At 46.4% G+C, this 144,179-nt stretch overlaps 1 protein-coding gene across 1 annotated transcript; it reads left to right on the forward strand.

Moving 5' to 3' along the window:
* Positions 1 to 89,333: 89,333 nt before the first annotated feature.
* LOC123132713 (transcription factor MYBC1) lies at positions 89,334 to 91,610 on the forward strand. Its single transcript, XM_044552535.1, has one exon. It carries the CDS (start codon positions 89,747 to 89,749, stop codon positions 90,671 to 90,673), a length of 927 nt encoding a protein of 308 aa, XP_044408470.1. The 5' UTR covers positions 89,334 to 89,746; the 3' UTR covers positions 90,674 to 91,610.
* The last annotated feature ends 52,569 nt before the right edge of the window (positions 91,611 to 144,179 follow it).

The raw sequence follows: 144,179 nt of genomic DNA on the forward strand, positions 1-144,179 counted from the left end.
GTAGATCTCACCATGGCCAAACAAGTATATGAGTGCAACTGGGTTCCTTCTCGTGTCACAGAAGCCCAGTTGGATGATTTAGTCTCGATCGGCGCTTTAGACAGCAAAGAGACTATCCATTGGAGGGTTCCTAGTAATGAATGTCCTCCCACACCTCAAGAGGGAGAGGTTGTGATCTTTGCGGATCACTTAGCCCGGGGCTTCAAACCGCCCGGCTCCAAATTTTACCGGGATGTACTAGCCAATTTTCAACTTCGCCCACAAGATATTGGCCCCAATTCTGTTACCAACCTATGTCACTTCCAAGTGCTCTGTGAGGTGTACCTTCAAGAGAAACCCACAGTAGAATTGTTCAGAGACTGCTTTCACTTAAACCGCCGCACAGAATTTACTGACGGTCCCAATATTGAATTGGGCGGTATGGCAATTCAGAAAAGGAAAGAAATCACTTATCCCCATGCCAAACTACACAGTCACCCCAAGGAATGGAATGCAACATGGTTTTACTGCAAAGATACTTCCCCTGGTGATGAAAATCCTTTGCCTGGCTTTCGTCCGGAACGGCTCAGCAATACACACCCCTTCCCACAAAGGTTAAGTGCCAAGAAGAGGAGTAAATATGCTCCGCAATTATCCAAACTCCGAGCCTTCATGGCCAACGGTTTAACAGGAGTTGATCTCGCACGCTGTTGGATATCATGGAGCATATTGCCTCTCAGCCGGCGCTCCGGTTTGATGTGCAAATATACTGGCAGCGTTAATGACCCATTCCGACACACCAACATCCAGCTCTCCGATGATGAAGTCACAGAGGCTGTGAAGAAAATGCTGAACGAACCGGAGCATCTCTGCGCTCAAACCGGCCTGCCCCCTTTCTGTGCTACCAACAAACCGCCAGCTGTAAGATTTTGATTGTACTTTTTACTGAACCTGTTATTGCTATCTCTGTCTGACATCAACTGCTGCTTACCCAGGGTGATAATCCGTTTTGGAGCAAGAAGCTTCCACAAGACAAACCGGAGAAAGCAGATCGGCCAATCCGGCCAAAGACCAAGGTCGTCAAGAAGCCTGCCAAAAAGAGGAAAACCACTGCTTCATCTGCTCCGGCTGTTGATGACAATGTGGGTAACTCGGACCCTGAGGTAGAACTTGATTCACTAGGCCTACTTTTTACACGCCTTATTGATGATGATACTTGTCAGGACGACGCTGAAGCCAGTAATGCTGATGTCGCTGAGGTAATTATTCTTTCTTCTGATTCGGATCCTTTGCCTTTGCCAAAATTTCGCCAGGCAAACCGGAAAGTTAAATTTTCTCATCCCCTTGCTTATTTGGATCCCAAATTTCTTATGAAGACTCAGCAACATGAAGCTCGCCGCACAACCCGGCACAGCGGCCAGGTAGTTACCTCCGCCGGTTTACCGAACAATTCGGTTCGAAAACGCCGCTCCGAGGTCTCCGACCTTTTTATTAATTTATGTCCTAAAGCGGGTTTCATCCGTCAACCTCTTAATCCGTCCGACTCCGATTATCGGGTTACTTCCCATTATTCCTCTGGTGAATCGTCGGCCACTCAGCTGCCACCACTTAAAACGGTTCTTGGGTAAGCTAGACTGAACATATGCTTCTGATATACCATGTTACAACTTATGCTGTTCCTTGACTTTTTGTTTCTCTTTCAGGCTAAACCTAAACCGAGCAAGAAAGCCCGCCTGGATAAAGCGGCCGAGGAAGATGCTGCCCTTGAACAGGACAAAACACCAGATATTGAAGTGTTCGTTCCTGAAGATATTCCCAATGATCCTCCTTTGCAAGATGATGCTATTAATGATAAGAGGCCTATCAATACCTCAGTCCCTGTTGACCAGCCTGCCAGCTCCGTCCGGATCGATGGATCCCGCAGTCCTTCAAAGCCTGCTGATAAACCGACCGCGCCAATGCAAACCGGCGAGTCCAAGGATGATGACGTTGTAATTACCGGCGTAGGTCGCTTTGAACCAGGGAATCCCGTCGCTTTGGCCAAGCATAGTGTGAAAGAAGATTCTCCTGGCATGAACAAAGGAAAATGGGATGTTGATCTGGAAACATATGCTGCTCTGAGTGCCCAAGATGTTCATTCTGGTTATTTGAACCGGCTATATACTAGTCGTGATTGTGAAGCTGGCCTGGTAAAGATAATGAGAGACAAATTTGAGGTAACTTCCTTGCGCTTCTTCTTTCTTTAATTACTGCTATTGTAGTAATCCTCTTAGCCCCCAAGGGCCGGTTTGTAATCTTCTTCAAACCGGGACTTGAATATAGTCCTCAATACTTTGAACTCCATCAATGTAGCCCCCAAGGGCCGGTTCAACTTAGTATAGTTAAACCGGGACTCCAATAAAGATTAACATCATAACATAACTGAGCAAATAGCCATTAGCCCCCAAGTGCCAAGTTGAATACCTGTATTGAGCTTGGGACTTTTGCGATTTAATAGAGGAAAATTGAAGGTGCATTAGCCCCCAAGTATCAAGCATATAACTTGTTATGTGGTTGGTACTTCAAATTCTTGTACCGTTTGTTGAAAGCCAAGCACTGTCTTCATACAGGCTGAAGGGAGGATCAAAGAAGACCGGATTACTGATCTGCAGGAAATTTTGAAAACCCAGCAAGCTGAAACCGATAAGGCAAGGGAAGAATTAACCAGCGCTTTGAGTATGACAGAACAGTTGAAGGAGGGCTTCGAGAAGGAGCGGACTGATTGGGCCACTGAGAAGGCCGATTTAATAAAAAGAGCTGAAAACGCTGAAGCTGCTCTTAAACCGGTGGTAGATGAGCTAACCACCGTAAAGCGGCAAGTACATTCCATGACTGTTGCTATCTTTGGTAAGTTCCTTTTGGTTTCTTGGAAAACTCTGGCCTTCTTATGATAGATCTGGTTTGTGATCTTTCCTGTATTGTTACAGGTACACGCATTGGTCACTTAGGGTCAGATGTTCGGAAGAAATTGAAGGTTGCCTACACTTTAATTGAACAGTTGTATACCGGAGCGCAACAGATCATCACCACTGCATCGCATAACAATCCGGCACCTTCCTTAATCCAAGACGCTCTTAATAGGTTGTCAATGCTTCTTGCTCGGATTGAAGAACTAAAGAAATCTGCTGCTCGAACCGGAGCCATTAATGCCTTGATCCGGGCAAAAGCATGGGTGCCGGATTTCGATCCTGTTGAAGTAGCTCAAGGCTATTCCAGCTTGAAGGAAGATGGCTCAGAGTTCAATGAAGATGATTTGAGGGCGATAAACCATGCAGTATGCCCTCTGGCTTGTCAATTGGTTGAAGAGGCAGACTTGTCGCATTATCAAGCCCAGTACAATGATCAGAACAAACGAGTGCCTGCACCAACTCCTGAAGCGGAGAATCTGATTCCTCCAACCCGTAAGCATACTTACGCTCCTGATATTGAACCGTCTTCTCTGATCCATGAAGAAGCTGTCTTTCAAGCTTTAATGGGAATCGACTGGACCACTGTTGATTTCCAGCCAATGGATACAGATGAGGAAGCTGAAGCAGCGCGGGACGACCCACAACCGTCAGACCGGATTGATGAACAGACATGAACCGGAAGCCGGTTTAAGTGGGTGCTTTATCATGATCCACCGGAACAACAATGATTTTATTTGGGCACCGCGTTGCCTTGTAATAGGATAGTCAATACTTCTGCCTTAAATATGCCTTCGTGCATAAGTACTGATGCTTTTGCTTGAAATCCTTAATTATATTTCCTGCAATCAGAAAATCTTGAACTGCGGTGGCGGTTATACCGCCAACCGGTTTATAACCTTGATATATATATATCAATGTATTTAAAACATATAATCAAATATGTGATACAAAATACCTGCCATCGCTGGGCATGAAATTGGCTTAGCCAGGCTTGAAACGGAGTATTTATAAACCGTTACCATCAAAGGGGAGAAAACAACTCCCATGTAAATCGTGCTGGATCATTATGAGCCCCCCTGCTACTTCATGGTGTTAACAGGAAAGTTAAACCGGGCATATTTCTCCGGAATACAAATGAACCGATTTCCGTCAGCTGAACCGGTAAAAAAGTGTTGTTGGTTCAAAGGAAACACAACAAAAATTGAAGAATAGTCATAAAAGAAATATGGCAGCAAAGGCAATGATAAAAACCATTTGCAAAAACATGCTTTACTGAGCTGATCAGATGGTGTTACCATGGTCGGACAGGACCAAGCCCCCAATAGGAGTGACAATGGCTCAAGTCAGCCAGGTCCCCAAATGAAACCGTGGCAATTATGCCGATCAAAAGGCGTGGCAATGGTTCGGGTTCGACCAAGCCCCCAAGTGATTTTGTGGCCTTAGGCCGATCAAGAGGCGTGACTGGTTCAGACTTGACCATGTCCCCAAGTGATCTGGTGGCTTCCGCCTATCAAAAGGTGTCGCGTTGGTTCAGACACGACCAAGGCCCCAAGTGATATCACAAAGCTATTTGAAAAGCAAATTTCAAGGGGTAAACCGGAGGCCGTTTTAAAACAGAACCACTCCATGTAACCACACATGATATGAAAGGACAGAGACCCCGCTTTAGCTGAGGCTCCGGTTTTATTATATCAATGATAATATATACACTGCCATAATATGTACATAGGTAGAGCCGATGGCTCAAGTGTAGTAAGGCCGAAGATGAGCTATATTCCACGGCCTGTTGGTCTCCTCCTCTGATGTGCGTGAGTCTTTATGCTCTCGAATATCAATCAGATAGTACGACCCGTTGTGCAGATTCTTGCTGACCACGAAAGGCCCCTCCCAAGGTGGGGATAACTTGTGCATATCCGTCTGATCTTGGATGAGCCGAAGCACCAAATCTCCTTCTTGAAAAGTTCTGGTTCTGACCCGTCGACTATGATAGCGATGAAGATCTTGTTGATAAATCGCCGAGCAGGCAGCCGCTATGTCACGCTCCTCATCTAATAGGTCCAAAGCGTCTTGCCGTGCTGTCTCATTGTCCGCTTCAACATAAGCCGCCACACGAGGCGAATCGTGCCGGATATCACTAGGGAGAACCGCCTCTGCTCCGTAGACCATAAAAAACGGTGTGTATCCTGTAGATCGGTTGGGCATAGTGCTGATACTCCATAACACAGATGGTAGCTCTTTAACCCAACATCCTGGTGTTCTTTGCAATGGAACCATAAGCCGGGGTTTGATGCCTCGCAAGATCTCTTGATTAGCTCGTTCTGCCTGGGCATTGGACTGGGGGTGAGCCACTGATGATACATCAAGCCTGATGTGCTCACGTTCACAGAATTCCTTCATAGCACCCTTGGATAAATTGGTACCATTGTCAGTAATGATACTGTGTGGAAAGCCAAACCGGAAAATTACCTTTTTAATGAACTGCACCGTTGTAGCTGCATCACACTTGCTGACAGGCTCCGCTTCAACCCACTTGGTAAACTTGTCCACTGCCACCAAAAGGTGGGTTTTCTTATCCTTGGATCTTTTAAAAGGTCCGACCATATCCAGCCCCCATGTTGCAAACGGCCAAGTAATTGGAATCATCCTTAATTCTTGAGCCGGCACATGAGCACGCCTTGAAAATTTCTGATAGCCATCACACCGTTTAACCAAGTCCTCCGCATCAGCATGAGCTGTTAACCAATAGAACCCGTGACGAAACGCCTTAGCCACCAGAGACTTTGAACCGGCGTGGTGACCACAATCCCCTTCATGGATTTCGCACAAAATTTCACAACCTTCCTCAGGAGAAACGCAACGTTGAAACGCCCCTGATACACTGCAATGATGCAATTCGCCATTGATAATTGTCATAGATTTGGACCGCCGGACTATCTGCCTGGCTAAAGTCTCATCCTCTGGCAACTCTCCCCGGTTCATGTACGCAAGATAAGGAACTGTCCAATCCGGTATAACATGCAGGGCTGCCACCAATTGAGCCTCCGGATCAGGAATAGCCAAATCCGCTTCACCTAGGAGCTTGACTGACAGATTGTGCAACACATCAAGAAAGACATTAGGCGGTACCGGTTTACGCTGAGAGCCCAACCGGCTTAAAGCGTCTGCCGCTTCATTTTTTCGACGATCCACGTGATCCACCTGATAACCCTTGAAGTGACCTGCAACAATATCCACCTCACGACGATATGCAGCCATGAGCGGATCTTTAGAATCCCAAGTGTCAGACACCTGTTGAGCTACGAGGTCCGAGTCACCGAAGCACTTCACCCGACTTAGATTCATCTCTTTAGCCATCCGGAGACCATGGAGCAAGGCTTCATACTCAGCTGCATTATTAGTACAAGGGAACATTAAGCGGAGAACATAACAAAACTTATCACCTCGTGGGGAAGTTAACACGACTCCAGCCCCCGAGCCTTCCAATTGCCTGGATCCGTCAAAATGGATAGTCCAATATGTGTGATCTGGCTTCTCCTCTGGTGCTTGCAACTCAGTCCAATCATTGATGAAATCAACAAGTGCCTGAGACTTCACCGCCATCCGGGGTACATATTTCAATCCGTGCGGCCCGAGTTCTATAGCCCACTTGGCAATCCGGCCGGTCGCCTCCCGGTTCTGTATGATATCGCCCAAGGGAGCTGAACTGACCACTGTGATAGGGTGCCCATGGAAATACTGCTTCAACTTCTGGCTTGCCATGAAAACTCCATATACCAGCTTATGCCAATGCGGATACCTTTGCTTGGATTCAATAAGCACCTCGCTGATATAGTAAACTGGCCGCTGAACCGGATACTCCTTGCCTGCCTCCTTGCGTTCTACCACAATAGCCACGCTAACTGCACGAGCATTGGCCGCTACATATAACAACAATGGCTCCTTGTCGACCGGAGCTGCAAGAACGGGCGGATTGGCTAATTGCCGCTTCAAGTCCTCCAACGCTTCATCAGCAGTTGGACTCCAGATGAATTGATCTGTCTTTCTCAACATCTGGTATAAAGGGATGGCCTTCTCTCCGAGGCGGCTGATAAACCGGCTCAGTGCGGCGATTCGACCCGCCAACCGCTGAACATCGTTGATACACTTCGGTTTATCCAGGGAGGTGGTGGCCTAATCTTCTCCGGATTAGCCTCAATTCCTTTGTTGGACACAAGAAAGCCTAGTAACTTGCCTGCCGGAACACCAAAGACACATTTTGCAGGGTTAAGCATCATCTTGTAAACCCGCAAGTTGTCAAAGGTTTCCTTTAAATCATCAACCAGCGTCTCCTTCTGCCTTGACTTGACTACAATATCATCCACATAGGCGTGCACATTGCGGCCGATCTATTTATGCAGGCAATTCTGTACACACCATTGATAAGTGGCTTGGGCGCTCTTGAGCCCAAAAGGCATAGATACATAGCAGAAGGCTCCAAAGGGAGTAATAAACGCCGTCTTCTCCTGGTCCTTAACCGCCATTTTGATCTGATGATACCCAGAATACGCATCCAAAAAACTCAAACGCTCACAACCCGCCGTGGCATCAATAATCTGGTCAATGCGGGGGAGGGCAAAAGGATCCGCTGGACAAGCCTTGTTAAGATCCGTATAATCCACACACATACGCCAAGTGCCATTTTTCTTGAGAACCAGCACCGGATTAGCAAGCCACTCTGGATGGAACACTTCAACGATAAAGTCAGCTGCTAAGAGCCTGGCCACCTCCTCCCCAATAGCTTTGCGCCTCTCTTCGTTGAACCGGCGGAGAAATTTCTTTACCGATTTATACTTGGGATCAACATTAAGAGTGTGCTCAGCGAGTTCCCTTGGTACACCTGGCATGTCAGAAGGCTTCCATGCAAAAATGTCCCGGTTCTCACGGATGAACTCGATGAGCGCGCTTTCCTATTTAGGGTCCAAGTTGGCACTAACAGTGAACTGCTTGGACGAATCGTCGGGTACGAAGTCAATAAGCTTGGTCTCAGCCGCTGATTTGAACTTCAGATCTGAATCATGCTCCGTAGTTGGCTTCTTCAAAGGGGTCATGTCCACCGGATCAACATTGTCCCTATAATATTTTAACTCCTCCGTGGCACAAACCGACTCTGCATAGGCCGCATCACCTTCCTCACATTCCAAAGCAACCTTGCGGCTCCCATGAACCGTTATTGTCCCTTTGTGACCCGGCATCTTGAGCTGCAAATAGATATAACAAGGCCGTGCCATGAACTTGGCATAAGCCGGCCGCCCAAACAAGGCGTGATACGGGCTCCGGATCTTCACCACCTCAAAGGTTAGTGTCTCGGATCGGGAATCATGCTCATCCCCAAAAGCCACCTCCAGGGCTATCTTACCAACAGGATATGCTGATTTGCCAGGCACCACACCATGGAACACCGTATTAGACGGTCTGAGATCCTTGTCTGTTAGCCCCATGCGGCGGAATGTCTCATAGTAAAGGATGTTAATACTGCTCCCTCCATCCATGAGTACCTTGGTGAATTTATAACCTCCCACCTGAGGGTCTACCACTAATGCCAACTGGCCCGGATTGTCAACCCGGGGGGGGTGATCCTCCCTGCTCCACACGATAGGCTGCTCTGACCAGCGTAAATAATGCAGTACAGCCGGTTCAACAGAGTTTACTGCTCGCTTATGACGTTTCTGGTCGCGCTTATCCGAGCTAGTTGTGAAAACGTGATACTGCCCATTGTTCAACTGTTTTGGCTGGCTCTGATAACCCGATCGCTGCTGCTGCTGCTGTTGGTTGTAACCCCCTTGACCGTTCTGATTATCCTGGTCATTATTACCGCCCTGATTGAAACCTGAACCGGAAGCTTCATCGTGACCCGGCCCATGGAAACCGGATCCTGAGCCACCACCTGATCCACGGTCATACCGGAAGGCATTAGAGTTTTTAAATTCCTGCATAATGAAACAATTCTTCCAAAGGTGGTTAGCCGGCGCCACCTTCGTCCCGTGTTTTGGGCAAGGCTGATTCAGCAAATAGTTTAAGCGATCCGGGTTAGGATTTGGAGCCCCATTACGATTCGCCGCTTTACCTCTGCGCCGCTGACCCTTGTCCTGCGCATTAGTGTTAGCCACAAAGTCCAGGCTGCCATCCGCCTTACGTTTGCCTCCGTTTCCATGGCCCGCCGGTTTGTATTGATGCCCCTTAGAGTTGCTATTCTTCTTTCCCTTCCCTGCTTCGTCATCGTCGGTATCAGGATCCTTGGTACTATCAGAATCAGCATACTTCACTAAAGCGGCCATGAGAGTTCCCATGTCATTACAGAACCGCTTCATACGCCCTAGCTTTTGCTTTAGAGGCTTAAACCGGCAATTACCCTCCAGGGTTAAGATCGCAGAGTCAGCATTGATCCTGTCAGATGAGTGCAAGACTTCAGAAACACGGCGTACCCAATGGGTTGTTGACTCTCCATCCTCCTGAACACAAGCCGCCAAGTCTACAATGGATTTAGGCTGCTTACACGTATCTTTGAAATTCTGGATAAACCGGGTCCGCAACTGGGTCATGAACTGATAGAATTAGGCGACAGGCCCTTCAACCAAGTATGGGCTATGCCTTCAAGCATCATGGTGAAGTACTTTGCACACGCAGTCTCATCCACATCTAGCATCTCCATTGCCATCTCGTAACTCTCTACCCACGCTTCTGGAGATAAATCAGCGGTGTAGTTCGGCACCTTGCGTGGGCCCTTGAAGTCCTTGGGCAGGCGTACATTGCGTAAAGTGGGGACTAAACAGGGTACTCCCAAGCTAGATGTGACCCCTGGTCCGGCAGAGGTGGTAGGACGAACCGGTGCAAGCTGATCCGCCGCATTCTGTGCTGCTAACTCAGCCTCCCTTCGTGCCCGGGCCCGGTCCACGACATCCTGAGCATTGCCACCGGCCGGGTTATTGCCATGGGCCGCTTCACAGCCTCGCGCATTGCTTGATATGGCCGGTTCATCCAGGCACCTACTATAGCTCCGGCTTGGACGAGGTGTGGAGTGAATCCGATCGCGGCTGTATGAATATGCCTCCTGTTGTATCAAAGCGGTCCGGAGAAGTTCCTTAACCCGGCGCATCTCTATTGCTTGCGGAGAGTCTCCTTCGACCGGGATAGCTTCTAATCGCACAGCAGCTGCGACAAGATTGTCCATAGGATTAGAATAATAACCCGGAGGTGTCTGGACCGGCGGAGGAATCACAATGTTCTGCCGAGGAGGTTCCATCAGGCGGGGTTGGACCGTCGCTCCTGGCCTTGGTGCCTCGACCCGGTTTACCTCCAGGTGCCCCGGCGGATTACTGGTCCCCGCTCCCGGAGTGTGAAATAGATTTCGAGGGTCGAACCCTAACGGTAGGCGTGATCTGTGCTTCCGCTTCAAGACTTCCTGTGATGCGTTCTGGTCGAGCATAAGTTTATAGGCCTGGGCATCCAAAGCAGCCCGCTCTGTGGCCATCCTGTCCTTTTATGCTGCCAAGTCGGCTTTGGCTTGTGTGATCTGCTCTCTCACTTTTGCAATTTCTGCATCATGGGCCTCCTGATCCGCCGGATTGGCCTCTGCCATGAGTACGTCTAGTGCATCAAACAGGTCAGACAGAACTTGAACCGGTGGGCGCACAAGGCCTCCTGCCCCTGCTGCCGCTGCCGCTGCTGATCCGGAGAGCATCGCTGCTGCGGTCGAAGAGTGATTCGCCGCTTGTGTACCGGCCATGAATATTCCAACCCGGTTGATCTGCTCAGGGGGGTCCGGAATGCTGTCACCATCGGAACAGCCCCTAATCTGGTCGTCTTGCAATTGGTACAATGATTCGGTCTCTCCGGTTGAGGATTCATCGCCGGAATAGACGACGGGCTCGCTACCGTATTCTGATTCGTTCCCATGCTCTCCTCCGTGGATGACTCCCACAAAGGCACGCCTCATGGCCGGTTTAACCTGGGTAGATCTCGCACGCTGAGCCGTCTCGACGAGGTCGGTGCGGATGTTCGGCTTAGGCCCAGGCTCACCGATCTTGCCGATAAAAACGTGTATGCCACCAAAGGGGACCCGGTACCCGTACTCGATCGAGCCGGCTTAGGGACCCCATCCTGCATCATCGATGTAGAGCTTGCCGCGACGACTCTTGGTCATCCAGCCCACAGCATAGCCTTCGAGTCCTTTGAGCTTGCCCTCCAGGATCATCAAACCGTCGTGCGATAGCCCCACGGTGGGCGCCAACTGTCGTGGATTTGTCACGGCAGATGTCCTCATGAAAGGACTTAGTCGTGGAGCCATCGCTACGGGTTAACTTGAAGGGGTTAAAGCGGACACAAAGACACAAGGGTTTATACTAGTTCGGCCCCTTCGATGAAGGTAAAAGCCTACGTCTAGTTTTGATGGAATTGATGTGGTTTCGATGGCTAGGGAGCAAACAAGCTTCGCCTAGGCTCGAGTTGTTGTTGTCTGTCCTTGAACCGCCGCCGGGTCGTCCCCTTATATACACGGGTGACGCCCGTCGGTCCATAGAGTCCCACACCGGTTCATACTCGTATCCCGGTTGGTCTCTCTCTATTCCTAGCTTACAATACAAGTTTACATACCAAGCCGGTTTACGGCTACAGGTTCTAAACCGACTACAGGCCTTGGGCCTTCATCTTCTTAATCACCTTTACACTACTAATGAAGTTAACTCGGCCCAGGTAGGCCGGTTCACGCCCAGTGGTAATATCCCCAACACAACAGATCCGCGTGTGATGATTGATCGTGAGATGCTTCTAAGTCTTCATCATAAGGTTGACAGAAATCACAAGTGGGTCAAGCGTCAGTATGGTGCGATTCTTCACAACATGATAGTCACTCAAAATACCGTGAAGAAGAATCACTATTATCTACATCAAGTCTTCAATCGTACCCGAGCTATTCTTTCACATGTCTACACCGATGATGAACTCAAGAAGATGGACTTCCAATAGGACTTTGACTGGTCTTAGCCACCTTCGAAGAAATTCAAGAAGGTCAAAGTTCCCCCACTGGTCGTCAGCTCATATTCTTCATCGTGCGAGATGGATGAAGCTGAAGATTTGGATGACACTTCAGCAGGTCCTACTACAACGGACGACCCCAACAACGCTGGCGCTCCTCCATCGACATCATGAAGAAATTCTTCAGGGGCGTTAGTCCTCACTTTTCATCCCTTTTGGTTATTTGATGACAAAGGGGGAGAAATTTTAGTTAGTCTTCAAGCGGGTCTTTATATATGGGCATTTTTTTGCTAAGTTACAACTCTTTTTTTTCTCAGGTGTTTGATTTGCAGAGTTGTAAACTTAAGTCCGATGGTGACCTGATACTTTTGCTCTATTTTTCTGCATGCTATTTCCTCATACATGTTAATGCACACATGCTGAATCACATCAGTCGCCATATTTCATGATGCATTTAAAATTCTTCATTCTATATGTCAAATGCGTGTATGAATTACAATATATAGGGGGGGGTGATGACCCACAAGTATAGGGGATCTATCGTAGTCCTTTCGATAAGTAAGAGTGTCGAACCCAACGAGGAGCAGAAGGAAATGATAAGCGGTTTTCAGCAAGGTATTCTCTGCAAGTACTGAAATAAGTGGTAACAGATAGTTTTGTGATAAGATAAATTGTAATGAGCAACAAGTAACAAAAGTAAATAAAGTGCAGCAAGGTGGCCCAATCCTTTTTGTAGCAAAGGACAAGCCTGGACAAACTCTTATAATAGGAAAAGCGCTCCCGAGGACACATGGGAATATCGTCAAGCTAGTTTTCATCACACTCATATGATTCGCGTTCAGTACTTTGATAATTTGATATGTGGGTGGACCGGTGCTTGGGTACTGCCCTTACTTGGACGAGCATCCCACTTATGATTAACCTTTATTGCAAGCATCTGCAACTACAACAAAAGTATTAAGGTAAACCTAACCATAGCATGAAACATGTGGATCCAAATCAGCCCCTTACGAAGCAACGCATGAACTAGGGTTTAAGCTTCTGTCACTCTAGCAACCCATCATCTACTTATTACTTACCAATGCCTTCCTCTAGGCCCAAATAATGGTGAAGTGTTATGTAGTCGACGTTCACATAACACCACTAGAGGTTAGACAACATACATCTTATCAAAATATCAAACGAATACCAAATTCACATGACTACTAATAGCAAGACTTCTCCCTTGTCCTCAGGAACAAACGTAACTACTCACAAAGCATATTCATGTTCATAATCAGAGGGTTATTAAAGTGCATATAGGATTTGAACATATGATCTTCCACCAAATAAACCAACTAGCATCAACTACAAAGAGTAATCAACACTACTAGCAAACTACTAGCGCCAATCCCGGACTTGGAGACAAGAATTGGATACAAGAGATGAACTAGGGTTTGGAGATGAGATGGTGCTGGTGAAGATGTTGATGGAGATTGCCCTCTCCCGATGAGAGGAGTGTTGGTGATGACAATGGTGATGATTTCCCCCTCCCGGAGGGAAATGTCCCCGGTAGAAAAGCTCCGCCAAAGCCCTAGATTGGTTCCGCTAAGGTTCCGCCTCGTGGCGGCGGAGTCTCGTCCCGAAAGGTTCTCTCTGATTTTTTTCTCATCGAAAGACTTCATAAAGGAGAAGATGGGCGTCGGAGAGCCACCAAGGGGCCCACGAGGTAGGGGGCGCGCCCGGGGGGAGGCACCCCCTACCCTCGTGAGCAGGGTGTGGGCCCCCTGGCCTTCATCTTTGGCGGCGATTTTTCTTTATTTATTTCAAGGTATTCCATGGAGTTTCAGGACTTTTGGAGTTGCGTAGAATAGTCCCTCATTATTTGCTCCTTTTCCAGCCCAGAATTCCAGCTGCCGGCATTCTCCCTCTTCATGTAAACCTTGTAAAATAAGAGAGAATAGCCATAAGTATCGTGACACAACGTGAAATAACAGCCCATAATGCAATAAATATGATCATAAAAGCATGATGCAAAATGGACGTATCAACTCCCCCAAGCTTAGACCTCGCTTGTCCTCAAGAGAAAAGCCGATAACAATAAATATGTCCTCATGTTTAGAGGTAGAGGCATCGATAAAAATAAAATACGAACATGAAGGCATCATGATTATTTCATAACAGCAACATAAATAGATTTTGTCATATGATTACTCATGTTCAAGTAGTGATCTATTCACAAAGCCAAAGCATGAATCATAAACATTATTGGGCACTAACAATTATAATCTCAGTCATTGAAGCAATTGCAATTTATCATAACATCGGAAAGAGTCTATGTCAGAGCTTAAAAGCAAGTCCACATACTCAACTATCATTTAGTCCTTCATAATTGCTAGCACTCACACGATACTTGTGGTTACAGAGTTTTAGTCGGATAGAGAGAAAGATAGGGGCTTATAGTTTTGCCCCACAACCTTTTACCTCAAGGGTAATGTCAACAATAACGATTCATGTTCCCCCCACATCCAATTAGATATGTATATCATACTCTTTCCAACATGCTGAGCTTGCCAAAGGATAAAATGAAAAAGGAATGGTGAGGATCACCGTGACTCTTGTAAGGTAGAGGATAATAATAAAAGATAGTCCCTTCGCAGAGGGAAGCAGAGGTTGTCATGCGCGTTTAGGGTTGATGCACAAAATCTTAATGCAAAAGAACGTCACTTTATATTGCCCCTTGTATGTGAACCTTTATTATGCAGTTCGTCGCTTTTATTGCGTCCACAACAAGTTCGTACAAAGCTTATTTCTCTACATTAATAAGTCATGCATATTTAGAGAGCAATTTTCATTGCTTGCACCGATGACAACTTACTTGAAGGATCTTACTCAATCCATAGGTAGATATGGTGGACTCTCATGGCAAAACTGGTTTAAGGGTGTTTGGAAGCACAAGTAGTATTTCTACTTGGTGCTAAGAATTTGGCTAGCATGAGGGGGAAAGGCAAGCTCAACACGGTAGAGGATCCATGACAACATACTTTATCTCGAATGTAAGAAAGCATAACTCATTATGTTGTATTCCTTCTCCAACCTCAACTCTTTAGCATGTCATATTTCAATGAGTGCTCCCAACCATAAAAGATGTCAATGATAATATATCTATATGTGAAACCTCTCTTTCCTTATTACTTCCTATTAATTGCAACGATGACCAAAGCTATATTTGCCAACTCCCAACAACTTTAAATCATCATACTCTTTCTATGTGAAGTCACTACTTTCAATAAGATCAATATGAACTCTTGATTCTTTTTATTCTTTTCTTCTACTTTCCCAAGATCATGGAAAATACTCAAGCACTTGACTCAACACTAATCTTTATTATAAAGCTCACGGACTCGATTACAAGGAAAGATCGTAAAGCAAAGCTCAAAACTAGATCATGCCACGACTTTATTCTACTAAATCAAGATACTACTAATAGGATCGAACTAAGAAAAACTGTAAAGATAGGAGTTGTGATGGTGATACGATACCAGGACACCTCCCCCAAGCTTGGCAGTTGCCAAGGGGAGTGCCCATACCCATGTGATTATTTCTCCTTCTTGGTTGTAGGTGTAATATTCTTGGCGATAATTCCCTTCAGAATACGGTTCTCCTCCTCGAGCTTATTGACTTGCTGCTCGAGGTCCATTATTTCCTTGTGAAGCTTTCTTGTAATGGCTAAAGCTCCTTGCACCCACGGATGTTGCATAGCTGCGGGAGAACAAGAGACACTCCTCCTCATATTTTCATAGGAAAGAAATTTAACATTGGATGGGATAACCCAGTTTGGAATAGCTGAGCTCTGTAGTTCCCCATTGTAAATCCAGCTCGGAGGCGAGAGGCGACTTCTTGATCTTCCATGGCATCGTTGGTTCCGGTCCCGGGTTAGATACCCGGCTTTCTCCGACTGACTCTCAAGAAGACATCTTGCTTTGATCTGCAGCAGCAACAGCTTGAAATGAAAACAGAAGATATTTGCATGATACGGTGGTCAAAACCTTCAGGAGTATATACAATGAATTTTTACCGACCAAAATACGTATCGTGCAAGGAAACGGGTCCGGAGGACACACGAGGTGCTCACGAGGTAGGGGGCGCGCCCTCCACCCTCGTGGAGGCCTCGTGTCCTCCCCGGACTGCTATTTATTTTTCTATTTTTCTAAATATTCCAAAACAGAGAAATATTGCCTTAAAAATTGTTTTGCAGTCGGTTTACTTACCGTACCACTTACCTATTCCTTTTCAGAGTCTGGAACGTTTTGGAAAGTGTCCTTTATGTACTCCTCCGGGGTCACTGTTTCAATAATATTAGTTTCAACATTTATAGGATTACCTAAGATATAGTGTTTGATCCTTTGACCGTTTACCACCTTCGGATTTGTGCCTGTGAAGTTGTTGATTTTTATGGCACCGGAACGATAGACCTCCTCGATAACGTAGGGACCTTCCCATTTAGAGAGAAGTTTTCCTGCAAAGAATCTTAAATGAGAGTTGTATAGCAATACATAATCACCTACATTAAACTCACACTTTTGTATCCTTTTTTCATGCCATCTTTTAACTTTTTCTTTAAACAACTTGGCATTTTCATATGCTTGGGCTCTCCATTCATCAAGTGAGCTAATATCAAATAACCTCTTCTCACCGGCAAGTTTGAAATCATAGTTGAGCTCTTTAATAGCCCAATATGCCTTATGTTCTAGTTCGAGAGGTAAACGACAAGCTTTTCGATAGACCATTTTGTACAGAGACATACCCATAGGATTTTTATATGTAGTTCTATAGGCCCATAATGCATCATCAAGTTTCTTGGACCAATTCTTTCTAGACCTATTAATAGTCTTTTGTAAAATTAATTTGAGCTCCCTATTGCTCAATTCTACTTGACCACTAGACTGAGGGTGATAAGGAGATGCAATCCTATGATTAACGTCGTATTTAGCAAGCATCTTACGGAAAGCACCATGAATAAAGTGTGAACCACCATCAGTCATTAAGTATCTAGGGACTCCAAACCTCGGAAAAATAACTTCCTTAAGCATTTTAATAGAAGTGTTGTGATCAGCACTACTAGTTGGAATAGCTTCTACCCACTTAGTAACATAATCAGCAACAACTAGAATATGAGTGTAACCATTAGAGGCAGGAAAAGGTCCCATATAACCAAAGCCCCAAACATCAAATGGCTCAATAACAAGTGAATAATTCATAGGCATTTCTTGACGTCTACTGATATTACCAATTCTTTGACACTCATCGCAAGACAAAACAAACTTACGGGCATCCTTGAAGAGAGTAGGCCAATAAAAACCGGATTGCAATACCTTATGTGCAGTTCTATCTCCAGCGTGATGTCCTCCATAAGCTTCGGAGTGACACTTGCGTAGGATCTGTTCCTGTTCATGCTCAGGTACACAACGTCTAATAATACCATCTACTCCTTCTTTATAAAGATGTGGGTCATCCCAAAAGTAATGTCGCAAGTCATAGAAAACTTTTTTCTTTTGTTGGTATGTGAAGCTAGGCGGTATAAATTTAGCAACAATATAATTAGCATAATCAGCATACCAAGGAGTGCTACGAGAAGTACTTATGACATTTAATTGCTCATCAGGAAAGCTATCATTAATAGGTAGTGGGTCAACAAGAACATTCTCTAGCCTAGACAAGTTATCTGCAACGGGGTTCTCAGCTCCCTTTCTATCAACAATATGCAAATCAAATTCTTGAAGCAGGAGAACCCATCTAATAAGTCTAGGTTTTGCATCCTTCTTTTCCATAAGATACTTAATAGCAGCATGATCAGCGTGAATACTAACTTTAATCAACAATATAAGGTCTAAACTTATCACAAGCAAACACCACTGCTAAAAATTCCTTTTCGGTAGTAGCATAATTTCTTTGAGCACTATCTAGAGTCTTACTAGCATAATGGATAACATTTAATTTCTTATCAACTCTCTGCCCTAGAACAGCACCTACAGCATAATCACTAGCATCACACATAATTCAAAGGGTAAATTCCAATCAGGTGGCTGAACAACAGGTGCAGAGACTAGTGCTTTCTTAAGTATTTCAAATGCTTCTACACAATCATCATCAAAGACAAACGGTACATCTTTTTGTAATAAATTAGTCAGAGGCCAAGAGATTTTTGAGAAGTCCTTAATGAACCTCCTATAAAATCCGGCGTGACCAACGAAACTTATTATACCTTTGATGTCCTTTGGACATGGCATCATTTCAATAGCATCGACCTTGGCTTTATCAACTTCAATACCTCTTTCAGAAACTTTGTGCCCCAAGACAATACCTTCATTAACCATAAAGTGGCACTTTTCCCAATTCAAGACAAGATTAGTTTCTTGACATCTCTACAAAACTCGATCCAGATTGCTTAAGCAGTCATCAAAAGAGGAACCATAGACGGAAAAGTCATCCATGAAAACCTCACAAATCTTTTCGCAAAAGTCAGAGAATATAGCCATCATGCATCTTTGAAAGGTAGCAGGTGCATTACATAAACCAAAATGCATACGTCTATAAGCGAAAGTACCAAAAGGGCATGTAAAAGTAGTCTTTGATAGATCTTTAGCTGGCACAAGTATTTGAGAGAAACCAGAATAACCATCTAGAAAGCAATAATGTGTATGTTTGCATAGTCTCTCTAGCATTTGATCAATAAAAGGTAAGAGGTAATGATCTTTCTTAGTAGCTTTATTTAACTTACAGAAATCAATTACCATCCTATAACCTGTGATAATTCTTTGAGGGATCAATTCATCTTTATCATTAGGGACAACAGTAATACCTCCCTTCTTAGGGACACAATGAACAGGACTTACCCACTGACTATCAGCAACGGGATAAATTATACCTGCCTCCAGAATCTTGAGTATTTCTTTTCTTACCACTTCTTTCATTTTAGGATTCAAACGTCGTTGAGGATCACAAACTGGTTTGGCATCAACTTCTAAATTTATTTTATGTTGACATAGAGTGGGACTAATGCCCTTAAGATCATCCAGAGTATATCCAATAGCAGCACGGTGCTTCTTCAGAGTTTTCAATAATCTTTCTTCTTCATGCTCTGAAAGTTTAGCGCTAATAATAACAGGATATATTTTCTTTTCATCAAGATAAGCATATTTGAGATTATCCGGTAACGGTTTAAGCTCAAACACAGGATCACCCTTGGGTGGAGGGGGATCCCCTAGGATTTCAACAGGTAAATTGTGTTGCAGAATAGGTTATTGTTTAAAGAATACTTCATCTATTTCCCTTCTTTCATTCATAAACATATCATTTTCATGATCTAGCAAATACTGTTCTAAAGGATCACTAGGAGGTACAGAAATAGAGGCAAGACCAATAATTTCATCCTTACTAGGCAATTCTTCCTCACGATGTTGTTTACTAAATTTAGAGAAATTAAACTCATGAACCATATCATCCAAGCCAATAGTTGTTGGAAATATGCCCTAGAGGCAATAATAAAAGTATTATTATATTTCAATGTTCATGATAAATGTCTTTTATTCATGCTATAACTGTATTATCCGGAAATCGTAATACACGTGTGAATACTTAGACCACAATATGTCCCTGGTGAGCCTCTAGTTGACTAGCTCGTTGTGATCAACAGATAGTCATGGTTTCCTGACTATGGACATTGGATGTCGTTGATAACGGGATCACATCATTAGGAGAATGATGTGATGGACAAGACCCAATCCTAAGCATAGCATAAAAGATCGTGTAGTTCGTTTTGCTAGAGCTTTGCCAATGTCAAGTATCTCTTCCTTCGACCATGAGATCGTGTAACTCCCGGATACCGTAAGAGTGCCTTGGGTGTATCAAACGTCACAACGTAACTGGGTGACTATAAAGGTGCATTACAGGTATCTCCGAAAGTATCTGTTGGGTTGACACGGATTGAGACTGGGATTTGTCACTCCGTATGACGGAGAGGTATCTCTGGGCCCACTCGGTAATGCATCATCATAATGAGCTCAATGTGACCAAGGTGTTGGACACGGTATCATGCATTACGGTACGAGTAAAGTGACTTGCCGGTAACGAGACTGAACAAGGTATTGGGATACCGATGATCGAGTCTCGGGCAAGTAACGTACCGATTGACAAAGGGAATTGCATACAGGGTTTGATCGAATCCTCGACATCGTGGTTCATCCGATGACAACATCGAGGAGCATGTGGGAGCCATCATGGGTATCCAGATCCCGCTGTTGGTTATTGACCTGAGAGCGTCTAGGTCATGTCTGCATGTCTCCCGAACCCGTAGGGTCTACACACTTAAGGTTCGGTGATGCTAGGGTTATTAGGAAGACTAGTATGTGACTACCGAATGTTGTTCGGAGTCCCGGATGGGATCCTGGACGTCACGAGGAGCTCCGGAAGGGTCCGGAGGTAAAGATTTATATATGGGAAGTTGTCAAACTGACACCGGGAAGTTTCGGGGTCATACCGGTATTGTACCGGGGCCAACGGAAGAGTTCCGGGGGTCCACCGGGAAGGGCCACCCCTCCCGGGGGGCCACATGGGCTGCGTGGGGCAGGGAGCCAGCCCCTCCCTTGGGCCCATGCGCCTAGGGTTGAGGGGGGAACCCTAGAGGGGGCGCCCCCTTGGCTTGGGGGGCAAGCCACCCTCTCCCCCTCTCCCCTTGGCCGCCGCACCCCCCCCTAGATGGGTTCTAGGGGGCCGGCCCCCTTCTCCCTTCCCCCTATAAATAGAGGGGTGAGGGGAGGGCAGCCGCACCACCCTCCAAGGCGCAGCCCTCCCCTCCCCAACACCTCTCCTCCTCTGTTGTGTGCTTGGCGAAGCCCTGTCGGAGTACTGCCTCTCCACCATCACCATGCCGTCGTGCTGCCGGTGGAGCTGTCTTCCTCAACCTCTCCATCCCCCTTGCTGGATCAAGAAGGAGGAGACGTCTTCCGTCCCGTACATGTGTTGAACGCGGAGGTGCTGTCCGTTCAGCACTTGGTCATCGGTGATTCGAATCACATCGAGTACGACTCCATCATCACCTTGCAAGCTTCCGCACGTGATCTACCAGTGGTATGTAGATGCTAACTCTCTCCCTTGACTCGTTTCTTAGATGAACTCATAGATGGATCTTGGTGAAACCGTAGGAAAAATTTTAATTTTCTGCAACGTTCCCCAATAGTGGCATCATGAGCTAGGTCTATGCGTAGTTCTCTTTGCACGAGTAGAACACAATTTTGTTGTGGGCGTGGATTTTGTCATCTTACTTGCCTCTACTAGTCTTTTCTTGCTCAACGGTATTGTGGGATGAAGCGGCCCGGACCAACCTTACACGTACGCTTACGTGAGACCGGTTCCACCGACTGACATGCACTAGTTGCATAAGGTGGCTGGCGGGTGTCTGTCTCTCCCACTTTAGTTGGAGCGGAATCGATGAACAGGGCCCTTATGAAGGGTAAATAGAAGTTGACAAAATCACGTTGTGGTGATTCGTAGGTAAGAAAACGTTCTTGCTAGAACCCAAATTGCAGCCACGTAAAAGATGCAACAACAATTAGAGGACGTCTAACTTGTTTTTGCAGCGATTGATCATGTGATGTGATATGGCCAGAAGTTGTGATGAATGATGAATTGTGATGTATGAGATCATGTTCTTTGTAATAGGATTCACGACTTGCATGTCGATGAGTATGACAACCGGCAGGAGCCATAGGAGTTGTCTTTATTTTTTGTATGACCTGCGTGTCATTGAATAACGCCATGTAAACTACTTTACTTTATTGCTAAACGTTAGTCATAGAAGTAGAAGTAGTCGTTGGCGTGACAACTTCATGAAGACACGATGATGGAGATCATGATGATGGAGATCATGGTGTCAAGCCGGTGACAAGATGATCATGGAGCCCCGAAGATGAAGATCAATGGAGCTATATGATATTGGCCATATCATGTCACAACTATATAATTGCATGTGATGTTTATTATGTTTATGCATCTTGTTTACTTAGGACGACGGTAGTAAATAAGATGATCCCTTATAAAATTTCAAGAAGTGTTCTCCCCTAACTGTGCACCATTGCTACAGTTCGTCGCTTCTAAGCACCACGTGATGATCGGGTGTGATGGATTCTTACGTTCACATACAACAGGTGTAAGACAGTTTTACACAGCGAAAACACTTAGGGTTAACTTGACGAGCCTAGCATGTGCAGACATGGCCTCGGAACACGGAGACCGAAAGGTCGAACACGAGTCGTATGGAAGATACGATCAACATGAGAATGTTCACCGACGATGACTAGTCCGTCTCACGTGATGATCGGACACGGCCTAGTCGACTCGGATCGTGTAACACTTAGATGACTAAAGGGATGTCTAATCTGAGTGGGAGTTCATAATTTGATTAGAACTTTATTATCATGAACTTAGTCTAAAACCTCTGCAAATATGTCTTGTAGATCAATGGCCAACGCTAATGTCAACATGAACTTCAACGCGTTCCTAGAGAAAACCAAGCTGAAAGATGATGGCAGCAACTATACGGACTGGGTCCGGAACCTGAGGATCATCCTCATAGCTGCCAGGAAACAATATGTCCTAGAAGGACCGCTAGGTGACGCTCCCGTCCCAGAGAACCAAGACATTATGAATGCTTGGCAGTCTCGTGCTGATGATTACTCCCTCATTCAGTGCGGCATGCTTTACAGCTTAGAACCGGGGCTCCAAAAGCGTTTTGAGCACCACGGAGCATATGAGATGTTCGAAGAGCTGAAACTAGTTTTTCAAGCTCATGCCCGGGTCGAGAGATATGATGTCTCCGACAAGTTCTACAGTTGTAAGATGGAGGAAAACAGTTCTGTCAGTGAGCACATTCTGAAGATGTCTGGGTTGCACAACCGTATGACCCAGCTGAACATTAACCTCCCAGATGAGGCGGTCATTGACAGAATCCTCCAGTCGCTCCCACCAAGCTACAAGAGCTTTGTGATGAACTACAACTTGCAGGGGATGGAAAAGACCATTCCTAAGTGTTCTCGATGCTGAAGTCAGCAGAGGCTGAAATCAAGAAAGAACATCAAGTGTTGATGGTCAATAAGACCACTAAGTTCAAGAAGGGCAAGGGTAAGAAGAACTTCAAGAAGGACGGCAAAGATGTTGCCGCGCCTGGTAAGCCAGTTACCGGGAAGAAGTCAAAGAATGGACCCAAGCCTGCGACTGAGTGCTTTTATTGCAAGGGGAAGGGTCACTAGAAGCGGAACTGCCCCAAATACTTAGCGATAAGAAGGCCGGCAACACCAAAGGTATATTTGATATACATGTGATTGATGTGTACCTTACCAGTACTCGTAGTAACTCCTGGGTATTTGATACCGGTGCCGTTGCTCATATTTGTAACTCACAGTAGGAGCTGTGGAATAAACGGAGACTGGCGAAGGACGAGGTGACGATGCGCGTCGGGAATGGTTCCAGAGTCGATGTGATCGCCGTCGGCACGCTGCCTCTACATTTACCTACGGGATTAGTTTTGAACCTTAATAATTGTTATTTAGTGCCAAGTTTGAGCATGAACATTGTATCTGGATCTCGTTTAATACGAGATGGCTACTCATTTAAGTCTGAGAATAATGGTTGTTCGATTTATATGAGAGATATGTTTTATGGTCATGCTCCGATGGTCAATGGTTTATTCTTAATGAATCTCGAGCGTAATATTACACATGTTCATAGTGTAGATGCCAAAAGATTTAAAGTTGATAACGATAGTCCCACATACTTGTGACACTGCCGCCTTGGTCACATTGGTGTCAAGCGCATGAAGAAGCTCCATGCCGATGGACTTTTAGAGTCTCTTGATTATGAATCGTTTGACACGTGCGAACCATGCCTCTTGGGCAAAATGACCAAGACTCCGTTCTCCGGAACAATGGAGCGAGCAACCAACTTGTTGGAAATCATACATACCGATGTGTGCGGTCCAATGAGCGTTGAGGCTCGCGGAGGATATCGTTATGTTCTCACTCTCACAGATGACTTGAGTAGATATGGGTATGTCTACTTAATGAAACACAAGTCTGAGACCTTTGAAAAGTTCAAGGAATTTCAGAATGAGGTAGAGAATCAACGTGACCGAAAGATAAAATTCTTACGATCAGATCGTGGAGGAGAATACTTAAGTCACGAATTTGGTACACACTTAAGGAAATGTGGAATCGTTTCACAGCTCACGCCGCCTGGAACACCTCAGCGAAACGGTGTGTCCGAACGTCGTAATCGCACCCTATTGGATATGGTGCGGTCTATGATGTCTCTTACCGATTTACCGCTATCATTTTGGGGATACGCTCTAGAGACAGCTACATTCACTTTAAATAGGGCACCGTCTAAATCCGTTGAGACGACACTGTATGAATTATGGTTTGGAAAGAAACCTAAGCTGTCGTTTCTAAAAGTTTGGGGATGCGATGCTTATGTCAAGAAACTTCAACCTGAAAAGCTCGAACCCAAGTCGGAAAAATGCGTATTCATAGGATACCCTAAGGAAACTGTCGGGTATACCTTCTACTTAAGATCCGAAGGCAAGATCTTTGTTGCCAAGAATGGATGCTTTCTGGAAAAAGAGTTTCTCTCGAAAGAAGTAAGTGGGAGGAAAGTAGAACTCGATGAAGTACTACCTCTTGAGTGGGAAAGTGGCGCAGCGCAGGAAACCGTTCCTGTGATGCCCACACCAACTGAAGAGGAAAACAATGATGATGATCAAGGTACTTCGGATAAAGTTACTACTGAACTTCGTAGGTCCACAAGGACACGTTCCGCACCAGAGTGGTACGGCAACCCTGTCCTGGAAATCATGTTGTTAGACAACAATGAACCTTCGAACTATGAAGAAGCGATGGCGGGCCCGGATTCCAACAAATGGCTTGAAGCCATGAAATCCGAGATAGAATCCATGTATGAAAACAAAGTATGGACTTTGACAGACTTGCCCGATGATCGGCGAGCGATAGAAAACAAATGGATTTTTAAGAAGAAGACGGACGCGGATGCTAATGTTACAATCTATAAGGCTCGACTTGTCGCTAAGGGTTATCGACAAGTTCAAGGGATTGACTACGACGAGACTTTCTCTCCCGTAGCGAAGCTGAAGTCCGTCCGAATCATGTTAGCAATTGCCGCATACTATGATTATGAGATATGGAAGATGGACGTCAAAACAGCATTCCTTAACGGGCATCTTAAGGAAGAACTGTATATGATGCAGCCGGAAGGTTTTGTCGATCCTCGGAACGCTAACAAAGTATGCAAGCTCCAGCGATCCATTTATGGACTGGTGCAAGCATCTCGGAGTTGGAACATTCGCTTTGATAACATGATCAAAGAGTTTGGGTTTATGCAGACTTATGGAGAAGCCTGCGTTTACAAGAAAGTGAGTGGGAGCTCTGTAGCATTTCTCATATTATATGTAGATGACATACTCTTGATGGGAAATAATATAGAATTTCTGGACAGCATTAAGGCCTACTTGAATAAGTGTTTTTCAATGAAGGACCTTGGAGAAGCTGCTTATAAGGCATCAAGATCTATAGAGATAGATCGAGACGCCTCATAGGTCTTTCACAAAGCACATACCTTGATAAGATTTTGAAGAGGTTCAAAATGGATCAGTCCAAGAAGGGGTTCTTGCCTATGTTACAAGGTGTGAGACTGAGCTCCGCTCAGTCACCGACCACGGCAAAAGATAAAGAAGAGATGAGTGGCATCCCCTATGCTTCAGCCATAGGATCTATTATGTATGCCATGCTGTGTACCAGACCCGATGTAAACCTTGCCGTAAGTTTGGTAGCAAGATACCAAAGTAATCCCGGCAAGGAACACTGGACAGCGGTCAAGAATATCCTGAAGTACCTGAAAAGGACGAAGGACATTTTTCTCGTTTATGGAGGAGACGAAGAGCTCGTCGTAAAGGGTTACGTCGACGCTAGCTTCGACTCAGATCTGGATGACTCTAAGTCACAAACCGGATACGTGTATATGTTGAATGGTGGAGCAGTAAGCTGGTGCAGCTGCAAGCAGAGCGTCGTGGCAGGATCTACGTGTGAAGCGGAGTACATGGCAGCCTCGGAGGCAGCGCATGAAGCGATTTGGGTGAAGGAGTTCATCACCGACCTAGGAGTCATACCCAATGCGTCGGGGCCGATCAAACTCTTCTATGACAACACTGGAGCTATTGCCCTCGCCAAGGAGCCCAGGTTTCACAAGAAGACCAGGCACATCAAGCGTCATTTCAACTCCATCCGTGAAAATGTTCAAGATGGAGACATAGAGATTTGCAAAGTGCACACGGATCTGAATGTCGCAGATCCGCTGACTAAACCTCTCTCGCGTGCAAAACATGATCAACACCAGAACTCTATGGGTGTTCGATTCATCACAATGTAACTAGATTGGTGACTCTAGTGCAAGTGGGAGACTGTTGGAAATATGCCCTAGAGGCAATAATAAAAGTATTATTATATTTCCATGTTCATGATAAATGTCTTTTATTCATGCTATAACTGTATTATCCGGAAATCGTAATACACATGTGAATACTTAGACCACAATATGTCCCTGGTGAGCCTCTAGTTGACTAGCTCGTTGTGATCAACAGATAGTCATGGTTTCCTGACTATGGACATTGGATGTCGTTGATAACGGGATCACATCATTAGGAGAATGATGTGATGGACAAGACCCAATCCTAAGCATAGCATAAAAGATCGTGTAGTTCGTTTTGCTAGAGCTTTGCCAATGTCAAGTATCTCTTCCTTCGACCATGAGATCGTGTAACTCCCGGATACCGTAAGAGTGCCTTGGGTGTATCAAACGTCACAACGTAACTAGGTGACTATAAAGGTGCATTACAGGTATCTCCGAAAGTATCTGTTGGGTTGACACGGATCGAGACTGGGATTTGTCACTCCGTATGACGGAGAGGTATCTCTGGGCCCACTCGGTAATGCATCATCATAATGAGCTCAATGTGACCAAGGTGTTGGACACGGGATCATGCATTACGGTACGAGTAAAGTGACTTGCCGGTAACGAGACTGAACAAGGTATTGGGATACCGACGATCGAGTCTCGGGCAAGTAACATACCGATTGACAAAGGGAATTGCATACAGGGTTTGATCGAATCCTCGACATCGTGGTTCATCCGATGACAACATCGAGGAGCATGTGGGAGCCATCATGGGTATCCAGATCCCGCTGTTGGTTATTGACCTGAGAGCGTCTAGGTCATGTCTGCATGTCTCCCGAACCCGTAGGGTCTACACACTTAAGGTTCGGTGACGCTAGGGTTATTAGGAAGACTAGTATGTGACTACCGAATGTTGTTCAGAGTCCCGGATGGGATCCTGGACGTCACGAGGAGCTCCGGAAGGGTCCGGAGGTAAAGATTTATATATGGGAAGTTGTCAAACTGACACCGGGAAGTTTCGGGGTCATACCGGTATTGTACCGGGGCCACCGGAAGAGTTCCGGGGGTCCACCGGGAGAGGCCACCCCTCCCGGGGGGCCACATGGGCTGCGTGGAGCAGGGAGCCAGCCCCTGGTGGGCTGGCCGCACCCCCTCCCTTGGGCCTATGCGCCTAGGGTTGAGGGGGGAACCCTAGAGGGGGCGCCCCCTTGGCTTGGGGGGCAAGCCACCCTCTCCCCCTCTCCCCTTGGCCGCCGCACCCCCCCTAGATGGGTTCTAGGGGGCCGGCCCCCTTCTCCCTTCCCCCTATAAATAGAGGGGTGAGGGGAGGGCAGCCGCACCACCCTCCAAGGCGCAGCCCTCCCCTCCCCAACACCTCTCCTCCTCCGTTGTGTGCTTGGCGAAGCCCTGTCGGAGTACTGCCTCTCCACCATCACCACGCCGTCGTGCTGCCGGTGGAGCTGTCTTCCTCAACCTCTCCTTCCCCCTTGCTGGATCAAGAAGGAGGAGACGTCTCCCGTCCCGTACGTGTGTTGAATGCGGAGGTGCTGTCCATTCAGCACTTGGTCATCGGTGATTCGAATCACGTCGAGTACGACTCCATCATCACCTTGCAAGCTTCCGCACGCGATCTACAAGTGGTATGTAGATGCTAACTCTCTCCCTTGACTCGTTGCTTAGATGAACTCATAGATGGATCTTGGTGAAACCGTAGGAAAAATTTTAATTTTCTGCAACGTTCCCCAACAATAGTAACAATATTCTTTTCGCAATCTATCATAGCATTAACAGTACGCAAGAAGGGTCTACCGAATATAATGGGACAAAAGCTATCTTGTGGAGAACCAAGAACAAGAAAATCAGCGGGATATTTGGTTTTCCCACACAAGACTTCAACATCTCTAACAATTCCCATTGGAGATATAGTATCTCTATTTGCAAGTTTAATTGTAACATCAATTTCTTCTAACTCTGCAGGTGCAATCTCATGCATAATTTATTTGTATAAGTCAATGGGTATAACACTAGCACTAGCACCCATATCACATAAGCCATTATAACAATGATCTCCTGTTTTAACAGAAATAACAGGCACGCCTACCACAGGTCTATGCTTATCTCTATCACAGGGTTTAGCAATTCTAGCAGTTTCACCAGTGAATTGAATAACATGCCCATCAATATTATCCGACAAGAGATCTTTAACAATAGCAATATTGGGTTCTACTTTGACTTGCTCAGGAGGTGTATAAGTCCTAATATTGCTTTTACGAACAACAGTTGAAGCTTTAGCATGATCCTTCATTCTAACAGGGAAAGGAGGCTTCTCAACATAAGAAGTAGGAACAATAGGATCATTATAAGTGACAATCTTTTCTTCAACTTTAATAGGTGCAACTACTTTTACTTCTATGGGAGGATGATATTTAAACCACTTCTCCTTGGGGAGATCAACATAAGTAGCAAAAGATTCACAGAAAGAAGCTACTATCTCAGAGTCAAGTCCATATTTAGTGCTAAACTTACGGAAAACATCGGTATCCATAAAAGATTTAACACAATCAAACTTGGGTGTCATACCTGACTCCTTACCTTCGTCGAGGTCCCAATCTTCAGAGTTGCGTTTAATTCTATCCAATAGATTCCATCCAAATTCAATAGACTTCATCATAAAAGAGTCAGCACAAGAAGTATCGAGCATGGTGCGATTGTTATCAGAAAGCCAAGCATAAAAATTCTGGAGAATTGTCAATTTTGAGAGCTCATGATTGGGGCATGAATATAACATTATTTAAGCCTCCCCCAAGCTTGAGCGATGCTTTCTCCTTCATGAGGCCAAAAATTATATATATAATTGCGATCACGATGAACAAGATGCATAGGGTAATACTTTTGATGAAATTCCAATTTTACTCTTTTATAGTTCCATGATCTTGTATCATCACATAGCCTATACCATGTCAACGCGTCTCCCCCCAAAGATAAAGGGAAAGCCTTCTTCTTAACAACATCATCGGGTATACCTGCAAGCTTAAATAGTCCACAAATATCATCCATAAAGTGTAGATGTTCGTCAGGATGCTTTGTTCCATCTCCTGCGAAAATGTTAGCTAGCAGTTTTTCCATCATACCCGAAGGAATCTGAAAAGCAGTTTCATTTTCAATAGATTCAGTAGGTTCAGTAGGTTCAGTAGGTTGAGGCGCAACTCTTGGCTCAACTGGACGGGGCGAAGATACCCCGAACAAGCCCCTCAGACAATTACTTTCCATAGTAACAAGTGACAGAAAATTTCAGCGCAATAAATAAATTTTTCCTTACCAAATTCCACCTACCAAAGCCGCTTCACTCCCCGGCAACGGCGCCAGAAAAGAGTCTTGATGACCCACAAGTATAGGGGATCTATCGTAGTCCTTTCGATAAGTAAGAGTGTCGAACCCAATGAGGAGCAGAAGGAAACGATAAGCAGTTTTCAGCAAGGTATTCTCTGCAAGTACTGAAATAAGTGGTAACAGATAGTTTTGTGATAAGATAAATTGTAACGAGCAACAAGTAACAAAAGTAAATAAAGTGCAGCAAGGTGGCCCAATCCTTTTTGTAGCAAAGGACAAGCCTGGACAAACTCTTATAATAGGAAAAGCGCTCCCGAGGACACATGGGAATATCGTCAAGCTAGTTTTCATCACGCTCATATGATTCGCGTTCGGTACTTCGATAATTTGATATGTGGGTGGACCGGTGCTTGGGTACTGCCCTTACTTGGACGAGCATCCCACTTATGATTAACCTCTATTGCAAGCATCCGCAACTACAACAAAAGTATTAAGGTAAACCTAACCATAGCATGAAACATGTGGATCCAAATCAGCCCCTTATGAAGCAACGCATAAACTAGGGTTTAAGCTTCTGTCACTCTAGCAACCCATCATCTACTTATTACTTCCCAATGCCTTCCTCTAGGCCCAAATAATGGTGAAGTGTTATGTAGTCGATGTTCACATAACACCACTAGAGGTTAGACAACATACATCTTATCAAAATATCGAACGAATACCAAATTCACATGACTACTAATAGCAAGACTTCTCCCTTGTCCTCAGGAACAAACGTAACTACTCACAAAGCATATTCATGTTCATAATCAGAGGGTTATTAATGTGCAAATAGGATCTGAACATATGATATTCCACCAAATAAACCAACTAGCATCAACTACAAAGAGTAATCAACACTACTAGCAAACTACTAGCACCAATCCCGGACTTGGAGACAAGAATTGGATACAAGAGATGAACTAGGGTTTGGAGATGAGATGGTGCTGGTGAAGATGTTGATGGAGATTGCCCTCTCCCGATGAGAGGAGCGTTGGTGATGACGATGGTGATGATTTCCCCCTCCCGGAGGGAAGTGTCCCCGGCAGAAAAGCTCCGCCAGAGCCCTAGATTGGTTCCGCCAAGGTTCCGCCTCGTGGCGGCGGAGTCTCGTCCCGAAAGGTTCTCTCTGATTTTTTTCTCATCGAAAGACTTCATATAGGAGAAGATGGGCGTCGGAGAGCCACCAGGGGGCCCACGAGGTAGGGGGCGCACCCAAGGGGGGTGCCCCCACCCTCGTGAGCAGGGTGTGGGCCCCCTAGCCTTCATCTTTGGCGATGATTTTTCTTTATTTATTTCAAGGTATTCCGTGGAGTTTCAGGACTTTTGGAGTTGCGCGGAATAGTCCTTCATTATTTGCTCCTTTTCCAGCCCAGAATTCCAGCTGCCGGCATTCTCCCTCTTCATGTAAACCTTGTAAAATAAGAGAGAATAGCCATAAGTATCTTGACATAACGTGAAATAACAGCCCATAATGCAATAAATATGATCATAAAAGCATGATGCAAAATGAACGTATCAGGGGGTCTCCATGATATTACTCTACAATGTGCATTGCTTTTTGAAAGCAAATTCCTCACATATGCACATCTTCAAGGGGAGTTCTTCTGTATCTTGCAATCAAATTCCTTAATATTGAGCACTTTCAATTGATATGTTTATCCCCGTTGAAAACTTAACCTATTTGTCATCAATCACCAAAAAGGGGGAGATTGTAAGTGCACCTAGTGCCCCTTAGTGATTTTGGTGTATTGAAGACTTATAGGTTAAGGGGTTGATATGTTTGTGAGTGTACACATGCTTTATAAGTCGATGAGGAGTTTGATATTTACGATGAAAGTCGACCCCTAAAAATGTATGTCTTCAGCTGAAGACTTTGGTTCTCCTAAAGATTTTGAAATTGAATAAATTGGTGTGACCTTGAAGACTTGGATACTCATGCGAGGATTATGAAGCGTAAAGACTTTTGTTTTCGTAGTTTCATTTTCTCTTTCTTGAGTCATAGGAAACATCGTGCTATTAAAGGGGGTTGAGGTAATTGACGACATCATAAACCTAGGGTAGGGTCATAGGCCTGACCTATACACCCCACCTAAGGTCACTACCCTAGAAGCAAGGACATTCAAAGCACAACATGGAGTATCAACTGAAGCCATAGAGTGCAATCCACTTGACCAATCACCTCACTTGGATACCCCCATGGCACACGAGCAACACGAAGTCATTCGGCCAACAAGAAATCACTCGGAGTATGGAAGACCAGGAGTCACTCGGGATGGCAACGGTCAGGTGTTCACTCTGTAGTCTTAAAGATCATTAAATGCACTTTATAGCTAGTATTATCAGTAACACCCTATATTAATGTACATTGAACCCCAGTAACGGAGGTGGGCTGGGGTCCTGGCGCACTCTATATAAGCCACCCCCCTCCTCTGGGACAAGGATTCGCACCCCCTGTAACACACACACACACACACCATATTCCAGTCAACTGCCTCAGGGCTCCGAGAAGGGCCTGAACTCGTAAACTCGTGTGTACAACCTCGCCATAGCTAGGGCCTCGCCTCCTCATATGTACCCCTATTCTTACTGTCAGACTTAGTACAATGACAGTAATACTAAGGAAATTGATTTCCAAGTGATGCTCATCTCAAAATCCTACCCCTACCCAATCCTTTCGAGTGAAACCATTGGAAATCTCATATCAGTTCGGTCAATTTCTTCAGTGACAAAGACGAAGTTCTTCTGGTCGCTGACGAATTTTTTCTGACTGAGGAGTTAGGAATTCGCCAGTGCGGATTACCTACACACTGAGGAACATGATAGCCCCGAGGAATTCGAACCTCAAATATCTGACCGTTGTTGTGCTATGCGCCAGCTGTCCCAAAAATATCTATCCACCTAACGGTCATATCATTGAAGGGCATTTATGTCTTATCACGTCGGACTGCTCCCTAGGCTATAAATAGCTGCCCCCTACAACCACTAGCTGGTTGGCTGCTCCGCGAGAAACTGACACTTGTCATTGAGAGCATCCCATCCTCCGAGGATTTTGAGTGAAAATCATCAAGTGAGGAAAACCCAAATCCCAAACCCAAACACCTACAAACCCCAAGTGATTGAGCATCACTGAAGAGATTGTTCCTATGTGGAACCAATGCTTGTTACCTTTGAGGACTGTGTATCCTCCAGAAGGTTAGGCGTCATGGTCTGAGCATCCAAGAGGAATTGTGGATCGCCGAGTGACCAAGTCTGTGAAGGTTTGGAAGTCACCTGTGAAGACTTACCACGAGTGTTGAGCAAGGTCTGTGTGACTTTAGCTCAAGGTGAATATGGTGAGGACTGTGTGTCCTCGAGTTTAAATACTCAGCCGCTCCAACCAGATGTACAACTGTCACAGCGGTTGGAATTGGTCTACCAAATCATTGTCTTCACCAAGCCTACCGGTTCTATTTCCTCAACCCTTCCATTTCCTCATTCATGTGTTGATGAACCTGATCATTACTGTTTGAAGACTTTGACTGAAGACTTTCTCTATTTCCTCAGTTCAATTTCTTCAGTCTCATTGTCTTCAGCCTGTTTATCCTGTTTTCACGCTATCTCTACTTTGTGCTTGTTTTCATTTCATCATGATGACTATGTTGTTGCTATGTTATGCTTGTACCTGAGTACTTATTCCGCTGCTAGTGTGTCGTTACTTAGGAATTTCTTCACCTAGAAATTCCTCAGTGACGAATTAGTAAAAATTGCCTATTCACCGCCCCTCTAGTCGATATAACGCACTTTCAGTAGGTTCGTCATGGTCAAGTAACATGACCTCCAGAACAGGATTACCGTACCACTCTGGTGCGGATCATGCTCTGTTTAACCTACAAGGTTCTGTAGCAACTTGATCCGAAGTTTCATGATCTTTATCATTAGCTTCCTCTCCAGTTGGTCTAGGCATCATGGGAACAGAATTCTCGGATGAGCTACTTTCCAAATTGAGAGTAGGTACAATTACCTCATCAAGTTCTACTTTCCTCCCACACACTTCTTTCGAGAGAAACTCCTTTTCTAGAAAGGTTCCCTTCTTAGCAACAAAAATCTTGCCTTCGGACTTGTGATAGAAGGTGTACCCAATTGTTTCCTTAGGGTATCCTATGAATACGCACTTCTCCGGTTTGGGTTCGAGCTTATCAGGCTGAAGCCTTTTGAATAAGCATCGCATCCCCAAACTTTAAGAAACGACAGCTTAGGTTTGTTGCCAAACCACGGTTCATACGGTGTCGTCTCAACGGACTTTGACGGTGCCATGTTTAATGTGAATGCAACTATCTCTAATCCATAACCCAAAAAACAATAGTGGTAAATCGGTAAGATACATCATAGATCGCACCATATCCAATAAAGTGTGGTTACGATGTTCGGACACACCATTACGATGTGGTGTTCCAGGTGGCGTGAGTTGTGAAACTATTCCACATTGTTCTAATGAAGGCCAAACTCGTAACTCAAATATTCTCCTCCACGATCAGATCATAAAAACTTTATTTTCTTGTTATGATGATTCTCCACTTCACTCTAAAATTCTTTGAACTTTTCAGATGTTTTAGACTTGTGTTTCATTAAGTAGATATACCCATATCTGCTCAAATCATATGTGAAGGTCAGAAAATAATGATACCTGCCACGAGCCTCAACACTCATCGGACCGCATACATCGGTATGTATTATTTCCAATAAGTCATTAGCTCGTTCCATTGTTCCAAAGAACGGAGTTTTAGTCATCTTGCCCATAAGGCATGGTTCGCAAGTATCAAATGACTCATAATCAAGTGATTCCAAAAGCCTATCTTTATGGAGTTTCTTCATGCGCTTTACACCAATATGACCCAAACGGCAGTGCCACAAATAAGTTGCACTAGCATTATCAACTTTGCATCTTTTGGCATCAATATTATGAATATGTGTATCATCACGATCAAGATTCAACAGAAATAGACCACTCTTCAAGGGTGCATGACCATAAAAGATATTTCTCATATAAATAGAACAACCATTATTCTATGATTTAAATGAATAACTGAGGGAGTCCTGGACTAGGGGGTGTCCGGATAGCCGAACTATCCTCATCGGCCAGACTCCAAGACTATGAAGATACAAGATTGAAGACTTCGTCCCGTGTCCGGATGGGACTTTCCTTGGCCTGGAAGGCAAGCTTGGCGATACGGATATGTAGATCTCCTACCATTGTAACTGACTCTGTGTAACCCTAGCCCTCTCCGGTGTCTATATAAACCGGATGGCTTTAGTCCGTAGGACGGACAACAATCATACCATAGGCTAGCTTCTAGGGTTTAGCCTCCTTGATCTCGTGGTAGATCTACTCTTGTAATACCCACATCATCAATATCAATCAAGCAGGACGTAGGGTTTTACCTCCATCAAGAGGGCCCGAACCTGGGTAAAACATCGTGTCCCTTGTCTCCTGTTACCATCCTCCTAGACGCACAGTTCGGGACCCCCTACCCGAGATCCGCCGGTTTTGACACCGACATTGGTGCTTTCATTGAGAGTTCCTCTGTGTTGTCACCGATAGGCTCGATGGCTTCTTCGATCATCAACAACGACGCAGTCCAGGGTGAGACCTTCCTCCCCGGACAGATCTTCGTATTCGGCGGCTTTGCACTGCGGGCCAATTCGCTTGGCCATCTGGAGCAGATCGAAAGCTACGCCCCTGGCCGTCAGGTCAAATTTGGAAGTTTGAACTTCACAGCTGACATCCGTGGGGACTTGATCTTTGATGGATTCGAGCCACAGCCGAGCGCGCCGCACTGTCACGACGGGCATGACTTAGCTCTGCAGCCAGACAGTAACCTGGAGGCCGCACACGAGTCTGCTCCGATCTTCAATTCGGAGCCGGCTGCGCAGATCGAGGACGGGTGGCTAGACACCGCCTCGGGGGCTGCAACCTCTACGGCGGTAGAGCCGAACACTGACCTTGTCCCTCATGAAGCTCATGACTCCGAGGTGCCGGACTCCTCGCCGAACTCCGAACCTCCCGCGCCCCCTCCAATCGAATCCGATTGGGCGCCGGTCATGGAGTTCACCGCTGCGGACATCTTTCAACACTCACCTTTCGGCGACATCTTGAGTTTGCTAAAGTATCTCTCGTTATCAGGAGAGCCCTGGCCGGACTGCGGCCAGGACGGTTGGGATGCGAACGACGAAGAAATTCAAAGCCCACCCATCACCCACTTAGTAGCCACTGTCGACGATCTAACCGACATGCCAGACTTCGACTCCGAAGACATCGACGGTATGGACGACGATGCCGGAGACGACCAAGAACCAGCACCTACTGGGCACTGGAAAGCCACCTCATCATATGACATATACATGGTGGATATCCCAAAGAATGGGAATGGCGAAGGAACAACGGAGGATGACCCCTCCAAGAAACAGCCCAAGTGCCGGCGTCAGCGACGCCGCTCTAAATCCCGCCACAGCAAGAATGGAGATTCCGGCACCGGAGATAATAACACCCCAGAAAGTGCCGAAGACAACAACCTCCAGCAAGATTCAGCGCAGGAGGACGGACACGCCAACCCTCATGAGAAAGCAGCAGACGAAGAAGTAGAGGATTACATGCCTCCCTTCGAAGACGAGGCAAGCCTCGACGATGACGAATTCATCGTGCCTGAGGATCCCATCGAACAAGAGCGTTTTAAACGCAGGCTTATGGCCACGGCAAACAGCCTCAAGAAAAAGCAGCAGCAGCTTAGAGCTGATCAAGATCTACTAGCCAACAGATGGACTGAAGTCCTTGCGGCCGAAGAGCATGAGCTCGACCGCCCCTCCAAAAGCTACCATAAACGCAAGCTGCTCCCCCGATTAGAGGAGGAGGCATATGAACCTGCATCACCAGCAGACAATACGGCTGACCGACCACCCCGTGGCCGCGATAGAGAGGCCTCTAGGCCCTCCACCAGAACCGTACCCCGGCATCGCTCGAAAAGCACAAGGCCACAGGGGAATGCTCCGGACTTGCGAGATATATTGGAGGATAAGGCAAGATAATCAAGATCGATCTATGGATCGCATAGGCGCCCCATGATACGCGACGACACCCGTCGCGCCGGACACAGTAAGTCCGGCCGGGCCGAACAAAATATACAAAGCTATTTTGAACTCCATCGTGATATCGCCCAATACAGAGGCGCCGCACACCCACTATGCTTCACAGATGAAGTAATGCATCATCAAATCCCCGAAGGGTTTAAACCCGTGAACATTGAATCTTATGATGGCACAACAGGCCCCGCGGTTTGGATCGAGGACTATCTCCTTCATATCCACATGGCCCGCGGTGATGATCTCCACGCCATCAAATATCTCCCACTCAAGCTTAAAGGACCAACCCGGCATTGGCTTAACAGCTTGCCAGCAGAGTCAATTGGGAGCTGGGAAGACCTGGAAGCCGCATTCCTCGATAACTTCCAAGGCACGTATGTGCGACCACCAGACGCTGACGACCTAAGCCATATAATTCAGCAGCCAGACGAATCGGCCAGACAATTCTGGACACGGTTCCTAACCAAGAAAAATCAAATCGTCGATTGTCCGGATGCGGAGGCCCTCGCGGCTTTCAAACATAACATCCGCGACGAGTGGCTTGCCCGGCACCTAGGACAGGAAAAGCCGAAATCCATGGCAGCCCTCACATCACTCATGACCCGCTTCTGCGCGGGTGAGGACAGCTGGCTAGCACGCAGCAACAACCTCAGTAAAAATTCTGGCAGTCCGGATATCAAGGACCGCAATGGCAGGCCGCGTCGCAACAAAAACAAACGCCGCATTAACGGCGACAATAGTGAGGATACGACAGTCAATGCCGGATTCAAAGGCTCTAAGCCCGGTCAACAGAAAAAGCCATTCAAAAGAACTACTTCGGGTCCATCCAATTTGGACCGAATACTCGACCGCTCGTGCCAGATACACGGCACCCCCGAAAAGCCAGCTAACCACACCAACAGGGACTATTGGGTATTCAAGCTGGCAGGCAAGTTAATTGCCGAAAACAACGACAAGGGGCTGCATAGTGACGACGAGGAAGAGACCCGACCGCCAAACAATAGAGGACAGAAGGGTTTCCCCCCACAAGTGCGGATGGTGAACATGATATACGCAACCCACATACCCAAAAGGGAGCGGAAGCGTGCACTTAGGGATGTATACGCAATGGAGCCAGTTGCCTCGAAGTTCAATCCATGGTCCTCCTGCCCAATCACTTTTGACTGAAGGGACCACCCCACCAGCATCCGCCATGGCGGATTCTCCGCATTGGTTTTAGACCCAATCGTTGATGGATTTCACCTCACCAGAGTCCTGATGGACGGCGGCAGCAGCCTGAACCTGCTTTATCAGGACAGTGTGCAAAATGGGCATAGACCCCTCAAGGATTAAACCTACAAAGACGACCTTTAAAGGTGTCATACCAGGTGTAGAGGCCAATTGTACAGGCTCAGTTACACTGGAAGTGGTATTCGGATCCCCGGATAACTTCCGAAGTGAAGAGTTAATCTTCGACATAGTTTCGTTCCGCAGCGGCTATCACGCTCTGCTCGGATGCACTGTGTTTGCAAATTTCAACGCAGTACCACACTACGCATACCTTAAGCTCAAGATGCCAGGCCCTCGAGGAGTCATCACGGTCAACGGAAACACTAAACGCTCTCTCCGAACGGAGGAAGACATAGCGGCTCTCGCGACAGAAGTACAGTGCAACCTCTTAAGGGAATTCTCGAGTCCGGCTGTTAAGCGACCGGACACGGCTAAACACGCCCGGAGTAACCTACAACAAGACCACCTGGCACGTTCCGAGCACGCGTAGCAATGCGGCCCCAACCCCAGCCCCTACAAAATTTCAAGACGGGTCCTTCGCTTACATCATTACGCTCCGAAGATACCATGGGCATAGGGGGAGGGGCACGACCACGATAGGCCCAGAATGCGGCTTAACCACACCAGGGGCTCTCAAGTGTGTTGTTCTTTTTTATTTTCTTTTTTTTACCCACAGGACCCCGTTCATCAGGGGCCCTGTCCGGTAGTAGACCTGCCGAACTCACGGTGCAACAGCCAGGGAAGGAGAAAGGCTATGACGAATATCCAGGTGGTCACCATTATGAGCATTAAATCTGTTTTATACATCATTCCGCAGCCTACCCCTGGAGGGGGACATGTTTAATAGTCCCATCCCTTGCTTATCGCACCATTTGTATCGTTCTGCATTCACAGCAGTATTTCTTGAATAAACAATGCACCTTTTTGCTTACAATTGCATTCCTTTCTTATACATATGTTCATTTATGACATGTTGCATCCGTACACTTTGGTACGGCTAAATACACCAGGGGTTTATGTTTCCCGCATCATGGTGCGATAAGTCTGAACACTTTCACAAGTGCGGCACCCCGAACTTATAGCATTATATGCATCGGCTCCGAATCATGTCTTGGGTCAATAGTTGGGTTTGCCCGGCTCCCATGTTTTGGTACCTTATGTTCTGTTGTATCGGCTAAGGTAGCACTGGGAGAACCACTACGATTGCACCCCAGTTGAGCTAGGCGAGTGCCTCAGTGGACAAAGCTAAAACTGACTGTCATGACGAGGCGAGAGCCGGTCGCTGTTCGAGAGGTTTTTTCGAGTCCCTAAAGACTTATGCCGCTCAGAGCGAGGAACCGGCTTTGTCCGGCCCAGGCGTGGATAGCGCCCCAAATTCGGCCTTCTGAACACTAGGGGCTTCGCCGAAATTTAAAATTATAGAATTCTATGGCTAAGTGAGAGTGTTCAAGCATTATAAGTCCGGTTGCCTTGTTCGTTGTGTTGAGAGCCTCCCTAGATGGACCCAAAAATGGGAACAAGAGTGCTCAAATTTATCCCGAACACCCCAGCACTCGTGGCATGGGGGCCGAAGCCGACGACTTGCCATCTCTCAGATTTGATAAACGGCCACACAGAAGGTAATATTTTAAATTAATAAGCGTTGCTTAGCGCATATGAACAAAGTTTTCAGCGCACAGGATAACAAAATGCGAGTCTACTCAAATATTACATCTTTGGAGCACTCACCCGCAATAGTGCGGGCACCCTTCAGAACAGTCTTATAATACATCTCGGGAGTACGATACTCCTTGCGCAGTGGTGGCGCGTCCGTCACAAGCTTATCAGCATCCATATTGCCCCAGTGCACCTTTGCGCGGGCAAGGGCCCGACGGGCACCTTCAATACAGGTGGAGTGCTTGATGACTTCAACCCATGGACACGCATCCACCAGCCGCCGCACCAGGCCAAAGTAGCTCCCAGGCACGGTCCCCTTAGGCCACAGCCGATCTATGAGGCCCCTCATGGCCTGTTCGGCCACCTTGTGGAGCTCGACCAGCTGCTTCAGCTGGTCGCTAAGGGGCACCGGATGTCCGGCCTCAGCATACTAAGACCAGAAGACCTTCTCCATCGAGCTCCCCTCCTCGGCCCGGTAGAAAGCGGCAGCATCGGACACGCTGCAAGGAAGATCTGCGAACGCTCATGGAGAGCTCCGAATTCGGGTAAGTGATAGGTAATTCACACTCACATGCTTACTTTGCATGAAAAATGCCTTACCCGCTGCTATTTTCTTCAACGCCTCGATTTCTTGGAGGGCCTTGTAGGCTTCAGCCTTAGCGGCTTTGGCACTCTCAAGAGCTGATGCAAGCTCAGACTCTCGAGTCTTCGAGTCCGCTCCAGGTTCTCATGTTTTTCCACGAGATCCTGGAGCTCTTGTTGTACCTCCGCCACCCGCGCCTCCTGCTTCTCTCGCTCGGTGCGCTCCGTGGCCGCATTATGTTCGGCCGTGGATACCGCCTCCTTCAGGGTCCCCACCTCGGTCGTGGCACCTGCAATACCCATGTTATCCTTGTCTATTTTCTTGCAACCAAATCCTTTTCTGTAAGGTACAATCTTAAATACGGTGTTATTCACCTTCCTTGTCCTCGAGCTGCTTCTTGGCACGGCCGAGCTCGTTCTCGGACCGCTCGAGGCTTTGCTTCAACGTATTGACCTCCGCAGTCAGTGCGGCAGAGGTCAGCAGCACAGCCTGCAACCCCATATTGACATATTTCATAACTCCTGCATATATCTTTTTAGATCCTTAGTCCGGCTTTTCTTTCCGAATACCGAACCGAGCATCAAGGGCTACTGTCTATGCGGTACTATTATAAATATATCAAAATTCTTACCTCAAAGCCTGTTAGAAGGCTGCTGCAGGCTTCGGTCAGCCCGCTCTTGGCAAGCTGAACCTTCTGAATCACCGCACTCATGAAGGTGCGGTGTTCCTCTTCGATGGAGGCGCCGTTGAGCGCCTCCAGCAAGCTATCCGGCGCCTCTGGTTGGACGGAGGCCGCTGGCGTCGCGGTCTTGCCCTTCTTACGAAGGGGCCGCTCGTCGGACTCCGGAGCCACTTCAGGTTCCAGTGCGGAGTCCGGCGCAAAGTCTGGGAGGTTGCCCTGCGGCACCTCCGGGGCCTCCCCCTCCTGGCGGGTCCCTTCCCGGGATCCCACCTCGGCATCGTCCGCATCACGGGGGTGGAGGCGGTCGGAAGGGAATCCATATCCGACGCACCCAAGGACCCGCTCGACGAAGCGGGAAAATCATCCTTGGGCGGACTGCAGGGTTGTGTGCGGCATTAGAAAGACACTATGTGGAGAAAAGAAAAACCATGAAGTTATTCGGGAGTCCGGATACTTAAGATCTCGCCAGGGGCTTGGCCCTTGGAGGCCAATCCTCGTCGTCATCACTGGCGTTGGCGGAGCAGTTCGGGGGAAGAGTCTATAACGCCCGGATAATTAGGCTACAGTTAAACTCTCTTGATGATGCCATGTCATCTATGTTACTGTTGCTAATCAAGTGGTAATTCAAAAACCTTGCAAATTCAAAAATGAATTAGCGACAAACACCCAAAATTTTCAAAAGTCAAAACAAAAATGTTCGGGGGTTGCCAAATATTGCATCGAAAATTATGGTGAAGTAAACACATTTTTATAAAATGCCTAAATACTTTTAAATGAATTTAAACAGAAAATAAATAATAAAGAAAATACAAAAGGGAAAACAAACAGAAGACAAAAAAAGAAGAAACCCCCCCTTCCCCCCTGGGCCAAAAGGCCCAGCTAGCCACCGCCCCTGCCACCTGGCCCACCCGGCCGAACCGGCCCGCCTCCCCCTGCCGCCTCCTTTCCCTGTTCCCCCGACCCGGGTCGGAACAGGGGTGCGTCCCCGCCGCACCCTCTCGCCGGCGACGACGGGGGATAAGATCGCCAGCACCCCCCCCCCCCCCCGCCTCCTCGATCCCGCCTCCCACTCGCCCCCACGCTCGCCCTCGGCCCCCGCGCCTCTCCCTCTCCCCCTAGATCCATCTCCCCCTTGTTCCCCACCGCAACCGAGCGCCGCCATGGCCTCGCCGTCGTGAACCGCGCAGCCACAGTCGCCGCCTCGCCGCGCCTGCGTGTCCGTCGACGCCTCCATCATCTTCCTCGTCCACCGGAGGCCTCAGCTGGAGCGGGGGAGCCCCGAATCGCCGGATCCCCTTCGTCCACATCTCCGGCTGCCGCGTTCTTCACCAACTCCGGCGACACCCCTCTGCTGCTACTAAGCCACCAAGGGCCACCGTGCGTGCCGCTACGGTGAGCTGCCTCCCCCCCTCTGCCTCTAGCTCCCCTAGATCATGCTCTAACTAGCCCATCGCCGTGCCGAGACTCTGGTCGCCGCGGTGTACCTCGCCGCCGTGGCCACCGCCACCGTCACGCTCGCCCGAGCCCACCGCTGTACCCCTGGGGTTCCTAGGAGCCCAATGCGCCAGCGCACGCTCTCTCCCGTGCCTCCTAACGCCGTCCCCGTTGGGCGCCCGAACGCGCTGCCGCCTGCGCTCATCGCCGGAGTGCCTCCGGTGACCAAATGGTCACGGGCCAGCGCCCGTTGTGTTCGCCGCCTCGCGTATAACTCGCCTGGCCTCCCCTTTCTTTCGCAAACACGGTGCCACGCCGTTTCCTCCCGCGCCCGACTCCGGCCGTCCGCCAATGAGCTCGCCGCGCTCGATTCCGGTCATCCCTGCCGCCATGATCACCACCACTCGACGCGGCGCAGCCGTAGCTCTCGAACACGCCCGAAAACTCGATGAAGGGTGCCCTGTAGGTGGTTTCCGGCCACCTCCCGAGCCGCGCCGCCATAGTTTGCCTCGCCGGCGACGTTCCGGCGCCATACGCCGACGTGGCTAGGCAGGCCCCCACCCCTGGGTCACTGCCAGTGGGCCATGGGGGCCCCGTTGACTGGACTGACCTAGTCAACGTGCTGACGGGGCAGCCAAGTGGCACTGACATGCGGGGCCCATGCCATAAACAAATAAAATAAATAGATAATTGGCTAATTAATTAAATTAATTAATTAAAACCTAATCTCTCACTGACTACCGGGCCCCACCCACTAATTAGCCTATTTAGTTAGTTTTAAAAACTTTGTTAGTACCCTGTCAATGACATGTGGGTCCCACTGGACCCATCCGTCTGGTTTGACTGGTCAACCGACCAGTTGACATGCTGACATCACTCTGATGTCATGCTGACGTCATCATTTACTATTCTGGATAATGCTGGATTTAAATAATTAATTAAATTCCTGAAAATGAGTTAAATCTTTAGAAAACCATATCTTTTAGTCCATAACTCGGATGAAAATACTTTCTACATGAAAGTTGCTCAGAACGACGAGACGAACCCGGATACGCAGCCTGTTCGTCCACCACACACCTCTAACATACCAAACATGCAACTTTCCCCCTTCGGTTCATCTGTCCGAAAACGCGAAACACCGGGAATACTTTCCCGGATGTTTCCCCCCTTCGTCGGTATCACCTACTACCGCGATTGGGCACACCTAGCATCGTTACTTGTCATGTCATGCATCGATATGCATTTGTTTGCATTGTATTCATTGTTTCTTCCCCCTCTTCTCTCCGGTAGACTACGAGACCGACGCTGCTGCTGCCCAGTTCGACTACGGAGTTGACAACCCCTCCTTCTTGCCAGAGCAACCAGGCAAGCCCCCCCCCCCTTGATCACCAGATATCGCCTATTCTACTCTATACTGCTTGCATTAGAGTAGTGTAGCATGTTACTGCTTTCCGTTAATCCTATTCTGATGCATAGCCTGTCATTGCTGCTACAGTCATTGATACCTTACCCGCAATCCTAAATGCTTAGTATAGGATGCTAGTTTATCACCTTTGGCCCTACATTCTTGTCAGTCTGCCTTGCTATACTATAGGGCCGTGATCACTCGGGAGGTGATCACGGGTATATATTATACATACTTACATACTATACAGATGGTGACTAAAGTCGGGTCAGCTCGAAGAGTACCCGCGAGTGATTCACGGATTGGGGGCTGAAAGGACCTTTGTCCCGACGGCCCTCTGTGTGGATCTTTGTGGCGGAGCGACAGGGCAGGTTGAGACCACCTAGGAGACAGGTGGGCCTGGCCCTGTTCGGCGTTCGCGGATATTTAACACGCTTAACGAGATCTTGGTATTTGATCTGAGTTGGCTACGAGCCTATACGCACTAACCATCTACGCGGGAGTAGTTATGGGTATCCCGACGTCGTGGTATCAGCCGAAGCACTTCGTGACGTCAGCGACTGAGCGGCGGGCGCCGGGTTGGACTGCGTTAACGCAACTTCCTTTGTAATGGAGGTTGCTAGGTCTGCTCACCGGCCGCGTACGCAACGTGCAGGTGTGCTAAGGGCGATGGGCCCAGACCCCTGTGCGCTTAGGTTTAGACCGGCGTGCTGACCTCTCTGTTGTGCCTAGGTGGGGCTGCGACGTGTTGATCTTCCGAGGCCGGGCATGACCCAGGAAAGTGTGTCCGGCCAAATGGGATCAAGCGTGTTGGGTAAGTTGGTGCACCCCTGCAGGGAAGTTAATCTATTCGAATAGCCGTGATCTTCGGTAACAGGACGACTTGGAGTTGTACCTTGACCTTATGACAACTAGAACCGGATACTTAATAAAACACACCCTTCCAAGTGCCAGATACAACCGGTGGTCGCTCTCCTCAGGGATATGAGGAGGGGATCGCCGGGTAGGATTATGCTATGCGATGCTACTGGAGATGCTACTTGGAGATGCTACTTGGAGGACTTCAATCTACTCTCTTCTACATGCTGCGAGACGGAGGCTGCCAGAAGCGTAGTCTTCGATAGGACTAGCTATCCCCCTTTTATTCTGGCATTCTGCAGTTCAGTCCACCGATATGGCCTCCTTACACATATACCCATGCATATGTAGTGTAGTTCCTTGCTTGCGAGTACTTTGGATGAGTACTCACGGTTGCTTTCTCCCCCCTTTTCCCCCTTTCCTTTCTTTCTGGTTGTCGCAACCAGATGCTGGAGTCCAGGAGCCAGACGCCACCGTCGACGACGATCCTACTACACCGGAGGTGCCTACTACTACGTGCAGCCCGCTGACGACGACCAGGAGTAGTTAGGAGGATCCCAGGCAGGAGGCCTGCGCCTCTTTCGATCTGTATCCCAGTTTGTGCTAGCCTTCTTAAGGCAAACTTGTTTAACTTATGTCTGTACTCAGATATTGTTGCTTCCGCTGACTCGTCTATAATCGAGCACTTGTATTCGAGCCCTCGAGGCCCCTGGCTTGTATTATGATGCTTGTATGACTTATTTATGTTTTAGAGTTGTGTTGTGATATCTTCCCGTGAGTCCCTGATCTTGATCGTACACATTTGCGTGCATGATTAGTGTACGATTGAATCGGGGGCGTCACAAGTTGGTATCAGAGCCGACTGCCTGTAGGAATCCCCCTTCCACACTCCTTGGCCGAAGTCGAGTCTAGACATTGCAAGAACTTTTACTAACATGGCTGTGTGCCTTATGGGCCCACGTCGCCATTGGGTGGTATTAGGATCTTTTACTTCTCGACCTTTACTCTGGGGCTCTGAACTCTCTCCTACTCGGGTTAAACAAATTTACTAACTCTGACATTAGGATCCCGTTACCACGTTCACCCCAAAGTTGGATAAGCCATAGTTATTCTGAAGGATAGCATTTCAAATAGTGCCCATATTGTCATTTGACTCCATTGAAACATCTTTGTTTTCAGATGGAACCCACGAGGCAGGTCGTGCGCCACACTGCGGCCATTGGTGCCCCAGGATCACCTGCTGTGCTAGCTGAGATGATGACCTATCTGGGTTATCGCTGGCACCCTGAGTACACCGTCTACGAGGAGTACCAGGACTTTAACCAGGAGCAGTACCGTGCCATCGTCCACCTCTACTCTCGGGAGTATGAGTCCACTACCGTGCTGCACACCGCTCATGGTGTTGGAGTGACCATCGAGATGGCAGTCCACGATGCTGCTCATGCTGCTCTGACACGTCTTCGTGGAGAGTATCAGGCGTTGGACACTTCCCCTTTCAGACACATTCCTATCGCATCTGACGTTGGCGCGGAGGGATACTACACTGCCGCCTACTCCACCGTCACCCGAGAGCCCTTCCACCATCAGCGCCTGGTTCTGCATGCTGATGGGCTGGACCGAGCTAACAGAGCTCTTCGCCACGAGTTGTACACCACTCGTCAGCACCTTTACAGGGCTCTGACGCTGCTGCACCCCTTTGTTCGGTCTGGACAGCTGCCGCGTTCTGCGATCTACCCAGCCAGGACCGTGATGCCCCATGGTGTCGGATGGCCAGAGGTGGGAGGTTACTCTCCCGCACTTGGTCCTCTTCTGCCACCTGAGCGTCGGGTTCTACACCAGAGTATCCGCGGCCCCCAGGCCACTGACGTGGAGGACTATCCGTTGCCTCACTACCAGCTGTCAGGCTACAGCTACCTTCACAGTACCTCCTGGGACTGATGTAGTCTTGCTCATTAGTATTAGATGCATTCGCGAGCCTGCGTGCCGCCTATGATGACTTAGTCTATGTACTGAACTCTGTGCACTGAACTCTGTGTACTGAACTCTATGTCCGACCCCTTTTGTAAGTTATGCCGACTAGCTATGTGGTATCTGTCGTGCTCTTTTCATTATGCATGTTTCATCATGAATGATTCTTGTCTATGCAAATTTCTCAATACTGAACTACCCCTGTTATATATTAGCAGGATGGTTAGACCAGCTGGTCGTGGTCGTGGCGGCAACGCCCCACCACCGCCTGAGTACATGGCTGGTATGGTCCAACAACTCGAGATGAATCGCCAGTTCATGGAGAATGTGATGGCTCAGTTCCCTCGTCCCAATATGAACGAGCAACCAGCCCAAGTGACTCTGCAGGATTTCATGCGCCTCAACCCAACCGTGTACCGCAGCTCAACTCAGCCGCTGGATGCTGATGACTGGCTCCGTGACATCACCTATGAGATGGAGTCTGCTGAAGTAGCCCCTGCCCGCTATGTCACCTTTGCTTCCTTCTTTCTGAAGGGACCCGCAGCTCAATGGTGGGACAGCCACAGGCGTACTCTGCCAGTTGGGACAATCATCACCTGGCCAGACTTTCAAGCTGCCTTCCGTGCCCGCTTCATTCCTCAGGGGATCATGGACAGGAAGAAGCGTGAGTTCCGCAACCTCACCCAGGGCAACAAAACTGTGGAAGCTTATCAGCGGGAATTTCTGGACTTATCCCGCTATGCCGAAGAAGACATTGCAACTGATGCACGTAGACAGGAGAAGTTCCGTGACGGCCTTCAAGCTGACATCAAGCTCGCACTTCTGGTGCATGATTTTGCCGATTTCGCCACCTTGGTGAATAAGGCCATCAATGTCGAGACTGGTCTGCAGGAACACCAAAGCTCTCAAAGGCGCAACCGTGACACGGGCTCATCTTCGGGCCCGCCCTCGCAGAAGCGTAAGATATGGATCCCGAACAGCATGTACCGTCCAAATGCACCTGCCCCAAGGCAGTCTTATGCTGCACCTCGTCTGCCTACTGCTCCAACTAGGCAGCCAAGGCTTCCAGCTCCACCACCCGGAGCACCTGTTCCCACTCCCAATAATGGTCTGTGCTACAAGTGTGGTCAACCAGGTCACCTTGCCAGGAACTGCTATCAGAATCAGAAACAGAATCAACTGGCCCTTCCAGCAGCTGGCCGTGGAAACAACCTGCCCCACAACAACCATGCCAAGTCTTATGGTCGTGTTCATGCCAACCACGTTGATTTGAACGAAGCCCAAGACCAGCCTGCTACTGTGATGGGTACACTCCTCGTAAATTCAGTACCAGCATCCGTTTTATTTGATACAGGTGCATCGCATTCATTCATGTCAGAAGATTTTGCATACAAGCACGATGTTAGATGTGGGCAGATGAACACTTCAGTAGTGGTAAAAACCCCCGCGGGACAATGTCAGACCTCCATGGTTGGCATCGACGTCCCTGTGGAAATCGAAGGGTTGGAATTTCGCGCCTCGCCCATTATCCTGAAGTCGTCTAACATTGACCTCATTCTGGGAATGGATTGGTTAAAGGAGCATACTGCTTCTATCGTTTGCGCCACTAAGACCGTCCATCTGCTACACCCTTCTGATGAAATAATTAGCTACGATGCTCATCTGGTTCAGAATGTCGAGGCCAGGCTTTATGCCTTAAACGCATTGAACGCTGCACCACTCAAGGGCATTGAAAACATTCCCGTCGTGCGTGAATTCCTAGACGTCTTTCCTGAAGAACTCCCAGGGATTCCCCCTGCTAGAGCTGTCGAATTCGTCATCGACTTGAAACCAGGCACCACTCCTATAGCCAAGCGACCCTACAAGATGCCGCCGCATGAACTCCTTGAGCTTAAGGAGGAAATCGATAAGTCTCTTCGCAGTGGTTTCATTCGCCCAAGTTGCTCTCCTTGGGGAGCACCTTCTCTCTTTGTCAAGAAGAAAGATGGGACAAACCGATTAGTCCAAGACTACCGTCCTATAAACCAAGCTACCATTCAGAATAAGTATCCTCTTCCTCGGATCAATGATCTGTATGATCAACTGGCTGGTTCATCAGTGTTCTCTAAACTCGACTTGAGGTTGGGTTACCACCAGATCCGTGTTCGTGAGGAGGATATCCCCAAGACCGCCTTTGTGACTCGATATGGTTCATACGAGTACACCGTCATGTCTTTCGGCTTAACCAATGCTCCAGCCACCTTCTCTCGCCTGATGAACTATATATTCATGGATTACCTCGACAAGTTCGTCGTGGTTTATCTGGATGATATCCTGATATTTTCCAAGAATGAAGAAGAACATGCTGAACATCTTCGTCTTGTGCTGGAAAAGCTACGAGAGCATCAGCTATATGCCAAGTTCTCCAAGTGTGAATTCTGGCTTCCCGAAGTAACCTATCTCGGGCATGTCATCTCTAAGGATGGTATTGCCGTCAACCCTGAACGAGTTCAGGCTATTCTCGATTGGACTCCTCCGAAGAATGTCAAGCAAGTCAGAAGTTTTCTCGGTCTCGCCAGCTATTGCCGTCGATTCGTCGAGAACTTCTCCAAGATTGCCAGGCCTCTGACTAACCTGTTGCATAAGGGCGTCAAGTTCCAATGGACAGATAAATGTCAGGAAAGTTTCCAGGCACTCAAAGACAAGTTGACTTCTGCCCCAGTACTAGCTCCTCCTGATACTAAGAAGGACTTCGTCATTTACTGCGACGCTTCCCGTCAAGGATTAGGCTGTGTCCTAATGCAAGAGCGCAAAGTGGTTGCTTATGCCTCTCGGCAATTGCGCCCTCACGAAGAGAACTACCCAGTTCACGACCTCGAACTTGCTGCTGTCATTCATGCGCTAAAACAGTGGCGACATTACCTACTCGGTAATCGTTGCGAGATCTTCACTGACCACCAAAGTCTGAAGTATCTGTTTACTCAGCTAGACCTGAACCTCCGTCAGTAGAGATGGATGGAGACTATTGCAGACTTTGATTTGGGTATTTCCTATACCCCAGGAAAGGCTAGTGTAATGGCTGATGCTTTAAGCCGCAAGTCTTACTGCAACCACCTCCAGATTCACAAAGTTCAGCCCTCACTTGTTGAAGAATTCAGAAAGCTGAACCTCCATATTGTTCCTCCGGGTGCACTCGCTCCCCCTCCTGAGGAGTCTCGCAAGATGAATCTCCATGTTGTTTCCAAGGGTTCCCTCTATACCCTGGCTGTCGAACCTAATCTCGTGAGCTCCATCAAGACATTACAGGGATATGACTCTGAAGTCCACAAGATTAAGCGCGACCTCAAAGAAGGAAAACCATCATTCTTCACTATTGCTGATGATGGCGCCTTGTACTTCAAAGGCCGCCTAGTGGTGCCGTGTAAGAAGGAAAACCTAAATATGACTCAGGAGGTTATGAAAGAAGCTCATGATACGCCTCTATGTATCCATCCTGGTAGTACAAAGATGTACCAAGACATCCGCCAGAGATTCTGGTGGTCTAACATGAAGCAAGACATTGCTCGTTATGTTGCTGAATGTGACATTTGCCGTCGTATCAAAGCAGAACATCAAAGGCATGCTGGAACTCTGCAACCTATATCTATTCCTGAATGGAAATGGGACCATGTCGAGATGGACTTCGTTACTGGATTTCCCAAATCGCAAAAAGGTAATGATGCTATTCTTGTCGTCATTGACCGACTTTCTAAGGTTGCACATTTTCTGGCGGTCAAAGAAACGATCACTGCTAGTCAGCTTGCAACTCTCTACATGTCCAGAATTGTTTCGCTTCACGGTATTCCACTGGTTATCAGTTCAGACCGTGGCAGTTTATTCACTTCAAGATTCTGGGCAAGTTTCCAAGAAGCTATGGGAACTCATCTGTCATTCAGTACTGCGTTTCATCCGCAGTCGCAAGGGCAAGTTGAACGTGTAAACCAAATTCTCGAAGACATGCTTCGAGCTTGTGTTATTTCCTTCGGCAAGAAATGGGAGGAATCTCTCCCGTATGCTGAGTTCTCTTATAATAATAGCTATCAAGCTAGTCTGAAGATGGCCCCCTTCGAAGTGTTATATGGACGAAAGTGCCGAACCCCTCTGAACTGGTCAGAAACTGGGGAACGTCCACTCTTCGGTCCGGATATTATCCAACATGCCGAAGAACAAGTCCGCATTATTCGCGAGCATCTCAAGACTGCTCAGTCACGTCAGAAGAGTCAGTATGACCGTCATCATAAAGACATGGTCTATCAACCTGGCGAAAAGGCCTATCTTTGAGTTAACCAATGAAGAGTGCTCACCGCTTCGGGATCAAGGGCAAGCTAGCTCCTCGCTATATTGGCCCATTCACTATTCTGGAAAGGCGTGGAAAAGTGGCATATCAACTGGAGCTTCCGTCGAACCTTTCTCAGGTTCACGATGTGTTCCACGTGTCGCAGCTCCGTCGCTGCTTCAAGGACCCAATCCGAGCAGTGGATCATGAAGTGCTCGAATTGCAACAGGACCTCTCCTATAAAGAGCATCCGGTCCGCATTCTCGACCAAGCTGAACGCCGCACACGCCAGAAGGCGATCAAGTTCCTCAAAGTTCAGTGGTCGCACCATTCTGAAGATGAAGCCACTTGGGAACAAGAGGATCGCCTGCGTGATGAATACCCCGCACTGTTTCCTTCTACCTCCTAAATCTCGGGACGAGATTTCTTGTAGTGGAGGAGATTTGTAACGCCCGGATAATTAGGCTACAGTAAAACTCTCTTGATGATGCCATGTCATCTATGTTACTGTTGCTAATCAAGTGGTAATTCAAAAACCTGCTTCAAAATTCAAATTCAAATTAATGTCAATAATAAAGTTTTCAAAAATTGAAACAAAAATGTTGGACAATGCCAAATATGGCATAGGCAATTTATGCTGTAGATGACAGAAATTTATAAATTGCTTAAATGCCCCAAATTAAATAAAACAGAACAAAAAAAGGAAAGAAAGGGAAAAAGAAGAAACCCCCCTTCCCCCTGGGCCGAGAGGCCCAGCTAGCCACCGCCCCTGCCACCTGGCCCACCCGGCCGAACCGGCCCGCCTCCCCCTGCGCCTCCTTCCCAGTTCCCCCGACCCGGGTCGGAACAGGGGTGCATCCCCGCACACCCTCTCGCGGCGACGACGGGGGATAAGATCGCCAGCACCCCCCCCCCCCGCCTCCTCGATCCCGCCTCCCACTCGCCCCCCACGCTCGCCCTCGGCCCCCCGCGCCTCTCCCTCTCCCCCTCTAGATCCATCTCCCCCCTCATTCCCCACGCAACCGAGCGCCGCCATGGCCTCGCCGCCGTGAATCGCGCAGCCACAGTCCCGCCTCGCCGCGCCTGCGTGTCCGTCGACGCCTCCATCGTCTTCCTCGTCCACCGGAGGCCTCAGCTGGAGCGGGGAGCCCCGAATCGCCGGATCCCCTTCGTCCACATCTCCGGCTGCCGCGTTCTTCACCAACTCCGGCGACACCCCTCTGCTGCTACTAAGCCACCAAGGGCCACCGTGCGTGCCGCTAGGTGAGCTGCCTCCCCCCTCTGCCCTCTAGCTCCCCTAGCTCATGCTCTAACTAGCCCGTCGCCGTGCCGAGACTCTGGTCGCCGCGGTGTACCTCGCCGCCGTGGCCACCGCCGCCGTCACGCTCGCCGAGCCCACGCTGTCTCCTGGGTTCCTAGGAGCCCAACGCGCCAGCGCACGCTCTCTCCCGTGCCTCCTAACCCTCCCCGTTGGGCGCCCGAACGCGCGCCGCCTGCGCTCGTCGCCGGGTGCCTCCGGTGACCAAATGGTCACGGGCCAGCGCCCGTTGTGTTCGCCGCCTCGCGTATAACTCGCCTGGCCTCCCCTTTCTTTCGCAAACACGGTGCCACGCCGTTTCCTCCCGCGCCCGACTCGGCCGTCCGCCGAGCTCGCCGCGCTCGATTCCGGTCATCCCTGCGCCACGATCACCACCGCTGGACGCGGCGCAGCCGTAGCTCTCGAACGCGCCCGAAAACTCGATGAACGGTGCCCTGTAGGTGGTTTCCGCCACCTCCCGAGCCGCGCCGCCGCGTTTTGCCTCGCCGGCGTCGTTCCGGCGCCGTCCGCCGACGTGGCTAGGCGGCCCCCACCCCTGGGTCACTGCCAGTGGGCCATGGGGGCCCCGTTGACTGGATTGACCCAGTCAACGTGCTGACGGGGCAGCCCAGTGGCACTGACATGCGGGGCCCATGCCATAAACAAATAAAATAAATAGATAATTGGCTAATTAATTAAAACCTAATCTCTCACTGACTACCGGGCCCCACCCACTAATTAGCCTATTTAGTTAGTTTTAAAAACTCTGTTAGTACCCTGTCAATGACATGTGGGTCCCACTAGACCCATCCGTCTGGCTTGACTGGTCAACCGACCAGTTGACATGCTGACATCACTCTGATGTCATGCTGACGTCATCATTTACTATTCTGGATAATGCTGGATTTAAATAATTAATTAAATTCCTGAAAATGAGTTAAATCTTTAGAAAATCATATCTTTTAATCCGTAACTCGGATGAAAATACTTTCTACATGAAAGTTGCTCAGAACGACGAGACGAACCCGGATACGCAACCCGTTCGTCCACCACACACCTCTAACATACCAAACACGCAACTTTCCCCCTCCGGTTCATCTGTCCGAAAACGTGAAACACCGGGAATACTTTCCCGGATGTTTCCCCCCTTCGTCGGTATCACCTACTACCGCAATTGGGCACACCTAGCATCGTTACTTGTCATGTCATGCATCGATATGCATTTGTTTGCATTGTATTCATTGTTTCTTCCCCCTCTTCTCTCCGGTAGACTACGAGACCGACGCTGCTGCTGCCCAGTTCGACTACGGAGTTGACGACCCCTCCTTCTTGCTAGAGAAACCAGGCAAGCCCCCCCCCCTTGATCACCAGATATCGCCTATTCTACTCTATACTGCTTGCATTAGAGTAGTGTAGCATGTTACTGCTTTCCGTTAATCCTATTCTGATGCATAGCTTGTCATTGCTGCTACAGTCATTGATACCTTACCCGCAATCCTAAATGCTTAGTATAGGATGCTAGTTTATCACCTTTGGCCCTACATTCTTGTCAGTCTGCCTTGCTATACTACAGGGCCGTGATCACTCGGGAGGTGATCACGGGTATATATTATACATACTTACATACTATACAGATGGTGACTAAAGTCGGGTCAGCTCGAAGAGTACCCGCGAGTGATTCACGGATTGGGGGCTGAAAGGACCTTTGTCCCGACGGCCCTCTGTGTGGATCTTTGTGGCAGAGCAACAGGGCAGGTTGAGACCACCTAGGAGACAGGTGGGCCTGGCCCTGTTCGGCGTTCGCGGATATTTAACACGCTTAACGAGATCTTGGTATTTGATCTGAGTTGGCTACGAGCCTATACGCACTAACCATCTACGCGAGAGTAGTTATGGGTATCCCGACGTCGTGGTATCAGCCGAAGTACTTCGTGACGTCAGTGACTGAGCGGCGCGCGCCGGGTTGGACTGCGTTAACGCAACTTCCTTTGTAATGGAGGTTGCTAGGTCTGCTCACCGGCCGCGTATGCAACGTGCAGGTGTGCTAAGGGCGATGGGCCCAGACCCCTGTGCGCTTAGGTTTAGACAGGCGTAATGATCTCTCCGTTGAGCCTAGGTGGGGCTGCGACGTGTTGATCTTCCGCGGCCGGGCATGACCCAGGAAAGTGTGTCCGGCCAAATGGGATCAAGCGTGTTGGGTAAGTTGGTGCACCCCTGTAGGGAAGTTAATCTATTCGAATAGCCGTGATCTTCGGTAACAGGACGACTTGGAGTTGTACCTTGACCTTATGACAACTAGAACCGGATACTTAATAAAACACACCCTTCCAAGTGCCAGATACAACCGGTGGTCGCTCTCCCTCAGGGATATGAGGAGGGGATCGCCGGGTAGGATTATGCTATGCGATGCTACTGGAGATGCTACTTGGAGATGCTACTTGGAGATGCTACTTGGAGGACTTCAATCTACTCTCTTCTACGTGCTGTGAGACGGAGGCTGCCAGAAGCGTAGTCTTCGATAGGACTAGCTATCCCCCTTTTTATTCTGGCATTCTGCAGTTCAGTCCACCGATATGGCCTCCTTACACATATACCCATGCATATGTAGTGTAGTTCCTTGCTTGCGAGTACTTTGGATGAGTACTCACGGTTGCTTTCTCCCCCCCCCCCTTTTTCCCCCTTTTCTTTCTTTTTGGTTGTCGCAACCAGATGCTGGAGTCCAGGAGCCAGACGCCACCGTCGACGACGACCCCTACTACACCGGAGGTGCCTACTACTACGTGCAGCCCGCTGACGACGACAAGGAGTAGTTAGGAGGATCCTAGGCTGGAGGCCTGCGCCTCTTTCGATCTGTATCCCAGTTTGTGCTAGCCTTCTTAAGGCAAACTTGTTTAACTTATGTCTGTACTCAGATATTGTTGCTTCCGCTGACTCGTCTATGATCGAGCACTTGTATTCTAGCCCTCGAGGCCCCTGGCTTGTATTATGATGCTTGTATAACTTATTTTTTATTTGTAGAGTTGTGTTGTGATATCTTCCCGTGAATCCTTGATCTTGATCGTACACATTTGCGTGCATGATTAGTGTACGATTGAATCGGGGGCGTCACAGAGTCTTTCCCTTCTTGGACCCTTCGGCCCCCCTCGTTGGGCAAGCCTTCCTTTTCTTCCATCCCCCCGCTGGGGGAGAGGCCTTCTTCTTCTCCTCCTCGCCTTGGTGGGAGGAGTCTGCCTCGGAGTCATCGTCCGATGACACCTGAAAACGGGAACTCTTCCGAGTGCCCGTGGCCTTCTTCTTGGCCTTCTTCTCCGGCACCACATGGGGTGCCAGAGCCAGCAGCCCCGTTAAGCGGGCGTCCGCTGGGTCCTCTGGCAATGGGGCTGGACAGATAGTCTGTTCAGCCTTCTTCAGCCAGTCCTGTCAAAGGAGAGGGAGTTTAGATCCTGCATAGAGTCAAACTATGGAAAACAAGTGTCCCGTAAAGGGCAAAATCGCTTACCTCGCTAGCCGGACGCTGCGAGCTGAATCCGCGATCTTCGGTAGCGGATGCAGGGGCCTCGGCACCTTTAAACAGCACCCTCCAGACATCTTCGTACGTAGTGTCGAAGAGCCCGCTCAAAGTCTGGTGCTGCACCGAATCGAACTCCCACATACTGAAGCCCCGTCGTTGGCACGGGAGAATCCGGCAGATAAGCATGACCTGGACTATGTTGACAAGCTTGAGCTTCTTGTTCACTAGCTTTTTGATGCAGGCTTGGAGTCCGGTCAGCTCCTCCGAATCACCCCATGTCCGGCCGCTCTCTTTCCAGGAGGTGAGCTGTATGGGGATGCCAGATCTGAATTCGGGGGCCGCTGCCCATTCAGGGTCACGCGGCTCGGTGATATAGAACCACCCCGATTGCCACCCCTTAATGGTTTCCACGAAAGTTCCCTCAAGCCAAGTAACGTTGGGCATCTTGCCCACCATGGCACCTCCGCACTCCGCTTGGCTGCCCTTTACCACCTTCGGCTTGATACTGAAGGTCTTGAGCCACAAGCCGAAGTGGGGCTGGATGCAGAGGAAAGCCTCCCACACGACGATAAATGCCGAGATATGGAGGATAAAATTCGGGGCTAGATCATGGAAATCCAGGCCGTAGTAGAACATGAGCCCCCGGGCAAAGGGATGGAGTGGGAAGCCCAGTCCGCAGAGGAAATGGGGAAGAAATACTACCCTCTCGTGGGGTCTGGGGGTGGGGATGAACTCTCCCTTGTCGGGGAGCCGGTGCGCGATGTCACTGGACAGATATCCGGTGCTGCGTAGCTTCTGGATGTGCCCCTCCATAACGGAGGAGGCCATCCACTTACCTCCCGCTCCGGACATAGTTGGAGAAGGTTGAGGTGAGATGTGCGGACTTGGGCGCTGGAGCTCGAGTTTGCGAAGATGGATAAGCCAAGGAGGAAGAAGGTGTGGGTAAAAGGGTTGGATCTTTATCCCCTTATATGGGCGGACGAAAACATGCGTCCCCACCGGCCTGATAAAACTCGCTTATCTCCCAAGCGCCGCAATCAATGGCGCGGTTGGGTTACCCATGTCCGTATTGATGGGAATCCCGGAATAAGGGGAACACGATCTCTGCTTCGACAAGACGTGCCAAGGAAACTGCTTCGCTAAACATGCTGAGGTGGTACAATAAAAATGATTCGAGTAAAGGCTTGGTAGTGGTGTAATGTCACGCCACGAAATACGTCAGCAGATTGAACTTATGTAAATATTATTCTCTCTACGGTGGTATGTGGAATTTATTTTGTAGAGCCGGACACTATCCTGGTGTTCATAATCTTCTATAAATTATTCGGAGAAGGAACCCGCCTTGCAATGCCGAAGACAACATGCGCGCCGAACTCGTCGTCATTGAAGCCTGTTAGGGGCTACTGAGGGAGTCCTGGACTAGGGGGTGTCCGGATAGCCGAACTATCATCATCGGTCGGACTCCAAGACTATGAAGATACAAGATTGAAGACTTCGTCCCGTGTCCGGATGGGACTTTCCTTGGCGTGGAAGGCAAGCTTGGCGATACGGATATGTAGATCTCCTACCATTGTAACCGACTCTGTGTAACCCTAGCCCTCTCTGGTGTCTATATAAACCGGATGGCTTTAGTCCGTAGGACGAACAACAATCATACCATAGGCTAGCTTCTAGGGTTTAGCCTCCTTGATCTCGTGGTAGATCTACTCTTGTAATAACCACATCATCAATATCAATCGAGCAGGACGTAGGGTTTTACCTCCATCAAGAGGGCCCGAACCTGGGTAAAACATCGTGTCCCTTATCTCCTGTTACCATCTGCCTAGACACACAGTTCGGGACCCCCTACCCGAGATCCGCCGGTTTTGACACCGACAATAACCATCTCACACTAAACAAGATCCAGATATAATGTTCATGCTCAACGCTAGCACCAAATGACAATTATTCAGGTCTAAAACTAATCCCGAAGGTAGATGTAGAGGTAGTGTGCCGATGACGATCACATTGACCTTGGAACCATTCGCGACGCGCGTCATCACCTCACCCTTAGCCAATCTTCGTTTAATCCATAGTCCCTGCTTCGATTTACAAATACGAGCAACCAAACCGATATCAAATACCCAGGCACTACTACGAGAATTAGTAAGGTACACTGCTACCTCTTGAGCACTGTGTTGGATTTCCCCGAAGAGGAGAGAATGATGTAGTAAAGTAGCGTAAGTATTTCCCTCAGTTTTTGAGAACCAAGGTATCAATCCAATAGGAGATCACGAACGAGTCCCTCGTACCTACACAAAATGATAGCTACTCGCAACCAACGCGATTAGGGGTTGTCAATCCCTTCACGGTCACTTACGAGGGTGAGATCTGATAGAGATGATAAATAATATTTTTGGTATTTTTGATATAAAGATGCAAAGTAAAAAAGTAAAAGGCAAAGTAAAAACAAAGCAAGTAATAAAGTAATGGAGATTGATATAATGAGAATAGACCCGGGGGCCATAGGTTTCACTAGTGGCTTCTCTCAAGAGCATAAGTATTCTACGGTGGGTGAACAAATTACTGTTGAGCAATTGATAGAAAAGCGAATAATTATGAGATTATCTATGTATGATCATGTATATAGGCATCACGTCCAAAACAAGTAGATCGAAATGATTCTGCATCTACTACTATTACTCCACTCATCGACCGCTATCCGGCATGCATCTAGAGTATTAAGTTAAAAACAGAGTAATGCCTTAAGCAAGATGACATGATGTAGAGGGATAAATTAATGCAATATGATAAAACCCCCATCTTGTTATCCTCGATGGCAACAATACAATACGTGCCTTGCAACCCTTTCTGTCACTGGGTAAGGACACCGCAAGATTGAACCCAAAGCTAAACACTTCTCCCATTGCAAGAACTACCAATCTAGTTGGCCAAACCAAACGGATAATTTGAAGAGACTTGCAAAGATAACTCAATCATACATAAAATAATTCAGAGAAGAATCAAATATTATTCATAGATAAGCTGGATCATAAACCCACAATTCATCGGTCTCAACAAACACACCTCAAAAAGGAAGATTACATCGAATAGATCTCCACAAGAGAGGGGGAGAACATTGTATTGAGATCCAAAAAGAGAGAAGAAGCCATCTAGCTACTAGCTATGGACCAGAAGGTCTGAAGTAAACTACCCACACTTCATCGGAGAGGCTATGGTGTTGATGTAGAAGCCCTCCGTGGTAGATGCCCTCTCCGGCGGAGCTCCGGAACAGGACCCAAGATGGGATCTCGCGGATACAGAAAGTTGCGGCGGTGGAATTAGGTTTTTGGCTCCGTATCTGATCTGAAGGGGGTATGTAGGTATATATAGGAGGAAGGAGTACTTCGGTGATGCAACAGGGGGCCCACGAGGCAGGGGGCGCGCCCAGGGGGCGCCCTTGAAAGCACAAGTGCTCCCTAGGTGGTTTTGGTAATTAATGTCAACATATCTCTTGTTGGACTAACACTTTTATCTAGTATTTTTTAGACAAGTTCAACAGTGGAGTGGCATGGACTAAAGGATGTGGGAACTCCTTCAAGATGCTAAGGACAAAGGATTGGCTCAAGCTTCAAGCTCAAGACTCTTCATATTACATTTTAGTGATCCAAGATCACATTGAGTCTATAGGAAAAGCCAATACTATCAAGGAGGGATGAGGTGTTGCTTAATGAGCCTCTTGCTTCATGTGCTTAGTGATATGCTCCAAAACCCTCAGCTACTTTCTCACATCCACAAATGACCTAAACCCAAAGCCAAAATCGGCCATACCGATTCCTTCTATCCGGCGCCACCGAGTTTGGATGTCTTAGCCACTACCACAAACCCTAGGCAAATCGGCCTTATCGATAGGGATCTCGGTCTCACCGAGATGGGATTGCAATCTCTCTGTGTATGTCCATTATCAAATCGGTCTCACCGAGTTTGAGCAATCGGTACTACCGAGATTACAATGCAAACTCTCTGGTTAACTTATTACCAAAATCGGTCCCACCGAGTTTGCTTGACCAACTCTCTGGTTAGCTAATTACCAAAATCGGTCCCACCGAGTTTGTGTAATCGGTCTCACCGAGATTATGTTATGCCCTAACCCTAACCGAATCGGTCCTACCGAGTTGCATCTCGGTCCCACCGAAAATCCTAACGGTCACTAGGTTTACTAAATCGGTCCGACCGAGTCTGTTGAGTCGGTCCCACCGAGTTTGGTAAATTGTGTGTAACGGTTAGATTTTGTGTGGAGGCTATATATACCCCTCCACCTCCTCTTCATTCGTGGAGAGAGCCATCAGACTAAACCTACACTTCCAACTTACCAGTTCTGAGAGAGAACCACCTACTCATGTGTTGAGACCAAGATATTCCATTCCTACCATATGAATCTTGATCTCTAGCCTTCCCCAAGTTGCTTTCCACTCAAATCTTCTTTCCACCAGATCCAAATCCTATGAGAGAGAGTTGAGTGTTGGGGAGACTATCATTTGAAGCACAAGAGCAAGGAGTTCATCATCAATGCACCATTTGTTACTTCTTGGAGAGTGGTGTCTCCTAGATTGGCTAGGTGTCACTTGGGAGCCTCCGACAAGATTGTGGAGTTGAACCAAGGAGTTTGTAAGGGCAAGGAGATCGCCTACTTCGTGAAGATCTACCGCTAGTGAGGCAAGTCCTTCGTGGGCGACGGCCATGGTGGGATAGACAAGGTTGCTTCTTCGTGGACCCTTCTTGGGTGGAGCCCTCCGTGGACTCGCGCAACAGTTACCCTTCGTGGGTTGAAGTCTCCATCAACGTGGATGTACGATAGCACCACCTATCAGAACCACACCAAAAACATCCGTGTCTCCAATTGCGTTTGAATCCTCCAAAACCCTTCCCTTTACATTCTTGCAAGTTGCATGCTTTGCTTTCTGCTGCTCATATACTCTTTGCATGCTTGCTTGCTATGTGTTGTGAATGTTAAACTTGTGCCTAAACTCCATTCAACTTAAAAAGGGCTAAAAACTACAACTTTGGTACTTAGTGTCTAATCACCCCCCCCCCCCTCTAGACACCTCTTCTCAAGGTCCTACAAGTGGTATCAGAGCATTGGTCTCCATTGCCTTGGTTTAATCACCATTGGAGGAAGATGGATGAGTCTACTTTGGGAAGTCTTAGACATAGAGTGCCTATTCTTGATGGAGAGTATTTTCATGAGTGAAAAAATGAGATGCTTGTAATTTTCAATCAATATCATTTGAACAAGTACATTGCTATTCCTTGTGCACCTTGTGTTGATCCTATGCATTCTACCATTGATGAGTCTATTGACATGATTAGGAATGTTAGAACTATTAATCTTATCACTAGAGGCTTGCCTAGAAACTTGATTATAAAACTGCCTACTCTCGAGTGTGCCTACACTATATGGAAATTTCTTGAGGAATGATTTCCTGATTATTCTTTGAAAAATCTTGATGAAATTCTTCATAAGTCTATTGCCTTGAGTAAGATGAATTCTAGTGATCCTATGTTTGGTGATCGTCTATTTGAGCTCACAAACCTCATGCATGCCAAAGGAAATGTTGGTATTATTAGTGATATTATTTCCGAAGCTATAAAAATTCATAGACAAGATCATTGTCAAACTCACTCTAACGAATCACCCTCTCTAGGATTTGATCCACCACATGACGATGTTGAACATGGATACTATGACAAGGATGATGAAAGTGACTTTGATCTTGATGATGCAATGAGACACTTTGGTCTTATGGCAAATCTTCGGGGATATATGTCAGGAGGAAAGGAATGGGTTCTTGATAGTGGATGTACCGATCACATGACCGGAGATAAAGACATGTTTCGTGAGCTTGCTGATGATGATAGTCCTCGAAAGTATGTCACTTTCGGTGACAACTCAAAGGGTAAGGTGGCCATCTCACATGACAGCTCCATACAAAATGTCATGCTCGTTGAATCTCTTGGATACAACTTACTTTCAGTACCTAAACTTGCTGACTTTGGTTTCAATGTCTTATTTACTGAAGTTGATTGCCAAGTGTTTCGTCGAGACAATCATAAAATCGTCTTTACCGCTATACGTAGAGGTGATCTTTACATTGTTGATTTCACTAAAAAGGCCCAACCTAAAACTTGCTTCATTGCTAAATCCTCAAAAGGTTGGTTATGGCATAGACGACTAGGTCACGTTGGCATGAGAAACCTTGACAAGCTTATTAAAGGAAATCATATCCTTGGAGTTAATGATGTCATATTTGATAAGGATAGACTTTGCAATGCTTGTCAAGCAGGTAAACAGGTTGGAGGAAGGCATCCCGTGAAGAACATCATGACCACAAGGAGGCCACTCGAGCTACTTCACATGGATCTCTTTGGTCCCAACTCTTACAAGAGTCTCGGTGGAAATTCTTTTGGTCTAGTTATAGTTGATGATTTTTCAAGATTTACGTGGGTGTTCTTTCTCGATGATAAATCGCAGGTCCAAAAGATCTTCAAAAACTTTGCTAGGAAGGCCCAAAATCAATTTCAAGTGAAGATCAAGAAGGTTCGCAGCGACAATGGAACGGAGTTCAAGAACGCAAATGTGGACACCTTTCTTGATGAAGAAGGGATTTCACACGAGTTCTCGGCTACGTACACACCTCAACAAAATGGAGTTGTTGAGAGGAAGAACCGGACGCTCATCGAAATGGCGAGAACGATGCTTGATGAGTACAAGACGCCGAAGCACTTTTGGGCAGAAGCGGTTGAGACAGCTTGTCATGCAACAAATTGCTTGTATCTTCACAAGCTACTCGGCAAGACGGCATACGAGCTCCTCACCGGTAACAAACCCCAAGTTGGATACTTTCGAGTATTCGGCTCAAAGTGCTACATTCTTGATAAGCATCGTTGTTCTAAGTTTGCTCCTAAGTCTCATGAAGGTTTCCTACTAGGTTATGGCTCAAACTCTCACACATACCGTGTCTACAACAATTTCACCCGAAAGGTTGAAGAGACGGTAGATGTGAAGTTTGATGAATCTAACGGCTCGCAAGTAGAGAAATTGCCAATTGATGTAGGAGACAAAGATCCTTCGGAAGCAATCCAAGACTTGTCTATTGGCAAGGTCCGTCCAACGGAGGTGAAGGAGGGTACCTTGTCCGTCCAAGTGGAAGCTTCTACTTCACGACAAGGTGAATCAAGAGTTGACACGGAAGCATCCACAAGTGGGACACACCAAGATGAAGAAAACGAGGAAGTGCATCAAGATGAACGTCAACGACCTCCTTCTCCACCACGACAAGAGAACGACAACGCCAACAATGAAGAAGATCAAGAATAAGAAGAATATGAAGAAGAAGTTCAACCAAGAACCAAGCAAAAGCTTTCACGAGTTCGAGCAAGAATTGCTAAAGACCATCCCGCCGAGCAAATCTACAATGATATTCAAACCGGGAGAATCACTCGCTCTAAAACTCGTTTAGCTAACTTTTGTGAAAACTATTCTTTCATCTCTAGCATTGAACTTATGAAGGTTGAAGAAGCATTGGAAGATCCGGATTGGATAAACGATATGCATGAAGAGCTACACAACTTTGAGAGAAACCAAGTTTGGACATTGGTTGAGAACCCCGACAACAACCACAACATCATCGGTACCAAATGGGTGTTTCGCAACAAGCAAGATGAAGATGGACAAGTTGTTCGCAACAAAGCACGTCTCGTCGCCCAAGGCTACACACAAGTCGAAGGTATGGACTATGGTGAGACTTATGCTCCTGTTGCTAGACTTGAGTCCATTCGCATCTTACTTGCCTATGCTAATCACCATGATATCACATTGTACCAAATGGACATTAAAAGTGCTTTTCTAAATGGTGAAATAGAGGAGGAAGTTTATGTTAAACAACCTCCCGGCTTTGTCAATCCTAAGAAACCAAATCATGTTTACAAACTTCACAAAGCTCTTTATGGTCTTAAACAAGCTCCTAGAGCTTGGTAAAATGCTTAACTCAAGTTTCTTACTTGGAAAGGGATTTGAAATTGGGAAAATTGATTCTACTCTTTTCACTAAAAGGGTTAATGGAGAACTATTTGTGTGCCAAATTTATGTTGATGATATCATATTTGGATCAACTAACCCTCATTTTAGTGAGAAGTTTGGAAAGCTAATGTCGGAGAAGTTTGAGATGTCAATGATGAGTGAACTCAAATTCTTTCTTGGGTTGCAAATCAAGCAAACTAAGGAAGGTACTTTTGTCTCTCAAACGAAGTACACTAAGGACTTATTCAAGAAGTTCAATATGCAAGAATGCAAAGGTATGTCTACACCCATGCCTACTAGTGGACATCTTGATTTGACCAAAGATGGTGAACCGGTTGATCAAAAGGTTTATCGCTCTATGATTGGTTCATTGTTATACCTATGTGCTTCACGTCCCGATATTATGCTAAGTGTGTGCATGTGTGCAAGATATCAAGCTGCTCCTAAAGAATGTCATCTTAAGGCTGTGAAAAGGATAGTGAGATACTTAATACATACACCAAATTTTGGCATTTGGTATCCTAAGAGGGCCTCTTTCGATCTTGTTGGCTACTCTGACTCAGACTATGCCGGAGACAAGGTTGATAGAAAGTCCACTTCGGGTACTTGTCAATTTTGGTAGATCTCTTGTGTCTTGGTCCTCCAAGAAACAAAACTCGGTATCCTTATCTACCGCCGAAGCGGAGTACATTGCCGCTGGTTCATGTTGTGCTCAATTACTTTGGATGACCCAAACTCTTAAAGATTATGGGATATATGTGAAACATGTTCCATTGCTTTGTGACAATGAAAGTGCTATCAAAATTGGACATAATCCTGTGCAACATTCTCGAACTAAGCATATTGAAGTTCGTCATCATTTCATTCGAGATCATGTTGCTAAGGGTGACATTGATCTTAAGCATGTTCGCACCGAAAAGCAATTAGCGGATATATTCACTAAACCTCTTGATGAGAAAGTGTTTTGCAGGTTGAGAGGAGAATTGAACATCATTGATGCTTCAAACTTGGAGTAGAAACTCCATTGGATACATGCAAGACATGAGCTTATGACTAATCCTTGATATTTCTCTTATGATGAAAATCTTATGTCTTGGATATATTTGCATCTTGCATGTTATCTAACCCATGTAGGTACTTGGTTGAATCAAATTCCATGAGATTGTAACCTACTCACATCTTGAGCAATCTCTACATCACCAAGTCTCTATACAAAGGTGGTTGAAGACAAGGAAGCACGAAACCATTCAAACATATCCTTTGACAAATTCTATGTTGAGCTTCATGATTGTCATTTTTGGATACACAAGTGCTCTTCCTTGCAAGAACTAACCCATGTAGGTAGATGGACTCAAATTCCAAGTGGTGCTCCCAACTCTTGATGAGCTACATCAACCTTGAGCAACCCACACAAGTTCAACTACATGATCAACACCACCAACCAAGGTATGTTATTCCATCTTAGAGAAGCTTTACTCCGAGACATGAGCTAAAGCAACTCGACAAGATGTGAATACATCAAGATGCTTAAACGAAAAATGGTAACCCCATTTTGAGCTTAAACAATGAGTATGACCTATGATCAAGTGATCTCACTTGACTCCTAAGTCAATATACTCTAACATAGGTGACTTTGTCGCCGACCATCTCTAGATGAAGTTCTCTTGTGTTCGTCTCTGTGTTTTTGCATTTGTCTCATGCATATTTGTTTCCCCTTTCAAAAAAAACTTCATCTAGATTTCTTTTTTTTGTTTGTTTGCTCTACATTTTATGCATCAATTCATTGCATATCATTCAGTTAATTCCTTGCAAATCTTTGTGACATCTTTCTAGTCTAGTGAGCTGAGGTGACAAGTGTTTTCTCTGCGATGAACTCGGTTACACCGATTTGTTATTTTCGGTCCAACCGAAAACTCCCGGTACCACCGAAGCATACCACTCGGTGCCACCGATTTCACAACAGGAAAAACAGTTTGCCACTTATTCTGAGTTTCTTCTGATCCAGCTCCACTCAATGAATCTTGTCCTCTAACAAGCATCACATTTTTATCAAGAGCTTTATGTTGTGACTCAAGGATCAAACCCATTCACGACAAATTCCAGAGGGAGAGAGAGAGAGAGATCACATCTTTATCAAGCCCTTCTTGGAAATTGATGTCAAAGGGGGGAGAGAGATCACATCAAAGCTTATCATTTTAGAGAGAGTATCACCTTCTCAGGGGGAGAGAGATCCTTCAGGGAGAGAGAGAGAGAGATATCTAGGGGGAGAGAATACTAGTAGAAAGTATTTCTCAAGGATCCCAGATGCCTGGTGTTCAAGAGGAGAGATGCCACAAGTCTTCTTGAGGGGAAAGACATGCTCATATGTGCTTACTTGCATTAGTTTGCATTAGCTCTGTTCATTTATATCTTTCAGCTCTGATTTTCTGTTCCCTATCTTCTCTCAGTATCCCATGCTAGATTCAGGGGGAGCAAGACATCTAAGGGAAAGAAATCGTCAAATTCATTGCATATCTTTACTCTTGGGGACATGTCTAATCAAATGTGGTACTTAGTACTCACTCTCTACATGTCATCCCAGTCTTGGTATTCTTGTGGTTTCTTCTGTTTGCTCTGGCTAGTAGATGTATCTGTGTTATCTAACCTTGTTTACACAGGTTCATTCCATCCTAAGCCTACTCAAGACTACAAGGTAAGTATATGCATCACAATCATGTGTATGAGGAATTCTTGCTGATGTACATACTGTTTGCAAGAAGGACTCATGGGCATGAAGGTATTTCCTTTAATACTTTTTGCTCTGATGCATATGGCCAAGATACATGTAACACATTTCCTGCTCTATCATGGTTATGCTCTCACATGATTCTATATTTCATATTCACATGATTGCATACATGTAGGGGGAGCCTATGCTTGTTACATGTCTTTCCAAAGCTTTACTTGCTATTCTGCATATCCTTATCTAAAGCTTTGATGTATGTTGCCATCAATTACCAAAAAGGGGGAGATTGAAAGCACAAGTGCTCCCTAGGTGGTTTTGGTAATTAATGTCAACATATCTCTTGTTGGACTAACACTTTTATCTAGTATTTTTCAGACAAGTTCAACAGTGGAGTGGCATGGACTAAAGGATGTGGGAACTCCTTCAAGATGCTAAGGACAAAGGATTGGCTCAAGCTTCAAGCTCAAGACTCTTCATATTACATTTTAGTGATCCAAGATCACATTGAGTCTATAGGAAAAGCCAATACTATCAAGGAGGGATGAGGTGTTGCTTAATGAGCCTCTTGCTTCATGTGCTTAGTGATATGCTCCAAAACCCTCAGCTACTTTCTCACATCCACAAATGACCTAAACCCAAAGCCAAAATCGGCCATACCGATTCCTTCTATCTGGCGCCACCGAGTTTGGATGTCTTAGCCACTGCCACAAACCCTAGGCAAATCGGTCTTACCGATAGGGATCTCGGTCTCACCGAGATGGGATTGCAATCTCTCTGTGTATGTCCATTATCAAAATCAGTCTCACCAAGTTTGAGCAATCGGTACTACCGAGATTACAATGCAAACTCTCTGGTTAACTTATTACCAAAATTGGTCCCACCGAGTTTGAGTAATCGGTCCCACCGAGTTTGCCTGACCAACTCTCTGGTTAGCTAATTACCAAAATCGGTCCCACCGAGTTTGTGTAATCGGTCTCACCGAGATTATGTTATGCCCTAGACCTAACCGAATCGGTCCTACCGAGTTGCATCTCGGTCCCACCGAAATTCCTAATGGTCACTAGGTTTACTAAATCGGTCCGACCGAGTCTGTTGAGTCGGTCCCACCGAGTTTGGTAAACTGTGCGTAACGGTTAGATTTTGTGTGGAGGCTATATATACCCCTCCACCTCCTCTTCATTCGTGGAGAGAGCCATCAGACTAAACCTACACTTCCAACTTACCAGTTCTGAGAGAGAGCCACCTACTCATGTGTTGATACCAAGATATTCCATTCCTACCATATGAATCTTGATCTCTAGCCTTCCCCAAGTTGCTTTCCACTCAAATCTTCTTTCCACCAGATCCAAATCCTATGGGAGAGAGTTGAGTGTTGGGGAGACTATCATTTGAAGCACAAGAGCAAGGAGATCATCATCAACGCACCATTTGTTACTTCTTGGAGAGTGGTGTCTCCTAGATTGGCTAGGTGTCACTTGGGAGCCTCCGACAAAGATTGTGGAGTTGAACCAAGGAGTTTGTAAGGGCAAGGAGATCGCCTACTTCGTGAAGATCTACCGCTAGTGAGGCAAGTCCTTCGTGGGTGACGGCCATGGTGGGATAGACAAGGTTGCTTCTTCGTGGACCCTTCTTGGGTGGAGCCCTCCGTGGACTCGCGCAACCGTTACCCTTCGTGGGTTGAAGTCTCCATCAACGTGGATGTACGATAGCACCACCTATCGTAACCACGCCAAAAACATCTGTGTCTCCAATTGCGTTTGAATCCTCCAAAACCCTTCCCTTTACATTCTTGCAAGTTGCATGCTTTGCTTTCCGCTGCTCATATACTCTTTGCATGCTTGCTTGCTATGTGTTGTGAATGTTAAACTTGTGCCTAAACTCCATTCAACTTAAAAAGGGCTAAAAACTGCAACTTTGGTACTTAGTGTCTAATCACCCCCCCCCCCTCTAGACACCTCTTCTCAAGGTCCTACAACCCTCCACCCTCATGACCGCCTCTGGCACTTCTTGGAGTAGGGTCCAAGTCTCCTGGATCACGTTCGGTGAGAAAATCACGTTCCCGATGGTTTTATTCCGTTTGGACTCCGTTTGATATTCTGTTTCTTCGAAATACTGAAATAGGCAAAAAAAAACAGCAATTCTGGGCTAGGCCTCCGGTTAATAGGTTAGTCCCAAAAATAATATGAAAGTAGGAAATAATGCCCAATATAGTCCAAAACAGTAGATAAAGTAGCATGGAGCAATAAAAAATTATAGATACGTTGGAGACGTATCAAGCATCCCCAAGCTTAATTCATGCTCGTCCTCGAGTAGGTAAATGATAAAAAAGAATTTTTGATGCGGAGTGATACTTTGGCATAGTTTCAGTGTAAATCTTATTAATTGTGACATGAATGTTCAGATCCGAAAGATTCAAGACAAAAGTTCATATTGACATAAATGTAATAATACTTCAAGCATACAAATTAAAGCAATCATGTCTTCTCAAAATAGCATGGTTAAAGAAAGTTATCCCTACAAAATCATATATTCTGGCTATGCTCTATATTCATCACACAAAGTATTTAATCATGCATAACCCCGATGACGAGCCAAGCAATTGTTTCATGCTTTAGAAATCTCAAACTTTTTCAACTTTCACGCAATACATGAGCGTGAGCCATGGACATAGCACTATAGGTGGAATAGAATGGTGGTTGTGGAGAAGAAAAAAAAGGAGAAGATAGTCTCACATCAACTAGGAGTATCAACGCGCTATGGAGATGCCCATCAATAGATATCAATGTGAGTGAGTAGGGATTGCCATGCAACGGATGCATTAGAGCTATAAGTATATGAAAGCTCAACAAAAGAAACTAAGTGGGTGTGCATCCAACTTGCTTGCTCACGAAGACCTAGGGCACTTTTGAGGAAGCCCATCATTGGAATATACAAGCCAAGTTCTATAATGAAAAATTCCCACTAGTATACGAAAGTGACAACATATGAGACTCTCTATCATGAAGATCATGGTGCTACTTTGAAGCACAAGTGTGGAAAAGGGATAGTAGCATTGTCCCTTCTCTCTTTTTCTCTCATTTTTTTTATTTTTTTATTTGGCCTTTCTTTTCTTTTCTTTTTTTATGGCCACTCTTCTTCTTCTTTTTTCGTCCGGAGTCTCATCCCGACTTATGGGGGAATCATAGTCTCCATCATCCTTTCCTCACTGGGACAATGCTCTAATAATGATGATCATCACACTTTTATTTTTCTTACAACTTAACAATTACAACTCGATACTTAGAACAAAATATGACTCTGTATGAATGCCTCCGGCGGTGTACCGGGATATGCAATGAATCATGAGCGACATGTATGAAAATTATGAAGGTGGCCTTGCCACAAATACAATGTCAACTACATGTTCATGCAAAAAGCAATATGACAAAAGTAATGCATGTCATATGAACGGAACGGTGGAGAATTGCATGGCAATATATCTCGGAATGGCTATGGAAATGCCATGATAGGTAGGTATGGTGGCTGTTTTGAGGAAGGTATATGGTAGGTGTATGATACCGGCGAAAAGTGTGCGGTATTAGAGAGGCTAGCAATGGTGGAAGGGTGAGAGTCTGTATAATCCATGGACTCAACATTAATCAAAAGAACTCATGCACTTGTTGCAAAAATTTAGAACTCATCAAAAACCAAAGCACTAAACGCATACTCCTAGGGGGATAGATTGGTAGGAAAAGACCATCGCTCGTCCCCGACTGCCACTCATAAGGAAGACAATCAATAAATAAAATTGTGCTCCGACTTCATCACAAAGTGGTTCACCATACGTGCATGCTACGGTAATCACAAACTTCAACACAAGCATTCTTTAAATTCATAATCACCCCAACTAGAATTGCTTTGATATTATCACCTCCATATCTCAAAACAATTATCAAGTATCAAACTTATCTTAGTATTCAACGCACTCAAAAGAAAGTTTCACAAATCTTGAATACCAAGTATATTAACATTAAGCAAATTACCATGCTATTAACAACTCTCAAAATAATCTAAGTGGAGCATGAGAGATCAATAATTTCTTTAAAACAAATCCACCACCGTGCTCTAAAAGATCTAAGTGAAGCACTAGAGCAAAAATTATTACGCTTAAAAGATATAAGTAAAGCACTATGAGCAAAACTATCAAGCTCAAAAGATATAAGTGAAGCACATAGAGTATTCTTAGCAAATTCTAAATCATGTATGGCTCTCTCAAAAGGTGTGTACAGCAAGGATGATTGTGGAAAACTAACAAGCAAAGACGCAAATAATACAAGACGCTCCAAGCAAAACACATGACATGTAGTGAATAAAAATATAGCTCCAAGTAAATTACCGATGGAAGTAGACGAAAGATGGGATGCCTTCCGGGGCATCCCCAAGCTTTGACTTTTTGGTGTCCTTGTATTATCTTGGGGGTGCCATGGGCATCCCCAAGCTTAGTCTCTTGCCACTCTTTGTTCCATAATCCATCAAAAGAATTCACCCAAAACTTGAAAACTTCACAACACAAAACTCAATAGAAATCTCGTGAGCTCCGTTAGTGAAAGAAAACAAAAGACTACTTTAAGGTACTGTAAAGAACTCTTTCTTTATTTATATTGGTGTTAAACCTACTGTATTACAACTTCCTTATGGTTTATAAACTAATTTATTAGCCATAGATGCATTGAAATAAGCAAACAACACACGAAAAACAGAATCTGTCAAAAACAGAACGGTCTGTAGCAATCTGTAACTACCGCAAACTTCTGGAACTCTAAAAATTCTACAAAAATAGGAAGTACTGGAAAAAAATTTATTTATCAGCAGCAAAAAGAATCAATGCAAAATCACATTTCTTTGATTTATTGAATTTTTTCTCGTGAGCACAAAGTTTCTGTTTTTCAGCAGAATCAAATCAACTATCATCATAGCTTATCCTATAGGTTCTACTTGGCACAAACACTAATTAAAACATAAAACCACATCTAAACAGAAAGTAGATGGATTATTTATTCCTAAACAGAAGCAAAAACAAAAAACACAAAATAAAATTGGGTTGCCTCCCAACAAGCCCTACCGTTTAATGCCCCTAGCTAGGCATAAAAGCAAGGATAGATCTAATGAGTGCCATCTTTGGCACCTGATGTGTAAGTAGCAAGAGAGGATCTCCTTTCTAAGTCATTCATCCTTCTATTCATATTAAGAACATTGCCATTAATGGATGAGGTGAGATTAAGTATGTTACAGAAATTTGCATCCAAGCTAGACTTCATCTCTTTGATAATTTCATTTTGATAAAAGCACAAGAGAGTAGTTGATTCAACTTTATCATTTAAAGGGTGACCAAATATGGTTTTCATTTTTTCATAGGTATCTATAGCATCCCATTCAATAAAACCTTATTCAAAAATAGATTCTAGAACTTGTTTGAAAGAGGCGGGCAAGCCAACATAGAAACTTTTTAAGTAAACATCGATTTGATATTGTGGCACATAACTAGCCCGAATCCTTAATAACCCATCCCAAGCATCTTTTAAAGATTCATCAAGTAAATAGCGAAAGATTCCGGAGTCATCATCATCAAAATCATCTAAATTCTTATTGGTGATCCCGGTGGGTCTCTCCGTAGCATCATTGTTTATGAGCTTAGAAAGGATAGAGGGGTTATCCAAGGCACTAGAACTCGGGAGAAATCCCTTAGTTCTTTTTTATTCGGCCATGGTAACAAGTAATCCAACACACAAGCAAAGGCAAACGAGAAAAAGGCGAAAGAGAAAGAGAGGAGGAGATTGGGAAAGAGAGGGCGAATAAAATGGCAAGGGTGAAGTGGGGGAGAGGAAAACGAGAGGCAAATAATGTAATGCGAGAGATAGGGATTGTGATGGGTGTTGGAAATATGCCCTAGAGGCAATAGTAAAAGCATTATTATTATATTTCTTTGTTCATGATAATTGTCTTTATTCATGCTATAATTGTGTTATCCGGAAATCGTAATACATGTGTGAATAACAGACACCAACATGTCCCTAGTAAGCCTCTAGTTGACTAGCTCGTTGATCAATAGATAGTCATGGTTTCCTAGCTATGGACATTGGATGTCATTGATAACGGGATCACATCATTAGGATAATGATGTGATGGACAAGACCCAATCCTAAACATAGCACAAGATCGTATAGTTCGTTTGCTAGAGTTTTTGCAATGTCAAAGTATCTCTTCCTTCGACCATGAGATCGTATAACTCCTGGATGCCGTAGGAGTGCTTTGGGTGTATCAAACATCACAACGTAACTGGGTGACTATAAAGGTGCACTACAGGTATCTCCGAAAGTATCTATTGTTTTATATGGATCGAGACTGGGATTTGTCACTCCGTATGACGGAGAGATATCACTGGGCCCACTCAGTAATGCATCATCATAATGAGCTCAAAGTGACCAAGTGTTTGGTCACGGGATCATGCATTACGGTACGAGTAAAGTGACTTGCCGGTAACAAGATTGAACGAGGTATTGGGATACCGACGATCGAATCTCGGGCAAGTAACATATCGATTGACAAAGGGAATTGCATACGGGGTTGATTAAATCCTAGACATCGTGGTTCATCCGATGAGATCATCGTGGAGCATGTGGGAGCCAACATGGGTATCCAGATCCCGCTGTTGGTTATTGACCGGAGAGCGATCTCGGTCATGTCTACATGTCTCCCGAACCCGTAGGGTCTACACACTTAAGGTTCAGTTATGCTAGGGTTGTAGGGATATGTATATGCAGTAACCCGAATATTGTTCGGAGTCCCGGATGAGATCCCGGACGTCACGAGGAGTTCCGGAATGGTCCGGAGGTAAAGATTTATATATGGGAAGTCCTGTTTCGGGCATCGGGACAAGTTTCGGGGTTATCGGTATTGTACCGGGACCACCGGAGGGGTCCCGGGGGCCCACCGGGTGGGGCCACCCATCCCCGGGGGCCACATGGGCTGTAGGGGGTGCGCCTTGGCCTGCTTGGGCCAAGGGCACCAGCCCCACATAGGCCCATGCGCCTAGGGTTTAAGGGGGAAAGAGTCCTAGGAGGGTAAGGCACCTCCTAGGTGCCTTGGGGGGGAGGGAAACCCCCCCTTGGCCGCCGCACCCCTAGGAGATTGGATCTCCTAGGGCCGGCCTCCACCCCTTGGCACCCCTATATATAGTGGGGGAGAGGAGGGACTTCATACCTTGAGTCCTTGGCCTTTGGTTGCCTCCTTCTCCCTCCCCAACACCTCCTCCACCTCCTTATTGCTTAGCGAAGCTCTGCCGGAGTACTGCAGCTCCATCAACACCACGCCGTCGTGCTGCTGCTGGTGCCATCTCCCTCAACCTCTCCTCCCTCCCTTGCTGGATCAAGAAGGAGGAGACGTGGCTGTTTCCGTACGTGTGTTGAACGCGGAGGTGCCGTCCGTTCGGTGCTAGGATCTCCGGTGATTTGGATCACGTCGTGTTTGACTACATCATCCCCGTTCTTTGAACGCTTCCGCTCGCGATCTACAAGGTATGTAGATGCATCTATTCACTCGTTGCTAGATGAACTCCTAGATGATCTTGGTGAAACGAGTAGGAAAATTTTTATTTTCTGCAACGTTCCCCAACAATGGGTACTTGATATGGTTGACTTTTGCACAAACTCCCCGGCAACGGCGTCAGAAATTCTTCTTGCTACCTCTTGAGCACTGCATTGGATTTCCCCGAAGAGGAGAGGATGATGCAGTAAAGTAGCATAAGTATTTCCCTCGGTTTTTGAGAACCAAGGTATCAATCCAATAGGAGATCACACACGAGTCCCTCGTACCTACACAAAATGATAGCTACTCGCAACCAACGTGATTATTGGTTGTCAATCCCTTCACGGTCACTTACAAGGGTGAGATCTGATAGAGATGATAAATAATATTTTTGGTATTTTTGATATAAATATGCAAAGTAAAAAAGTAAAAGGCAAAGTAAAAACAAAGCAAGTAATAAAGTAATGGAGATTGATATGCTGAGAATAGACCCGGGGGCCATAGGTTTCACTAGTGGCTTCTCTCAAGAGCATAAGTATTCTACGGTGGGTGAACAAATTACTGTTGAGCAATTGATAGAAAAGCGAATAATTATGAGATTATCTAGGTATGATCATGTATATAGGCATCACGTCCAAAACAAGTAGATCGAAACGATTCTGCATCTACTACTATTACTCCACTCATCGACCGCTATCCAGCATGCATCTAGAGTATTAAGTTAAAAACAGAGTAACGCCTTAAGCAAGATGACATGATGAAGAGGGATAAATTCATGCAATATGATAAAAACCCCATCTTGTTATCCTCGATGGCAACAATACAATACGTGCCTTGCAACCCTTTCTGTCACTGGGTAAGGACACCACAAGATTGAACCCAAAGCTAAACACTTCTCCCATTGCAAGAACTACCAATCTAGTTGGCCAAACCAAACAGATAATTCTAAGAGACTTGCAAAGATAACTCAATCATACATAAAAGAATTCAGAGAAGAATCAAATATTATTCATAGATAAGCTGGATCATAAACCCACAATTCATCGGTCTCAACAAACACATCGCGAAAAGTAAGATTACATCGAATAGATCTCCACAACAGAGGGGGAGAACATTGTATTGAGATCCAAAAAGAGAGAAGAAGCCATCTAGCTACTAGCTATGGACCCGAAGGTCTGAAGTAAACTACTCACACTTCATCGGAGAGGCTATGGTGTTGATGTAGAAGCCCTCTGTGGTAGATGCCCTCTCCGGCGGAGCTCCGGAACAGGCCCCAAGATGGGATCTCGCGGATACAGAAAGTTGCGGCGGTGGAATTAGGTTTTTGGCTCTGTATTTGATCTGACGGGGGTACGTAGGTATATATAGGAGGAAGGAGTACGTCGGTTTCGCAACAGGGGGCCCATGAGGCAGGGGGCGCGCCTAGGGGGGCGCGCCCTCCACCCTCGTGACCACCTCTGGCACTTCTTGGAGTAGGGTCCAAGTCTCCTGGATCATGTTTGGTGAGAAAATCACATTCCCGAAGGTTTTATTCCGTTTGGACTCCGTTTGATATTCTGTTTCTTCGAAATACTGAAATAGGCAAAAAACAACAATTCTGGGCTGGGCCTCCGGTTAATAGGTTAGTCCCAAAAATAATATGAAAGTGGGAAATAAAGCCCAATATAGACCAAAACAGTAGATAAAGTAGCATGGAGCAATCAAAAATTATAGATACATTGGAGACGTATCATACACATCAATAACATGTATATCAAATATACCTTTGTTCACTTTGCCATACTTTCTTATTTGCCAAATACTTGGTGCAGCTCCGCTTCCAGTGACCAGTCCCTTTGCAGTAGAAGCACTTAGTTTCAGGCTTGGGTCCAACTTTGGGTTTCTTCCCGGGAGAGACAACTTGCTTGTCATTCTTCTTGAAGTTCCCCTTCTTTTTACCATTGCCCTTCTTCTTGAAACTAGTGGTTTTGTTAACCATCAACACTTGATGCGCCTTCTTGATTTCTACCTTCGTAGCCTTTAGCATTGCGAAGAGCTCGGGAATAGTCTTTTCCATCCCTTGCATATTATAGTTCATCACGAAGCCTTTGTAGCTTGGTGGAAGTGATTGAAGAACTCTGTCAATGACACAATCATCTGGAAGATTACTCCCAGCTGAGTCAAGTGATTATGGTACCCAGACATTCTGAGTATGTGCTCACTAATAGAATTGTTCTCCTCCATCTTGTAGCTATAGAACTTGTTGGAGACTTCATATCTCTCAACTCGGGCATTTGCTTGAAACATTAACTTCAACTCCAGGAACATCTCATATGGTCCATGATGTTCAAAACGTCTTTGAAGTCCTGATTCTAAGCCGTAAAGCATGGCACACTGAACTAACAAGTAGTCATCAGATCAAGTTTGCCAGGCGTTCACAACGTCAGCTTCTACTCCTGCAGCAAGCCTTGCACCCAGCGGTGCATCAAGGACATAATTCTTCTATGCAGCAATGAGGATAACCCTCAAGTTACGGACCCAATCCGTGTAGTTGCTACCATCATATTTCAACTTACCTTTCTCTAGGAACGCACTAAAATTCAAGGGAACGGTAGCACGGGCCATTGATCTACAACATAGATATGCAAAAAAACTATCAGGACTAAGTTCATGATAAATTAAGTTCAATTAATCATATTACTTAAGAACTCCCACTTAGATAGACATCCCTCAAGTCATCTAAATGATACGTGATCCAAATCAACTAAACCATGTCTGATCATCATGTGAGATGGATTAGGCATCAATGGTGAACATCTCTATCTTGATCATTTCTACTATATGATTCACGTTCGACCTTTCGGTCTCCAGTGTTCCAAGGCCATATTTGTATATGCTAGGCTCGCCAAGTTTAACCCGAGTATTCCGCATGTGCAAAACTGGCTTGCACAAGTTGTATTTGAACATAGAGCTTATCACACCTGATCATCACATGGTGTCTCAGCACGAAGAGCTTTCACAATGGTGCATACTCAGGGAGAACACTTATAACTTGAAATCTTGTAAGGGATCATCTTATAATGCTACCGCCGTACTAAGCAAAATAAGATGCATGAAGATAAACATACTTCCAAAAAAAGATAAACATCACATGCAATCAAATTCAATAAATCACCGTTGCAGTCAAATTCAATTCAACTAAAGTCAAATTTGATTCAACTAAAGTTGGAAAAACAGACACCTGCCAGCCACCTTTATGCAAAACTAGTTGCATGTCCGTTGGTGGAACCGGTCTCATGAACGCGTTCATGTAAGGTTGGTCCGGGCCGCTTCATCCAATAATACCACTGAATCAAAATAAGACATTGGTGGTAAGCAGTATGACGATCACCACCCACAACTCTTTGTGTTCTACTCGTACATATCATCTACGCATAGACCTAACTCGGATGCCACTTTTGGGAAACGTAGCATGCAATTTCAAAAAAATTCCTACGCTCATGGAAAATCTATCTAGGAGATGCATAGCAACGAGAGGGAAGAGTGTGTCCACGTACCCTCGTAGACCGAAAGCGGAAGCATTAACTTGATGTGGTTGATGTAGTCGAACGTCTTCTCGAATCAACCGATCAAGTACCAAACGTACGGCACCTCCGAGTTCTGCACACATTCAGCTCGATGACGTCCCTCAAACTCTTGATCTAGTAGAGGTACAAAGAAGTAGATGAGTTACGTTAGCACGACAGCGTGGTGACGGTGATGGTGATGTGATCCGCGCAGGGCTTCGCCTAAGCACTACGACAATATGACCGGAGGAGTAAACGGTGGAGGGGGCACCACACACGGCTAAGAAGCAATTGATGTGCCTTGAGGTGTCCCCCTGCCCCCGTATATAAAGGAGGAGAGGGGAGGAGGCTGGCCCTAGGGCTCGCCATGGGGGGAGTCCTACTAGGACTCCAAGTCCTACTCGCGCCCCTTCCTTCGAATGGAGGGGGAAAGGGGAAAGAGAGGGAGAGGGAGAAGGAAAGGGGGATCGCGCCCCCTCCCCTAGTCCAATTAGGACTCCCCATGGGGGACGCCACCTCCTCATGGTCTGCCTCTCCTCTCCCTATGGCCCATAAGGCCCATTACTTCCCCCGGTGGGTTCCGGTAACCCCTCGGTACTCCGATAATTATCAGAAACACTCTGGAACCATTCCAGTGTCCGAATATAACCTTCCAATATATCAATCTTTACCTCTCGACCATTTCGAGACTCCTTGTCATGTCCGTGATCTCATCCGGGACTTCGAACAACCTTCGGTCACCAAAACACATAACTCATATAATACATATCGTCATTGAATGTTAACTGTGCGGACCCTACAGGTTCGAGAACTATGTAGACATGACCGAGACACCTCTCCGATAAATAACCAATAGCAGAACCTGGATGCTCATATTGGTTCCCACATATTCTACGAAGATCTTTATCGGTCGAACCGCAATGTCAATATACGTTATTCCCTTTATCGTCAGTATGTTACTTGCCCGAGATTCGATCATCAGTATCTTCATACCTAGTTCAATCTCGTTACTGGCAAGTCTCTTTACTCTTTCCGTAGTGCATCATCCCGCAACTAACTCACTAGTCACATTGCTTACAAGGCTTCATATGATGTGCATTACTGAGAGGGCCCAAAGATACCTATCCGATACTCGGAGTGACAAATCCTAATCTCAATCTATTCCAACCCAACAAACACCTTCGGAGATACCTGTAGAGCATCTTTATAATCACCCAGTTACGTTGTGACGTTTTATAGCACACAAGGCATTCCTCTAGTGTCTGGGAGTTGCATAATCTCATAGTCGAAGGAATGTATATTTGACATGAAGAAAGCAATAGCAATAAAAATAAACGATCATTATGCTAAGCTAACGGATGGGTCTTGTCCATCACATCATTCCACTAATGATGTGATCCCCTTTATCAAATGACAACTCATGTCCATGGCTAGGAAACTTAACCATCTTTGATCAACGAGCTAGTCTAGTAGAGGCATACTAGGGAAACAATGTTTTGTCTATGTATTCACACATGTATCAAGTTTCCGGTTAATAAAATTCTAGCATGAATAATAAACATTTATCATGTATAAAGAAATATAAAATAACAACTTTATTATTGCCGCTAGGGCATATTTCCTTCAATAATCCTCCACCCTCATCTACGCCCTCGACGAGACCTCCATGAACGAGGTAGACCAGGATTCAAGAAAACCATATTCTTAGAGCATCTCCAGCAGACTCCATATAAGGCCCCGACCCACAAAATAACCGCCAAAATATGGGTCTGCGCACAAAATACTGCCTGACCAGACACCGCAAACGCATCCAACCCGCAAAATTTTTTGAGGGGCGCGGTAAAATCCCATCCCCAACCCGCGAAAACGCAGGTTTCCGCCTTGCCCTGGTGGTGCCTCGTATCCCAGGAAAGTGATTGGCGGGAGGGACATTTCAGCCCGCGCCCTTTCCCTACCCCTTCCACCGCCGCCTACCATTGGTTCCGCCCGTCCGCCGCCCGCGATTCCGGCCAAATCTGCAGACGGAATCGCGCCGAGGAGCACCCCTGCCCTCTTCCATTGAGTCGTTTAATCGGCTCCCCGGATCCGAGCCGCCCCTAGTCGCCGTCATCACCCAGGATCCACCGCCCGGAGCCGCCCCTAGTCACCTTTGCCGCCTCGGGATCCACCGCCGCAGAGCCACTGCCCCTGAGCCGCCGGTGAGTACTTGTACTTGTGCGTGATTGTGTCGAGCGGTATGCATAGTTGGTTAACGCGGCATGCGTATTTGTGAATTTAAATGGAATTGAGCCCGTGCGAGAAGTTTTTGCTCGAGGATTCGTCCGATTCAGACGACTCGTATGTTGAGACGCTGCTTGTCAACTATCGGAAGCAAACGTTGGTGATTGCCCTCGCCGTGAAGGAGCACGAAGATGAGAACCGAAAGAGATGGCGAGGATCTGCCATCGGCCGTCTTTGCATTCCTCGAAATTTCTATCTCAGGAATGATATGTTGATGCAAGACTACTTCGCGAACAATCCAACATATCCGCCGCACCTCTTCCGGAGAAGGTACTAAATGCACCGATCCCTCTTTTTAAAAAATAGTTCAAGCTTGCGAAGCCAATTGGTGGTATTTTACTCAAAGAAGAAATGTCACGGGCTTGAAGGGATTTAGTGCATATCAAAAATTCTAGGCAGCTATGCGGGTAATTGCATATGACATTCCGGGTGACTATGCCGATGAATAAATTTGCATTGCTGAAGATACAACAATTAAGTCAGTGCGTAGGTTTGCCAAAGTGATCATCCGTGTCTTTGATCCTGAATATCTTCGAGCACCCAATGAGGAAGATACAAAAAAATTTGATGGTATCTAATGAGAGAAGAGGTTGGCCTAGCATGCTAGGTAGCATTGATTGTATGCATTGGACTTGGAAAAATTACCTGAAGACATGGCAGGGAATGTATTGTGGCAAGTCCCATGATGCAATAATTGTGCTAGAGGCCGTAGCATCCGAGGATTTATGGATTTGTCATTGCTTTTTTGGTATGTCGGGTACTCTCAATGATATCAATGTGTTGCAACGGTCTCATTTATTTGCTAGGCTTGCTAGTGGTGATGATCATGCTTGCAACTACACTATAAACGGGCATGAATACAGAAAGAGGTACTATCTTGCAGATGGTATATACCCTCCTTGGTGCACATTTTTCAAGAGCATGAAAGACCCCAAAACTAAGGAACAATGCGAATTTGCAAGGGTACAAGAGGCAGCCCGAAAAGACATTGAAAGAGCATTCAGGGTTTTGCAATCTAGGTTTGTCATTGTTCGTGGTCCTGCTTGTTTTTGGGACAAGCGATCCTTGAAAAATATCATGACATGTTGTGTTATTCTTCACAATATGATTCTCGGAGATGAGAGAGGCATGAACTTGGAGTTCTTCTATGACAATGTGGGTAGTCGTGTCAAACCAGCTAGAGACCCTAACCGCATTAGAGATTTTCTTCAGACCTACATAGAGATTGAAAATGCAAACACCCACTTTCAACTTCAAGAGGATCTCATTGAACACCATTGACAAAGGGCTGGGCAGTAACACATTTCATTTTTCCATTAATTTTTATTTAATTCATGTGTGATTTGTATTCGAGACAAGTTTTGTATTGAATAATTTAGTTTGCTTCGGTGATTTAAATAATTTTTGTAATTTGGGTGATTGTTGTATTGTAGTATTGACATTTTCTCTTACATTACAAATTAGTAATTCTGAATATGTGCATATGTGCCAAATTCAGATAAAACCGCATCTGATTTGCGGGCCGACGGGGGCGCCCGCCGAGGAGACCCCGTATAGCGGAACTGTAAAACGGAATATTGTACAGTTCCGCTATGCGGGGTCTGCTCGGCCGTCACCCGCGCCGGCCCGCAAAACCGTTTTCCCGTGAACTGTAAGGCTGGTCATAGTGGAAGTAACATACGTAGTAACATAGATGCCACATAAGCAAAAATGTTGATGTGGCAAGTAGTTAATGAGGAGAGAGGCAAATGGAGTAACCTAATATGTTACCATCACATAGCGCTTTCCAATGTAAAATGAGTCTACAAGACAATAAATAAACATGTATATGTTACTACACATATGACACTTCCCACTATAAGGGTAGTAACATAGAGTAGTAACGTATGCATGTTACTACTCTAAGTTACTCCCCACTATGACCAGCCTAAACGAGTTATGCGGGTCGGCAATATACGGGGTCTGCTAGAGATGCTCTTAATATGTAATAAAGGCATGATTAAATGAGTGTGGTGAAATACTCCCTCCCACCCCTCCGCTTACGTGCTATTGCATCATCTCGATGTTGGGATATGGGATGGTATAATTATGTACGCTACCCTTGGTGCCCTTATTTTATCTAGAATTCATGTGTTGAGTTCCCGTTATCCCATCCATACAAAACATTTTTGCTTTAATATTTTTCACAGTCAGTGAATGATACATCTTAAACGTATCTATAATTTTTATTTGTTTCATACTACTTTTATATTTTTATTGCATCACTTTGACACGTGTATGATTTTTTTAGTTTTTTCGCACATATTGGCCTTAACTACAAATATAAAGATTACAGGTACCCACCTACAAGCGCTTCAACGGAAGCATACATGATTTATCTACTATATCTAAATAGCTAGTCCCCATTATTAGAAATTTTCTTGCTTGTCCTTAAGCCACATCACTCAAATTAATTTATTCATTGGATGTATTAGATGAGTCCACAATAGCCATCTGATCTGCACATTAAAAGCTGTTGGACTAATCGCATGTACTATCTGACCCATGCATGCAAATGCATGCAGTAACTGCCACCTAAATAGTGTTTAATCAAGACAAAAATTGACGCATGCCTGCACCTGATACTCCAGTGATATATGAAAGAAAAGTGATGCATAGATGCATATTTTCTTTTGTTTTCGTCCAATTTTGAACTTATACATAGAGATATACATTTATTAGTAAAATATTGATAAAAGATTATCTTGCTATAGGAGAAACCGGAAAGACAATACCTAGGTTAAGTTCAGTGCGATTTTTATTTTATACAAACTCCTGCAGCAACGCGCAATCAACTAGTTTAACTAACAAGAAACACCAATTAGGGAAATTAGCAAAATGTTTCCTTTTAGTAATTTATTTTGCTGGGGATCCTAAAACCGATATGATTGTAATTTATTTTGACCCGAAAACCATAAATCAATTGAGAGATTTTCATTGAGATTGTCACACCAGCCTTAAATATGTTGAGCCACATTCCTGGATATCTTTTCATTTTGCTGGAGCCAAATATTTCGTGACGCCATGATGATAATATCCATGTCGATCTTCTTCAGCAGCTCATGGAAAGCATGCATAATTTCAACAAAGAAAATACAGACTCGCCAAATGGGACATTATTTGTAGACCAAAAGACCAAGGGGGTCTTGGCATTGAAAATCTTGAAGTCAAGAACAGATCTTCTCAGCAAGTGGTTGTCTAAGTTATCTATAGAGAGTGAGGCCACATGGACGCAGATTCTCCATAGTAAGTATCTTCACTCCAAAACTTTGTCTCAAGTGACAGCGAGGCCGACGGATTCGCCTTTCTGGAAAGGGTTGATGAGAGTCAAATCAGCCTTTTTTAATAGGACAAAGTTTATAATCGGAAATGGCACCAACACGCGTTTCTGGGGGGATACTGGCTAGGAGAGACACCCCTCGCGCTTCAATACCCGACTCTTTATAGTATTGTTCAACGACGACATGCGTCTGTTGCAACAGTATTTCAGTCCACCCCCCTCGATATTCAATTCAGGATAACGCTAGCCGGTAATCGTTGGGAGGCTTGGCTCCATTTAGTGCATAGACTGATGGAGGTTGGGAGGCTTGGCTCCATTTAGTGCATAGACTGATGGAGGTCCAGCTATCTCAACAACCCGATCAGTTGCGCTGGAAGATTACTAGGACTGGGGAATTTACAGTTAAATCGATGTATCTCGATGTTATCAACTCTAGCTCCATTCCTAGTTCCAAACATGTTTGGAAAGTCAAAGTTTCTTTGAAAATTAAAGTGTTTATGTGGTTTGTCCATAAACAAGTCATCTTAACCAAGGACAATTTGGCAAAACGCAACTGGACAGGACCTACTAGGTGTAGTTTTTGTGATCGGGATGAAACTATCAAACACCTTTTTCTTGACTGCCCGCTGGCAAAAGTGCTATGGCGGACGGTGCACATAGCTTTTAATATTACTCCTCCGAATTCTGTCAGCACGTTATTTGGAACGTGGCTTAACAGGATAGCGGCCGAAACAGCGAGACACATTTGCGTAGGAGTATGTGGTTTATTGTGGGCAGTCTGGAACTGCAGAAATGACTTGGTTTTTAATAAAACAACAAATTTTCATTTTTTGCAGGTTATCTTGCGAGCCACTGCATTGATCCGTATGTGGTCGCTACTTACTCCGACGGAGGCCAGAGAGCGTTTGGTTACTGGATTTATCCGGTGGGAGATGGTAGCACGGGATATCTTCAACCGGTTTGGATGGCGGTCATGTAATAGGATAGGCAATTAGTTTCCTTATCTTGTTTATGCCGGCCGGTTGTGGCGCTATGGTTACTTCTTTATAGGCTATATGTGAGCTTCTCTTTACTTTCATTACGACTTTAAAACCTTTGTTGAACCTATATGCTTTTTAATAAAGTTGGCCGTATGCATCGTTCTGATGCAGAGGCCGGGGAGTCCCCCTTTTCGGAAAAAAAATACCTTTTTTCTTATGAGGTACAACAGTGTCCCAACAGTGTAGAGCAAAAGAGCAATCTCAAAAGAGATGCATACAGGTTTCTTCAATATTGTCATTGAAGACGGCACAATGGTATGATAAAACAAAATTCAATGGAGCAAATTCCTTGTATTTATTCTGTCATGTAATAAGTGCCAAAAAGAAATCTTTGTATTCCGGAATCGTGGCACTTTCCCAAAGTCTCAAGAACAAAGGAGGTGCATGTTTTTGTTTTCTTAAGTATCTGCACATTTTCATGTAAAAAGAAGTATGTACATTTTCATGGACGAATATCCAGAAAAGTTTCAAGAATAGGTCCACTAACCTGATTGTATTGTTACATATTAAAAAAATTTGTTTTTAGTACTATGCTCTTTTTTCCCACACCGCATAAAGCTTTCTAAAAAAAATGATTGGAGATTAAGATGTACTCCCTCCGTCCTAAAATATAAGAATATTTTTCACACTATGATAGTGTCAAATGTGATCTTGTATTTCGGGGCGAAGGGAGTATCTTTTTGGAATACATTTGACATTTGGGAATTGGTTTTTTCAGCCGGATGCACAAATAGGGTTGTCGCAGTTTGAGGATTACTGGGCCACACATCATGATCATGCGTGTACTTGGGTTCCTGGCGCGTGCTCAGCTTTGAGTGATGGATTGGTGGGGAAGCGGCGACTATAGGGGCAAGATCGAGTGGAGCATGAACTGGGCAGCACACAGCGCATGCCGCTGATCTGATCTGATCTGATCCGCATTTCCTCTTTCCCTGGCGTTTTTGCCTCCCAGGGATCATGGGATTTAACCTTCAAATCCACATCCTGTTCTCTTTCTCCCCAGCAGACAATGATTAGGAGCTGATTTGGTTGCTGGTCCTCTTCTTTCCCCCGAGAGCATGCCTGCCTCTTTTTCACCGAGGCCAATGTTTTGTGAAAAGGAGGGGGCTGCAGGGTTAAGTGGAAAAGTGCTACTGGGATAAAGTTGCTCAGATATTCCATGGGCTACCCTACGGCAGTGAAATATTCCATGGAGTAGCAATTGCTAGAAACAGACAATTTCAGAAAAAGGGAACTGATATGTTTGCTTCTATATATATGGCTCTCAATTTGCACTTGCAGTTGACGCGTCGACTGTTCTTGTTAGTCCTGGTCCACTCTGTACAAGATATTATTCCCCATTTTTCATATTATTATTGTTTGAACACGTTATGGACGCAGACACTTATACATCTCACTGAATGTACATCGTTGAAAGGCCTGAAATAACTCTAGAAAATGCGACCATCAATGTCAAGTTTAGGATTTGAACACTGGTGGGTCCAAGCTACCCTCAGTTCACTATTATTCCTCATTTTAATATGTCTAAAATTAGGACCTTTTCATTCAAAATATTTTGGTGAATAAATACAAATTTTTAAAGGTTTGTTTGATTTGTACTGATGCGGTGGGATTTTTTCCTACGAACTACTCCCTCCGTAAACTAATATAAAAGCGTTTAGAATAGTATTTTGCATGCAATGTACTACCTCCGTTTTGGTGAATAAGTCATTCACGTAGTTCTAGGTCGACGATTTCTGTACCTACTAATAAAAGAAATAGATATTCTTAGTCCGTCATACTATTTTATAGAAAACTCCGTCATGTTTCTAATATTAAACCCGCTATACATATCAAATGTTTTTTTTAAATACTCATATCTTCTAAACCATAACTCCAAATTTAACATGTTATATATGGAATTTGATTAGAAAAATATATAGAATCTAAATATGATGTTATTTTACCTGTTAAACATTTAAAAAAAACACTATCTAGGATGCAACCTTAATCAACAGTGCATTATCCGTCTTTCTTTCATATTGGTACTGTTCCCGGCAAAATCAGGATTAGAGACGAAATTGAACATCACCTTGCCCGTTTCTTCGTACGTATTAAATCTAGATGCAAGCCATGTTTAAATAGAAGACATGTGGAATCTTGAAATTGCGCTTTTGTTGGCAAATACCATTTTTGTTTAGGCCGTAGCTACAAATACTCAGATTATAGACCATTTTTTGTAAATTAAGAGCGTGTGGTATTTCTTTCTCACGTTGCAACGCACGGGCCCTTTTACTAGTAACTATCTAAATATGTATTATATGTGATAAAAAATATATATTTAGAAACTACATCCGTGTAGAAATCTAGTGATCTACATTCGCGTAGTAATGAATGTTTGCTTTGTTCTACTACAACCATATCAGACCATAAAACGGTAATAAAACTACTCCATGGATAATGAGGATCGCGTAAGCTGTTATGGTAAAGGACAAAGCTATGATGGCACTAGAGGATAAGGAGTCTGAGTGGCCGTTGCAAAAAATAAAAATAGAAAAATCCAACTGCATGATGACAATTAATCTAGAGAGTAGAAATAAGTAGTACAAGGGGCCGCACGAAAATAATTTTGTCCTAATTCGAGCTATTGTATCGAGGTGGATTTTCTTAGTATTAACAACAACAAAACCTCTTCCCTCGCAAAAAAAAACCCTCTTGTCCTGAATAAATTGGACTAGGCACTTCTTTTGCTTGATAAAAAATGCAGAAGATTCCACGCAAATCGGGGTGGGTAGAGCATTCTTTATGTCTTGCAACCCATTTCTTTAAAATCAAAATTCTATCTTTTATTATCATGATTTTTTAGATCCTACAAACAAAATTAGCCTGCAGTGGTAATTTTGTTAGGAATTGTATTGTGTAACCGAACTCAAATATGGTACTGTATAAATTAATGCCACACCTCCCTGTAAGATACACGTTATGTTTTGTTTTAGGTATAGATCTAATTTTTGTCATCAGTGGATAAGAGTAATGCACCGTAGAAGAGTAGTAAAGGCTCCTTCCGAAATTACTTGCTGCAGAAATATATAAAAATAAATGTATCGATAACTTAAATACGTCTAGATACCTCTATTTCTCCGTTAAGAGGGTGTTTGGATCCAAGGGACTATTTTTAGTCTGAGTAAAAATAGTCTCTTTTAGAGGCTAAAGTTCCAAGCACCCCTGACTAAAGAGAGGCTAGAACTAGTCTTGAGGCTAAAAAATTGTACTCATAGGAAACCTACTAAAATATGTATTAGCCCTCTCTCTCCTCATTTAATTCCTCTCCTTTAACATATGCGAGTTCTGGATTGGAGGGTTTGTAGGATAATAAATGCTCAATAACTTGATTTTAGTTTCTTTAGTATTTGGATCCAAGCATGGGTGAGGCTAGCAAGTTTTAGTCCCACTACTTTTAGTCATGGGACTAAAACGTATCCAAGCACCCTCTAAATATTTTTGGACGGAGGTAAGTACTAAATATTCTGAACCATTATTAGTCGTAAGACTTGGATAACAGCACCAATCAATTGCAGTAAAACGGCTGTCCCCGGCTTAATTGCCACGGTCGAGAACAAATCCAAATTGAATCCTGCCTTTTCTCAATTATTAGTACTATTACCACTTCCCTTTTCTGTGCAGAAAGAAAAAAGAAGCTGCGAGAGTAGACCCAATAGGCCATGTTTGGATCACCCATGACTAAAAGTAGTCCCATGACCCAATAGCCGGGGACAGCCGTTTCTTGATTGAAAGCGAGATTGGTGGATTTTATAGTACCCATAGAAACAAACGGTGAGAATGCAAGGAGCCTTTGACCGGTCCAATCACAATCAAATCGAGTGAATACGATTTTTTAAGCCCTGTTTGGTTCATAAGTCCTAAGACTTTTTTAGTCCCAACTTATAAATCTCAAGTCCCTAAAAAGTCCCTACCTGTTTGATTCCTGGGACTTATAAGTCCCTATAAGACCATATTACAACTATAAGTCCCTCCTTGAGAGTCTTATTTCATAAGTCCCAAATGCCCACTATAAGTCCCTATAAATCCCTCCTGTTTGGTTTAAATGGGACTTATAGGGACTTTTTTAAGTCCCTAAAGCCAATAAGTCCCTGGAAACAAACACCCTCTAAGTACTTCCTCTATAAACTAATATAATATCATAGTGATCTAAACATTTTTATATTAATTTACGGAGGGAGTAACTTTTAACCGGAACAGCAACATGAGATTCACTCAACCAAATCCTACTACTGCTACATTCCTAGATGCTGAACGGCTGTACCTGCGGCAGTAGCAGCAGCAGCAGCTAGGTGGGAGCACGTACGAGATCCAGCCCCCCCCCCCCCCCCCCCCCCACCCCCACCCCTTGCGTAGATAGATCCAGTCGGTCCACACGATCGATCCGTCCTCCGTCCGTCCGTCCATCCATCCAGGCAACGCGGGACGCGAGAGATATCCACCTCGATCGACCCCGAGGGCACACGAGCCACACGAGATTCCCCCTCCCCACCACTCCCGCTCCCTGGTTCCGTTCGGTTGGGTGTGATCCGGCGAGACGAGGCGAGCGACATGTCCACATGAGGACAAACCAAACTCCAGCTAAGAAGATATCTCCCCGTCGTCTCGTCCCGTCTCGTCCTTTTCCAGTCCAATGTTTTTGTTTTGTCATCCTGTGTGTGATGCATGTGTAGATACGTGCCCCGGAAATCCCGGGAAAACGAAATCTCCCGACTTATCTTTTTCATTTTCTCTTTATTACTCGTATTTATCTAGGATATGTAGGAGGAGATGGGAAAGGGGGAGGAGAATCACACATAATTGAGTGTGAAGGCAGGACCAACAAGCGAGCAAACAAACAAAGCAACCAGGGATAACACAAAAATAGCTTTAAAGCCAGACAGAGGCAGGGCAGGGCAGGGCGGGGCAGCCCACTAGTTGAACTACACCGCACCACTCCCGAACTCGTGAGATACTCTCCTCCTCACTCATCATCGGCCTAGCGTCCATCCTAGAGAGAGAGAGAGGGGGAAGGGGCGGAAAAGGTGTGAGCAGATTGTTGATAGATAGGGGGGGAGAGAGAAAAGAGGGGGATATCACAGCAGCAGCCGCAGCAGCGGGCAGAAAGAAAGACCCAAACGAGTGAGAGAGGAGAGAGAGAGACGAAAGCTTAGAAGAAGAGAGATCCACCTCGAAGTAACCCCCTCCCTCCTCCCCATCCTCTCCTTCCTCCCCACGCCCTCCTCCCGTGCTCTCTCGCTTGCTGCTGCCAGCGGAGGACTGCGGCCAAGCCGGCGAATTGCTCTGCTCCGGGCTTGGGAGGATGAGGGAGGAGGAGGAGCCAAGCTGGTTCGCGCGCTTCGACGAGGACCTGCCGGCGCCGGACGAGCTCATGCCGCTCTCGCAGTCGCTCATCACCCGCGATCTCGCCGCCGCCTTCGACATCCCCACGCACGGCGGGGGCGGCCCGCTCAGCGGCGGCGCTGACGGCGCGGGCGGCCAGGAGATGAACGGCGGCGCGTCGTCGGCCGCCGGCTCCAGCGGCGGAAACGGCGGCGGCAACGGGGAGGAGCCGGCCAGGACCCTCAAGCGGCCGCGCCTCGTGTGGACGCCGCAGCTGCACAAGCGGTTCGTCGACGCCGTGGCGCACCTCGGCATCAAGAACGCCGTGCCCAAGACCATAATGCAGCTGATGAGCGTGGACGGCCTCACGCGCGAGAACGTCGCGTCCCACCTCCAGAAGTACCGCCTCTACCTCAAGCGCATGCAGGGGCTCGGCAACGGCGGCGGCGGCGGGGGAGGCAGCCACTCCTCCGGCTCCGGGACCGACGCGGCCACCGAGCACCTCTTCGCCACCGGGCCCTCCCCGTTCCTCCCGCCCGGCCGCGGCCCGGCCGTCGCCGACCCTTACACTCCATACGCCGCCATGCCCGCCCACCCCGCCGCGCACCACCATCACCACCACCCGCAGCAGATCGCCCACTTCCACCACCCCGCCGCGCGCCCGCTCGGCCACTACGGCGCCGGGCCAGGCGGCGGCTTCGACCACGGGTTCCTGAGCCGCGCCGTGGCCAGCGGCGCGCCAGTCGGCCCGCCCGGGATGCACCACCGCATGGTCGGCGGCGGGGCCGCGATGGGGATGATGGCGCCGTCGTCTTTCGCCGAGGAGCTGGAGCTCGGGTCCCGCGGCGGCGGCGGCGGCGGCGGGCGCCGGGAGCTGACGCTGTTCCCGACTTCCGGCGAGCACTGAGTGTCGACATCGACGGTGACCGGCATCGAATGGCGGAGGGGCATCCGTCCGTCCGTCCGTCCTCCTCGGGTATATAAAATTCGTTTTCCCCTCTGCCGCCGCCGCTACTTCCCACAGATCGGCATAGAATCCCAGCAAGATTCACCACATCGTCATATCATAGAGGCCAAGAATTCTTGGGAATTAGCGCTCCGCCACCCATCCAATCCATCCATATTTTCTATCTATCTCTCTCTTCGCCAGTGCTTCTGTTCTGTTCTTGTGTTGCGGATATTTGTCATTGCTGTCCCGTTCTCTCCTTGTTCTTTGCTGTTGATGACATAAAGCTTAGCCCTAGAGACAATTATTTTAGACGGTAAAAAAGTTGTGAAAATTTGCTGCCTGCTAGTACTTTCATTCATGCCGTTGGTTCTCTGAGTAAAATTCAATCCTTGCGAATTGCGCGGAGGATCCAGGGGCCAGTCTGCTCTGCTCATCTCGGCGACTGACACTTGGTCCTTGAGTGATGCAACCATCTGCATGTGAGCTGTGATCCCTCCAAACAAGTGATGCAATCATCTACCATTGCAGATTGCATAGGTGAGTTGAGTAGAGATGATATAGGCAGGATTGAATAATATCAAGGACCCACCCACCCTGAGGTTGGAGGTGAATAAGTTTGAGAATTAAGTTTGTTTGTACCGGCATGATGACAATATAGCTCCTCGTCCTTTGGGCATCAGAGGATGAACATGTGTAGCAAAGGAAGGTTGCACTAGTTGCTCTTACATTCTGCTGCTTCTAGGATCATGATCAGAGCAACTCAAATTGGAGTTTCTTATGGTAGTAGTGTAGTAATCATTTGTAAATTTTCTCTTTTCCCTTCTAAAAGCTTCTTGTTTCTTGTAGCGCCAATAATAACAAAATAAATTAAAACTGAAAACCTTGTTGAATTGTGCGAGGACAGTGATGCTTAATTGGGAGTATGTTCAAATCAATAGTACTACTGGTACAGTATTTTCCTGTCCTGCGACATGGCCTCATCTCCCAATGCATGAAGGCGTCACACTGTTCACCACCAGGCGTAGATCATGAATTCCTAAGCTGGCAGTGTACACCTGATCATCTGAGCAACTTGGCAGTGGTAATTTATCAGGGCAGGTTAGAGCTCGTGTGGTAACATGGATCTGAATTCTCAAACACTCGCTGACTTGCCAGTGACGATCAGAGAGTACTACGATGTCATGTGATTTGCTCAACCACATTCCCCGTAGCCATCTAGGAGTATGTAGCGCAGGCAGGAGTGTATCTGATCTGATCTGATCTGTATTGGCGTTGACGAGTCCGAAGAAAGATATGTGGATGGATTGGGGGAGCCGCTGCGGCATTGATTTTCCGAGGACGGAGGGGCGGGGTTCGTGTTGCTGTTAGGGGCGTGACCTGGCATTAAGTGATGTGACCACGAGAGCGACCAAGGCGTTAATGGGAAAAAAATCTATGCGGATCGGCCCATCCCCCGCAGGTAAAGAAAGCGAGGTGTGTGGATTTTGTTCAGGTGAGCGACGACGAGGACTTGTCTTGTCCCCCACCCATCCCCTCCCCTCCCCTCCCCTCCCCTCCCCTCCCTCGGGACATGCTACGGTAGCATTGCTTGCTTGGTTTTCCACCATCTCTGACTGCTCTTTACTTTCCCGGTTCTCCCCTCCCACACACAACGGGTTGGTGAATGAATCGGCGCAGCAGCGGCAGGGAGCGGGTCAGTGTCTAGCGTCAAAAAATCTCATCATCGGACACGAAAACGCACGGTTGGAATCGTTTGGTTTTACGTATGATTCAACGACTTGGAGCCGTGCGCCCGCGCGACTGACCAGGTTCGCCAGTCGTGTTCCCATGGTATGAGCACAACAAGGGCGAGCTCGCGCTTCTCGCGCGGGGACACCGTGTGAAATCCAGTGACCACCTCACATTTCCTGTAAAAAAGGCTTAAAAGTTCAGTGTTATTTCATCTATGTCTGATCAATGTTAGATACAATACGTATTAGAGTGTGCTCTTTTGGCGAACCAATCTGTGGTTGGATGCTTATGAGGACAGTGGTATCCCTAGCCCACCAGGGTCAAGTCCTAGTCTCACATTGGTGCTTGCATTATTTCTGGATTTATTTCAGGCTTTCGGTGGTGTTTGTTCACTGGGACCAGACATTTCCATCGACTACCAGGTGCCTATGGTGACTTCCTAAAATTTCAAGATGCTATGCCGCCTCGGCCTGGTGACCGTATGCTCGTGTATGTGAGCGACTTCAATTGTATTGTGTTCAAAACAAAAAGTGTGTGCACTTTTGGCTACCGGGTAACAAGAAATCATAGTATCTACCAGTTTTAGGAAATTTTGAAACAAATCACATATGCACATGATGTAGAACCTTCTATTTTCTTTGGAGTCACACATTGGATTTTAGGTTTGAGTTTTCCTTCAGTATACCACCGTTAAAAGTTTACATGAATCGTAAAGTTACTTTAAAAAACTATCATTATATCAAAAGGCAGATCAAACGAATTGAATACATTGATTTGGACACAAAAGACTATATTACCCTTTTATTTGAAGGGGTAATTTCTAATCTCCATCTTTAATCTGCGGGGGATCATTATCTCTGTTTTTTTGTGGGGGGTCATTATCTATGTTTAACATTATGCCACTAGTAATTGTTGAGCATACTTGCTCCTTCCTCCCGTTATCTTCGTTTCATGTTATCGCTCCATAGGATTACTGAGCACATTAACTCCTTCCTCCCGTTATTTTTGTTTCATGCTATCGCTCCATAGGTCTTATCCTACCGATAATTACGGAGCACATTTACACCTTCCTCCCGTTATTTTTGTTTCATGCTATCGCTCCATAGGTCTTATCCTACCGATAATTATGGAGCACATTTACACCTTCCTCCCGTTATCTTTGCTCCACGTTATCACTTTATGGGTCGTATCCTACCGATAATTATGGAGTATATTTGCTATTTCCTACAGCTATCTTTCTACCACTAGTTACTGATCATGTTTATTCTTTCCACTCATTATCTTTATTTCACATTGACGCAAGATAGGTAGTCCTATCGATAAACACGGAGTAGATATATTCCTTCGCCATGTTATCATTGTTCCATGGTATTGCTTCATGGGTCCTATCCTACCGAGAATTATGGAGAGTATTTACTCTTTCCTCCGGTTGTCTCTGTTCCATATTATCGCTCCATGAGTCTTATCTAGTTGATAATGGTGGAGCATCTTTACTCCTTCCACATGTTATCACTCCATAGTTCTTATCCTACCTATAATTAGAGAGTAAATTACTCCTTCCTTTGTTTATTTATATTTGACATTATGGCTTCTTGGCTCTTATCCCACGAAAAAATACGAAGCATATTTACTCCTTCCTCTTGTTATCCATGTGTATGTTGTCCAATCGGTAATTACAGAGCATATTTACTGCCTCCTCTTGTTATTCTCGCTGAACATTACACATCCATCACTACAGGAATCAGCTACTTTGCCATCTGCCACGACAGACGGCAAAGGCAAGGATGGCGGACGACAAATGCCTTTGCCGTCTGCCGCGGACGGCAAAAGGCTCCGGCAAAGATAGGATCGGTAAAGAGCTACTTTGCAGTCTGCTTTTTGAAGCGGACGACAAAGGTGTCTTTGCCATCAGCAGCTGACGACAAAGAAAGCCGATGGAAATAGCTGTTAGTCCGTTAGGTGGCTAACGACAGTCTTTGCCGTCCGCCGCTGACGGAAAAAAGCATCAGGCCTTTGCCGTCCACCGTATGATGTCAGCTGGACGTCACTGCCCGCCAAGGCTTTGTCGTCCGCCACTGTAGGCAAATGTGGTGATTCTTTGCCGTCTGCCACTGTAGGCAAAGGCTTTGCCATCCGTTGATGTAGGCAAACTGACCAAATGGGTCAGCTCCCAGGGAGCACAGGTGGCCGCCGCGTGGCTTCTTTGCATCAGGACCACGGTAGATAGAATACTTGGGTCGCATGTTGAGCCATAATATAGACATCAGGAACATCTAAATGGGTGCTTTGTTTGATTTCAACTAGCCCTATATGTTCATGAGTCCTTCTAGTCTCCTTCGGCTGAAACCAATAACATTTGAAGACTACGACATTCGGTGGGTTTTCACCATAGAATAGAAGTTCATAAATTGCTTCAACTCTCCCATAATACTCAGTACCTCCTTCGCCGATAGCAGATACACAACAATTTGTAGACTTTCGGACGGCCATAGATAGCTCTTTGCCATAGGTACGAAAGCGATACCCGCTGATGTCGTATTTGTCAAATGAACGGACCTTATAGTCAAAACCATTAGCGACTTGTCTCAATTCGGTGTCCATAGACTCTGAATTAGCCTACAAGTTTAATACGAAAGGATTGTTGCATTACGCCCAAATTAGCGAATGAAATGAAATTGTCTAATAGAAATTACCGTTTGTTTGAACCAAGAGATGAAACTGGGATAGCCGCCTCCTTGCTTTGCGAGAAGCTCATACTCTTCGACGGAATCCTTTTGGATCACCGCTCCATACAAGAATATGGCGACGTATCGACTGTATGAAATATCCAAGAATAAGAGCAATTCAAAGGAAGTAGAAGTTGCGAAACAATGTACCGAGAACTTACTCGATGTACGGCCGCACTTCTATCAGGTTATTGAAGATATACAACAAAATGGTCCGCCATTCTTCGTTATCCAAAGATACTGGTTTCGAACCACTGGCTGGTGCGAGATTCCCTTTGAATAGGCTGAGGTTGGATCCACCCTTTTTAGGGTCGTCAGCATTGTACCGAGGCTTTGGATTATGCAAATGACGATTTTTGGCTTCGTAGTGTGCTGTCACAAAGTTTGTCGCCTCCTCAGTGATGAATGCCTTGGCCATCGGTGCTTCAATTTTACGTTTATTTTTACATTTTTCTTGAAGCGTCTTCTGCATCCTCTCAGTTGGGTAGCACCAACGATTTTGCATGGGCCCCCCCAATCTTGCCTCGATCGGGAGATGCAAAATCAAATGCTGCATTGGGTTAAAGAAGCCCGGTGGAAAGATCTTCTCTAACTTGCAGATCAACTCCGGCGCCAACTCTTCCATTTCTTCTAGCATGCCAGGCGATAGTTCTTTCGCACAAAGAACACGAAAGAAATAGCTGAGTTCTGCCAGTACTAGCCATTCATCCTTAGGGATGAAGCCACGCAACATCACCGGCATTACCCGCTCAATCCATATGTGTCAATCATGACTCTTGAGACCAAATATCTTCAATTTATCAAGACTCGCTCCCCTCTTTAGATTCGCTGCATACCCATTAGGGAATATCAACTGCATTTTCACCCACAAGATAATTTCCCTCATAGCTGGCCTTCCAAGATTGAACCATGCCTTTGGCTTCGTCCAGTTCTGCTTTCCTTTCGGTTCTTTCATGTTTTGTATCGGCCTATCACATAGCGCCTCCAGATCGACTCTAGCCTTAGTATTATCCTTTGACTTCCCATCTATGCCGAACAATGTACCAAAATGTGCCTCGGCGATATTCTTCTCGGTGTGCATCACGTCGATGTTGTGTGGGCAAAGGAGGTCTTTGAAGTACGGCAGATCCCATAAGCATGCATTGTGAGTCCAGGCGTGCTTAGAATTATACCCCTTGAAGTACCCTGGACGCTGTAGATCTAGCTCGAGAGCATTTAACTGATCCAGGTTCTGTTAGTCTGTCAACGCAGGTGGTGCAGAGTTGTTGACAACTCTACCTCTGATGAAGTTCTTCTTTTCTTTCCTGAACTTATGGCGAGGATCCAGGAACTGTCCATGCATGTCGAAGCAAGAAAACTTGCGACCGGCCTGAAGCCAACGAAACTCAAGAGCTCCCTTGCATGTGGGGCACGGGAACCTTCCATGCACACACCAGCCAACGAATAGCACATACATCGGCAAGTCATGCGTCGAGTACATGTACCAGACACGTATTATGAAGTTCCATTTGCTATAGGAGTCGTATGTCTTGAACCCATTATCCCATGCTTCTTGCAATTCGTCCTTAAGCAGCTGCATGCACACATTCATATTTCCCCGGATGGTTGGGCCCTGGAATTATCAACGTCAGGAAAATGTTCTTTCTTTGCATAATCTGTCCGGGAGGGAGATTGAGTGGAAAGACAAATACGGGCCAACAACTGTATTGGGCTGCCATCAGACCAAACACACTGAACCCATCCGTGCTGATGCCGACTCGAGGATACCTCGGATCTGCCGCTTTGTCAGCATGTAATTCATCAAACTTTTTCCACGCAACACCATATGATGTGTGTACCATCATCAGATTCCCATATGCATCTAGTTCGGTTCTTTTGCCTGTTTTGTGCCATGTCATCTGTCTGGGCATCTCTTCGACCATGAAAAGACGTTGAAGTCTTGGTATGATTGGCATATACCAAAGAACACTAACGTGGATTTTGGTCTGCGTTTTCTCACCCATACCGTTGTCTACCACAACATACCTGGAAGACTTGCAATTGGGACAATAGTTCAAGTCCGCATAGTCAAGCCTAAATAAGGCACATCCTTTCTCACTGGCATGTATCTTCTCATAGGGCATCTCCAGTGCATGGAGGATTTTGTCTGACTGATACAGGTTTGTAGGCATTACATGGCCTTTGGGTAGAAAGCGTCAAAATACTGTCATCATTGCGTCGTAGCATTCTCTGCCCAAGTTGAACTGAGCCTTCAAAGCCATTACTTGTGAGATGGCATCCAACTGACAAAGCTCAATGTGCTCGTGGAGCGGACGTTTTGAAGACTCCAACATTTCATTGAAGGCCTTTGCAGATTCCTTCATCTCCTCGTCCGAATCCCGAGCATCATCCAAGTCTTGCACCATGTTTTCCATCCCGGTACCATGCTCGTCGGTGCGATGACGATCCACCTCAGCTCAGTCACGTTGGGCAGACTCACTATGAAATGTCCACATTGTATAATCGGGCGTAAAACCACTCTTCTGCAGGTGTTTGCCTATTTCAGCCTCTATCCTCTTTTCCCAATTGTCGCACCGGAAACAGGGGCACCAGGTTTTCCTCTGGCCATTTGCAAATGCGGCTTGCACAAACCCCTTGGTTTTTGTGAACCATTCAGTGCTCCATTTGTTCTGACCAGTGTGACCGGTGTACATCCACGCACAATTGCTCATCTTGACTTTCAGAGCTACTGGACACACAACAATTATATATATATATATATATATATATATATATATAATATATATATATATATATAATTCACCATGTATATATTCATCAGTTGATCTAGTTTGTCAATTTGATTACGTCCATGCAACCTACACTCTAGTAGGTAATGATAGGTCCTAATCCCACCCGAGTATGTGTAGATTGGGTTCATTTCCCCATGCTATGATCTAGATCCGATGCAAAATTCAGCACCTCTCCGCTGTTCTCCTGATACACGTCTCTGCAATAAACAGAGAGGATGTGTACCCGGAGAACAACAGGGGAGGCACTGGTGGAATTTATGCGTCAGATCCGGAGCAAAGCATATGGGAAAACGAACCCAATCTACACATACTTGGGCTGTCCATGGACATCGTTGGACAATTCGAAAGAATCACGGTTATAAATATGCAAATGCATGCATATTTATAACTATAACCCTTTCGAACGGGAGACACATATTGGTTACGCATATTGATGATTCAAGACACATCTATAGCTAGCTAGCAAGTGTCATCGGCACGAACACCGGAACAGAGCAAATAATTAAGGGGGAGAGGAGGACATGTCATTTGTGCTCACCCACAAACCAAGGAGCAGAGCTCGTCAAACACACGGGGAGGTCGTCGAACACCAAACCTCGCAGCGATGAAACAACTGCACATTTAAATCTACCCGATCAACACAATTATATATGATGTTTTTCATAACAAAATCGAAAAATATATGACCTAACTCATAATTCACAAATATATGACCCCGTCGACCTCTACTGTCGTGGGTGTCGTGTCGGGGTCGGGGTTCCGTGTCGGGTCGGGGTGTTGTTTCGGGGTCGGGGTCGGGGTGTGGTGTCAGGTTGTTGGGGGTCGGGGGTCGGGGTCGGGGTGTCGTGCCGGGGTGTCGGGGTGGCGTGTCGGGGTCGGGGTCGGGGTGTGGGTCGGGGTGTGGTGTCCGGGTGTCGGGGTCGGGGTGTGGTGTCAGGGGTCGGGGTCGGGGTCGGGGTGTCATGCCGGGGTGTCGGGGTGGTGTGTCGGGGTCTAAGTGTTAGGGTGTCGGGGTCGGGGTCGGGGTCGGGGTGTCGGGGTCGAGGTTGGGGTGTGGTGTCAGGGTGTCGGGGGTCGGGGTCGGGGTCGGGGTGTCGGGGTGGCGTGTCGGGGTCGGAGTGTCAGGGTGTCGGGGTGTCGGGGTCGGGGTGTCGGGGTGTCAGGGTGTCTTTTTCTTCTACTTCTTCTTCTCCTTTTTCCTCTTCTTCTTCTTCTTTTCTTCTTCTTCTTTTCTTCTTCTTCTTCTTCTTCTCCTTTTCCTCCCTCCTCCTCCTCCTATTCCTCTTCTTTCTTCCTCTTCTTCTTCTTCTTCTTCTTCTTCTTCTTCTTCTTCTTTCTTCTTCTTCTTCTTCTTCTTCTTCTTCTTCTTCTTCTTCTTCTTCTTCTTCTTCTTCTTCTTCTTCTTTCTTCTTTCTTCTTTTCTTTCTTTCTTCTCCCTCTCTTCCCTCCCTCCTCCTTCCTCCTTCTACTCTTCTTCTTCTTCTAAACTAAAACTAAAACTAATCTAAAATAAACTAAACTAAAACTAAAACTAAAACTAAACTAAAACCAAAACTAAAGTAAAATTATAACTAAAACAGAAACTAAATTAACTAAAAGAATCTAAACAAACTAAACTAAAAAGGGGGGAGATTACTCACCGGTGGGTTGGCGTGGCCGGTGGAGGGGAGGCGGTGGCCCGGTGAAGGGGGAGGCCGCGGTGGGTGGGGACGACGGGCGTCCCATGGAGGGGAGGCCGCGGCGGCCGGTGGCGGCGGCGGTCCGATGGAGGGGGCCGCGGCAGCTGGGGCGGCGCCGGCCGGTGGAGGGGAAGGTCACGACGGGTGGTGGGTGATGGGGCGAGGGGGCGTGGGGGCGGTGGCGGCAGGTGGGGCGACGGGGCGAGGGGCGGCGGGTGGTGGGGCAACAGGGCGAGGGCGAGGGACGGTGGCGGTGGGTGGTGGGGCGACGGGGCGAGGGGCGGCGACGGGTGGTGGGGCGACGGGGCAAGAGGGGCGGGGGCTGGTCGGGGCGACGGGGCGAGGCGCGGCGGCGGGTGGTTGGGGCGGCGGTGGCCTCATCGGGGAGAGGCGGACAGAAAGAGAGAGAGAGAGAGGGAGGGGCGGGGTGGGGGCATTAGTTAGGTTAACCCCTTTGTCGTCCGCCCCCTTTGTCGTCCGCTTTTTTGCTCTTTGCCGTCCGCTAGTGGACGGCAAAGAGGAGGCCATTAGTTTTTTTAGCTGCTCGTTAGTGGGGCCCACCTCCCTCTTTGCCGTCAGCCAGCTGACAGCAAAGAACTGGCTGATGGCAAAGACCTTCTTTGCCATCAGCCAGTTCTTTGCCGTCCGTTTTCTGCAAGCGGACGGAAAAGACCTTCTTTGCCATCGGCCAGCTGACGACAAAGAACTGGATTTCAGTAGTGCATAGGTGAGGGAGTTATGGACTAAGGGGTCCTCGGGGCGACGACCCATTGTACATGGGTTGGACTGGTGGAGCCGTATATTGACAGGATATCTATGAAGCCGTGGTGTGCCCCCCAAGTCAAGAAGGCGCGGGATCTCTTTAATTCCTTATTGTAATCTATCTTCGGTAACCCTAACCCTGTCGGTGTCTATATAAACCGAGGAGGGTAGTCATTAGGGTTAGAGCTACATTCATCACCTCTTGCCTTAGGGTTTAGCTCATGCTAATCTCGAGGTAGATCTACTCTGTAAACCACGTTATACCTTCAATATAATCAAGAATGACATAGGGTTTACCTCTTCAAGAGGGCCCGAACCTGGGTAAACACTGTGTTCGTCGTCCCTAGATCCATAGCTTGGGACCCCCTACCCCAAGGTCTGCCGGTTTTGACACCGACATTGGTACTTTCATTGAGAGTTCCGCTATGGGATCACCCAAAGGATCGATGACTTGCTTGATCATAGGAGAAGGCGTTGGATCCTGGGACTTCTTCATCCCCGGTCAACTCTTTGCATTTGGTAGCATCATGCTGCATGCCTACTTGACTGGTCGTTTGGATCAGGTTCGACAACTTCGCCCCCGAACACAAAATTCGATTCGGCAACCTAGAATATGTGGCGGACTCACGGGGCGATCTGGTCATCGTCGGATTCACTACCCTTTCCCGCACCCACGCAGGCCTCGTCGTGCCTGCCTCGGAGTCTCCCTCCAATCCGATCTATGGATTGGCCCCAGCGACCCCAAGCCAGGAGAGCTCCGCCTCGAGCCGCGGCCAGACTCCACCTTCGCCCGAACCCATCATGTTGGCGGAAGACTTATCCTCAACCTTCAAGGCAGGAGCTGGAGGCAGAAGCCAAGAGTCAATCTCGGCCGAACTGTTCCTCCACAATACTCACCCAACCTTTAGCTCCCACGACGAAGTGGTGGTCAATGGCCAGGAATTACCTCCCGCCTGAAGCAACTCGATCTCAAGCCCCAGCACGGAATCCACACGCAGGGATCAAGATCCGTCCTTAACTTCTGATGACTGTGCGGACCCCTTCGAGAACCGTGTTTTGCACCCCGATCTTATTTCGGCCTGTAGAAATCAAGGACTGGCTAGGGCATTGACTGCCCCCATTACAACAGAATCTGGCCAAGAGCCCTCAAGCTCAGCGACCCTCGCTACTATAAACGAGGCGTTGGACCCAAATTCAGAAAATGACTATCCAGGAGGACCTCTCCCCGGATCAAGATCGTCAACCCGTCGAGGCATACTATAGGGAATTTTGCAGCCCACCTACCACCCACTTGGTAGCCACTATGGATGATTTAACCGATATGCTAGACTATAATTCGAATAATACTGAATACATGGTCGAGGAGGACGGAGCCACGGCTAACGTCGATGTTGCCCCCACGTCACCGGCCACTGGCCGGCCACTTCCACCTATGATATTTACATGGTGGACACCCCCAAGGACGACGAGGGCACTCCTAATCAGGATCAAGGCAAGCCCATAGATGAACCGCCCAAACGCCAAAAACAACATCGTCGATCTAAGCCACACCGAAGCCATGCGGGCAACATGGACTCTGCGGAGAACGACACCGCAAATACTATGAATGACCGTGCCGATGCCGCAGCCGATGAACATCCCGAGGATGACCCCGCGGTACAGGAGGATCCGCTCAATCCAGAACACTTCAACAACTCTGAAGGTAGAAACTACCCCCACTCTCTGAAGAGGAGGCCAGTCTTGGGGAGGACGATTTCATCGTCCCCGAAGACCCGCTGGAGCATGAGCTATTCAAACGGAGGCTTCTAGCCACTGCCTGTAGCCTGAAGAAATAAAAGTGCAAAATCAAGGCCGAACATGACACCCTCAATGATCGATGGACCAAAGTCCTAGCCGCCGAAGAAGGGTATGGCTACGAGTGGCAAATCAAGAGCTATCCCAAGCGAAAATTGCTATCGTAGTTTGACGACGAGGCCCTTGAGCCAATACGTACGACACACACATGTGCCGAACACCCGACCGCCCCCTAGAGGGTGGGACAGAGAAATTGACAATGCCGAACATCCGGCAGCACCACCTCGCCATCATGTCAAGGATCAAGCGTGACCGGCCTACAAATACGAGCTCTGCCATGACTTAGATGCTTGACGAGCTCGCACTAGGTCCATTTACGGACCCAGAGAAGACACCCCCGCTTACCGCGAAGGATACTGCAATCGGCTAAACCAAAATGATAGAATCCGAGAGCAACAGCAGGCTCGGAGGGTCGAAGACCTCCGACCTGACATAGCCCGAATTCGGGGTGCCGCACACCCCCTGTGCTTTATAGAAAGGGTGATGCAATACCCATTCCTGGAACGCTTCAAGCCCGTGAACATCGAATCGTATGATGGAACCACAGATCTAGCCGTATGGATAGAGGATTCCCTCCTCCATATACACATGGCGCGAGGAGATGACCTCCACGCCATTAAATATCTGCCGCTAAAGCTTAAAGGTCCAGCCCGACACTTGTTGAACGGCCTTCCCGAAGACTCTATAGGCTACTGGGAAGAGCTTGACAATGCTTTTCGAGCAAACTTTCAGGGCACCTATGTCTGACCTCCGGACATTGACGACCTAAACCACATCATAGAACAACCCGGAGAGTCTGGCCGACAACTTTGGAACCGATTCCTGACTAAGAAAAACCAGATAGTTGACTGTCCGGACGCAGAAGCCTTGGTTTCCTTCAAGCATAGTGTCCAGGACGAATGGCTTGTCCAATAGCTCGGCCAGGACAAACCAAGAACTATGGCAGCCCTTACTTCCCTCATGAGCCGCTTTTGCGCGGGCGAGGATAGTTGGCTTGCTCGCAAGAGCGGCAACCCAGACGCACCCGGTACCTTCGAGGTTCGAGACGGAAATGGAAAGCCCTGATGCAGCAAGAATAAACGTCGCCACAATGATGGCGGGGGCAAGGATATGGCAGTAAATGCCGAATTCCGAAACCAGAAGTTCGGACCCTGAAAGAAAGCCCCTAAAGGCAATAGTGATGACCCTACTAGACTGGATATAATTCTGGATAGGCCTTGTCAGATCGATGGCACATCAGAGAAGCCCGCCAACCACTCCAACTGAAATTGTTGGGTGATCAAACAGGCCGACAAACTCACATCCGAAGACTCGGGCAAAAGCCCACGAAGCAAGGATGATGATGATCCCCACAGGCCGAATAGTGGAGGCCAGAAACCCTTCCATTCTGAGGTCAAGATGATAAACATGATCTATGCAACCCACGTACCGAAGAAGGATAGGAAGCGAGCGCTACTGGACGTATACTCAATCGAGACAGTAGCACCGAAGTTCAACCCATGGTCAGCTTGCCCAATCACGTTCGATCGCAGGGATCATCCCACCAGCATACGCCATGGAGAGTCCGCAGCCCTAGTGCTAGACCCCATTATCGGTGGATTCCACCTCACTAGAGTCCTAATGGACGGAGGTAGCAGCCTCAATCTGATATACAAAGATACAATGAGGAAAATGGGGATCGATCCATCAAGGATTAAACCAGTAAGACCGCCTTTAAGGGGGTCATTCCGGGAGTGGAGGCCTGCTGCACGGGCATCGTGACACTTGAGGTAGTGTTTGGATCTTCGGATAATTTTCGAAGCGAGGACTTGATCTTCGATATTGCACCTTTTCGTAGTGGCCATCACACCCTCCTTAGCCGAACAACTTTCACCAAATTAAATGTCGTTCCACATTACGCGTACCTCAAGTTGAAGATGCCTGGTCCGTCGGGCTTCATAACTATCAACGGCAACACAGAATGCTCACTTCGAACCAAAGAGCACACAGCGCCCCTAGCGGCCGAAGACCACACCTGCCCATATAGGCCCTGATGCCGACCCGCTGTAAAATCCGGCGACAATAGTAAATGGGTTCGAAGCCGTTGCCTGTCATGGGAACCCACATGCGTTCGTCGCAAATAGGGGTACACGCCCCATGGCACACCCACATTCTTCACGCTCCACGTGCCTCGTCAGCACAACTTCGCACTCAAAATACCATGGGCAGCCATGAGGCATACATTAATCCGAAGTACATGTTTGTTTAGACTGAACTTCGCAATTATCTCGTCTTCGGATGACCCGGGGACCAATTCCGGATACCACCAAGCATAAAGCTCCATCAGCAGGATCCTCTCCCATCAAGGTCTCATTGAAGGTCCCAACCCCCACCTAAGCAAAGGCGTAGACGTGCAACAGGGCACAGTGAAGGCTTCAACTCACGCATCAAGGCCATGCGTCAACTTTTACTCTGTAAATTTTCTCCTTTTTCTCTCTTACAAGTACTGCCTTCACAGTTTGGATTGCACGGTTAGACGTCCCGATCTTATGAGAAATAGTAAAAATACCCTTTATGGTGTTTGGATATCCGCAACCTACGACTTTTATATTCCCTTTCCGATTCCACGCTCTTCGAACAGCCCGACATGAAAATATATTAAACTAGTCAAGAGTTTGATTTTATATATCAACTCAATATCTTCAAGTCCGGCACCGCTTTCCGCTAGGTGATCGGCGTCTCGGATATTGCACTATATGCATCTGTTCTGAACTATGCCTTGGCTCAATAGTTGGGTTGCCCGACTCCTGTGCTTGCCTCTTATGTTCGGCACATTAGGCTAAGAGGGCAAAGGGAGAACCCCTGCGATTGTACTTCTGGTTTGCCCAGTTGAGGGAGTCCTGGACTAAGGGGTCCTCGGACAGCCGGACTATATACATTGGCCGGACTGTTAGGCTATGAAGATACAAGATAAAAGACTTTGTCCCGTGTCCGGATGGGACTCTCCTTTGCGTGGAAGGCAAGCTTGGCGATTCGGATATGTAGATTGCTTTCTCTATAACCGACTTTGTGTAACCCTAGCCCCTCCGGTGTCTATATAAACCGGAGGGTTTAGTCTGTAGGACAACAATCACAACTTCATAGGCTAGTCTTCTAGGGTTTAGCCATTACAATCTCGTGGTAGATAAACTCTTGTAATACTCATATTCATCAAGATCAATCAAGTAGGAAGTAGGGTATTACCTTCATAGAAAGGACCCGAACCTGGGTAAACATTGTGTCCCCCGGCTCCTGTTACCATTAACCTTAGACACACAGTTCGGGACCCCTTACCTGAGATTCGCCGGTTTTGACACCGAGATTGGTGCTTTAATTGAGAGTTTCGTTGTGTCGTCGAAGATAGGCTTGATGGCTCCATCAATCATCTACAACAACACACTCCATGGGGAAATTTTCCTCCCCGGACAGATCTTCGTATTCGGTGGCTTCGCACTACGGGCCAACTCGCTTGGCCATCTAGAGCAGATCGATAGCTATGCCCCTGGCCATCAGGTCAAATTCAGAAGCCTGAATTTTGTGGCCGATATCCGTGGAGACTTGATGTTCGACGTGTTTGAGCCCGTGACGGCTGTCCCCGGCCACCATGATGAACATGACCTAGATCTGTCATCGGGCCACACGCAGGAGATAGTGCCTGTGGCCGCCCTGGCCCTAGAGCCGGAGCGGGCTGCATCGCCCGAAGACGGGAAGCTTAACCCCGCCATGGAGGCCGCAGACTCAGCGGCGCTCGAGCCGCACACAAACCCAACATTGAGCTGGGCTTGTGTTACCGGAACCTCGGACTCGTTTCCGACCATGGGTTCCGGACCACGTGCATCCGCACCCATTGAACCTGATTGGGTGCCGGTCTTGGCGTTCAGCTCCACGGATATGTTCCAACACTCGCCACTAGGTGATGTGCTAAACTCATTGAAATCCCTCTCCTTGTCAGGAGACTCTCGGCCGAACTATGTCCAGCTCGAGTGGGGAGAGGACGACGAAGAATTTTGTGTCCCACCCACCACCCACATTATAGCCACTGTCGACGACTTAACCGACATGCTTGACTACGACTCCGAAGACATTGATGGTATGGACGATGATGCCGGAGAGGATTAGGAACCACTGCCTACAGGGTGTTGGACAACCACTTCCTCATATGACATATACATGGTGGATACACCAAAAGAAAACAACGGCCACGATGAAAATCCAGTCGAGGATAAACCTCCTGAGAAACAGCCGAAGCGCTGACATTAGCGGCGCCGCTCTAAGCCATGCTGTAGTAAAAATAGAAATACCATCACAGAAGAGGATAATACTCCAGATGGTACCGAAAACAATGAAGACCCCATTGAGCCAACTTCCGAACAAGAGGAACGGGAAGATGAGCGAGCCAACCCTGATGAACAGGCCATGAACGAAGACTCGGAGGATAGCAACTACCTCCTGCCCTCCGAGGACGAGGTGGGCCTCGGTGACGAAGATTTCATCGTGCCTGAGGAGCCTGCCAAACAGGAACGCTTTAAGCGTCAGCTAATTGCCACCATAAGAAGCCTGAAAAAGAAGCAGCAGCAACTTCAAACTGATCAAGATCTGGTCAATGAAAGATGGACTGATGTCCTGGCAGCCGAGGAATAAGGCCTCGAGCGCCCAACCAAAAGCTACCCAAAGCGCAAACTGTTACCACAGTTCGATGACAGGGCGCTGGAGCCTATCCTACCAAGGTACGATGCGACTGACCGACCACCACGTGGCCGGGACAAAGGGGCACCTCGAGCGGAACACCAGCCCACACTACCTCGCCGAATAGACAGAAATACAACAGCTTGGGGATATACACATGACCTGCAACACGATTTGGAAAAGAGAGCAGGTCAGACAAGATGCATCTATGGATCACGGGGGCGCGCCTCGACGCGCAACGACGGCCATCTGGCTGAGCGTGAGAAACATAACCATGTCTGGGCTGAAAACCGCAGACGAGCTCCATCCAAGCTACGTCACGACCTGGCCCGATACAATGGCGCCGCACACCCCCTTTGCTTCACTGACGAAGTAATGGGACATGATTTCCCAGAAGGTTTTAAACCCGTAAACATCGAATCATATGATGGCACAACAGACCCCGCAGTGCGGATCGAGGATTTTCTCCTCCACATTCATAGGTCCCGCGGAGATGATCTTCACGCCATCAAATACCTCCCGCTCAAACTCAAGGGACCAGCTAGATACTGGTTAAACAGCCTGCCCGAAAACTACGTTGGCAGCTGGGAGGAATTGTATGGCGCCTTCCTCGACAACTTCCAAGGCACATATGTCCAACCTCCGGATGACGATGACCTAAGTCATATAATCCAACAACCCGGAGAGTCAGCCAGGAAATTCTGGACTCGACTCCTAACTAAAAAGAATGAAATCGTCGACTATCCGGACACCCAAGCCCTAGCGGCCTTTAAACACAGCATCCGTGATGAATGGCTGGCCAGACACCTTGGCCAGGAAAAACCGAAGTCCATGTCAGCCCTTACGACACTCATGACCCGCTTCTGTGCGGGCGAAGACAGCTGGCTAGCCCGTAGCAACAACAATACAAGTGAACCTGACACTTCTGAAGCTAGAAACAGCACGGCAAGCCCCGACGCAATAGACATAAGCGTCGAAACAACGGTGATAGTACCGAAGACACGGCGGTCAACACCGGATTTAGTGGCTCCAAGTATGGTCAGCGGAAGAAGCCATTCTAGAGAAATAATCCGGGCCCGTCCAGTCTAGACCGCATTCTAGATCGACCATGCCAAATCCATGGCACTCCTAATAAACCAGCCAATCACACCAACAGAGAATGTTGGGTTTTCAAACAGGCCGGCAAGTTAAATGCCAAGAATAAGGAGAAAGGGTGGCAAAGCAAGGACGATGATGAGGAACCCCGACCACCAAACACAGGGGGACAAAAGAAATCCCCCCCAAGTCAAAACGGTGAACATGATATACGCCGCCCACATCCCCAAGAGGGAGTGGAAGCGAGCACTCAGGTACGTCTATGTGATGGAGCCAGTCGCCCCAAAGTTCAACCCATGGTCCTCCTGTCCGATCACCTTTGATCGCAGGGACCATTCGACCAGTATCTGTCATGGCGGTTCAGCCGCATTGGTCCTTGACCCAATTATTAATGGATTCCACCTCACATGAGTCCTCAAGGATGGTGGCAGCAGCGTGAACCTGCTCTATCAGGATACAGTGCGCAAAATGGGCATTGATCCCCCAAGGATCAACCCACAAAAACCACCTTTAAAGGTGTCATACCAGGTGTAGGGGCCTGTTGTACGGGCTCAATCACACTGGAAGTGGTCTTCGGATCCCCGGATAATTTCCAAAGCGAAGAGTTAATCTTCGACATCGTCCCCTTCCGCAGTGGTTATCATGCACTGCTCGGATGGACCGCATTTGCTCGATTCAATGCGGTGCCTGTTGGAAATATGCCCTAGAGGCAATAATAAAATGTTTATTATTATATTTCCTTGTTCATGATAATTGTCCATTGTTCATGCTTTAATTGTATTAACTAGAAACCATAATACATGTGTGAATACATAGACCACAACATGTCCCTAGTGAGCCTCTAGTTGACTAGCTCGTTGATCAATAGATGGTTATGGTTTCCTGACCATGGACATTTGATGTCATTGATAACGATATCATATCATTAGGAGAATGATGTGATGGACAAGACCCAATCCTAAGCATAGCACAAGATCGTGTAGTTCGTTTGCTAAAGCTTTTCTAATGTCAAGTATCATTTCCTTAGACCATGAGATTGTGCAACTCCCGGATACCGTAGGAATTCTTTGGGTGTACCAAACGTCACAACATAACTGGGTGGCTATAAAGGTGCACTACACGTATCTCCAAAAGTGTCTGTTGGGTTGGCACGAATCGAGACGGGGGATTTGTCACTCCGTATGACGGAGAGGTATCTCTGGGCCCACTCGGTAATGCATCATCATAATGAGCTCAATGTGACCAAGTAGTTAGTCACGGAATCATGCATTACGGAACGAGTAAAGTGACTTGCCGGCAATGAGATTGAACGAGGTATTGGGATACCGATGATCGAATCTCGGGCAAGTAACATAACGATAGACAAAGGGAATTGTATACGCGATTGACTGAATCCTCGACATTGTGGTTCATCCGATGAGATCATCATGGAATATGTGGGAGCCAATATGGGTATCCAGATCCCGCTATTGGTTATTGGCCGGAGAGATGTCTCAGTCATGTCTGCATGGTTCCCGAACCCGTAGGGTCTACACACTTAAGGTTCGGTGACGCTAGAGTTGTTATGGGAAATAGTATGTGGTTACCGAAGGTTGTTCGGAGTCCCGGATGAGATCCCGGACATGACGAGGAGCTCCGTAATGGTGCGGAGGTGAAGATCGGTATATTGGACGAAGGGTATTGGAGTCCGGAATTGTTCCGGGGGTACCAGGTGATGACCAGCGTGTCCGAAAGGGGTTTTGGAGGCCCCGGCAAGCGTTGGGGGGACTTATGGGCCAAGGGGAGGGGGCACATCAGCCCCCTATGGAGCTGAGCGCCCCTCCCACCCCATCTCACGTAACCAGGAGAGGTGGGGGCGCCACCCCTAGGGCAGCCGCCCCTCCCGGCTTGGGGGGCAAGTTTCCTAGGGGGTGGGGGCGCCCAAACCCATCTAGGGTTTCCCCTATGGCCGCCGCCCCTCCCCTAGGGAACCCTAGGGCGCTTCCCCCTCCTCCCTTCCCCCTATATATAGTGAGGGAGAGAGAGGGCAGCCGCACTCTTCCCCTGGCACAGCCCTCTCCCTCCTTCAACACCTCCTCCTCCTCCGTAGTGCTTGGCGAAGCCCTGCCGGAGAACCACGAGCTCCATCACCACCATGCTGTCGTGTTGTCGGAGTTCTCCCTCAACTTCTCCTCTCCCCTTGCTGGATAAAGAAGGAGGAGACGTCCCCGGGCTGTACGTGTGTTGAACGCGGAGGCACCGTTGTTCGGTGCTTAGATCAGATTCGGCCGTGATCTGAATCGCTTCGTGAATGACTCCACCGACTGCGTTCTTGTAACGCTTCCGCTTAGCGATCTTCAAGGGTATGAAGATGCACTCCCTCTCTCTCTCGTTTCTAGTCTCTCCATAGATTGATCTTGGTGAAGCGTAGAAAATTTTGAATTTCTGCTATGTTCCCCAACAGTGGCATCATGAGCTAGGTCTATTGCGTAGATTCTATGCACGAGTAGAACACAAGTTGTTGTGGGCGTTGATTTTTTCAATATGCTTACCGTTACTAGTCCTATCTTGTTTCGACGGTATTGTGGGATGAAGCGGCCCGGACCGACCTTACACGTACACTTACGTGAGACAGGTTCCACCGACTGACATGCACTTGTTGCATAAGGTGGCTAGCGGGTGCCAGTCTCTCCCACTTTAGTCGGATCGGATTCGACGAAAAGGGTCCTTATGAAGGGTAAATAGCAATTGGCATATCATGCTGTGGTTTTGCGTAGGTAAGAAAGGTTCTTGCTAGAAACCCATAGTAGCCACGTAAAACATGCAAACAACAATTAGAGGACGTCTAACTTGTTTTTGGCGGGTATGCTATGTGATGTGATATGGCCAAGAAGGATGTGATGAATGAAATATATGTGATGTATGAGATTGATCATATTCTTGTAATAGGAATCACGACTTGCATATCGATGAGTATGACAACCAGCAGGAGCCATAGGAGTTGTCTTTATTTATTGTATGACCCGCGTGTCACTGAATAATGCAATGTAATTACTTTACTTCATTGCTAAACCGTTAGCCATAGTAGTAGAAGTAATAAGTTGGCGAGATAACTTCATGGAGACACGATGATGGAGATCATGATGATGGAGAGCATGGTGTCAGACCGGTGACGATGATGATCATGGAGCCCCGAAGATGGAGATCAAAAGGAGCAAAATGATATTGGCCATCTCATGTCACTATTTGATTGCATGTGATGTTTACCATGTTTATGTATCTTATTTGCTTAGAATGACGGTAGTAAATAAGATGATCCCTCATAATAATTTCAAGAAAGTGTTCCCCCTAACTGTGCACCATTGCGAAAGTTCGTTGTTTCGAAGCACCACGTGATGATCGGGTGTGATAGATTCTAACGTTCACATACAACGGGTGTAAGACAGATTTACACATGCAAAACACTTAGGTTGACTTGACGAGCCTAGAATGTACAGACATGGCCTCGAAACACGAGAGACCGAAAGGTCGAACATGAGTCGTATAGTAGATACGATCAACATGAATATGTTCACTGATGATGACTAGTCCGTCTCACGTGATGATCGGACACGGCTTAGTTGACTCGGATCATGTATCACATAGATGACTAGAGGGATGTCTATCTGAGTGGGAGTTCATTAGATGAACTTAATTATCCTAAACATAGTCAAAAGGTCTTTGCAAATTATGTCGTAGCTCACGTTTTATTTCTACTGTTTTAGATATGTTCCTAGAGAAAATTTAGTTGAAAGTTGATAGTAGCAATTATGCGGACTGGGCCCGTAAACTGAGGATTGTCCTCATTGCTGTGTAGAAGGCTTATGTCCTTAATGCACCACTCGGTGTGCTGAACCTCGAACGTCGTCTGCGGATGTTGCGAACATCTGACGTACACGTTTTGATGACTACGTGATAGTTCAGTAATGTTAAACGGTTTAGAATTGAGGCGCTAAAGACGTTTTAGAAACGTCGCGGAACATATGAGATGTTCCAAGGGCTGAAATTGGGATTTCAGGCTCGTGCCCACGTCAAGAGGTATAAGACCTCCGACGAGCTTCTTAGCCTACATAATAAGGGAGAAAAGCTCAATTGTTGAGCTTGTACTCAGATTGTCTGGGTACAACAATCACTTGAATCGAGTGGGAGTTAATCTTCCAGATGAGACAGTGATGGTTCTCCATAGTCACTGCCATCAAGCTATTAGAGCTTCGTGATGAACTATAACATATCAGGGATAGATATGATGATCCTTGAGCTATTCGCGATGTTTGACACCGCGAAAGTAGAAGTCAAGTAGGAGCATCAATTGTTGATGGTTAGTAAAACCATTAGTTTCAAGAAGGGCAAGGGCAAGAAGGGATACTTCATGAAACGGCAAAACAGTTGCTTCTCTAGTGAAGAAACCCAAGGTTGAACCCAAACCCGAGACTAAGTGCTTCTGTAATAAGGGGAACGGTCACTGGAGCAGAATTACCCTAGATACTTGGTAGATAAGAAGGCAGGCAAGGTCGACAGAAGTATATTGGATATACATTATATTGTGTACTCTACTAGTACTCCTAGTAGCACCATGGTAATAGATACCGTTTCGGTTGCTAAGTGTTAGTAACTCGAAATAAATGGCTACGGAATAAACGGAGACTAGCTAAAGCCGAGGTGACGATATGTGTTGGAAGTATTTCCAAGGTTGATGTGATCAAACATCGCACGCTCCCTCTACCGTCAGGATCGGTGTTAAACCTAAATAATTATTATTTGGTGTTTGTGTTGAGCATAGACATGATTAGATTATGTCTATCATAATACGGTTATTAATTTAAGGAGAATAATGGTTACTCTGTTTATTTGAATAATACCTTCAATGGTATTGCACCTAAGATGAATGGTTTATTGAATCTTGATCATAGTGATACACATGTTCATGCCGAAAGATATAAGATAGTAATGATAGTACCACCTACTTGTGGCACTGCCATGTAAGTCATATTGGTATAAAACGCATGAAGAAGCTCCATGTTGATGGATCTTTGGACTCACTCGTTTTTGAAAAGTTTGAGACATGCGAACCATGTCTATTGGTATGTACGCATGAAGAAACTCCATGCAGATGGATCATTTGGACTCACTTGATTTTGAATCATTTGAGACATGAAAATCATACCACATGGGCAAGATGACTGAAAAGCCTCGTTTTCAGTAAGATGGAACAAGAAAGCAACTTGTTGGAAGTAACACATTTTGATGTATGCAGTCCAATGAGTGCTGAGGCACACAGTGGATATCGTTATGTTCTTACTTCACAGATGATTTGAGTAGATGCTGAGTATATTTACTTGATGAAACACAAGTCTGAATTATTGAAAGGTTCAAGTAATTTCAGAGTGAAGTTGAAGATCGTTGTGATAAGAGGATAAAATGTCTATGATATGATCATAGAGATGAGTATCTGAGTTATGAGTTTGCTATGCAATTAAGACATTGTGGAAATTGTTTCACAACTAATAACGCCTGGAACACCATAGTGTGATGGTGTGTCCGAACATCATAGCTGCACCCTATTTGATATGGTGCATACCATGATGTCTCTTATCGAATTACCACTATTGTTTATGGGTTAGGCATTAGAGACAACCGCATTCACTTCAAATAGGGCACCACGTAATTCCGTTGAGATGACAACGTATGAACTATGGTTTAGAGAAACCTAAGCTATCGTTTCTTAAAAGTTTGGGGCTACAATGCTTATATGAAAAAGTTTCATCCTGATAAGCTCGAACCCAGAGCGGATAAATACATCTTCATAGGACACCCAAAACAGTTGGGTATACCTCCTATTTCAGATCCGGAAGCAAAAGTGATTGTTTCTAGAAACGGGTCCGTTCTCGAGGAAAGGTTTCTCTTGAAAGAATTGAGTGGGAGGATGGTGGAGACTTGATGAGGTTGTTGAACCATCACTTCAACTAGTGTGTAGCAGGGCACAGGAAGTTGTTCCTGTCGCACCTACACCAATTGAAGTAGAAGCTTATGATAGTGATCATGAAACTTCGGATCAAGTCACTGCCAAACCTCGTAGGTCGACAAGGATGTGTACTGCTTCAGATTGGTACGTAATCCTGTCTTGGAGGTCATGTTGCTAGACAACAGTGAACCTACGAGCTATGGAGAAGCGATGGTGGGCCGGATTCCGATGAATGGCTCAAGGCCACAAAATCCGAGAGAGGATCCATGTATGAAAACAGAGTGTAGACTTTGGCAGAACTACTCGATGGTCGTAAGGCTGTTGAGTACAGATGGATTTTAAAAGGAAGACGGGCAATGATGGTAAGTGTCACCATTAAGAAAGCTTGACTTGTCATTAAGATGTTTTCCGACAAGTTCAAGGAGTTGACTGCGATGAGACTTTCTCACTCGTAGCGATGCTAAAGAGTCTGTTGGAATTATATTAGCAGTTGCTGCATGATTTATGAAATCTTGCAGATAGGATGTCAAAAACATTGTTCCTCGATGATATTCTTGAGGAAAGGTTGTATGTTATACAACCAAAAGGTTTTGTCAATCCTAAAAGATGCTAACAAGTATGCAAAGCTCCAGCAATCCTTCTAAGGACTGGAGTAAGCATCTCGGAGTTGGAATATACGCTTTGATGAGATAATCAAAGATTTTGGGTTTATACAAAGTTTATGAGAAACTTGTATTTCCAAAGAAGTGAGTGGGAGCACTATAGAATTTCTGATGAGTATATGTTGAAGACATATTGTTGATCAGAAATGATGTAGAATTTCTGGAAAGCATATAGGGTTATTTGAAAAGTGTTTTTCAATAAAAAACCTGGATTAAGCTACTTGAACATTGAGCATCAAGATCTATAAGGATAGATCAAAATCGCTTAATAGTACTTTCAAACGAACACATACCATGACAAGATTTTGAAGGAGTTCAAAATAGATCGGCAAAGAAGGAGTTTTGGCTGTGTTATAAGGTATGAGTATTGAGTAGGACTCAAGACCTGACCACGGTAGTAAAGAGAGAAAGGACGAAGGTCGTCCCCTATGCTTCAAACGTAGGCTCTATAGTATGCTATGCTGTGTACCGCACCTGAAGTGTGCCTTGCCATGAGTCAGTCAAGGGGTACAAGAGTGATCCAGGAATGGATCACAGGACAACGGTCAAACTTATCCTTAGTAACTAGTGGACTAAGGAATTTTCTCGATTATGGAGGTGGTAAAAGAGTTCGTCGTAAAGGGTTACGCCGATGCAAACTTTGACACTAATCCGGATTATTCTGAGTAGTAAACTGGATCCGTATAGTAGAACAGTTATTTGGAATAGCTCCAAATAGAGCGTGATAGCTACATCTAGGAGATGAAATGGAGATTTGTAAAGCACACACGGACTGAAAGGTTTAGACCCGTTGACTAATAACCTCTCTCACAAGCGAGATATGATCAAACACCATGGGTGTTGGATTCATTACAATCACATAGTGATGTGAACTAGATTATTGACTCTAGTGCAAGTGAGAGACTGTTGGAAATATGCCCTAGAGGCAATAATAAAATGGTTCTTATTATATTTCCTTGTTCATGATAATTGTCTATTGTTCATGCTATAATTGTATTAACTGGAAACCGTAATACATGTGTGAATACATAGACAACAACATGTCCCTAGTGAGCCTCTAGTTGACTAGCTCGTTGATCAATAGATGGTTATGGTTTCCTGACCATGGACATTGGATGTCATTGATAACGGGATCACATCATTAGGAGAATGATGTGATGGACAAGACCCAATCCTAAGCATAGCACAAGATCGTGTAGTTCGTTTGCTAAAGCTTTTCTAATGTCAAGTATCATTTCCTTAGACCATGAGATTGTGCAACTCCCGGATACCGTAGGAATGCTTTGGGTGTACCAAACGTCACAACGTAACTGGGTGGCTATAAAGGTGCACTACAGGTATCTCCGAAAGTGTCTGTTGGGTTGGCACGAATCGAGACTGGGATTTGTCACTCCGTATGACGGAGAGGTATCTCTGGGCCCACTCGGTAATGCATCATCATAATGAGCTCAATGTGACTAAGTAGTTAGTCACGGGATCATGCATTACGGAACGAGTAAAGTGACTTGCCGGCAATGAGATTGAATGAGGTATTGGGATACCGACGATCGAATCTCGGGCAAGTAACATACCGATAGACAAAGGGAATTGTATACGGGATTGACTGAATCCTTGACATTGTGGTTCATCTGATGAGATCATCGTGGAACATGTGGGAGCCAATATGGGTATCCAGATCCCGCTAGTGGTTATTGGCCGGAGAGGTGTCTCGGCCATGTCTGCATGGTTCCCGAACCCATAGGGTCTACACACTTAAGGTTCAGTGACGCTAGAGTTGTTATGGGAAATAGTATGTGGTTACCGAAGGTTGTTCGGAGTCCCGGATGAGATCCCGGACGTGACGAGGAGCTCCAGAATGGTCCGGAGGTGAAGATCAGTATATTGGACGAAAGGTATTGGAGTCCGGAATTGTTCCGGGGGTACCAGGTGATGACCAGCGTGTCCGAAAGGGGTTTCGGAGGCCCCTGCAAGCGTTGGGGGGACTTATGGGCCAAGGGGAGGGGGTACATCAGCCCACTAAGGGGCTGAGCGCCCCTCCCACCCCATCTCACGTAACCAAGAGAGGTGGGGGTGCCACCCCTAGGGCAGCCGCCCCTCCCGGCTTGGGGGGCAAGTTTCCTAGGGGGTGGGGGCGCCCAAACCCATCTACGGTTTCCCCTGTGGCCGCCGCCCCTCCACTAGGGAACCCTAGGGCGCCTCCCCCTCCTCCCTTCCCCCTATATATAGTGAGGGAGAGAGAGGGCAGCCGCACCTTTCCCCTGGCACAGCCCTCTCCCTCCTCCAAGACCTTCTCCTCCTCCGTAGTGCTTGGCGAAGCCCTCCCGGAGAACCACGAGCTCCATCACCACCATGCCGTCATGTTGTCGGAGTTCTCCCTCAACTTCTCCTCTCCCCTTGCTGGATCAAGAAGGAGGAGACATCCTCGGGCTGTACGTGTGTTGAACGCGGAGGCACCGTTGTTCGGTGCTTAGACCGGATTCGTCCGCAATCTGAATCGCTTCGTGAACGACTCCACCGACCGCGTTCTTGTAACGCTTCCGCTTAGCGATCTTCAAGTATATGAAGATGCACTCCCTCTCTATCTCATTGCTAGTCTCTCCATAGATTGATCTTGGTGATGCGTAGAAAATTTTGAATTTCTGCTACATTCCCCAACAGTGCGGCACTATGCATACCTTAAGCTCAAGATGTCTGGACCTCGCGGTGTCATAACAGTCAATGAAAATACGGAGCGCTCCCTCCATACTGAGGAGCACACCGCGGCCCTTGTAGCAAAAGTACAGAGCAGCCTTCTTAGGCAGAACCTCAATTCGGCAATAAAGCCCCCGGACACCCGTCAAGCGAGTCAGAACTACTCTGCAGCAGGACCGTTCGGTTCGTCCAGAGCTCAACTAGCAATTCGGCCTTCATCCTAGTCCCAATCAAGCGGTGAAACTCGTGCCGTGCATACATAACTATGCACTTAAAATACCATGGGCATGGACAGAGGCACAACTAGACCGCGGTCCACAATGCGGCTCAACCGCCCCTGGATCTGCATACCTTCACTTTTTCTCTTCCTTTCAGGTTTTTCTCTTCTCGAGGCTTTTCTGAGAACCTGATCATCGGACCCATTACGGGAGGGATACACCAAGAAAGGCAAGGGGATTTGACATACAACAGAATCCACAGGTGGTCTCTGCTAACGATCATTATACCTGTTTTACATACCCGCACGCAGCCCGCTCTTGGTCATGGCATGTCAAATAGCCATATTTGCTTATCGCACTACTTGTACACATATGCCTTGACGTATTAATCAAATTACAATGGAAAATGATTTACAGTGTCAACTTATTACTTAATTTTTTTCCTTGTTTTTGTATTTATTATTAATTGCACCCGTACATTCTGGTACGCCTTAATTCGCCAAGGGCTTCGGTGTACCCCATAACACGGCAAGAAAGTCCGAACACTCTTATAGTATAGTTCGGCACCCCGAACTTATAGCATTATATGCATCGGCTCCGAGTCATGTCTTTGGTCAATAGTTGGGTTGCCCAGCTCCTGTGCTTACTACCTTACGTTCCGCTATATCGTCTAGGGTAGTAAAGGGAGAACTACTGCGATTGTGTCCCGGTTCTTCCGGACGAGCACCTCAGTAGAGAAAGCCGAAAACTGTCTGTCATGATGCGGCAAGAGCTGGTCGCTGTTCGAGACGTTCCAAATCCTTAGAGATTTTTTCCGCTTTACGTGAGGAATCGATTCTTATCCGATTTGGCGTGTATAGCGCCCCAAGTTCGGTCTTCCGAATACTAGGGGCGGCACCAAAATTTAAAATTATCGAACTCCTATGGCTAAGTGATGGTAATAAAGCCGTATAGTCTGATTGCCTTGTTCGTTGCGCTAAACACCTCCTTTAAGGACCAAAATCTGGAGTAAAGAGTGTTTAGATTTATCCCAAACACCCCCATACTATCTACATGGGGACAGAAGCCGACGACTGGCCAACTCTCAGATTTCATAAACGGCCGCACAAGAGGTAAAATTCTAAATTAACAAGCATTATATTACATAAAGATCTTGTTTCATATTACAGGACAAGATAAAATACATGCTTTCATGGGAAAATGATATCCTTCGCATATTGCTCCGCCACAAGGCGGGATCCCTCCAAGACACTATCAAAGTATGGTTTGGGTCAGCAGTGCTACTTTCCCTCAGGTGCCCCCTCGGTCATCAGCTTCTTGGCATCCATCTTCGCCCAATGCACCTTTTGGCGCGGGCAAAAGCCATCCGCGCACCTTCAATGCAGACCGACCGCTTCATAACTTCAAGCCGTGGACAGGCATTCACAAGCCGCTTCATGAGTCCAAAGTAGCTGCTGGGCATGGACTCGGCAGGCCATAGCCAGACTATAAGGTCCTTCATGGCTAGTTCGGTCGCCTTGTGCAGCTCGACCAGCTATTTCAGCTGGTCGCTAAAGGGCACCGGATGTTCTGGTCCAAGGTATTGCGACCAGAACAACTTCTCCATAGAGCTCCCTTCTTCAGCTCGACAAAACTCGGCAACATCTGATATGCTGCGGGACATATCCGTGAATGCCCCTTGAGAGGTCCAAATTCGAGTAAGTAAAAGGAATGTCTCCTTCACATACTTGCTTTGCATAATGAAAGCTTTACCCGCCATGATCTTCTTGGCCGCCTGGATTTCCTAGAGGGCACTCTGGGCTTCAGCTCGGGCGTATTGCACGCTCTGGTGAGCCTTGGAAACTTTGGACTCTTGATTCTTAGAATCACGTTCGAAGGACTCATACTTCTTGACGACGCCATGGAACTCTTGCTGGACCTCGCTAACCTGGGCCTCTTGCTCCTCGCGTGCAGCCCGTTCCTTGGCCGCTTTGTCCTCAGCCTCGGCCAACACCTCCTTAAGGGTTGCCACCTCAGTAGTGGTCCCTGATAAAGTTCATGACACTTTAGTCAGCGTGAACAATTTATCCTCCCTAATTATACACGCAGGCTACTACATACCTTCATTTTCTTCCAGCTGCTTCTTCACGAGGCCGCGCTCTTCCTCGGCCCACTCCAGGTTCTGCTTCAGTCCGGAGACCTCCGCAGAATGAGCGGCAGCAGCCAGCAGTGATGCCTGCTTTTTCACATAGACATATTATGTTAGACTCCTCCAAAAATTATTTTGATCCTCTGTTCGGTTTTTCTTTCCGAACACCGAACAGAGCATCATGGGCTACTATCTATATTGTGACATTCTTTTTATATTTAACTTCACTGCTTACGTGAAAGCTTGTTAGAAGGCTGGTGCAGGCTTCGGTTAGCCCGCTCTTGGCGGACTGAATCTTCTCAATCACCGCACCCATAAGGGTACGGTGCTCTTCAATGATGGAAGCACTTTGCAGCACCGCCAATAAAGTATCCGGCGCCTCTGGGTGGACAGAGGTCGCCGGCGGAATAGGCACACCCCCTTGTGTTGAAGGGGTTGATGGCCTCATTCCGAAGCCATATTAGTCTCCGAAATTCTTTCTGGCTAGGGGCCGAATTCAGGACAACTCCCGCCATCAGTATCCATGGGGGTCTGCTCCCCCATCTATCCGGCCGCCGAGGTTTGACCCTCCGGCGCCGCCTCAACGGTCTCCTGAGCTCCTCCCTGGCCTGGGCTCCTTTGGAATGACACCTCGGTGTTGTCCATGCCTTTGGGGGAGGAGGCCGTCGGGAGGGTCCCGGTATCCATCCCATCCGAGTCCAGCGAGTCTTCCGATGAGGATCGCTCAATGTTGGACCTGGCCGGATTGCAAAATGCTTGACTCAATACATTAATACTATGCAAAAGTGAGACCAGATATATGAATGTGTCCGGGTTTCCTTGTACTCATGATTTGGCCAGGGGCTTGACCCTGGAATCCCACTCCGGGCTGCTGTCGGTGGCTGTGGTGGATTCATCTAGAAGGGAAGCTTTCCCCTTCTTAGATGTGTCGGCCTCCAAATGTGTGGAGGCCATCCTCTTCTTTCTCCCCCTCGCAGGGGGGACTGGCTTTCTTCTTCTTCCTCCTCCTCTTCCTTGTCTTCTTTGGCGGAGGAGTGGGCCTCGGCGTCTTCGGACACCACATCCAAAGTACCCTTGCGACAGAAACCACCCCTGGTCTCCTTGGCCTCCTTCTTGGCCTTCTTCTTTGGCGCCTTATAAGGCGCCGGGACCATCATCTTCATTAGAAGTGGGCCTGCTTGTTCTTCGGGCAGCGGGGCCAGACAGTAGATCCGCTCTGGCTTCTTCGTCCAGCCCTGGGAGAACCATTAGGGAAGTATTAGGTGTTTTCCTCTACGTATACAGATAAAGGATACACCTTGCAAACATACAAAAACTTACAGAACTTGCGGGACGAGACGATTTGTGCCCGCGATCCTCGGCGGTGTCCGACCATGACTTCTCGGGCTTAAATAGAACCTTCCAGATGTCTTCATGCATTGTGCTGAAGAACTCCAGCAAGGTTTGGTGCTTGGCGGGGTCAAACTCCCATAGATTGCAAGTCCGGCATTGACATGGAAGGATCCGGCGAACTAGCATCACCTGGACCACATCGACAAGTTTGATATTCTTGTCCTCCATGCTCTTGATGGCGCCTGGAGCGCCGTCAGCTCGTCCAACGAAGACCAATCTAGGCCCTTTTCGGGCCAGGATATGAGCCGTAATGGGGCTTCAGATCGGAATTCGGGGGCTGTGGCCCATTTTGTGCCGCGTGGCTCAGTGATGTAGAACCACTGTTGTTGCCACCCTTTAACGGACTCGTTGAATGTACCTGATGGCCATTTGACGTTGGGCATTTTGCTCACCATGGAGCCTCCGCACTTGGCGTGTTCACCGCCTACCACCTTCGTCTTCACGTTGAAGGTCTTTAGCCACAGTCCAAAGTGTAGAGGGATGCGGAGGAAGGCCTCGCACACGACGATAAATGTCAAGATGTTGAGGAAGGAATTGGGGGATAGATCATGGAAATCTATCACGTAGTAATACATAAGGCCGCGAACAAATGGGTGGAGGGGAAACCCCAGCCTGTGGACGAAGTGAGGAAGGAATACAACCCTCTCGTGGGGTTCCGGAGTAGGGACGATCTGTCCCGCCGCCGGGAGATGGTGCACGATCTTCTTGTCTAGGTACCTAACCTCCCAGAGTTTCTTGATATCCTTCTCCTTGACAGAGGAGGCCATCCACTTGCCTTGTGCTCCGCATCCGGACATGGTTGGAGTGCTTTTTACGGCAGAAGAGATGAGAGCTTGGGCGCTGGAGCTTGAGAATGGGAAAGCAGAAGAGAAGGCATGGGTGAAAGAGGGGAATCCTTATCCCTTTATAAAGGCAATAAAAATAATGCGCTTCCCCACTCTCCCTAGAACTAGCTTATTCCCCAAGCGTCGTGCTGATGGCACAGTTGGGTTACTGATACGTCTCCAACGTATCTACTTTTCCAAATACCTTTGCCCTTGTTTTGGACTCTAACTTGCATGATTTGAATGAAACTAACCCGAACTGATGTTGTTTTCAGCAGAACTGCCATGATGTTGTTTTATGTGTAGAAAAGAAAAGTTCTCGGAATGTCCTGAAAATCCACGGATGCACTTTCTGGAAAATATAAAAAATATTGGTGAAAGAATCAAGACCGGGGGGCCCACACCCTGTCCACGAGACAGGGGGCGCGCCCCCAATCTCGTGGCCCCCCTGGACCTCCACCGACCTCAACTCCAACTCCATATATTCACGTCCGGGGAGATAAAATCAGAGAGGAAGTTTCATCGCGTTTTATGACACGGAGCCGCCGCCAAGCCCTAATCTCTTTCGGGAGGGCTGATTCGAAGTCCGATCAGGGCTCCGAAGAGGGGGATTCGTCGCCGTCGTCATCATCAACCATCCTCCATCACCAATTTCATGATGCTCACCGCCGTGCGTGAGTAATTACATCGTAGGCTTGCTGGACGGTGATGGGTTGGATGAGATTTACCATGTAATCAAGTTAGTTTTGTTAGGGTTTGATCCCTAGTATCCACTATGTTCTGAGATTGATGTTGCTATGACTTTGCTATGCTTAATGCTTGTCACTAGGGCCCGAGTGCCATGATTTCAAATCTGAACCTATTATGTTTTCATGAATATATGTGTGTTCTTGATCCTATCTTGCAAGTCTATAGTCACCTATTATGTGTTATGATCCGACAACCCCGAAGTGACAATAACGGGATACTTCTCGGTGATGACCGTAGTTTGAGGAGTTCATGTATTCACTATGTGTTAATGCTTTGGTCCGGTTCTCTATTAAAAGGAGGCCTTAATATCCCTTAGTTTCCGCTAGGACCCCGCTGCCACGGGAGGGTAGGACAAAAGATGGCATGCAAGTTCTTTTCCATAAGCACGTATGACTATTTACGGAATACATGCCAACATTACATTGATGAATTGGAGCGAGTTCTGTATCACCCTATGTTATAGCTATTACATGAGGAATCACATCCGGCATAATTATCCATCACTAATCCATTGCCTACGAGCTTTTCACATACTGTTCTTCACTTATTTACTTTTTCGTTGCTACTGTTACAACTACTACAAAACCCCAAAAACTATTATCTTTACTTTTGCTACCGTTACCTTTATTATCATAATACTTTGCTACGAAATACTTTGCTGCAGATATTAAGTTATCCAGTTGTGGTTGAATTGACAACTCAGCTGCTAATACTCAAGAATATTCTTTGGCTCCCCTTGTGTCGAATCAATAAATTTGGATTGAATACTTTACCCTCGAAAGCTGTTGTGATCCTCTACACTTGTGGGTTATCAAGACTAATTTCTGGCGCCGTTGCCGGGGAGCATAGCTCTATTCTCTGAGTCACTTGGGATTTATATCTGTTGATCACTATGAAGAACTTGAAAGACGCTAAAACCAACATCTATCCCTCAACTACGAGGGGAGGTGTCGTGGAAATATCACGTCAGATGTCCTCGTGAAAGGACTTAGTCGTGGAGCCATCGCGACGGGTTAGCTTAAAGGGGTTAAACCGGACAAAGGACACGAGGGTTTTTATAATAGTTCGGTCCCTTCGATGAAGGTAAAGGCCTACATCTAGTTGTGATGGGATTATTGGGGTCTCGATAACCAGGGAGCTAAACACGCTATGCATGGCTCTCGAGTTGTTGTTTTCTGTCCTTGAACCGCCGCCGGGTCGTCCCCTTATATACACGGGTTGACACCCGGCCGGTTTACAGAGTTCCGAGGCCGGTTCATAAAAGTGTCCGGCTCGGTCTCTCCTCTCCTATCTTACAATACAGGTTATATGATTATGGCGGTTTACCACTATGGGCCCTAATCCGCCTTTGGGCTCCGGGCCTCTAAGCTTCATAGTAAAGCGCCATCTTCTGGGTCTTCATGGGCTTCAATATCATTGAGCGTGAACCGGCCCCACCTGGGCGGTTTATACTTAGTAGTTATATCCCCAACATTAGGCCCCAGATTGATTTGAACCTGTTCATGTCAGTATGCAGTACTTAGAAAAATCCTGTGAACATCTTCCTTCATTTCTCGTAAACCGCCATGATGTCTTCTTTTATAAACTTTGTTAAACACCGTGACGTCATCCTCTGGACACAGCAACAGATCATCATGACGTCATCTCTGTATACAAAGATTTAAAAAGATTCCCTTCATTAATGGTATCCCGAAAATAGAGGCGACAGCTGTGCCCCTTGCCGCTTTGGACTCCTCGATTCTCGCGCCTGTCGCTTATCTTCTTTCCTCGTTATAAATAAGCCCAAAGGGCCCTTCCATTTTATCCCCTTTCTTCTCATCTTCCTCCTCGTGACCCGAAGAACCCAAGCGCCACTGCCGCCGTCGACCTTTGAATCTGCATCGACAGAGGCTGCTGCATCAACCTGATTGTACGAGAAATCTGCGGCTTTCCTCCGCTATCCCTGCGCATCTGGTAAGCTTCTCCCTCTCAACCCTAAATCTGTTTTTAGGTTTTCCGTATTCATCCATGTTCATAAGCATTCATCTTTGCTTGCTGCCCTTTTCGCTTATTGCCCAAACTAGATGAACTTGTCATCCTTCTCCTGCGACCAAAGCTGCGACTTTAGTTCACCTTGCCGTAGTATCTCCTCCTGCTTTGACAGTTCCCTTCTGGACTTATAGTGTTCTGTCATCGCCATTTTTAGGGCTCAGAATAACTTTCTTACTGCAGCGCGGTAGATCCAAATTTATAGCATCAGATTGTGAAACCTGTTTCTGTCAACACTTAGCAGATTTTCAGCTCTGGCTCTTCCATCTAAGTGCGGTTTAACTTTTAGTAGTTGACAATCCGCCATATGCCATTAGCCCTCACTTAAACCACCATCTTGACTTGAACAATAATTTCCGGTTTATCGCTGATTAGTACATTCAAACCGTCATACGTAAACCGGACTTCGTTTTTCCTTTACAGTCTGCTTTCCGAGGTGACCAAACAATTCTCTGCTTGCAACTGGGTTCCGTCCCGGATCATGGAAACGCAAATTAATGGATACGTTACCACTGGCACTTTAGCTTCAAAAAGGGTCCTTCAGTGGCGAGTCCCTGGCCCTGAGTGCCCTCCTGAACCTCAAGATGGAGAGGTGATTGTATTTATGCAACACTTAGACCGGGGATTCAGCCCGCCCGGATCAAAAAATTTCCGGGATGTCCTTGCGAGCTTTCAACTCCATCCATAAGATATTGGACCGAATTCCGTGTCCAATATATGCAACTTTCAAGTGTTCTGTGAAGTTTACCTTCAAGAAGAACCATCCGTGGAGCTTTTTCGGGATTTTTCCATTTAAACCGCCGCACCGAGTTCTCTGATGGTCCAAACACGGAAGTTGGCGGGATATCAATCCAGAAGAGGAAAGAAGTTGATTTCCCTCATGCAAAACACCACAGCCATCCCAAGGATTGGAACCAAACTTGGTTTTATTGTCGGAACACTGCCCCTGACGGAGAAAATCCTTTGCTGGGTTACCGTCCTCACCGGCTTAGCAATGGCCACCCGTTACCTCAACGATTAACTGCCAAAGAATGGCAGACTTATGTACCTCAACTCGCCAAGCTCCGGGCTCTCCTAGCCAACGGTTTGTCTGGCATTGATCTCATCCGCTGCTGGGTTTCTTGGGGTATTCTACCTTTAAGTCGCCGCCTCGGATTAATGCATGAATACACTGGCAACGTCAAGGATCCTCAATGATATCATGCAGTGGTGATGAAGGATGATGAAGTTACTGAATCTATGAAGAGGATGCTTGATGAAATAATCGCCGCATGCAGCCAAACCGGGTTGCCACCTTTTTATGCCTCCAACCAACCGCCAGCGGTAAAGTTTAACTTGATGCTTACTGGTCCGCCTCCGCTTTAACAATGTGCTAATATTCCTTTATTTTAATTTGACAGGCCAACAACTCCTTCTGGAAGAGGAAAACTCAGGATAAACCAGCTAGGGCTCCTCGTGTGAAGAGCAAGGTCACCAAAAGAGCTGCCAAGAAGAAAACCGCCGAGTCTTCTGATCCGCCAGAATGATGTTGAAGAATCGGATCCAGAGGTAGAACTTGACTCGCTTGGTTCCTTTTTCATACACCTTATTGACAATGACTATTCCCAGGATGATACAGAGGCCAGCCATGTAGACCATGTTGAGGTAATCTCTCTTTCCTCCGATTGAGATCTTGTGCCAGTTCAAAGATTTCGCCGTGTAGTTCGGAAAGTAAAATACTCTCACCCTCTTGCTTATTTGGATCCAAAATTTTCTTTGAAGACACATCAACGTGAAGAGCGTCGCACAACCCGGCACAGTGGCCAGCAAATCACCTCTTCCGGTTTACCAGATACACCAACCCGGAAACGTCGTCCAGAGGTTACTTGTTCTCCTGAAAAACTTTACCCTTTGAAGGGTTTCTTCCGATACCCACTCAATCTGTCTGATCCGAATTACCATGTGTCTTCCAATTCGTCTGGCTATTCATTAACCACTCAGCTGCCTCCCCTTAAAACCGTCCCTGGGTAAGTATACTGCTCATATTTTTCCTTCATAGTTCGGTTTACCGTGCTAATCTTTGTTTTGATATCATAGTGCCAAAGCCCGTATGAGCAAGAAGGCTAAAACCAATGCCCCTATTGGTGAAGTTGAACCGGAAAGGGCTCCTGAGGGTACCGGTAGAAATACCGACGCTATGGATGATTCCACCCCACAAGGCGAGAACACTGAAGCTATCTGCTGGAAGCTGACCCGGCCGCTCATATTGATCCGTCGAGCCCTCATGCTACTCCTCCAAGCCCGGCTGCTGATGCACCAAGCCCGACTTCTAATCCGCCAAGTCCAGCCAGAGGTACCGTCAGTCCACCAAGTCCACCAAGAGGTGATGATGATGACGTTGTTATTACTGGCACGACTCACACCAGTCCTGGCAATCCAGTTGTCTTGGCCAAACATACTGCCAAGGAGGAATTCACCGCTATGGGCAAGGGGAAAGGGAAAACGGATTTATATAACTTCATCAACCTTAGCACGGAGGAACTTCATTCCGGTTTTTAAACCTCCTTTACACCAGCAGTGATTTTGAAGCCGGCTTGGTGAACCTGATGAAGGAACGTTATGAGGTAATCTTCAAGAACACTTTGAAATTTACTCTATTATGTATATCTCTTCCGTTGTAGCCCCCAAGGGCGGGTTATCTTTTAAAGATAAGCCGGGACTTCGATATAAACAATACTTCAACTGGGTAGCCTCCAAGGGCCGGTTTGTCTCTTGAAGACAAACATGACTTTCTGTCCGTGTTAACTGTCTTTACTCATAATTGATCAATTGTGCATTAGCCCCCAAGTACCAAGTTTAATACCTGGATTGAGCCTTGGGACTTGAAAATACTGACTTTTTGAAAAAGCAATCCACATTAGCCCCCAAGTGCCAAGGGCATAACTTGTTATGTGCTTGGAACTTTAACAACTTCATCTTCTGACTTTTGCAGACCGAGAAGACTATCAAAGAAACTCAAATCGCTGATCTTCAAGAAAACATCAAGTCCCAGCAAGAAGCGACCTCTAAAGCCAAAGAGGAGCTAAAGGGCGCTTTGACTGGCATGGAATAGTTGAAAGAGAGCTTCAAAACTGAACGCACCAATTGGGAAACGGAAAGAGCTGCTTTGTTGAAACAGGCTGAAGACACCGAAGCAGCTCTTAAACTGGTGGAAGAAGAGCTGACAGGTTTGAAACATCAAGTGAATTCCATGACAGCTGCAGTTTTTGGTAAGTATTTTATAATAAGTTGCTTCTGCAGTACTATCAACTCCGCCGGTTTAAAATTGAATTTCTTAAACCGTTGTAGGCAATCGCATTGCTCATCTTGGAGCGGATATGCGGATGAAGTTGAAGGTGGCTTATATGCTGATTGAGCAACTGTATACTGGTGCACAACGGGTTATCTCTGCAGTTTCATATAACAAACCGGCACCTACCTTGATCAAGGATACCTTGGCCAGGCTCTCAATGACTCCTGCTCAGATAGAGGAGGTGAAGCGATCAGCTGCTAGGGCAGGCGCTTTGCTGGCACTGACTCGGGCCAAAGCATGGATATCTGACTTGGATCTAGTTGATATCACCAAGGGATTTTCGGATGAACAAGCAGACGGGTCAGCATTTGACAATGAAGCCCTCAAAGCTCTGACAAAGGAGATGCATCCACTATCAAGTCAACTAGCTGCAGAAGCTAACTTGACTGTTCATCGGTCCTTTTATGATGAAAGGAATCAGCGGGTTGGTACGACTGTGACAGAAGCACAAAACCTTATCCCGCCAATCCGTAAGCACACTTACGCCCCTGATGTTGAACCATCCAATCTGATAAGTGAAGAACCTGTATTTCAGGCTCTAACCCAGATTGATTGGACCACCATTGACTTCCAGCCTCTGGGTGGAGAGGAGGAGGTTGAATCGGCGCCGGAAGATCCATCAACTTCACATTGTCCAGGCAATGAGACTTAATCCGGCATTCAAGTTACTTTGATAGACTTTGTCATGTAAAAACAATCAGCATTATGGGCCTCAAAGCGCCTTGTAATAGGCTAGTGCAAGTACTTTAATCTTCGGTACTAATACATAACTTTTGGTCGATCCATCATGATATTTGCTGTGCTTGGTTACACATTGATAATTTTCATGCGATTCTGATATCTGCATAAAAGAATTGTCCTGGTGGTTTACCACCGGATGGGTCATAATGCCCAAGATAGAGCCTGGCTGATAACCAAAACGGAATAAATATGACATAAATCATACCTGTGATGTGACATCACTTAGTTGGTTTACCAACTGTGATTGTAATAAGGGTGAAGACCCAAATCTTGAGGTTTTATAACTCTCACCATATAATGATGTTGTGTAATAAGTCATGCCGGGTTATGATGAACACCAGATGATCAAACTGGCGACATATAGTCAAAGCCAGACCAGGTTAACAAACTCCGGTTTGATAATAAGGTTTGACAACTTGTATTTGGCGGCCAATCCGGGTTAACAAACACCGGGTTAGTATGACGATTGAAGAGCCAGACCGGATCAAAAGATACCGGTTCAACATAAAAGTCATCCAAAAAGAGAAACTTCTAACAAAAAAGCAAAATAAAACCGTGTAGTCGAGGCTTTTCGAGGGCTGCCAGGCTCAAATTCGAGGCTTTTCATGGTTGCCAGGCCGCTGAGTTAAACCATTTGACAAAGCCTTTTAAGATGGACCTCCAACTAACAAATCGTTGTTTTAACTTTGACAAGTTCAGGGTCTCAATGAGAGTAACTGTCAAACGTTCGGCGGGTCATGCCAGGATTACCTGGATAGGAGTGGCTTACTTGATGAAGGCAGGTTAACCCGGGGTTTTAGGTGAATACACCAGGCTTCCAAGCCGTGGGTCGATACCTAGCTACAAGGGTCCTTTCAAACTCTTTGTTACTTTACACAAAGAGCCCCCAAGTAACTTTGTGAGCTATGCTCATTGGGTGCCTATGTTTGAGCTGTGCATAGCATCCAGACCCTCTTTGGCCCCTTGGGTGTGAAGCTCCCAAGCTATATTGTGGCATGATAGGAAGTTTAACAGGTAGTACTCCGATTTGTCAGCTGAAGCCCCCATGTAACTCAAAAGATTTTTGAGAAAAAACAGCAAAGGCCCTCCTTATAGCAAGGATGCTGGTCTATTTTATTGATCATAATATATACATTGTCGAAATATGTACATAAGAGTAGCCTATGGCTCAAGTATAGTAAGGCCGAAGGAGAGCTATGTTCCACGGCCGCCGGGTCTCCTCCTCAGAACTGCGTGAGTTGTCTCGAATATCAATGAGGTAGTATGATCCATTGTGCAGATTTTTGCTGACCACAAAGGGCCCTTCCCAAGGTGGGGATAACTTGTGCATATCGGTTTGATCCTGGATGAGTCGGAGCACTAAGTCGCCTTCTTGAAAGGTTTTTGTCTTAACCCGGCGGCTGTGATAATGCCACAGGTCTTGCTGATAAACCGCCGAACGAGCCAAAGCCATATCCCGTTTTTCATCTAACAATTCCAACGCCTCCTAGCATGCTTGCTCATTGTCCGCTTCAACATAATTGGCAACCCGGGGCGAATCATGACGGATATCACTTGGGAGGACCGCCTCTGCCCCGTATACCATGAAGAAAGGTGTGTAACCCGTCGATCTATTGGGAGTGGTGTTGATGCTCCATAACATAGAAGGAAATTCTTCCACCCAACAACCCGGCGTCCGCTTTAAAGGAAACATGAGCCAGGGCTTGATACCTTTCAAGATTTCTTGATTGGCTCTCTCCTCTTGACCATTGGACTGGGGGTGCGCCACGGATGCTAAGTCAAGCTGGATGTGCTCTCTCTGACAGAAATCCTCCATCTCACCTTTAGAAAGGTTTGTGCCATTATCCGTGATGATGCTATGTGGAAAGACAAAGCGGAAGATAATCTTTTTGAGAAATTGAACCGCCGTAGCCGCATCACACTTGCTGACAGGCTCCGCTTCAACCCATTTAGTGAATTTGTCAACCGCCACCAGTAGGTGGGTCTTCTTATCCTTGGAGTGCTTAAAGGGTCCCACCATATCAAGCCCCCAAGTGGCAAACGGCCAAGTGATAGGAATCATCCTTAACTCTTGAGCCGGAACATGAGCTCGGCGTGAAAACTTTTGACAAGCATCACACCATTTTACCAGATCCTCCGCATCAGCATGATCTGTCAACCAGTAAAACCCATGACGAAAAGCTTTAGCAACCAGGGACTTTGAATCGGCGTGGTGACCACAATCCCCTTCATGAATTTCCCGTAAGATCTCTTGGCCTTCTTCAGGAGAAACACAACGCTGGAATACGCCTGAAACGCTACAGCGGTGTAACTCGCCATTGTGAATAACCATAGACTTGGATCGCTGGACTATTTGCCGGTCCAGAACTTCATCGTCTGGTAACTCTCTCTGGTTCATGTATGCCAAATATGGAACCGTCCAATCTAGAACAACATGTAAAGCGTCCACCAATTGGGCCTCCGGATCAGGAACATCTAAATCCTCTTCTCTAGGCAACTACGGGTTATGCAAGATAGCTAGAAAGGTATTGGGAGGTACCGGTTTGCGCTGAGATCCCACCCGGCTCAAAGCGTCTGCCGCTTCATTTTTACGCCGATCAATATGCTCAACCTGATACCCTTTGAAGTGACCTGCTACAATATCCATCTCGCGTCTGTAAGCTGCCATGAGTGGATCCTTAGAATCCCAAGTGCCAGAAACTTGTTGGGCCACCAGATCAGAGTCTCCAAAGCATTGTACCCGGCTTAAGTTCATCTCCTTGGCTACACGGAGCCCATGGAGTGAAGCCTCGTACTCAGCTGCATTGTTAGTACAGGGGAACATTAAACAGAGAACATAACGAATTTTATCACCTCGAGGGGAAGTAAGGACAACTCCAGCCCTCGAGCCCTCCAATTGCCTGGATCCATCAAAGTGAATAGTCCAGTATGTATTATCAGGTTTGTCCTCTGGTGCTTGTAAATCGGTCCAATCATTGATGAAATCAACAAGTGCTTGAGATTTGATGGCGGTTCGAGGCATATACTTCAACCCATGTGGATCAAGCTCAATCGCCTACTTGGCAACCCGGCCAGTTGCCTCCCTGTTCTGGATTATATCACCCAAAGGAGCTGAACTGACAACTGTGATGGGATGGCCTTGAAAGTACTGTTTGAGTTTCTGACTTGCCATAAAAACCCCATAAACCAGCTTCTGCCAGTGCGGATACCGCTGCTTTGACTTGATAAGCACTTCACTATTATAGTAAACCGGCTGTTGAACCGGATATTCCTTGCCAGCCTCCTTGCGTTCCACCACAATCGCCACACTGACAGCATGGGCATTAGTAGCCACATACAATAATAAGGGCTCTTTGTCAACCAGAGCAGCAAGGACCGGCGGTTCAACCAATTCCTGCTTCAAAGTCTTCAAACGCCGTATTAGCCGCATTACTCCAGAAAAAGGTGTCTGTTTTCTTCAACATCTGATATAAAGGGATCGCCTTCTCTCGCAAGCGGCTAATAAACCGGCTTAGGGCTGCAATTCGCCCTGCGAGACGCTGAACATCATTAATGCACGCCGGTTTAGCCAAAGATGTAATCACTTTGATCTTCTCTGGATTAGTCTCAATGCCTCTGTTGGACACCAGGAAACCTAGAAGCTTGCCTGCCGGAACACCGAAAACACATTTGTCCGGATTGAGCATCATCTTGTAAACACGCAGATTGTCAAAGGTCTCCTTAAGGTCATCTATCAATGTCTCCTTCTTCCTGGACTTTACCACAATGTCATCAACATAGGCATGAACATTGCGCCCAATCTGAGTATGAAGACAATTTTGCAAACAACGCTGATAATTTGCCTGGGCACTCTTGAGCCCAAAGGGCATAGAAACATAGCAGAAGGCTCCAAAGGGAGTGATGAAGGTGATCTTCTCCTCGTCCTTAATTGCCATTTTAATCTGATGATTACCTGAATAAGCATCCAAGAAACTCAAATGCTCACAACCCGCCGTCGCATCAATGATCTGATCAATACGCGGGAGAGCAAAAGGATCGGCCGGACAAGCCTTGTTCAAATCTGTGTAGTCCACACACATGCGCCAGGTGCCGTTTTTCTTAGGAACAAACACCGGATTAGCCAACCACTCAGGGTGAAACACTTCAACGATAAACCCAACAGCCAACAGCCGGGCTACCTCCTCACCAATGGCCTTGTGTCTCTCCTCGTTAAAGCGGCGAAGAAACTGCTTGACTGGTTTAAACTTGGGATCAATATTGAGAGTGTGCTCAGCGAGTTTCCTCGGCACACCTAGCATGTCAGAAGGCTTCCATGCAAAAATGTCCCGATTCTCACGGATGAACTCGATGAGCGCGCTTTCCTATTTCGGATCCAGATTTGTGCTGATGCTAAACTGTTTGGATGAATCACCAGGAACAAAGTCAACAAGTTTAGTCTCATCAGCCGGTTTGAAATGCAGGCTTGGGTCATGCTCAGTGGTGGGCTTCTTCAGAGGGGTCATGTATGCCGGATCAACATTGTCCATGTAGTGTTTCAACTCCTCTGTAGCACAAACCGACTCAGCATAGGCCGCATCACCTTCCTCGCAATCCAAAGTGATCTTACGACTTCCGTGAACTGTGATGGTCCCCTTGTGACCCGGCATCTTGAGCTGCAAATAAATATAACAGGGCCTTGCCATGAACTTTGCATAAGCCGGTCGTCCAAACAGTGTGTGATAAGGGCTCTGGATCGTCACCACTTCAAAGGTCAATGTTTCAGACCGAGAGTCATGCTCATCACCAAACACAACCTCCAAAGTGATCTTGCCAACAGGATACACCGATTTACCTGGTACCACACCATGGAAAACAGTGTTTGACGGTTTAAGACTCTTGTCTGTCAACCCCATGCGAAGGAAGGTCTCATAATACAGAATGTTGATACTGCTCCCTCCATCTATAAGCACCTTGGTGTACTTATAACCTCCCACCTGAGGTGCCACCACTAAAGCCAGGTGACCCGGATTGTCAACCCGGGGTGGATGATCCTCTCTGCTCCACACAATGGGTTGCTCGGACCACCACAAGTAACGTGGTACTGCCGGTTCAACAACATTAACTGCCCTCTTGTGAAGCTTCTAATCACGCTTGCACAAACTAGTGGTGAATACATGCTACTGCCCACCATTCAACTGCTTTGGGTGACTCTGATAACCCGACTGCTGCTGATTTCCTTGATTATTCTGTTGGCTATTACCACCTTGGTTGTTTTGGTTGCCCTGATTATTCTGAAATCCAGAGTTTGAACCGCCGCCACCATGAAAACCTAGACCTGAACCGCCCGATGGACCCTGATCATACCGGAAAAGATCAGAGTTTTTGAACTCCTTCATAATGTGACAATCTTTCCAAAGATGTGTTGCAGGAACCTCCTTCGTCCCATGCTTTGGGCAGGGCTGGTTTAACAAACGCTCCAGATTCATTCCGCCACCATGCTGGGGCGGTTTACCCTTACGACGCTGCACATTAGCGTTAGCCAAAAAATCTGAATCTGCTTTGCACTTACCATTATTCCCATGGCCTCCTTGGTTGTGCTGCTGTCCCTTTGCACCACCGTTCTTCTTTCCCTTCTCCGGTTTCTCCTCATCAGAATCGGGATCCTTGGTATTATCAGAATCGGCATATTTGACCAAGGCGGCCATAAGGGTGCCCATATCATTGCAGTGGGGCTTGAGTCGTCCCAACTTCATCTTTAGTGATTTAAACGGGCAATTACGTTCCAGTGCGATGATTGCTTGGCCAGTGTTAATCCGGTCTAACGAATGCAAAACTTCTGAAATTCGGTGCACCCAATGAGTTGTTGACTCGTTCTCCCCTTGAACACAAGCATCCAGATGCACAATGGACATAGGCTATTTACACGTGTCCTTGAAATTGGCTATAAACCGGGCCTTTAGCTGGTTCCATGACTCGACGGAGTTAGCTGGTAAGTTCTTCAACCATGTACGGGCTGTTCCCTCCAACATCATCGTGAAGTACTTTGCACATGCCACTTCATCCACATCCAACATCTCCATTGCCATCTCATAACTTTCCACCCATGCCTCGGGCGGTTGATCAGCAGTGTAATTAGGCACCTTACGTGGACCCTTGAAATCTTTAGGCAGCCGCACATTACGGAGAGCCGGAATGAGACACGGTACTCCCTAGGAACTGAAGGCAAGCCCGGTGCCTCGGTCTACTGACGCTGCTGGCTGAACCGGGGCGGGTTGATGACGACCCGTATACTATGCTGCTAAAGCGGCCTCCCTTCGTGCTCTGCCACTATCCACCACGTCCTGAGCATTCCCACCATGCGCCGGATTGGGTCCTTGAGGGACAATACGATGCCGCACACTGCCGGACACCTCCGGTTCATCTATATGCCTGCTATAGCTTTTGCTCGGACGTGGGGTTTAGTGAATCTTGTCTCGGCTATACGAGTAAACCTGCTGCTGCGTCATAGCCATTTGAAGAAGATCCCTGGCCCGCCGTGTCTCAACCGCCGTTGGCGATTCACCTTCTATCGGAATAGCTGCCAGCCGGGATGCTGCTGCGATCATATTGTCCAAAGAGGTGGAAAAGTGACCCAGCGGGGGTGTGGTATACGGTGGCGGGTTGTCTGTTCGACGAGGTGGACCCATCACCTGAGGTTGATCCGGCGCTCCGGTCCTTGGCACAATAGTCCGGTTCACTGCTGCCGGATTGCTAGTCCCTGCTCCTGGTGTATCAAAGAGATTCATCGCATTGTAATCCGCCGGCAAGCGAGATTGATGTCTTCTCGTGAATACTTGATTCGAAGCATTCTGATCCATCAAAAGTCGATAATTTTCGGCTTGAATCCTCTGCGCCTGGGCATCTAAAGCGCCCTTTCTTCAGCCATCCTAGCGTCCTCAGCTGCCAGGTCCTCCTGAGCCTGTGTTATCTCATCCTTTAGCTTCGCTACGTCTGCATTGTGCTAATCCTGCGTCGCCGGGGTAACTGCCGTGGTCAACAAGGTTGCCCAGGCATCCATCAAACCGGAGAGAACTTGAGCCGGCCGGCGTGCGGAGCTTCCTACCCCTGCTATCGGTCCAGATGCCGCCATAGTGGCATTTTGCAAAGTTGGCTGCGTTCCAGCCATGAAGATTCCGACTCGGTTCGACGGTTCAAGAAATTCCGGAATACTGGTGCCATCGGAATACCCTTCGAACACACCATCATGAACTTGGTACAGGGATTCAGTTTCACCAGCAGATGATTCGCCATCGGAATAAGCGACCATCTCACCTTCAGACACCGGTTCAGATCCAATCCCGTGGATACATCCCACGAACGCACGCTTCATGGCAGGCTGAATCCGAGCAAGGCTTGCACACTGAGCCGTCTCAACGAGGTCGGTGCAGATGTCCGGCTCAGGGCCCGGTTCACCGATCTTGCCAATGAAAACGTGAATTCCGCCAAAGGGGCCCGGTACCCGTACTCAATTGAGCCGGCCTCGGGGCCCCATCCTGCGTCGTCAATGTAGAGCTTGCTGCGATGACTCTTGGTCATCCGGCCAACCACGTACCCTTTGAGTCCTTCAAAGTTTCCCTTCAAGAACTCGAAACCATCGTGCGATAGCCCCATGATGGGCGCCAACTGTCGTGGAAATATCACGTCAGATGTCCTCGTGAAAGGACTTAGTCATGGAGCCATCGCGATGGGTTAGCTTAAAGGGGTTAAACCAGACAAAGGACACGAGTGTTTTTATACTAGTTCGGCCCCTTCGATGAAGGTAAAGGCCTACATCTAGTTGTGATGGGATTATTGGGGTCTCGATAACCAGGGAGCTAAACACGCTATGCCTGGCTCTCGAGTTGTTGTTTTCTGTCCTTGAACCGCCGCCGAGTCATCCCCTTATATACACGGGTTGACGCCCAGCCGGTTTACAGAGTTCTGAGGCCGGCTCATACAAGTGTCCGGCTCGGTCTCTCCTCCCCTATCTTACAATACATGTTATATGATTATGGCGGTTTACCACTATGGGCCCTAATCCGCCTTTGGGCTCCGGGCCTCTAAGCTTCATAGTAAAGCGCCATCTTCGGGTTTTCATGGGCTTCAATATCGTTGATCGTGAACCGGCCCCTCCTGGGCGGTTTATACTTAGTAGTTATATCCCCAACAGGAGGTAAGGAACTACCATCTAGCTCTGCACTAGATTCTCCTTCTGTTATTAGTAAACTTGCGACACCTAAATCTGCTACTGCTATGAACTCTAATATGTCGCATGTTATTGATGATGCCACTTCTGCTTTGCACGACACTTATGATGAAACTACTTCTGTGCGTGATACTACTTTTCCATTAGGTGAATTTCTTGATGAACAACTTGCTAGGGCTAGAGAGAATGAAATTATTGAAGATGCTATTATTGATGATAGTGATGATGAAAATTATCCCAATGATTATGAATTGCCTGTTGTTCCTGAGGGTTATGTTATGAATGAAGAAGCTGCTAGAGCTATCTTTGCTTGCAATGGTAGATATGATCTTAAGAAATTATTAGCTAAATGGAAGCAGCAGTCTCTTAATGCTAGAATGAAACCTGACCCCGCTTTTGCTACTTCACCTATCTGTGTCACTGATAAGGATTATGAATTCTCTGTTGATCCTGAGATTATTACTTTAGTTGAATCTGATCCTTTTTATGGCCTTGAATCTGAAACTGTTGTGGCACATCTTACCAAGTTGAATGATATAGCTGCACTGTTCACTCATGATGATAAATCTCGCTATTTTTATATCCTTAGGATATTTCCGTTCTCATTAAGGGTGATGCTAAAACTTGGTATAATTCTCTTGCTCCTTGTTGTGTGCGTAGTCCCTAGGATATGATTTATTACTTCTCTGCTAAATATTTCCCTGCTCATAAGAAACAAGCTGCATTGTGGGAAATATATAATTTTGTGCAAATCAAGGAAGAGAGTCTCCCACAAGCTTGGGGGAGGCTTATCTGACTACTAAATGCTTTGCCTGATCATCCTCTCAAGAAAAATGAAATACTTGATATCTTTTATAATGGACTAACCGATGCTTCCAAGGACTACTTGGATAGTTGTGCTAGTTGTGTTTTCAGGGAAAGAATAGTCGACAAAGCTGAATTACTATTGAATAATATGTTGACTAATGAAAATAATTGGACTCTTCCAGATCCAGATCCTGAGGCAATTCCCGAACCAATTGAGCCAACTCCTGAGCCTATTCCTAAACCCACTCCGAAGAAGAGAGGTGTTTTATTTCTCAGTACCGAAGATATGCAAGAGGCAAAGAAATCAATGAAAGAAAAAAGGTATTAAAGCTGAAGATGTTAAGAATTTACCTCCTATTGAAGAAATACATGGTCTTAATATACCGCCCGTTGAAGAACCACATTGTCTTGATAACCTGACACAGGTAGTAAAGGTAAATTCTCTCTATATATATGATAAAGTTGAAATTCCCTCTACTAAATTTCATAGCCCATGCTTAGATGAATTTGATGACTTTATGGCTAGACAAGAAATTTTTAATGCTTATGTTGGTAGAGAGTTAAAGAATAATGCTTTCGAGATAGGACGCGTAAGTGATAATATGGCTAGAGTTAAAGGTGAACTTAAACTCATTAGCAAATATGCGTCTATGGTTGCTACTCAAGCTGAGCAAGTACTTAAAGATCAAAATGATTTGCTTGATGAATTAAATAATAAGAATGACTTTCCAGTTAGAGTGGCTACTAGAACTGGTAGAATGACTCAGGAACCTTTGTACCCTGAAGGCCACCCTAAGAGAATCGAGCAAGATTCTCAGAGAAATAATTTAGAAGCACCTAGTTCTTCCAAAAAGAAGAAAAAGAAAAACAATAGGACTTTGCATGCTTCTAGTGAACCTGTTGTAGACACACCTGAGAATCCTATTAATATTTCTATTTCTGATGCAGAAACACAATCAGGTGATGGACATGAACCTAGTGATAATGTTCATGTTGATGCTTAACCTAGCAAAAATAATGATGTAGAGATTGAACCTGATGTTGATCTTGATAACCCACAATCAAAGAATCAACGTTATGATAGAGAGATTTTGTTGCTAGGAAGCACGGTAGAGAAAGATAACCATGGGTTCAGAAACCCATGCCCTTTCCTCCTAAACCATCCAAGACAAAGGATGATGAGGATTTTGAGCACTTTGCTGAAATGATTAGACCTATCTTCTTACGTATGCGCTTAACTGATATGCTTAAAGTAAATCCTTATGCCAAGTATATGAAGGATATCATTACAAACAAAAGAAAGATACCGGAAGCTGAAATTTCCACCATGCTTGGTAATTACACTTTTAAGGGTGGAATACCAAAGAAACTTGGAGACCTCAGGGTACCAACTATACCATGCTCCATTAAAAGAAATTATGTTAGAACTGCTTTATGTGATCTTGGAGCCGGTGTTAGTGTTATGACTCTCTCTTTATATCGTAGACTTGAATTGAATAAGTTGACACCTACTGAAATCTCTTTGCAAATGGCTGATAAATCAACTGCCATACCTGTCGGTATTTGTGAAGATGTGCCTGTTGTAGTTGCATATGTCACTATCTTAACAGACTTTGTTATTCTTGATATTCCCGAGGACGATAGTATGTCGATTATCCTTGGTAGACCTTTTTTGAACACTGCAGGGGCTGTTATTGATTGCAACAAAGGCAATGTCACTTTTTATGTTAATGGTAATGAGCATACGGTACACTTTCCGAGGAAACAATCTCAAGTTCATAGCATCAATTCTATTGGAAAAGTTCCAACTATCATTATTGGAGGTTTTGAATTTCCTCTCCCTACTGTCAAGAAAAAGTATGATATTCTTATTGTTGGGGATTTTCATATCCCCGTTGAGGTAACTTAGTGTTATTCGAAATTTCTCCAGTTCCGTGGTATTCGGAATGAGTTTGTTAACAAGACTTGATCAACCTTGTTAGTGGATTCATTTTGATGATCATGAGATGGATGAAACTAGAAGACACAACCTTCTGTACCCTCCTTTTACTTTCTGTTATTTAGAATAAATAAAGCAAAAATAGTATTATCTGTCAGTTTTCTGATTTATCCGTGCATAAAAAAATATCCCGAAAATAAAAGTGCTCCAAATGCCCTGCAAATTTAGTATGATTTTTATGGAATATTTGAGGATTTTAGGCACTGAAATCAGTGCAGGAGGGGCAAGCACCAGGCCACGAGAGTGGAGGGCACGCCCACTCCACCTAGGCGCGCCCCCTGTCTCGTGGGCCCCTGGTGGCCCCCCTCCACTTATTCCAGCACTCACACACTTCATCTTCTACCCAAAAAATACCCATCTAGCTCAAGCATGAGTTCTAGCTCGTTTTGCTGCGATTTTTGATCTCCTTGCTCAAAGCTCCATTCAAAAAACTGCTTTGGGAGATTGTTGCTTGGTATGTGACTCCTCCATTGGTCCAATTAGTTTTTATTCTAGTGCTTTATTCATTGCATTTTTTTGCTGCATAGGTGACCATGTTCTTGAGCTTGCATGTTAAATTTATGAGGTCCCAAGCAATTCTAATGCATGATATATGCTCTAGGTACTTGTAGGAGTAGTTGTTATCAATCTTGTTTAGTTTTATTCACTTTTATTTTGAAGTTACTAAATTTTCAGAAATTTTCAAAAAATGTTAAGGAGACTTTTAAGGGGCTCTTCTAGCCAAGGCTCTTAGGAAAAACAAGCCAAAGAGAAGGAAAAAGCCAAGTACAACCTTCCTCGCTTAGCGGAAGTGCGGTTGTGTGAATGGCCATGCAATGATTTCTTGAAAGAAGCTGGAATTCATGAAGATTTTTGTTCTTTGATCGAGAACGCAGGCCTCACCGGTTTCATCAAAGACCGGATCAATCAGTATCTCTTACTCACTAATATTTTCATGCAAAATTTTTATTATTATCCTAAGAAGTCACCGCCTTCAGTATCATTTAATTTATATGACGAATTCAGAGAAATATCTTTACATGATTTTTGCGCGGTTTGTAGGATACCCTTTGGGGAAAAATTAGAGGAACCGCATCGTAAAGATGTGGATGGCTTTGTTAACACTATAGCTGTAGAGGAGCTAAAGTAAGGTTCCGAGGCAAAAATCTCTAGCATACACTTCCCTGTTTTACGCTATCTTGTCATATTTGCTAGTAGATGCTTGATTGGTCGTGGAAATAGTGGAAAATTTAATGTTCCTGATATTATCATTCTTCAGCATGCCTTGTTTGGAGACAATAGTTTTAGTATGGGTGCCGTCATTGTTAAACGGCTGAGTCTGAATCGTACAAAAGGCCCCATATTTGGAGGTATCTATGTTTCACGTCTTGCTAGACATTTTGAGATACCTATTAGGCACCATGAGAAAGAGGAGACAAATTTGCCTCCTCACGTTTTAGATTACAAGAGCATGGTAGCCCACTCGTTTATTATTAACAACGAAGAGAAGATGCTATTGTTTAACGTTAGATTTAATAAGAAACACAATGAGACTATTATTTTGCCTGCACCTTTGTTGTTTGATTTGCTTGCAGATAACTTTCTTGTCACGCCAGAGGCGGTGTATGCTCATCGAGTCCAAGCATCCACTCCAGAACCTGAACCTGAGCCAAAACCTGCACTGGACCCTTATCATGAATCATCTTTCCAGTGGGATCCGGAGATGATCAGCCAGTCGTATCCTGATTACACCTCCCAGTACACCGGGAAGAGTAGCGGCGGTCCTTGGTACTAGACCAACTTAGGCCAAAAGCCTAAGCTTGGGGGAGTACGTATTTCTCACCGACTTTACATTCATGTTCACACACTAGTCGTCGATGCTCATACTCTTTCATTGTATTATCCATGTTAGTTTAAATTTCTTTTTCTAGTTTTCTTCTTGTGTGTTTGATAAACCTTAAGAAAAACCAAAAAAATTAGTTAGTTTAATTTTCATGTTTGTAGTAGAACTAAAATAATAACTCAAAAAGATTTCTCGTTCTTCTTCTTACTTGTTGGGAGCTTTCCCGTGTAAATAGTTTTCTTTTCTTTTCTTTTCTTTGGGGGTCGAGAAGACCGTATTGAAAATGCTTAATGGCTCTCGTATGCATGCTTGTTTATTTAACTTAGAGCCCATATTATTTGTCTTCTCTCTTGAGTTGAATGCTTGCAGATTCCAGCTTAGTCCAATGCACGTGCACTCTTATTATTATACACATCATTCGGTCGTGCAAGTGAAAGGCAATAATGATGATATATGATGGACTTACTGGGATGAGAAAAGCTGGTATGAACTCGACCTCTCTTGTTTTTGTAAATATTATGAGTTCATCATTCCTGATTCAGCTTATTATGAAGTAAACATATTTGCAATGACATTTAGAGATTATAGTTGCTTGTGCCATGCTTGATTAGCTATGAGTTATAATGGTTTACCTTGCGTGCCAACATGCTATTAGAATGATTATGATGTGGTATGGTGGGATGGTATCCTCCTTTGAATGAATTGAGTGACTCGACTTGGCACATGTTCACGCATGTAGTTGAAACAAATCAACATAGCCTTCATGATATTTATGTTCATGGTAGATTATATCCTACTCATGCTTGTGGTCGGTGTAAATTAATTCTAATGCATGTTCATGACTGTTGTCGCTCTCTCAGTTGGTCGCTTCCCAGTCTTTGCTAGCCTTCACCTGTACTAAGCGGGAATACTGCTTGTGCATCCAAACCCCTTAAACCCCAAAGTTGTTCCATATGAGTCCATTATACCTTCCTATATGTGGTATTTAGCTTCCGTTCCAAGTAAATTTGTATGTGCCAAACTCCAAACCTTCAAATGAAATTCTATTTTGTATGCTCGAGCCGCTCATGTTTCGACTAGGGCTGCCTATATCTTCCATGCTAGGTGGGTTATTCTCAAGAGGAGTGGGCTCCGCTCCTCATTCACGAGAAAGGGCCGGTAACCGGGATGCCCAGTCCCATGATCCAAAAAGATCAAAGCAAATCAAAATAATTAAACAAAACTCCCCTAGGGCTGTTGTTAGTTGGAGGCACTCGTTGTTTCGAGCAAGCCATGGATTGATGCTTGTTGGTTGTTGGGGGAGTATAAACCTTTACCATTCTGTTTGGGAACTGCCTATAATGCATGTAGTATGGAAGATACAACCATCTCATAGTTGTTGCGTTGATAGCAAAAGTATGCCGCTCAAAATGTTATTCAATCTCTATTTTAAAATCGAGCTCTTGCACCTCTACAAATCCCTGCTTCCCTCTGCGAAGGGCCTGTCTATTTACTTTTATGTTGAGTCATGACCCTTCTTATTAAAAAGCACCCGCTGGAGAGCACACTGTCATTTGCATTCATTACTATTGGTTTATATTGGGTATAACTTGATTGGATCTCTTTTACCACGAATTACAATGTTTAGTCAGTCCTTGATATTTAAAGGTGCTCTGCATTTATGTTTTGCGGTCTCAGAAAGGGCTAGCGAGATACCATTTTGTTATATCATGTTGTGATTGTTTTGAGAAAGTGTTGTCATCCGAGTTTTATTATTATGGCTCGCTAGCTGATTATGCTATTGATATGAGTAATTGTGAGAACTAAGTGTTATTGTGAGTATGGTTAGTTCATATTATTTGCTGAAACGTGAATGCTGGCTTTTCATGTTTACACCAACAGTTTTCCTTTATCACTTTCAGTTTATCAACTGAATTGCTTGAGGACAAGCAAATGTTTAAGCTTGGGGGAGTTGATACGTCTCCAATGTATCTACTTTTCCAAACACTTTTTCCCTTGTTTTGGACTCTAACTTGCATGATTTGAATGAAACTAACCCGGACTGACGCTATTTTCAGCAGAACTGCAATGATGTTGTTTTATGTGTAGAAAAGAAAAGTTCTCGGAATGTCCTGAAAATCCACGGAGGCACTTTTTGGAAAATATAAAAAATATTGGCGAAAGAATCAAGACCAGGGGGCCCACACCCTGTCCACGAGATAGGGGGGCGCGCCCCCTCCCCCTGGGCGCGCCCCCTATCTCGTGGCCCCCCTGGACCTCCACCGACCTCGACTCCAACTCCATATATTCACGTTCGGGGAGAACAAAAATCAGAGAGGAAGTTTCATTGCATTTTACGACATGGAGCTGCCGCCAAGCCCTAATCTCTCTCGGGAGGGCTGATTTGGAGTCCGTTCGGGGCTCCGGAGAGGGGGATTCATTGCCGTTGTCATCATCAACCATCCTCCATCACCAATTTCATGATGCTCACCGCCGTGCATGAGTAATTACATTGTAGGCTTTTTGTATGGTGATGGGTTGGCTGAGATTTACCATGTAATCAAGT

The sequence above is a fragment of the Triticum aestivum genome, chromosome 1B (assembly GCF_018294505.1).
Source record: "Triticum aestivum cultivar Chinese Spring chromosome 1B, IWGSC CS RefSeq v2.1, whole genome shotgun sequence".
Taxonomy (NCBI): Eukaryota; Viridiplantae; Streptophyta; class Magnoliopsida; order Poales; family Poaceae; genus Triticum; species Triticum aestivum.

Bases quoted from the DNA above. Each gene is read 5' to 3' on its own strand.
- LOC123132713 (XM_044552535.1), top strand. From the start codon at position 89,747: ATGAGGGAGGAGGAGGAGCCAAGCTGGTTCGCGCGCTTCGACGAGGAC.